The sequence below is a fragment of the Cibotium barometz genome, chromosome 66 (assembly GCF_041138505.1).
Source record: "Cibotium barometz isolate CiBa-2024 chromosome 66, ASM4113850v1, whole genome shotgun sequence".
NCBI lineage: Eukaryota > Viridiplantae > Streptophyta > Polypodiopsida > Cyatheales > Cibotiaceae > Cibotium > Cibotium barometz.
The window spans coordinates 11,420,700-11,562,650 of NC_141111.1; the positions used below are offsets into that span (position 1 = coordinate 11,420,700).

General features: G+C 42.1%; 1 protein-coding gene and 1 long non-coding RNA gene across 2 annotated transcripts; one reads left to right on the forward strand and one right to left on the reverse strand.

Moving 5' to 3' along the window:
* Window positions 1–6,434: 6,434 nt before the first annotated feature.
* Window positions 6,435–10,132, forward strand: LOC147602772 (uncharacterized). The gene is made up of 2 exons (XR_015265746.1): window positions 6,435–6,907; window positions 6,998–10,132. It is a non-coding gene; the product is annotated as an uncharacterized LOC147602772 (long non-coding RNA).
* A 20,970-nt stretch (window positions 10,133–31,102) lies between these two features.
* Window positions 31,103–91,203, reverse strand: LOC147602773 (centromere protein O). Its single transcript, XM_086797691.1, has 14 exons — window positions 90,855–91,203; window positions 48,405–48,452; window positions 48,258–48,297; window positions 48,119–48,167; window positions 47,892–47,962; window positions 47,151–47,209; window positions 46,775–46,849; window positions 46,535–46,592; window positions 46,168–46,304; window positions 46,013–46,069; window positions 45,747–45,844; window positions 45,466–45,659; window positions 31,529–31,744; window positions 31,103–31,409 (listed from the first exon to the last, which is right to left on the reverse strand). The coding sequence occupies exons 1-13, from the start codon at window positions 90,930–90,932 to the stop codon at window positions 31,644–31,646; spliced, it is 1,065 nt and encodes a 354-aa protein (XP_086653817.1). The 5' UTR covers window positions 90,933–91,203; the 3' UTR covers window positions 31,103–31,409; window positions 31,529–31,643.
* Between the last annotated feature and the right edge of the window lie 50,748 nt (window positions 91,204–141,951).

Genomic DNA, 141,951 nt, shown 5'->3' on the forward strand with positions numbered 1-141,951 from the left:
TCTTTTATGCATAAAAATCAATAATGATGAAAATAACACTTTTATAATAAAAAAATTCTTTTATGCATAAAAATCAATAATGATAAAAGTAACACTTTTATAATAAAAAAATTCTTTTATGCATAAAAATGAATAATGATAAAAGTAACACTTTTATAAAAAAATTCTTTTATGCATCCTTTTATGCATAAAAATCAATAATGATGAAAATAACACTTTTATAATAATAAAAAAATTCTTTTATGTATTATTTTATGCATAAAAATCAATAATGATAAAAATAATACTTTTATAATAAAAAAATATTTCTTTTATGTATAAAAATCCATTTTGATGAAAGTAACACTTTCATAATAAAAAAATTTATTCTTTTATACATAAAAATTCATTTTGATAAAAGTAACACTTTCATAATAAGAAAAATTATTCTTTTATGTATAAAAGTCCATTTTGATGAAAGTAACACTTTCATAATTAAAAAAATTATTCTTTTATGCATAAAAATCTATTTTGATGAAAGTAATACTTTCATAATAAAAAAAATTATTCTTTTATGCATATGAATCCATTTTGATGAAAGTAACACTAAAAAAATTATTCTTTTATGCATAAAAATCCAATTTGATGAAAGTAACACTTTCATAATAAAAAAAATTATTCTTTTATGCATAAAAATCCATTTTGATGAAAGTAACACTTTCATTAAAAAAAATTATTCTTTTATGCATTAAAAAAAATCAATATGCAACTTCTATGCATGAAAATGACACTTTTAGAATATAGAAATGATAGGGATTATTCTTTTAGAATAATAAAAGATAATACTTATTTTCAAGGTTTTTAAAAATTTCGTCATAACCTTCTTTGTATGGCTAATCATTTTTTAAATTTTTTAACTTAATTTTTCATAAGAATTAACTTCAATTAGTTTAAAGTAATCTAGACTAATCAAAATTCACTAATAGAAGAGAAAACAATATAAAAAGTTTAATTCCAACTATTACCACTTAACTAGGATAAAGAAGGGTTGATTCTAAAAATGAGAGGGGAAAAGCCTTTCGACCAAGGCAAAGCGTCCATTTAACACTTCAAAAAAATCCGTAACTACCGGAGGATCTTGGGCCAAAGGCTAGTCGGAAAAAAAAAACTTGGCATGTTGAAAAGGAAGATGGATGCATAAACCTAGAAAGATAGCTACTAAGAAGTGTTGGGATATGTTGGGAAGTAAGGATTAATCGACAAACAAAACCATTCCTGCACTTCTAAGCCAGGATTGAGAATACATATGTCAGTACGTGCATATTGTGTGTATTAATGTATTTGTGTAGATGAGAGAGAGCCCTGTAACGTGCACTGAACCAAAGATTCTCCTCCACAGTCAAATTCCCATGGACTATATCATCTTGCGGTACAAAATCGATTATTTTCTTGTAACAACAGATGGAATCTGGCGTTCCATTAATCAGAACATCGCCACCGGTGGACTGCTGTATGCCTTTCCGGCCAAAGCATTCAAAATGGTAGTCTTTCTAGCACCAGAAGGTTCCATTACAGCCGTTACACGTCGCCCCGGTGTGAGCTTCCCTATCACATTGCAAAGGATTTTTTTCCTACTCCCTTTCAAGAACAAAGAAAGATCTTTGAATGTAATCTCTATCCTCATATGCCTGCTATTTTCTTCTGACATTTCACCTGCTTTAAGGATCATATCGTTCCAACTCAGTAGTTTATTTTGCATTGCTTTCTCTTTTTCAATCTTCCTGTAGGCATACCTCAAAATCTGAGTTTGTGTTTGAGAAACCACTCGCTTCTGTGTGTTCAAACCTTGGCCATCAGCAGCACAACAGGCACATGCAGGACCTCAACCAGGTGATCTAAATCCTCTTCTACTGGGTGGCCTTGGCTTACGGAATCAAGTTGAAATCTCTCTTCCTTATGATATGAACTCTCCTCATCAATGGTCCCAAATCGAGGATGTACTTCATTCGAGCACAGAACATGCCCAGGTAGTACTTGCATCTCCTCCGAGCCATTGGAATGACGTCGTCGGGAGAAGGTGCAGCTGAGCCGATTCGCAGCATCGACAGCAAACTTCCATCTCTTGACTGCATTTAAATTCTTCCGGACCTGCTAAGCTGCTTTCTCGCGCATCTGCATTTTGCGATTCCTGCGGATGTGCATAACTTGGTCAAAGCAGTTGTAGACGAGCAAAAGTATTGTAGCCAAACACACCTGCATGACCACAAAGCATTAGATATGCAATAGCAGATTATTAAAGATCATCATGTGTGTGTGTGTGTGTGTTCTTTTTTTTTTTGGGGGGGGGGGAGGATACATGTATGTTACAGCAATGTGAAGTGATTCCACATGTCATTCGAGACAACAGATTGTTAGATTGGATGTTGCAGATAGATGAGCCTCGTTTTTCCAAAGTACCTATGTCACAGCTCACTGATGCCCGTATATACAGATTGATTATTCCTGAGCCGTGGATTGCTCCTAATTCAAACAAGCTTTGGAATATGGACAAGACAACCAAGTGGTGGAAACAAAATCTCCAAAAGATTTGGACCAATAAATTACCATTAAAGCAGAGAGTTTTCGTTTGGTCATGCTTGGTTAGAGTGCTACCTAATGGTGAAACTCTAGCCAAAAGAAGGATGGCTTCTGTCTCTTGGCTTAGATGCTCAAGTCACAATGAGACTGTGTCTCATTTACTATGGGCTTGTTTGGATACTAGGAATTCCTTGCTTAGATTATTGTTTCTTTGGCTGCCAGATTTGCTTCTCCAAGCATTTTTTGGATCTTTGGGAGATATCACCAAAGAATGGCTGATTATACAGGTTTCCTTGCTTGGACACACTTTGGGCACTTTGGACACTCTGGATTGGCCGCAATCATCTGATCTTTCATCTACACAAATTGACAAGTACTCGTCAGTCTTTGCGTCGATCTCTTTATGATTGCCATAGACTACAAGAGATGGACCAGCTACAATTAGGCTTGTTTTTCCATTGTTTCTGATCTTCAAGAAGTTTTCCTCACTCTTGAGGGCTTCTTTCCTTGTACAGTGAAACAATAAAACAATGCTTCTTACCACCAAAAAACAAGTCACCTATTACATTTTTCTCTCTCGCTCCTGCCCTCAAATGGGAGCTCTCAAAATTTGTATTTCAAAGATAATACGCTTGCATGGCATTTTCATCCATTTTTATATGTTTACATTTATTTTCCAGAAAAGAGACTTCTATTAAGTAATATAAAATCATACAAAGGGAGATCTCAAACCAAAAGGTAGGAGATCTCAACCAATCATGGGCACTATAATGTCATAAAAGCCCCGTAGGAGTGGAGGAGAAGAAAATACCATGGTTCTACTCTCTCATAAATCTGTTGCATTTTGTTTGCACAGCTCTAGAAGATCCTTGTTGTCACATGCACGCTTCCGAGTGTGACGTGGACATGCTTCTACCCTATTCAAGTCAAGAGCTTACCTTAGCCTTGCTGAAGCATGGGTCTTGCCTTAGAGCTGCAATTTGCCTTAGAGCTGCAATTTGCAGATCCGTCTTCTCAGCAGGGAGGTTCTCTCTCATAACAGGTGGGGAAAGAAGAGGAAGCTAATGCAAGAAGAAGATCTACAATCAAACCTAGCTATTATGCATACATCAAGCAAGCAAGAAGAGGAAACAAGAAAACTATTCCAAGGGAATGATTGTCCATTGCTTATTGTCAAAAATGACTTTTATACAAGTGACTAGTTTTCACACTAGGCCAGCCAAAATTAAAAATTGTCTGACCTCTATTACTAGCCTTAAGCAACTATGTACACTAAGTCCATAGACTTTCCCTATTTGACATTAAGTGCATGTAAGACTGCTTTATATGTTCCAGCATTGTCTTACAAAAGATAAGTGCCCGTTTGCGCAAGTAAGATGGCAAAGTGCCTTACGCGGTAGGTCGGGCGGGCAACACTATGTTAACCAATAGTGACATGCCAATGCTCTCATGATGCGTGCTATTATGAGTCAATTCGGCAAGTGGCAACCATTCATCCCATACACCTTGCATATCATGGTAATAATGCCTCAAATAAGTTTCAACCCACTTATTAACCCTTTCTATTTACCCATCAATCTCAGGATGATAAGTAGTGCTAGGTGTCAAAATAGTTCCCCCCACAATCTTAATAATGTCTTCCAAAATGAGCTCATAAACTTGACATCATGATTGCTCACAATTTGTTGTAGTATCCCATGTAACTTGAACATCTAATCCACAAACTATTTTGCAACCATAGATGCTGAAAATTTGACCTTGAAAGGAATGAAGTGTGCTGAAATCCATAGAAATATGAGTCCATTTGCCCTCGAGAATAGGCAAAGGCTAAAGCAAACCATTGGGCTTATGTATGAGATCCTTGTTTTTATTGGCATGGTAGAGAGAACTAGTCACAAAAAATCATCCACATCCTTCCACATCCCCTTCCAAAAGTAAACCACCAAGCTTATGTGTGAGATCCTTGTTTTGTTGGCATGGTAGAGACAACTAGTCACAAAAGCATGCACATCCTTGTTTTGTTAACATGGTAGAGACAATTAGTCACAAAAGCATGTATATCCTTGTTTTGTTGGCCTGGTAGAGCCAACTAGTCACAAAAGCATGCACATCCTTCCACATCCCCTTTCAATAAAAACTTTTTCACACTTTGTCAAAAGCACCATGTGTCTCGACAATGGAGAAGAGTACATTTCTTCCAACTTCATTTTCTTGCAGCTTGATGTAGGCACAAGGTAGATCTTATTTTATAAAAAGTGAGGCCATGTAATTTATGCCATAATGATGCCACTTCCTCATCCAAAAGAAACTCTTCTTGTATCTCCATGATCCAATCTTTATGCACTATTGAGGTTGCCATCAATGAACATGACCACATGTGTGACAATGCATTTGCCACCACAAAATTCTCCTTCCCCTTCATGTAAGAGATCTCTAAATCATAATTTTGTAGAGTGGCCACCCACCTTCTTTGCTTAGGATAAAAATTTCATTGAGATAAGATGTATTGGAGTACTCTATGATTACTTTTGAGACAAAGAAATAGCTCCCATGCAAATAGTGATAAACCTCCTATAAAATAGCTCCCATGCAAATAGTGATAAACCTCCTATAAAATGAGGATAAGCCCAAGAAACCTCTGAATTGAGTAGTTTTTGTAGGTGTAGGCCAATTCTTGACACACTCCACCTTCTTAGGATCAACCATAATGCCATCCTTACTCATAACATGTCTAAGATATTTTACTTCTTGTGACATGAATGTATTATTATTCTCCTTTGTATATAATTTGTTGGCCCTCAAAGCATCCAAAACAGCCCTTTACATGTCTCAAGTGCTCTTGCTCACTCTTGCTATAGATTAAGATGTCATCAAAGAACGCAAGTACCTACTCATAAAGGAAGGGCTAAAGCACTTTGTTCATTAATTCTTGAAATATGGCTAGTGTATTACACAATTGAGCAAGTAATGATAAAGGCCCCTTTTGGTATGGAAAGCCATTTTGTGTTCATCACCCTCCTGGATCCTCAATTGATGATATTCTGACCTCAATTCAATCTTAGAGAAGAAGCATGCACCCTTCAACTCATCAAGTAAATTATCAATCTATGTGATATGGAATTTATTCTTGATTGTTGACTTGTTTAAATCTCTATAATCCACACACATTGGCATCTTTCTTCTTAACTAAGAGTATGGGAGATGCAAAGGGTGGTTGACTAGGAGTGACCATCCCATATCAACGAGCTCTTGTTTACTTTGCCATTTCATCTTTTTCAACCTTTGACAAATTCAAAATAGGCTATGACTGAATTAGGGTTTCGCATTGCAATTGACCTTGCTAGTGGGGATAGCAAACGATGTCAGAATCAAGAGTTTGACGGCTCTGGACATAGCCCTTAGAGAGTACCATAAGGCTATGCAAACACTCACAAAAAAGCCGTAACCATTTTTGACTGAATCAGGGTTTTGTGATTTTGTAGAACATAGTCAAAGTGTCCCAAAATTAGCGTAGTGTACCCCAACCATTTTCAATTGAATTATGGTTTTGTGATTTTGTAGAATATTATCAAAGTGTCCCAAAATTAGCATATTGAATCAGGGTTTTGTGATTTTGTAGAACATAGTCAAAGTGTCCCAAAATTAGCGTAGTGTACCCCAACCATTTTCAATTGAATTATGGTTTTGTGATTCTGTAGAATATTATCAAAGTGTCCCAAAATTAGCGTACTATACCTCAGCTACATTTTCCAATGTTCCAATGCATCAAAAGTGTGGACAACCTTAGGCATGTATTTCATCATCCCAAACTCAATCCATAAGCACCATATATGTACTTTGCAAAAATTGTGACATAGCCTCCTTTGGATGCACTCAGAGGCAAGAGGGGGGGCCATTTCTTCACTTCTAAGGTATGTAATCCCTTTCCGAAATGCTTTACCACACGACACTCACCACACAAAAATTTCTGCTGCATGCACTACATCGGAACCACTCTTAGCTGCCATAACCTCTACCTACCCTTGATTGCTACCCTTAGCGGCCACCCTTCACCTACCTTAGGTTTTCACCTACATCATGTATGGTGAGAATCCACGACCATGGGTTTTTTGTGAGCAAGAAGCGGCAATGGAAGTCTCTCTCTATCTTCATCTCTTTCTTTTCTACGTTTTCCTCCTCTTTGTGCCGCACAGTTCCCTGTTAGGGCTTAGGCCCCAACACATTAGCGACCCATGATGTTAGCAACCTCGGATGCAACCCCTTATTGGTGATGAAGCTAGATGTGGATGCAGGCGCTGAAGGGCAAGCAAGGGAAGCCACACAAACCCATGGTCGCTAACCCGGAAGCCAGGTAGAGCACCCTTCATTATGTTGGTATCTAGACCCAGCAACCGGCCACCCAAACAGTCTTCTCACAGTCGAGTCCAATGCCATCTTGCAGCAATCAATCAGAGAGATATGCATATCCCTGCAGAATCTGAGCCGATGGAGTTTTGAGAATCTACTGGCAAGATGGATGGCAGTGGCATAACCCGAAGTGTTCTCTTGGTACCCCAACACTTTACGTGGCCCTGAAGAGCACTCCGTACAGTGTGGCAATCTAGTAGTAACCAAATTATGTGATCTGCTATTTGCCTCGCCCAGCCAAGTCCACCAAGATGAGCCACTGGAATGTGGGTTGTCGTCCGGTGCACTGGAGCAGTCTAGATTGGCTAAAGTAGAAGTAGAGCCCTGTAGACTTGGGTAATGGGTCGGAAAACATGCAAGCATTGTGGCAATAAGAAGCACCGGTCCAGCGATGTGTGACCTGCAGGCAATGTGGCCAACATGGCCACGGGACCAGTGACTACTTGTAACATGTATGTGGCTAATGCTGATTCCAGGGTCACAGCTCTTAGGTGTGCCCAATTGCATTTTTGGAACAGAGGATGTCCAATGGAGGTGGCTCAAGTGGAGGAATGCACGTGATATTGACTGCCTTCTGAATAGTAAAAAGGAGCTAAAGCGATTTATCAAAGATGTTGCCTTGGCCGTGGAATGGCACTCCCAACACCCTCAAAGAGGAGACTCTTTGTTGTTGCAGGATATGGCATGGACAACAGTTGCAACATGACACCTCTTGTCCGATGTAAAGCAGATAATGGAGCAGATATGGCTGTGATTGAGCATCCAAAGGAGGAGCTTTTGGTTGCCCAAAATGTCCTTGAAGAGCATGGGGATGATCAGCAGCAACACATTGATTATATCCTCCATGTTAGTGATGGTACATGGCATAAGCTAAATGAGCAGCCTATCCCTCTTCTCGATGAGGATCATGATGTATCAAACCGGGTAGAAGCTCATACCAATGTTAAAATAGATGTATGGCACATGTTCTCACCAAGCTGGGGGCAGTAGAGGTCATGAACACTTGGGCTAAGATGTTTCCGGGTTCCGGCTTTGTACCTCCTCCATACTGACATTTGTATGATCAATCCAAATTGGATTTCGGACTAGCCTTCGAGCAGGTGTTGTCGGGTGGACACTGTTCCAATGTGGTGGATGATGATCATGTACATGAGGATGACCATCCTATGGCCAACAATCAGTCAAAGCAAACTTTTGCAGAGTCTCCAGTTGATGGCATAATAAGAGGAGGCTTTTGCTGCAAATGCACATGATGTCTGTGGTGAAGGTTTGACTTGGGATCCTTTCAATTTGGTTGATGACAACCCGACGGCACTGGCAGCCCACAGTGGCATATGCTCATGAAGTGGTTCATGATGGTTCCGATGATCTGGAGGTTCATTCGGAAGATGTGGAGAAGCAAATGGTAACTAGCCTTGACGATCTGACGCTATCTGCAAAAAGAAAGTAGATTACCTCATTAGGCCAAATCTACATGGTTGGAGGGGAATTTATCGGAGAGGATGCTACCACAATGTCTTTCATGTCATGATTAGCCAATGATGCCAATTTTCCTGAGGCTCAAAGGGGTTATGCATCCGATTGGTTAGCTAATGAAATATATGGTGGACTAGTGGCATGTGCATGGAAGGGGGAGGAGGACGGAGATTTCCATGTCGCTTCCTTGGGTGTGCATTGCCTTGAATCCCCATATCCTCATGTTCGAGCTGCTGTGCTGATCTAGTTTTAGGTGATGAGAAGGTTCTTATCAGATGTGGGTTACGTGCAACAGCATAAGATGTGGTTGGTAAACTGATAGTCCGAGAGGCAGCCTCCCGGAATGCTTTGATCTCTGGATATGCTGATGACAGGCTCAATAAGGAAGCATTGGATTGTTTGGAACAAATGCAATGTGAGGGGGTGCATCCAGACCCAAGCATGGTTATTTGTTGCAGTCTGCAAGCTTGTGGTGGTATGGGCATCATTGACTAGGCCCGAGAGCTTCATGTTGTGATTGCCACGAAGCGATTGGAGTTAGATCCTTTTATTGGCAGCGCTTTGATGGGAATGTATGCCAAATGCGGCTTGCTTGCAGAGGCCCCGGAAGTGTTTGTTGAGAAGCTTCCATTGCAAGGTGTATTGTCATGGACTGTCATGATTTTAAGCTACGTTGAAAAAAGAGAATCCGAGATGGCTTTGGCATTGTTTGCTTGCATGCAAAAGCAAGGCATGTCACTAGATAGTATGACCTTTGTAGGCATCCTAAAAGCATGCTCTAATCTAGGAGCCTTGCAAATTGGAGGAGCAGTCCATGTACTTATTTGCAAAACTGGACTGGATGTAAGTGAAGTATCTCTTTCAAATGCTCTACTTGCCATGTATGGCACATGGCGGGAGCATGGTTGACGCTCAACATGTGTTTGACTCAATGCCCACAAGGAACCTTGTGGCATAGACTACTGTGTTGCATGCCTGTCAGACATGTGATGATGTTGAAGCATGTGGCACCTTCACAGAGAATGAAGCAGCTCATGGACAGTCCATTAAAAGGATGTCTTTGGAATGTGTACGGGAAGTGTGGGGCCATTGCGCAATCCGAGCACTTATTCAATGCACTCTCTCAGCCTAACTTTGTGTCATGGAGTGCAATGCTCTCAGCTTATGTTGAGAGCAGACACAAGAAAAGAACATTCCACATTTGCACATGCGAATGCAACAAGAAGGGGTGAGTCCGGACTAGTTGACATTCGGGCTGGCCATTCAAGAATGTAGCATCCTTGCCCAGAATGAAGAAGACCTTGTAATGTCTGGACAAGCCTTATAGATGGATGCTTGCAAGCAAGGCTTTGTTTTAGATGTCCTTGACGATTCAACTCTTGTGAGAATGTATGGCAAGTCGGGGGCAATTAATGAAGCAGGCTTGTTAGGTTAAAACCAAAGTGACAAATCAATCCACCCAATCAATATAAAAGATAGCATTTGCTTAAAATGGGGCACCTACGTGCATTGCCTCATGCCATTCCACTTGACAATGCCTTGCCACCTTCCAATGCTTGATGTGTACAACCCTTAAGGATCTCCTTTAAAATATCCTAAATATATTCATTGATAACCTATGTGTACGCTCAAAGTGGAAAGAGCATCTATCTTTTCCCTCCTTTGGAAGATCCTAAAAATATTCATTAGGACACTCGAAGTGGAAAGAGCATCTTTACTCATCTTAGGGTAGTCTTTGTTGAGAGATGCAAACTCTATCGCATCTCGTTAAACCCACTCAAATGTTAATTCTAGATTAGATAGAGTGTCATCCTTGGATACATCATCTCCAAGAACAACAGCTCCATATATGAGAACAAGATACTTATGATCTTGGAGTTTCCACCACCCACTACAAGGGGGTGTAGAGATTCATAGAGCATGTAGGAAGATAGATAAAAGACTTGTCTTCTTATATGGCATACATGTTAAACCCTTGTATAAGCTTTGCATTGTCTTCAAATGAATATAATAATACAAATGGGCATACGAGAAACTAAAGAAGGAATTAGTGATCATAGTCCTCTTGAGAGCCAATTGTGATCTAATTTTCCATGTGCATATGGATGCTTTAACATTCTCTATAGGATGCGGTTAGCACAACCAAGGGAGCACAACACATGGACTTCCTTGTGAGCTTTGCCTAGTACTCGTCAACTCAATAACATTGAATGTAATTACACAACCATAGAGAGAGGGGTACCCATGGTTAATGATGTAAAGAAGTATATGTATTATCTTTTGGCTATCAAGTTTATTTTCTTTGTCGATAACCATCAATAAGCACTACTTTATTTGTTGGTGAATAAGTTTGCACCCATGTTGTGTGATGAATGCCAAAGGTTCATCGTGGTGGCCCAAGTGAAGGATTGAATTCCCCTATCGCCCGCAATTTTGGAATGACCATTTTAAAAATGGGTTTAAGACTTTGTGGGTCTAGCCAGTAATAGAACCCAGGTGTACTTCATGATAGTCACCACCAACAATCACTTCATAGAGGCTAAAGCTATGTAGAATGTTGATGTCAAATCTATCGCCAAGTTCCTTTATAAGAATGTGATTACTTATTTTGGTTGTCCACACCACTACAAATAATGAGTGATCATGGTACACATTTTACAAATGAATTGGTGGAGTTCTTGCTCAAAGAATTCCTTATGGTGCAAAGAAAGTCGAAACCTTACTACTTGTAAGCAAATAGCCAAATCCAAAAGCACAAACAAGATATGGTGCACCATTCTCACCAAGATTGTAGAGGCATCAAGATGCAATTGCACAAGTTGTACTCTTTCTCTGTGGGCCTACCACACCACATACAAGGTGGCTGTTTTAACAACACACCTTACTAGCCTCCATTTGCATTCAAGACTAATTGTTTGGACACTATATTCATGTGATGAATATGTGTTGATGTTTGTTTATGGAAGCCTATGAAGGTACCACATAGGTTCATGGATTGATGTGTAGATATCATCCATGTGGGGTGCATCACACAAAGGTGGTCATCCAAGACCTTGACCCCTCTCGATTGAATGTGGGTGGGCTCCTAGCACAATTGGCATGATGACAAGGAAGCGGCTCTAGATTCATTACAAGAAGGGTGGAGCAAACTATCTATATACACATTGTTGGTATTAGTAGACATATGTGGCCCATAACACTTGGGGTACTAGAGTGTACGCGCTTCTAGGATTAATAATGGTTGGGTCTATGAAAATATAAAGAAATAAGGGGTGGGTGGGGTGGAATGTATCCCTCGAATAAGAGTAGTGAAACATGACAATCTCTATTCTATTTATAAGGTCTCAGAAATTTATGTCTCCCTCTTATTCAAACATTTTCTCTTTCACTCAAACTCTCTCTCTCTCTCTCTCTCTCCCTCTGTGTGTGTGTGTGTGTGTGCCTATCCATCTCTTTGCATCTTACTTCTCTCTCTCTATTGTTAATTTAATTATCTAAAATGCTAGCAATAAGAAACAATAATGTCATAGCACTGATTCAGGTGTACAAAAGTGCATCACAATAATGTGGAAATAAAAAAATTTGTTATTACAAGAGATGGATTACATAAAAAAGGGCACCATCGATGATAGAACAAGGAAGGTTGCTACATATGGGAGCTCTACCAAACGGTGCAGGTGGGAATAGCGACCTCACAAGTTTGGGACGTTGTGCCCATGATGAGGGCATTATAAGAGGAACCAAGGGGGACATATGTGGCATAACATGTCAAAATGGGGCCTCCAATGGAACACCGAGTGGCCATGACGAGGTGCTGGTGGACAGTTTCAGCAAAGTAATCTAGAACTGCATCTCCTCGATCACAGTGAACGTCTCATGTAACCACCTACCATACATGCTTCTTTTATTTATATATATATATGAATGAACAATAATAAAAAAGACAATGAATATAGATGGATTAAACTACTTGAAACAAATTGCAATGAAGTGAGTGGGCACCATAGATAAAGCTCTACTTACCTTGCAAAAGCCTCACCACATGATTAGAATGGGATTCCTGTCTACATCTAACATGTATGGGTGGGTTCCCTCTTGTGCTTTAGGCTGTATGAAGACATTGACATCCACCTCAAAACCTGGATGATTAACAGCTACCTCACCTTCTTGCTTGTCATAATTTAGTTAACTAGACGTAGTATGGGGGTGCATAAAGATGGCGATGACAAAACAATGACCTATGTGCGTACACATGTAACTACGTCATTAGGAGACCTTTGGTGGACATCTTTTGGGCCTTGTAAGGATGCCTAATTTTTAGGGATTAAGGCTAATTTTATGCTTTCTGAAGGAGAGAAGGTCAATCAAGAGGGCTACTCGGAGCCTATAATTTGAGCTTTCTAGCCCATAACTCCCCTACAAAAATAGGGTCTAATGTTGTCATTCTCTCTCCTCTTCTCTTTCTAGCAAGCTCATAACTAAGGAGGAGGCCAAAATGGACAATTTTGTTTTCCCATTTTGCAAGCTTTATACTTTGAAACAAACCCTAGACCTATATATATATGTAAAACATTCAATTTTTAACCTTGATTTCTCCCTAAAACCCACTCTATCTCATCATTGAATGCATCCACCTTTTTCTCCTTCATTAATGCCTCCACTTCCCCACCAAATCAACCAAATTAGAGTTCTCTTGTCACTTTCCATATCATCAATCTCACAACTAGGGGGGGCAAAAATAGTGAATTTTTTTCTCTCATTTTCTCACTTTTTTTCTTTAAAAGTTATCCCAAACCCATATATATGTCAAAAATCATTTTTCAATCTCTTTTTCCCCCAAAAATTGAACCAACTGTCTCTCTCTCTCTCTCTCTCTCTCTCTCTCTCTCTCTATTCATCTCTCTACTGTGAGCTTGGCATGCATAGCCTCACTCTATCCCTCTCTCTACAATCCTCTCATCTACTCTCAACTCTTCCTTTCTCTCTCTACTATGAGCTAATGGCCTGCAAAATCTCTCTCTCTCTCTCTCTCTCTCTCTCTCTCTCTCTCTCCTGTGACTACATCATCCCTCTCTATAATCTCATCTCCTTGGAAGGTTATGGCATGAACTCACTCCCTGTAATCTCAACTCCTATCCCTCCCTCGCTCCCTCTCTCTCTCTCTCTCTCTCTCTCTCTCTCTCTCTCTCTCTCTACTCTGATCTTAGGGCCTCCCTCTTCTTTTCCACTATTAACTCCTTCTTAGCATGGCATTGTGTGAAATCACTAACACTAATGTGCCATTGAATCGGCACAAGGTGGATTTGCATGTGCGGGTGTTGGAAGAGTATGCAACTTCGAGCAAGGTTCATCTTACAGAAGAGGAGAGGAATATACATAGACAAGGGGGTCACACTAATGTGGATCTATGGGTTGATGGGAATTTATACCCAGTTGACCCAAGAGTACATTACCCACCCACTTTCAAAGACTTACCATCATTTATTCAGTATGGTGAGAATGAGATGCTCGGCTACTGCAAGAGATTAGCAACAATTGACGCTGGTAGAGTCTTCTACTTGTCATCATAGTTGCATGTGCTCCAAGTTAACCTTGCTAGTGTACACCAAGGCCTACTTCAGGATCAAAGCGAAAATCAAGGAGCTTGAGGGTGTAAATCAAGAGAGAGCAGCATGTGTGGAAAAGCTTATGTAGATCATCTCCCACATGAAAAGCACTCCTATTGGAGCTCGCTCATGGTGCATATTTCATGAACGCCTACGGCTCGCTTGACATGTGGAGCACCCAAGGAATTGAGAAAATTCATTACCGTGCAAGGGGAGTTTATTTCAAGGACACAAGACATGGAGGTGGCAGGACTCGATCAAACTATCTCAAAGAAATGTTTGATTCGTTCTTCCATTATACCTTTAGAAGAAGCCTTTCAAGGGAGAGGGCTCGAATGTCCAAATTGGCCCAAATTGCCAAAATGAAAAGTAAGAAAACAACAAGGTGGAGGGCAGGGACAAGACCTGCATATCATGCGGCATGGAGGGCTACACGTAGGGGTCCCTATAGACTTGAATGAGGCCGAGGGTTGATGTGTAGCTGATCTATGGAGATATTGTCTATTGAATGTAATCAGGTGTTATAATTGCGAATGTAAATGGTTCTTTTTTGCCTAATATAGAACCATGTTATCTTTCATGTTTAAAAACCCAATTTTCTGGTGCGTGCTAGGGTTTCATGTAATGATTACATTGGCCACTATAAATAAGCACCCTCTCTCTTTTTGTCTATTTTGTACAAGCACTTTGAGAGCACACAAGCTCTCAACTTCTCATGGGCACAATCACTGCTTCCAGACTCACACGATACTAATTCTCTATCGAGGTCCCCATCCAACCTGATGAGGATGCCCTCTCAGCCTAGGAGCTAGAAGTTAGAGATTTGCATAACCTTGCCGCCCAGATAGATAATTTTGTTTTTGTAGGTAGCATCAACAGGGCTCAGTTTTCCATGCTGACGAGCAGGAGGCCACGTAATGACCCCTCCATACCACAAGCAGACCGCACGAGGGCGTTGCGGTTTCCTAGAAACATTATAGAGCACCGATAGTCTATCGTGTAAATTTTGTTGCAATTTTTGGAGTCCCCATTGGTTTCGAGGACCGTGAAGTCATGTGTCATTAACAATTTCGTTAGATTGATATACTTCCCTTGCTAGGTTTGATTGGTAGCAAGGAAGCTTTTTAATACCTTCAAATATAGTTTTTTTTAATGACTTGAATTGTATCCCAAAGATTTATGTTGCTTTGTAATACTTGAAGAAGTCTCAAGATGTTGATTTTTGAAATAAAACATGCTTGTATTCCACATATTCATGTGTTTTGATGCTTTGTGATAAGTGTCCAGAAGGGTACGAAAATTCACTGTGCAATTTGGCCGTAAAGGCTATTTTGCACCCTTCCGGACCAATAAAGAATTTTCTCGATTTTATCAATAGTCTCCACAGTGAACACTTATTCGAATGATGCCCCATGCATTTAGCATGCGTACAATTTGTTTGCATGCATGAGTGACCTCTTAAAATTAGGATTTTTTAGGGTTATTGCGATGATGGCATTCTCTTGTATAAATAAAGGTCGACCTCTATTTTCACCCATTCCTTACCAGCGAGAGCCTTCCCATCCTTACCCTCAGCTCTCCTTACCATGACGTGTACAAAGCAAACAGTGAAGAAGATGACCGAAGGATGACACACTCGATTGAAGGACAACACAAATAAGAGTTTGGAGCGTTACAACCGCAATCTTAAGAAAAAATTGATAGAGCAAGCCAGCTCCAACCCGGCTAAGCAAACAGGTAAAGTTGGTGGATTACGACACACGGAAGATAGCAGCGCAACAAACACCGACACTGACTGGTGGGAGCCTACATGGGCGCACATGGAGATTCCCAACCACCCCGCCATAGGGGCAAAGACCTTGCCATGCGTCACCACGCAATAGTAAGAGTAGCAAGGGGAGCAGCAGGAGCAAGAGCAACAATAAGAGCAGCAAGTGGAGCAAGAGGAAGAAGCACCAGCCTCAAAATGAAACAGAAGGAAGTCAACCTATTACAGGCCTCGCCTGCCTACTACAATCACGTTTAGTCGATCGTCTTCCTCGTGGCTCCACTCGCACAGGAGACGCTTAGGGTACAGGGCTTTCTAGGAGATACGGCACTACCAGAAGTTCGTAGAGGTTTTCATCCGGAGGGCACCTTTCTCACAAACGTGCAAAGAAATTTTATGGGAATACAAGATGAAATGTCGGATGCAGTCGGTTGCCCTTGAGGCCTTGCAAGAAGCCGTTGAAGTGTATCTTGTTAATCTATTTGAGGGACACCAAACTTGTGCACCATCCATGCAAAGCGGGTCCATAACGGTAAAGGATATGCAATTGGCCCGCCGTATTCACAGAGAAAAGGGGAACAAAAAATGAGGAGTGTTCAATGATGCATCTCAATTTTTGATATTAATGAATTTTTAATGTGTAATATATCTTCCAATTGTCGATGTGAACATCTTGAAATTGTTGACTGTGCAATCTATCTTGCTATTGTCTATTTGATTTAATTGTGTATGTGCTTTCCATCACGTTTCAATAAAGGGCCAGAAGGGTGTGAAGAAGGCCCCTTTTTGCAGCCTTCTAGCCCACATGGTTTTTCTAGTAAGATGTGTCAATTCAGGATAAACTCTCATTGCGAAGGACATGGGGTGGCTCAAATGGGGTTAAGATTAGGAAAGTCGTGATAGCCAGAGGGGTGCGAAAATGCTATGTACAGGGGCCTCATACAGGCCATTTTCGCCCCCCTTTGACCCTCCTGAAAATTTTTGTAGCTTTTTTCCTAAAATTTGAAGGTTTTTATCATAATTAAAACTCAAATCCCTTAAAATTGGATGTGGTATAACTTAAGCCAACTAAAATTTAAAGGCACATATTTCTTCATGATGGCCAAAAGAGTGCAAAAATGCCCTATGCGGGGCTCCCGAACATCCCTTATTCGCACCCTTCTGGCCCTCCTCTTTTCTAGATTACAAATCAATCCACTTTCAGCATTGTGTTGATATAAAAATTTACATGTGGGATTTGGGAAAATGTACATCGTCTAGCAAAGGGAGTGAGCAATGTGCTCTTGAGAATTAGTGAAAAACATGTCACTTACAAAGATTCTCTCAATGAGTCACGTACAAAAACTACACACATTTTGTGGCCATGTCATCAAGGGAAAGCACATTTATTTCACTTGAAAACAAAATAAAATTAAAATTTTACATGATGGCCAGAAGGGTATGAGAAGGCCCTATGCAGGGCCCCCAGACAGCCCTTTCTTGCACCCTTCTAGCCCTCCTCTTTTTCACATTACAAATCAAACACATGTACTTAAAAGCAACTTTTAGCATTGTATTGATATAAAATTTACATGTGGGATTCAGGAAAACTTACATCATCTAGCAAAGGGAGTGAGCAATGTGCTCTTGAGAATGAGTGAAAAACACATCACTTACAAAGATTCTCTCAATGAATCACTTACAAAGACTACACACATTCTACGGCCATGTTGTCAAGGGAAAACTCGTTTATTTCACTTGGAAACCAACTAAAATTAAATGGTCAATATTTTTACATGATGGCTAGAAGGGTGTGAAAATGCCCTATGCGGGGCCCCCAGACAGCCCTTTCTCGCACCCTTCTGGCCCTCCTCTTTTTTACATTACAAATCAAACACGTGTACTTAAAAGAAACTTTCAAAATTGTATTAATATATAAAATTTACATGTGGGATTTGGGAAAATTTACATCGTCTAGCAAAGCTAGTGAGCAATGTGCTCTTGAGAATGAGTGACAAACACATCACTTACAAAGATTCTCTCAACGAGTCACTTATAAAGACTACACACATTTTGCGGCCATGTCATCAAGGGAAAACACGTTTATTTCACTTGAAAACCAACTAAAATTAAATGGCAAATACTTTTACATTACAAATCAAACACATGTACTTAAAAGAAACTTTCAGCATTGTATTGATATAAAAATTTACATGTGGGATTTGGGAATACTCTTTACAAGAGAGGTTCGTCACTTCTTAGCTACGGGGAGCTTGCCGGTTAGAATAGCATTGGCAATTTATTGAGGTGAGTCATGGCCAAGCGACTTGGAAATTCCTAATTGGGCAAGCACTTTGCCTCTATAGCCGCTCCCAAAAGTGGTCATGACTAATGACTTTTTAATTAGGATTACAAAACTGACCGACCGACCGACCATTAGTGGCCACGTAGAGTTGCTTTGAGAAGGTTTTTAATGCAAAAAGGGGGAAGCTGGCATTGGGTGCGAATTCTTTGTGAATAATCACAAATTCATTGGGTGGGAGGTGTCCGATGTGGTGGGTGCAAGAGCCGTATATGGTCCTATAGTAGATCACATTCTTCCGCCCCACATAGCATAACTGTCCATCTCTAGCACCCTCTCTTGCTTATCATCTTTGTCTCCATCAGCCTTTCGCTCTAGGTCAATGTTGGACTTGGACTCGTCCAAGTCAATGTTGGACTTGGACTCGTCAATATTTTGTGTTGGAGTTGGTGTCCAAGTCACAATTGCACCGGATACACTTTGTTGCGCCGCTTGGAACTCCTCCTCGGTGACATTTTCCTACTTTGCATTTGTAGCTGCCTCGAGAGCAATGACCACCAACCCAACAAAATCCTAGGATAAAGATCCCTTATATAGAACTCATCATCAGATAACAATTCACTCAGATCATATCATTCAAATCCTTATCACAAGAATGGTCCATTAGACCAAAATTTTTATCTGAACAGACCTCCATGGGAATTTTCAATTTTACAGATTTTTAATTTGACATCCCTTAACTCGATCCACTGGGTCAAGTGTTAACAATAGAAATTTGTCAGTACAATCCACTAATCTCATAGTGATTTGCTGAAGTCATTAATGTCATTCCAGTTATACAAACATTCATCCTCATTGTGGTTTTGCTCAGCTTATTACATTTAAACCAAAATTCAGGAATCATCATTTTTCAATTAAAATCCAAATCAACTCATCAGTTCTCAACCAAAATTTTAAAATCATATCAACCACATTCGAATTCATCATCTGGATAGCATTTTTGCTCATAATTTTAAGTCTTAGATTTACTCGTATATACTGCAACAGTAAAGAGCTGCAGTTATACCCTTGGTATATATGGGTAGTCACGGTCCTTGGAACTATAAGATAAATACCATCATGTCTAGGCCTCAAGCAAATCAGGGATTTCCATACAATTGTGGTACTTCATCTGAAGACCCACTTTCAATTTTATGAATCTTCATTCTGAATATCAATTTGTATGAATTTTATCACACAATTACAACCTTTTACTGTTACTTCACAAATTTTTGACATTTTTGGCTTTTCAGTTGATCCACTTTAGCCAATTCGCTCTGATACCAGCTAAAAGATCCCTGCTCCCTTCGCGCAACGGATTCGGGGGTGCTAGCAGCGGAAGGAGCACTTCTTGCATAGGGCATGATCCCTCACTCGCGAGGCCTTGCCCACCACCACGGATATCCGGACAAGAGACTGATCCCTTGGTTCTTCAAAAACCGAACCCAGAAAAACTTCCCCCTACCAGAAAGAACAGGCGAATCCTCTAGGATATTTATACTCTAACGTAGTCAGGGTCATTACTGACCAAACTGATCCAACCAAACCTGTGAGCCACTTGGTCAGATCAAGGAAGAAACTTGTACTTGGATCATAGAAACCAACGCTTTTTTTCCCATCCAGAGACAGAGCTGTTGATTCTTTTTCCATAGAACAATTACTATCCGTCGAGATTTACTTCATCTATCGTACTATAACAGAATTGAGTCTCATTTTTTTACGGATCCATCAGTCGAGCCTAACCCCATCCAGCTAACCCCATCCAGTCCCATGGGTTAGCCAATCGCCCAACCACTGTAGTGATGGGATCCAATTTGGAATTTGGTTAGGTTTTGTCCCGGGTACCAGGAAAAGAGTTCTGAGGTCCCCTAGTAGCTGGATGTTCACGCAAATTTAATGTCAGTCACACCACTTACACACCCAATATGAAATTGCCTTTTTCACAAATTCAGCTATCTTTAAAACAATCATTTTATGAAACTATAGTGTCACTGATCATAATCCTCAAAATCTCCGGTTGAATCCTAAATGAGTGTACCTATGGCATCATTGGCAACCAGAACGCTCACCACTTGTCCACTAAGGGGCCTTTTCGATAGTTCCTAGCTCATAGTACCTGACAATATAATCACTTATAAAAATCAAGATGGAATCTTCGTTGAAGATCAGCAAGATCAACCAACAGATCCATATAAAAGAGCCATGGACTCATCCGTTGAGGACCAGCAAGGTCAATCAACCAGATCCATGCTCGGTTTCAGAAAACAACTCTTACTCCTTGTTCCAATATCTTCCGTGACACATGTGTAGGTATCTTCGACGACCCAGAGCCCGAGCACTGTATGGTCGGCACCCTCTAGGATCCTTTGCAGGTGACCTAGTGCTTCACTCATAGGCCGCTTCCTTGGTCCCTCATCCATTGTACCGAAAGCTCACCATTTTAATTGAACCGAGGCTAGTCAAGACCTCGGCCGACCTTGCTACACGAGACGTCCTCCATTGACTCTCCGTCAGCTGTTGCAACTTTATCAGATTAGGTCTCCACGACCACATTCACAAGAAGATGGTCAAAATTCTTCTCTAGCATTCTTGACATAAAACAGTCATTTAAAAATAGTTAAAAAATACAGTTTCTATAACGAACTCTTGTCTTTCACGTTGTTCCACATTTATCCACATTACTTAATCCATATCCAAATCATATGTATTCCTATTCTCATCCAATCACATCATTTTTCATCTCATCACATCTTTCCTCATTTATCCTCATCACATCTCATCCACTCGTATCTACCCATATTCACATCCCATCACACCTCATTCATTTACATCACATGTCATTCATTCAATTTACATCCCATCTCATCGCATTCATTTCACATCTCATCTCATTCATTCTTATCTCGATTCATTCATTTACATCCGATTCACATGACATCACATCTCATTCATTCACATCCTGATTCATATCACATCACATCTCATTCATTCACATCCTGATTCATATCACATTACATCATCTCATCTATTCACTCACATCAACATCGCATCCTTTCACATACACATCCACATCTATTCTTCCACATACACATCCACATCCTCTCTTTCACATACACATCCACATCCACATCCATTCTTCCACATACACATCCACATCCACATCCATTCTTCCACATACACATCCACATCCATTCTTCCACATACACATCCACATCCATTATTTCACGTACACATCCACATCCATTATTTCACGTACACATCCACATCCATTATTTCACGTACACATCCACATCCATTATTTCACGTACACATCCACATCCATTATTTCACGTACACATCCACATCCATTCTTTCACATACACATCCACATCCATTCTTCCACATACACATCCACATCCATTCCTTCACATACACATCCACATCCATTCTTTCACATACACATCCACATCCATTCTTCCACATACACATCCACATCCATTCTTCCACATACACATCCACATCTATTCTTTCACATACACATCCACATCCATTATTTCACATACACATCCACATCCATTCTTCAACATACACATCCACATCCATTCTTTCACACACATCCACATCCATTCTTTCACATACACATCCACATCCATTCTCATCTTATCGCATCCTATTTACATCTTATCACATTCTATTTTCATCTTATTACATCCATTTCACATGCTATTCCCATTTAGTAGCTTTTTTTAGTCTGATTCCGATAATGGGACTTTTTCTAAATTTCTACCAATTGCTTGGCCTAATTAAAGGTCATTTTCTCGAATGACTATTTCTATATTCCTTCTCAATTCCTCAATTGAATTATATTCAATATTCCTCTTTTGAATAAAAGAATTCATGGGATTTACAGAAATCAATTCTACCCATATTTCCACTTTTGATAAATAATCATAAATTGAATTATACTAAAAATTCCTCTTCTTTCCATTCAATTTCTTGGATCTCAAATACCATGGGAATTCCTCTTTTTTGCATTTAATTATTTGCATTCCAATGTCATGAAAATTTCTCTTTTATCATTAATATTTCTCATAATACAATACCCATTAATTCAATATGCTAGGAATTTCTCTTTTCCCATCTAAATGATGGAATTCCAATTGTCATAGGAATTCCTATTTTACCATTTAAATACCCTATAGCTTTACTCCCGTGAAGAAAACTCTTTAATCAAAGATCGTTTGCCGGTGCCTCCCGTAGAGCTCCCGACAAGGGTGTAGTTGCTAACACAAATAGGGAAGAGTAGATGAAGCTCTTACCCCTTGTACTGCTTCCTGTGCTTCTCTTGCTTGCAGCTCAGCCCTTAGCATAAACCACGCTCTGATACCATGTTAACAATTCTAAAATGGGATTGATCATGTGGTAAAGGACATAAGATTTAGCAGCATAATTAAGATGGGTTATACCACACTAAAAACTACATGAGAGAGAAAGAGATTGCACACTCAACACTTGATCTCTATTCTATTGCATATCACAATGAACCATACAATGATATAGGCCCTCTAGCCTTATCCCACTTTACATGTCATCATCCATGTGGCACTCCCTTTTCCACTCTTTTGGTCAACACTCACACACCATTCAATATTACATGTGGCATTCTTATCTTGCCCCACAATATCTTGCACCTTTAGGGTGCTTTCCCACATACACACAACACTGTGATTACATCTCTCAACACCCTTCGCAAAACTCAGCCAGGACCCTTCAAAGGTGAAGGGGAGAACTTGGGAGAGGCTGTGGAGAAGTGGGTTGAGGCCATGGAGGAATATTTTGATGTCACCGGCGGATACAACGAGAGGAGAAAAATGGCTCTTGCTAGGCTGAAGATTATGGAAACAGCCAAGGTGGCATGGAGAAACCATTGCGACACCATCTGGATAGGAATACCTAGTCCTGGAATGATCTCAAAGCTTATCTAAGGAAGAGATTTTGTCCCCTTGGATTTGTAAAGACCAAGATGAATGAATTCTTAAAGCTAAACCAGGGGAGAAAAACTATTGAAGAATATCACCAGGCATTTGCTCTTCTCCTCAAGTACTCACCACCACTAGACGAAGAGCAACTCATGGCCAGGTTCATTCGGGGAATGAATGAACCTTTAGAGACCCTGGTCAAGAATGCCAAGCTAGTTTCCATGGCTGAAGCTGTAAGAATAGCGAAGGACTTTGCCAAAGCCTTCATCGTTAAAGTCCTGCCAAAACCAGCTCCCTCATCCTTCAAGAGATTCCAAACACCGAGAAAGTCTTCCAATCTTCCACCTCCAAAGAGACACCAAGGTCCCAACCAGAATCTGGAGTTAGAAAGTTTTAGGAATGAAGGAAGACCTTTTCCTTGAAGCTCTTTCTCAAGAACTTCGGCTCTTTCAAGAATGCAGAGGGAAGAGCTTCAAAGTGAGAATAGGTGCTTTGAATGTTAGGGGTTTGGTCACCAGAGGATTGCCCATCTCCTTCTGTGGGCCAAGGAAGCCAGGGTTCCAGAATTCAGAGACAGACTCCTTCGTATCAATCCAATTAGGGTTCCCTATGCCAAAATCAGGGCAACCCCAGAAGAGTGCCAGCTCAGCCTGCAGCCTCCATGCAAAGCAATCTCCAAACTCCCTCCCAGAATTGGGGTAACCAAAAAGAGAGAGTTCCACTTTAGACTGCAAATAGCTAGAGCTGTCACTTTAGGTGAGGAAGTGAAGGAAGAAAAAGGACAGATCTATGCCGCAACTGAGCATCAGGGGAAGAATCGTCAATTTTTCAGTCCTCTAGACTCTAGCAGAGTACCACGGTAAGCGATTCAAGCTTTTGATTGATTCAGCTAGTACTTGTTCTTTTATTTCCCTAGGATGTCTACGTAAGTTAGTCCTAAATCAAAAATGAGGGAAACCTATGCAAGTGGAGTTGGCCAGTGGAAAGATTCTTTTCACACACCTTGAGACAGACCTTATTTAGTTTAGTCTAGATGGAAACGTAATAGATTGCTAGTTCAGATTACCCTTGGGAATCTATGATGGAATCCTTGGAATAGGTTGGCTCCATAAGAATCAGGCTGACATTCATTGTCACCACAATGGAACCATCTCTTTCCTTGACCTTCACGGGAATAAAGTTCAAGGAACTAGAATTTTCAGATCCCCGGTGCTGCAATTAGTCAAGGCTTCTAAATTGTTAAAAGGGCTCAAAAAGAGGCAAGCTGTTTATGTCGTTAAGATAAATTTGGTAAATATAAAATGCAAGGCTAAAGAACCAGAGTGATTAAGTGAGTATGCAGATGTGTTCCACGAGAGCTGACTGAGATGCTTCCGTCTCGCAAAGTAGATCATGAGATCAAGTTAACCCCCAAAGCTCATCCAATAGCCTGTAAGATTCCTCCCTAGCCTCTCAAGATGTCCAACATCTTTCCCTGTAAAATCAAATCCCTCTTCAGAAATATAAAAGATCTTGTTTCTACCTATTTTGGCCTAGAGAGAGGTTTTTTCTTCAAATCAAGCTTTCCCAAAGATTCATAATTTCTATTTAGATTAATGTTAATTTTTATGCTTAATCTAAATGTTTTTCTTTAAGAAAATATCTCTCTTAAAAAGATTAGTCATTCCTATGGCTAAATCCTTGGTAGAAGGATGATTCTTATTCATAATATCTTTATCTTAAGCCAAATTCCATGCTTGACAAGCTAGAGAAAGAGATTAGTTATTTTCATGATTTTTAATCTAAGAAAAAGAAAGATTAATTCTTTTAATCTTGTTTATGGTATGAAAAAATCATATAAATTCATCCTAAATTGAAAGGAGGTTATGCTAAATTTTTTTAGAAATGAGGAATGATTATTTCAGTTTAATTAAGAGAATTAATCATAATTATGCTTTTAATTATGTTTATAATTATGCTATGTATGCATAATTTAATTTCAGTCTAAAAAGAAGAGTTTCTATCATATTTTCATTACAAGTTTTCATTTTAAATTAGAAAGTTGAACATTTTCGGCGAAGCTCTGGCAAAATTTTCCAAAGAAAAGAGATAAATCTTATTTTTGTGCATAATTTTTAATAATGCAAAAAGAGGAATTCCTATCATATTCTAGATATAGATATTTTTATGCAAAAATAATGATTTTTATTATTTTTATGGAAAATACTTTTATAGTATTTATGCATATTTATTTAATTAGAGAAAAGAGAAATTTTTGATATAATTATTTAAAAGAGGAATTCCCATGATATTCTAGATTCAAACATTTAAATGTTAAAAGAGGAATTTTTGGCATATTTTAAAATATGAGTATTTTTATTTATTTATCAAAAGTGAAATTCTGAGTATTATCATTTTATGGGAATAAATTTACGCGAAATAATTTTTATGCAAAAAGAGGAGTTTTGAGCATTATTCAATTGTCAGAAAAATAAAGAAGGGTATGCATAAATTTTCTAGAATCATTCAATTTATGAAAATTATGGAAATGATTCATTTGACTAGTGCTTATACTACTGAAAGAAGAAATATAGGTATAATTGATTTTATAAATCTCATGAATCTTTTATTCAAAAAGAAGAATATTGAATATATCTTATTTTGAGAAATTTGAGAAAGAATGTGAAAATATCCATCGAGAAAACTTGGATAATTCTTAAACAAAAAGGAAATCTGGAATCCCTGAGAGGATCAAGGATCCAATACGTAAACGAAAATTTAGATTTAGTCTTCTCATTAATGAAGCTTAAGGAATGAAAACACAATACATAAATGCTCTTTCTGAGTTTTTACTATAAATTTCTGATAAAGTTCATTTTTCCTTTTTAAACCTTCAACACTCTGATACTTATATTTAATGGGATCGAGAAAAAGTTACCTTTAACTAAGCCAAGCAATTGGTAGAAACTTAGAAAAGTTCTATCAGTATATCGAAAGTAGAGAAACCGTACTAAATGGATGTGATGTGGATCCGGATAGATGTAAATGGATGTGATGTGGATCCGGATAGATGTAAATGGATGTGACGTGATGTGGATCTAGATAGATGTAATGGATGTGATGTGATGTGATGTGAATCTGGATAGATGCAAATGGATGTGAAGTGATGTGATGTGGATCTGGATAGATGTAAATGGATGTGATGTGATGTGGATCTAAATGGATGTGATGTGATGTGGATCTAAATGGATGTGGATGGATGTGATGTGATGTGGATGGATGTGAATGGATGCGATGATGAGATATGGATGGATGCGAATGGATGTGATGTGATGTGGATGGATGTGAATGGATGCGATAAGATGTGGATGGATATGAATGGATGTGATGTGATGTGAATGGATATAAATGGATGTGAATAGATATGATGTGAGGTGAATGGATGTGAATAGATGTGATGTGAGGTGAATGGATGTGATGTGATGTGATGTGAATGGCTCTAAATGGATGTGATATGATGTGAGTGGATGTAAATGGATGGGAATGGATATGAATAGATGTGAAATGTGCGATGTGAATTAATGTAGAAGAATGTGGAATAATGAGAAATGACGTGGAACGATGTGGAAAGATAGGAGTTGTTGGAAATTGTAATTGTATATGACACTTGTTTTTAAAAGACTGTTTTATGTCAAGAATGTTGGGAAGCATTTTGACTATCTTGTCGATTAAGGTCGTGAGGACCTAAGTGAAAAGGTTACAACAACAGCTAACGGAGAGTCAATGAAGGACGTCTTGTGTGGCAAGGTCGGCAGAGGTCTTGAGACTAGCCTCGATTCGATTAAAATGGCGAGCTTCTAGTACGATGGATGAGGGACCAAGGAAGCAGCCTATGCGTGAAGCGCTAGGTGACCTGTGAAGGAGCCTAGAGGGTGCTGACCATACGGTGCTCGGGCTCTGGGTCATCGAAGATACCCACGCGTGCGTCGGGGAAGAAAATGAGTTGGAGTTGTTTTCTGAACACGGGCATGGATCTGGTTAATTGACCTTGCTAGTCTCTAAAATGGATAAGTTCATGACCCTTTTATATGGATCTTGTTGATTGATCTAGCTGATCTTCAACGGAGAGTCCATTTGGATTTTATATGATTATATTCCTGGGTACTATGAGCTAGGAACTGCACCAATGCTGACCTGCATCATATGAATCATAGGTTAGGCTACCCTAGTATGCTTGAAGGCTCCCCCAAGTAAATACAGAAATCAAGTGATGCCAATCTGTAGTTCCTACATTAGCCGACTCATCCCCACTTTTTCCAACTTATTAACACAAAGTACAAACTAGTACATGCACACATTTATGCATCAGATCTATCACATCTAGTCCCACAGAAGATCTATTCTAAAATATAATAGCATTCCTAGTGACCCAAACTTTCCACAAATAGCAAGCTCTAATAATGTTGAAGAGAACATCGCAGCCTCATCATTAAAAGTCCACTTCCCTAAGATCCAATCACCCCAGTAAGTCTAGTTCAACCCACTTTCCAATTTTTCCCCATGTACCTCTGACGGCTGGACAATCCCAGAATGCATGTTTTCCATCCTCCAAAGCAGTTCTGCACCTGGGACAACACCTTTGATGGCTGTACAATCCCAGAATGCATGTTTTCCATCCTCCAAGGTAGTTCTGCACACCTGGGATAACACCTACTAGTAAAATTCTTTTGCATTAATTTAGTCCTAATGGGCAGTTCTGCACCCTGGGACAACACCCACTAGTAAAATTATTTTGCATTAATTTAGTCCCAATGGGCAAAGCCCACATGCATACCCTCCACAAGAAGACCTGAAACTAATTTAGTTCCAATGGGCAAAGCCCACATCCATACCCTCCACAAGAAGACTTGAAATTTAACAAGTAATTGACATTCCCATAGCTGCTTCCATCTATTCTTCCAACAACCAGAGCTCTAGCTCACCCTCCAAATCCTATTACAATATTCCACATTGCTTTATCCTTTTCTTAGTCCAGTATACAGGTCTCTCTAGTTTTTCCTTTTGCCCAGTGTAGCCCCATTGAACCAAGCCTCGTCTTTAATCCAGCAAGACTCATCTAATGCAGTGGAAAACCACCCAAGCTAAATATAAACAAGCACCTATGCCATTGAATCCCTCTCCCTACCAAAAAAGTGAAATTCGTGTGTCAGCTGATCCAGTTCCTTCCACCCAATAGCTGTCCAATCCCAACAATCATTCAACCTCTTTAGCCCTTTATTATTCAGTTTCCTTGTTGAGTAAGTATCAAGAAGACCTAAAGGGGGGTAAAATCTAAGAGACCACCAGAGCCCCAAACTAAGCATAGAATTACTTGAAGCTCTGCATCCCCCATCCCAAGACATAAGACTCGAGCCTTCCTTCCACCTGTTGGTGGTTAGCATCCTGCATAATCATCATCAAAAGAGCATAGGAAAACAATTTGTCTTTCGAACCCAACCCCTGCCAATCGCCTTTGGCTTGAACCAATAATACCTCCACCAACACTGACCATGTTTCTTCTTGTTGAAGACACTTGGGGAGAAGCAAGGCAACGGAGGGTTTGGATTGGTAGATGCAAAATTCCAATACCACCTTCCCCCTTAGGGACATACAACTTGTCCAAGCAAGCCATGCTGGAACTCTTCTAGTAGTTTTGCCATTCCTCCATAAGAAATCTCTAATGGGACCCACTATCTTTTTCCAGTGACACTTCCCAAATTCAAGCACAGGACACAAAAACATAATGTAAGCATTCAGCACAGTATTGCATATTACTATCATGTCATGAAAAGGAATTCTGATCCCCTCCCATTTCTTTAACTTTTCAAGAAATCTGTCTAATGCCCAATTAGTCAACTGTTTGTTTGTAACTTCAACCCCAAATGGGACTCCCAAATGCCTAACAATTTGTCCTTTCCTTACTGCCTCACACCCCCACCTCTCCAATTCAAAATCATTGTCCTCAGTAAGACTTATAATTCTAGATTTCTGAAGGTTGCATCTGGATCCAGATGCCACAACAAATTCCTGTATAATAGACAGAGCCTGTCTCATATTATTATTCAGGAACAATAGTGAATCATCATCAAAGCACTGAATAATTAGTTGCTCACTGTGTCTCAGCTTCAATCCAGTAATACTTCCTTTACTACATGCATCTTCCAAAGCCACCACCAGGGGATGGGAAGAAATAGCAAATAATAGGACATTAGAATGCCCTCCCCAGATCATAGTGTAAATACATGTAGCCATTTTAGTTTCAAAGCCAAGTTTCTCCATTACTCTTGCCACAAAAGACCAATGAACCCTATCATAAGCCTTTTCCAAGTCCAATTGCATCATGATACATTTCTATTGAGTTTTGAGGGCCACATTTCTTCCCAACATGGCTGCAAAAATATTATCATATATTGATCGGCCCTTAATAAACCCATGCTATTTCTTAGAGATAACTTCTTGCAAAACAACAGTGATTCTAAGAGCAATTACCTTGGCCAAGATCTTATAGATGACAGTCAACAGGGTGATAGGCCTCCAATGACCAAACCTACTGCAAGCAGTTTGCTTAGGGATTAACTTCAGTAAACCTTCTTTGAAATCCTTATCCAAACTGCTAGAGTTGAAGGCCTTTTTACACACTTCCCAAACTATATCCTTGAGGGATGCCCAAAAGGCAATGAAGAATTCCATAGACATGCCATCCCATCCTGGAGCTTTGTCCCTTCTTAAGTTCAAAAGAGCCACCTAGCATTTCTCAATATCAACATCCCTCTCCAACCATCTAGCTTTGTCAGGATCTACACTATGATTAACTAGTCCTAACAGTTTATTTTATGCCTGAAACCTCTTGTGAGAGCAGTCCTCCTTCAAACTAAGGGTGGACCCAAGGAAATCTACCCGTTTTCTTGCAATTTGCTCAGCATTCTCCGGCTGTTGCCCACTCTCATCTGGAATTTTCCCCACCACTTCCCTACTATTTCTCCCTTTTGAAAGCCTACAAAAGTCTCTCTCTGGTCTCCTTCTATTATTGAATGTTTTCCATTTTGCCGAGTTCCCCTCCTCTCTAGCACACCGTACTTAATATGAATGTCATTTTGAAGTGTTGTATCTAATGATGACAATAGGAGTTGTTATAACTAACCAAGATGCTTGACAAACTAATTGACAACCTTGCAAGATCTTGTGTAACCTAAATTCTTAGTAGCTTTAGAACTCAATAAACACAAGAGTTTTCTCCCATAGAAAATACTAAATGTACAAAATACTATCTTACAAGTAAGATGTTTTAAGTGTCTTGATTGTCTCACAGTTTGCCAATCTTATACCCCCCAAAAAGAGTTTGATTCTACCATATGAGCTCTCTTGCATGCGTACTCTGATTGCAAATTCAGAGACCCTAATCAACAAATGATAAGGTCTTGATTCGCCTAATTGTAATGTAAGAAGATTACAGAGCCTAGACAACAATTAATGCGCTCTTGCTTTGCGTTGATTGCATGATTAGAGACCCTGAACATCAATAAGTGGCGTATAGATTGTAAGATTTGAGACTCTAAGCGACAACTATTCATCTTTTGCCTGATCGTTTAGTTGATTGCAAGATTAGATGCTTTGATTACAATGAAGGGGTGCTTTTGTAACAATCCAAAAGCATTGTTAAGTGAAAGCAAACATGAGCAGTAGTGTGTAATGATAACGTGGCATTTAATATTTGGCTCCACTTCATCCACCAACCATACAAGAGCTATCCCCATACTTTGTAGTAAAAGTAGGAAATGTGGGATGTCCTCATGCTTCTGCAAGCTTCCTGCCACAACCTCTTTCCAAGGAGAAATCCATATGGATCTAGAGGCTGCTTGTGAGAGGGAGTACATGTCTAGTTGACTATGTAGATCAACCTTTCAAGCAAGTAAAGACGAAATTGCTAAATATATCAACCCCCTTCTATACATTGACTTCATTTGGACGTGCATGCTAGGCCTTTGCACAAACATGAAAAAAGTAAAAATTCAATAAACGATTGCAGTAGCCAAAATTTAGATGAATTTTACAATGACCTGAAGGGTACAAGTTCTCTCACAAGACTGGATGCATAGTTAAGCTTGTACATTTTCTGTTAATTTGTTGTTCACCTTTCCCAATCATCTTCTTTGCTTGGTGAAAGTGTTAGTATGCAGAAAAAGGAGAGAATGATTCCTTCTTCAGATAAGCCTCGTCACGCAAAAAGGATGCTTTTTGTTGGATTGGTCCACATTTCCAGCCAAAAACAATCTGACCTTATAGTAGTCCCTTCAAGTTGGCTTAAGCAAAGAAAAAATTAGAAGAATCAGGTACACACTCCAGGGAAGAACTTAGAAACAACTATCAAAGCATGAACAGAAAAATTTGTGCAGTGAAAACATTTGCAAAGCAAACATACCTGGTGTTGTCACCTCAAAACCATGCTTTGAGAGCGAGCGGTACAGACAATTTTGTGTCGTTGTAGAACATATAATTTCCATGTTATAACTACAGTTAGAAGACTTGATACATGCTTACTGATCTGCGGGAGGAGGAGGGGCAGGCATTGCATCCATGGTTGAAGACGTTTGCCCAGAAAATATGGTGTTCATGCCATCAACTAGTTCTTTATATGCTGAAGCGTCAGATCATGCGAAGATAACAAATTATACATTATTAGTAGAGATGAGGTCAAAATTAGCTCTTCGTATGCTGCAGAATCCAGAACATGCTAAGGGTGAAATTCATCCCTCCCTAGATTAGCTCTTTGTATGCTGCATTATCAGAACATGCAAAGGGATGAAAACCTCCTTCCCTTCTCTCTCTCCGAGGGAGGGAGGAATTTCACCCTTAGCCTAGCCAGGTATCGTCATTAACTGATCACGGAACATATCACTCTACACAGGATCATCTGCTGATTACATGCATATACACTAGTCTTAGATGTTTTTTTTAAACTTTTTCTTTTAGTTTTCCATGGCTTAGTATATCCATGGTACCATTGTATCATTTTTGGCCTCACAGACCATTGGGGTCTTTCGTAGACGTTAATATTACTCTCTCTCTCATGGACACTACATCATTTTGGTCTCATAGACCCTTTGGGTCTTTTGAAGACATTCATCTCTCTCTCTCTCTCTCCCCACAACCCTCCATCAAGTACGGATCCAAGAGGCCTTTCGACGCCATGGCATGCTTCCATCACAGAGGCCTGATATTCTCTTAGCCATCAGATCGATATTGGCTGATGGCAGGCATTACCATTAGTTGATCATGGCTAGTTTACGTCATACACAGGGTCATATGCTGATGTCACATGTATTATTGTATATACACTAGTGATAGTTGTTTTTTTTTTTCCAGTTACCTTTTCCATGGCTCAGTATACCCATGGTATCATTGTACCACTCATGGTCTCATAGACCCTTGGGGTCTTTTGAAGACAAAAATATTACTTTCTTTCTCACTCACTCACTCATTCATGCATCATTTAATTTGGTAACACCATGTGAACCTAATCCTACAGTTTAGGAAAAATGGTGGAACCAGCTTATTAGCACAGTATATGTCACGCGCATCCTGCACTTGGATGCCACGTAGACATTTCTGTACAGAAGGTGTAGGACCTGGGATGGTGAACTGGTCCCATGTGAGCCCAGTCCAAGACGAGTCAACCAGGGATCCATCTCAGTCGTCCGAGGTCAGGTGTGCATTGTCTTGCACATGAGTCCAAGGTCAGGTGTGCACTGTCCTACACATGAAACAGTGCCAGTCCGCGCTGTGAGTCTCCCTCTAGAATGATGTTAGTGGTTCTGTGTATCTGGTATGGTACCGGATGCCACATCACTGAGTAGATTAGTTTAGGACAAGGGGCCAGCCCATAGGGCTACCCCGGATCTGAGTGTGGACATGGGAATGGTGTAGAACCACCCCCATGAGGGCCAGGAAGGCCCAGGCTGAACCCACCAGCCATGGAGGGGCTGTAGGACAGCCGTAGGGCACAGATCAGGCAATCTCCAGGGGATTACAGCCTTTATATGGCTGTAGGGCATGTATGGGGCAGCCCATACAAGTTGCTCAGCCTTGGGATTGTGGACAAAAGTGGTGTCCAGCCAATCAGAAGCAGGCGCATCACTTTCAGCCTGTTAAGAAAAAAAGGTAGTATTTTTTGGGATTTAATTCAGCATTTATTGCTGAATTTCACCAGTCGTGGGACAATAAGCTGTTTTTCAGCTGGCCGACTGCTCCTGAGGAGGAGTATAAATAGAGTAGGCCTAAATCCCATCATTCATCTCAGTTTTCACCAAGTGCTCAAGCCAATCAAGGGCCAATCAAGCCAAGGAGATTGCCAAGCAAAGGGGTGGACTTCTGAAGGTCAAGGGCAGGATTTTCCAGCCAAGAAAAGGTCAAGTTTTCTGTATTTGTTTTCAGATTTACATCATTCTAATAAAGCAAATACACCATCTGTGGTGGGGGCCCTACAGAGGGTAATTGGGACCCAATACTATGTCCTCTCCATCTCCCCCTTCTCTCTCTATTTTCTGCACATCTCCTTTCAGTTTGTGCGTTAATTCCGTCGCGAAAAGAGTGCTGATTTCTGAGTTTTGAAGTACCGATCCTTCTCCGAAGCTTCCGCATATTACAGTGGTATCAGAGCCTACTTCAAGGACAAAGATTCAGCAAAGAAAACCAGAAAATTTTTTCGCTCGTGTGGTTGGTTTTTAGATGCCGGTGGACTACCCCTTTCGGAGTGACTCCTGTCCCTTGAAGGACGGTTGGTTTTTAGCCTCCAAAAGCCTCCGGAAGTCTCCCACACAGATAGTGGATGGTCAGATTGCGTTCCGGAAAGGAATTGCATTTTCCCGCTATGGCGAGTTTCGGCGACGAGAGAGAACCAGAACCATGGGACCAGAGTGCACCAGGCAGCCCAGCTAGGGCACCCGGCTTGAGTGTCACAGACATGTTCCAGCAGATGATGCGAGCAATCGCAGACCAGACAGCCAAGTTGGATGAGCAGAAGGCGCGGATCTTGGCTCTGGAGGAGCGTTCTCGCTCTCCAGCGTCGCGTTTTCCATCTCCTCCTCCCTCTCCTTCCGTATCCCAGATACCAGATTCTCGTCACAGGGACCCTCTCGCTGGGTCACAGCCGCAGCCAAGCTCCTTGCTTGAGATGCAGATGCGTGCATTGGAGATCCGACAATGAGAAGACGACGCCATGCGACGCGTGGAACACGAGCGTTACCTCAGAGCTTTGGACGTCAGATTGACACCGGCGGCGCCCTCGAATCATTTTCCCGAGAAAATGAATTTCAAAAAGTATAATGGTAAACTCGATCCCACAACTCTTTATTCATGGTTGCATCAATTTGAAGCTTACTTTGCCGCAGTAAGGAAAACAGATACTGACAAAGTGATCTTGGCTAGTTGGTACTTGGAAGGTGAGGCCATTCCTTGGTGGACTCAGTGGGCTCATGCCCACACCAGAGCAGGTATGGCAACTTATGTGTGGGACGAGTTCGTCCGCGACCTTAAGCAGCAGTTTCTACCGCCCCACTACCTTGAGCGACTCGAAGACGAGTTCAGGGGAGCGCGTCAGAATGCGCAACCAGTCCTTCAGTTTGCCAATAAAATTTCGACCTTGTGTCTACAATTAGGCTTATCTGATTCGGACAAGAAAGGGCAGTTTTTGTATGGCCTAGACACGCAAATCCAATGGGAGGTGCGTATGTTTAGGCCAGCCACCTTTGAGGACGCACTCTCGCTTGCGCAGAGTGCAAAAATGAAACACAATGGTGGCAAGCCCAAGACTTCCCAGCCGGCTTCTCCCAAGGCTAACGCCTCGGGGGGCAAAAGCCAGAACCAGACGGGGTCTTCCCCAGGACAGAGCCCGGGAGCCTCTGGCTCCAAGAACTCGAACAATGCATCTAAGCTTACTCCAGACCAGAAAGCGGAGGCAGGCAAGACAGGTGGCAAGTTGAGTGCTGAGGAGCTTTCTCAGTACAAGAAGGAGGGTAGATATTTCTTTTGTCATACAAAAGGACATACTTCTCGGGATTGTCCGAAGAAGCCTCCAAAGGCCGCCGCCGCCTCCACAGCTTCCGTGGTGAGCTCAGCTCCCACACAGACCCCAGGAGCTAACCCTAGTTCTTCAACCCCCGGTGCTTCAGTTGCAGCAACGTCGAAAAGGAATCAGGCTACAAATCCGTCAAGTTCGAGAATATCCATGGTGAATTTGATTCCAATAAAGCTTTATGTTCTACTGCTGAAGATGCTCCTGCTTCCTGGACTTCTTTATCATCTTCTGCCACCGAGTTTGCATGCACCTCCTCTTGCTCTTTGGCCAACTTCTTGAAGCATTGGCTCTCTATATGTCCGAGCTTCTTGAAAGTTGCATCTGATAGTCCTTCCTTCTTTCTTGCCTTTTCACTTTGTGACCATGGACCTGTTTAACTCAAAGGAAATCTCACCTTGCTCTTTGTTGCTGCGATGAGGACTGCAACCATCTCATTTCCCAAGCCACCCTTAGTAAAGTCAAAAGTTTCAGAGAATTTTGAAACCTCTTCTATACTGGATAGAAACACAGCCTTCCTATCATCCTCATCCACTGTAACTCCCAAGCTAGAGAGTCATCGTAATATAGAGCCAAGGTTGCTCACCCAAAGTTTCTTCTTGATACATTTTTAAGCAGAAAACGTTTTGCTAAGAAATACTTTGGAGTTCATAATTTTATTACCAAACAAGTTTTTCAACTTGTCGCATACTTCTTTTGAGCTCTTGGTAAATTCCACATGATGAATCAAGTTGTCAAGCAACCTGAGCCCAATGAGTGCCATAGCCTTGTCATTTCGATCATTCTAAGTGGAAATCTTCTCCACTTCGTCGCTTGGTTTGAAGTCTGTGCCGCTCACCACATTCCCAACGCCATCTCTCATCATTAGAAGATGCATCTTAATCTGCCATGTCGGGAAATTTCTTCCACTGAACTTTTCAATGGCCAGAGTGCTTTTGTTGGTCTACATGATGCTTTCAAAGACTTCAATTTGAAAACCCCCGAATTTTTGATGTTGCAAGTGTTCCTATTTGAAGTAGAGCTAATTTTTACAAGGGCCCCAAATTTTTATGATTGGAGACCATCAATTAGAAGGTTTTCAATTGACTCCAAAAAAGCCCCAAATCGCTTTCTGAAGTGGCATTGCAGGTACAGTCAATTGATTTCAAAAAAGCCCCAAATCGCTTTCTGAAGTGGCATTGCAGGTACAATCAAGCCGATGGCAGGGAGTTTCTGTCACCAATGGAAGCTTGAGTGCTACTAGGCACAAGGACGCACAAGGAGTGAGGCAGGCACAACAGACAAAGGGAGACGACGACGTGTCAACAGTGACAAGTTCGGGCCGCACTCACACAGATGGGCAAAAAACGGAAAGTCCATGGGCAAGACCTGAAGGGGCTAGCTTAGCCACGGCTGGCGGAGTGCCACCCAACGCCAGCGGGTGCCAGGTGGAAAGTGCAAAGAGCCTTGCTCTAATACCATGTTGTTATTAGAGCTACACAGGATCAGAAGCTTATGGTGGATTGAAGGTAGCCATATTGAAGGGAATTGGTGTTAGGGTTAGGGTTTACAGAAGGTACAAATAGGCGTGGAAACCAACACACAGAGAGAACACGACTTCAGTCTATTGCTTGAATGATAAAAAAGTGAAGTACAATAGCCACATATGATAGTGACCCTAAAGATAAGTGTTCACATGTCCGGCCATAAATGTGCCGGGTGGACCAAAACACTTATAAACTGCATATAAGTGAAACTGAGCTAAACTGGGGGAAAAAACCTCCACTAACTGAAGTAAAAAGTGCCCCAGTAATCTACTGATGATCACTAGCACTCCTCTGGGTGCATACACAGCATAAAACCCAACAAACCCCCCTGGAGTGATATGTGATCACTGTACATCATCCACCAAAAGGAAACAAATTCAAAGCACTGCGGAATGCTTCAAATTTCGGACGTGGTAATGCCTTGGTGAAGATGTCTGCCACATTCTGATCTGTAGGACAGTAGATCAGACTGATATCTCCTGCCTGGAGTCTCTCCCGAACAAAATGATAGTGAATCTCAATGTGTTTCGTGCGAGCATGAAACACAGGATTCCTGGCCACAGCAATGGCACTCTGACTATCAGTATAGATAGGTGTAGACTCTTCCACTGAAATATCCATATCAGTCATGAGACGACGCAGCCAAACACACTCAACAGTAGTAGTGTAGGCTACTCTGTACTCTCCCTCACAAGACGAAGTGGCCACTGTGGTCTGTTTCTTGCTTAGCCAAGAAATGCATGAAGAGCCAAGGAAGAAACAATTTCCACTAGTGGAATGTCTGGTATCAAAATCACCAGCCCAATCTGAATCACTGTAAGCGTGTAACTGCATGTCACCCCCCTCAGGATAAAGCAATCCAAGAGACAAGGTACCCTGCAAATAACGGAATACACGCTTCACAGCTTGCCAATGTGACAACCGCGGGCTGTGCATGAATCTGCTCAACTGAGAGACTGCATATTGAATATCTGGCCTTGTATTACACAAGTAAATGAGGCACCCAACAGCCTGAGCATATGTAGTGGCATCAAAGGAAACACTGTCATCTTGTAGTGACAGTTTCATCCCAGGCTCCATAGGAGTACTAATAGGCTTGCAATCCTGAAATTTAAACTTCTCCAGAAGTTTAGCAACATAGCGTGATTGCAACAACCCAATGCCTCTGTTATCCTGCACAAACTGTATGCCCAAATAGTAATGTACAAGGCCCAAGTCAGACATGTCAAATGTCTGTTGCAGTATCTCCTTAAAAGCTGCAATTTTGTCATCATTTGATCCCATGAGCAAGAGATCATCCACATAAAGACTGATGACCAGCAGATCTGTCTCTTCTTTCTTTACATACAGAGTGGCCTCTGATGGACTGTTCACAAATCCCTGAGTGAGTAGAAAAGCATCTATTTTTGCATACCAAGCTCGTGGAGCTTGTTTCAAACCATACAAGGCCTTTTTCAGCCTGCAAACTTTCCCCTCATGACCATGTTCTGCAAATCCCATGGGCTGAAATACATAAACTTCCTCCTCGAGGTCCCCATGTAGAAATGCAGTCTTTATGTCCAACTGGTGAACAACCCAACCACGATGTGCAGCCAATGCAATGACACACCTAAGTGTCGACATACGGGATGTAGGAGCAAATGTCTCCTCATAATCAATGCCCTTCTTCTGTGAATAGCCCTTTGCAACTAGACGGGCTTTGTACCTGTCAATGGATCCATCTGCATGTCTTTTCAACTTATAGACCCATTTAGTACCAATTGCTTTCTTGCCTTTGGGGCAGATCAACCAAATCCCATGTTTGATTCTTTTTAATAGAATCAAACTCATCCTGCATGGCTTTGTTCCAATGCACATTATCTCGTGCATCCACAAATGAATCAGGCTCATCATCATCCTGTAAACTGGCTGCCATAACCAGATTCAAATTGCATATGCAAGACACCCAAAGATACGAAAATGCGATACAGAAGGCTTGCGGCCATGCCAAGCCTCAAAAGGAGTAATAGAAACCAATGCCTTTGTGGGACATCGATTCAAAATATGACAAGCACACATTACTGCTTCCACCCAAAAGATATGTGGTAGCCTTTTTGCCTTTAGCATACATCTGGCCATCTCCATGAGTGACCGATTCTTCCTTTCTACAACCCCATTCTGCTGTGGAGTGTAAGGAGTAGTATACTGATGTTTTATACCTCTACTCCCAAGAAAGGAATTCAGCATATGTGACATATATTCCCCCCCTCGGTCAGAACGGAGAGTCTTCACCTTGCATCCTGACTCTGTCTCAGCAAGTGCTACAAAGGCCAAAAATGCATCATATACCTGTGATTTCTGTGTCAAAGGATAGACCCAGCATATACGAGAGAAGTCATCAATAAATGTTGCAGAATAGAAGCAACCACCCAATGACTTCGTCTGCATGGGACCACAAAGATCACTGTGTATAAGTTGCAACTTTGCAGTTGCTCTTAGAGCCTGATCACGTGGGAAGGAAAACCTGTGCATTTTTCCCAAAATACATCCTTCACAAATGGGATCTGGAGGCTTCTCCGTGAGAGGTAGATCTGTAAACATATTATGTCGCTGCATAAGCATAAGACTACCAAAATTTACATGCCCCATGCGAGCATGCCATAACTCCGCATCAACCATAGCTGGAGTAAGAGTGAATGCATGATAAGCAGACTGATCCACTAGCTGAAATGCATCCAACTGATAAAGTCCATGACATAATGTACCAGTAAGCATCAAGGTCAAGGCATTAGCTTTGTCTCTGACCATGCATTTATCATCATCAAAGTGGACTTGCATACCACAATGTGCTAAAGAAGAAATGGACAACAAATTCTTCTTTATCCCTGGTACATATAAGGCATCTGTAAGGCGGAGAATGGAGCCATCAATGGCTGTGAGCTGAATCTCCCCAATGCCACGAACTGGATATGAAGCATTGTTGGCACACTGAACAGTTTTGCCAACAGGGGCAGGGCCAACATGACTAAACAAATCCCTGCGAGATGTGATATGCTTTGAGGCACCACTATCAAAATACCAAGTACATGCATGCTCTGTAAAACTGAGTGCCTGTGAAGACCAAGAGGCATCATAGCTGCATGTATAAAAACAGTAATCCCTGTCCTCAACAAAAGAAGCAGTCTCTGGAGGAGCTTTAGAAGCATCATTAACAGACATCCCAGCTTCCTTTGCCTTCTCTTTGGCAATCCTCTTCCTACATTCAGTGATGTAGTGACCTGGCTTCTTACAGTAATGACATTTGCCCTTCTTCTTGGGCTGTCCATCACTTTTCTTGGTATCCTGTGAAGAACCACCATCACCTGAGTTTTGATTTGCACTCTTTGGCTGAGTTTTTCCTTTCCCCTTTTGACTTGTAGTAAATGCTTGGTCAGCATTTGTGTTCATATTCATATTCTTCCTCATTTGCTCCTCTTGTAGTAAGAGAGCAACAAGTTCCTGATACTTGAGGGGTTCAACAGCATTCCTCATGCTGAGGTTCAAAGAGGTATGAAAAGCCAAGTAAGATCTTGGCAAAGAGTGCAAGATGGTGGACACAAGCTGTGTCTCAGGAATAATCTCATCCACATTGATGAGTTGCTCTCTCAAATCCTGCAGCTTGTTTAAGTGGCTAGACATATCATCTCCTTCATTCATTTTCTGATTTTCCAGCTCTCTTTTCAAAAATGAGATCCTAGCCTCATTACGAGCAGCATACATCTGCTCCAAAGTCACCCATGCATTCTCTGAAGAGCCAGCTGAACGAATATGAGGTATAATGGACCTCTGTACTGACAATGCAATGAGTGACAAAGCTTGTGCATCCCTGGCATCCCATGTCTTTTGAGCATTTGTTCTTTGAACAGGCAATGGCTGTCCTGGAGCCTGTACCTGTTGTCCTCGTCCACGAGCACCCCCTTGGGGAGGAGTCTCTGGAGCCAATGGACTTGGACATGGTTCATCACCACTAACAAAATCCCAAAGACCTTTTGCCACAAGCACATTCTTCAGCATAAAACTCCACAAGGAGTAGTTCGTGCCATCCAATTTGTCTTCCTTAGACAAATATGTGAATACATCACTTTGCTGTTGATTTGCCATTATGCTTTACGCACAATGTTGTACCTGTTTACCAAAAAACCTAATAGCAGAAACCCTGATAATAACTGTACTCCACTGAATACAGTTCACCCAAATATGCCTGCACTCTCAATCCTCTGAATGTGCAGGTCAATGCACCAATGACTGAGTAGAGCAGCAAATGGCATACACAATGCCAAAATGCCCCAAAAATGCCCAAATTTGCTGCACCCAATCTGTGCAAAAAACCTGTATAGTTCCTTGCTAGAAAATCTGCCTGTTGTGCCTGTATATTTTCACAGAGAAAATAATATTGCCCAAAAACTGAATTTTTGATGCTTACCACAGATTGTCTGAGTAGCTTGTGGTACTTTTGCAGGTGCAGTCCCTGTGCAGGTACAGTCGACTTGTACTACACAGTAGTGTGGTCGGCTCTGACAGGTACGGAAGCTGTACAGGGTGCTGCAACGTTGAGGCGACCAGGTACAGAACTCTTGAAGGCGGCGCTTACTGTACGGGCAGGTACAGTAGTTGTAGGCGACGCCTGTTGCAGTACCGGACTGAAGGCGACCAGGTACAAGTGACGATTTGCAGGCGGCGTAGACTGGATGTACGGGCAGCAGGCGCAGAGGTGTAGTTGAAGGCGGCGCAGTCTTGTACTGAAGCAGAGATGTACGGAGCAGTACTGCCCTGCGCAGGTGTGTACGGACTGGTGCAGGTACACTGTACGGAGCTGTGCGATATCAAAGGTAACGGGCAGAGCAGGGCAGAGCTTCAATGCAACACTGGCAGTGTACGGGCAGGGCAGAGCAAGCTTCAATGCTCTGATACCAATTGAAGGGAATTGGTGTTAGGGTTAGGGTTTACAGAAGGTACAAACAGGCGTGGAAACCAACACACAGAGAGAACACGACTTCAGTCTATTGCTTGAATGATAAAAAAGTGAAGTACAATAGCCACATGATAGTGACCCTAAAGATAAGTGTTCACATGTCCGGCCATAAATGTGCCGGGTGGATCAAAACACTTATAAACTGCATATAAGTGAAACTGAGCTAAACTGGGGGAAAAAACCTCCACTAACTGAAGTAAAAAGTGCCCCAGTAATCTACTGATGATCACTAGCACTCCTCTGGGTGCATACACAGCATAAAACCCAACAATGGTGTGTGTGTGTGTGTGTGTGTGTGTGGTGGGAGAGAGAGAGAGAGAGGTGACAAATCTCAAAGGGAGAGAGTATTTCGCGACTCAATGATGATTGATTGATTGATGTGTAAAACCCTTCACAAGTACATGCTTTGTAGGCTAGTAGCCTTAATCTTTGACCCATAGAAATCACACACACACACACTAAATTGATGACACATGGCACACTTATCCTATCCTCTCATAAGGGAGTGTGTTCACACACAATGAGCCCCGAATTCCTCCTTGTTTATAAAATCATTATCAAGAGAAGGGAGGCACCCGGGGGGGGGTGTTGCATTCTGGCACTGGTGTGTCTACAGTTTTAACTTTAGTCTTCATGGTGATGTAAATATTCTTGTTGTCATTTCGTCGATCTTAATTGTATTCACATGAGTGCTTAGACTAATGGAGATTAACGCATGAACACAAGTTAAGCTACAGATTCACATTAATGCAGGTCTTTCTATGCGGAAGCCTGAATGAAAACATGCAATAGACAAGACACACCATGCCCTAATTTACTATATATTCCAAAACATGAATGGATATGTACAATCATTGTAGATATTGTTAATAGACCTGACTCTTGAATGGCCATGATGAGAACACTAATGATATTCACACCATGTCGGGTGTGGCCATAGTTTTCCAAAACATGAATAGATATGTACAATGATTGCTAATCATGAATGGACCTCACTCATGCATGTTGATGATGAGAACATTGATGATGCTCACGTTATGTCCGGTGTGGCCTTAGTTTGCTGCCCACCTCTGTCTCCAAGCACTCACTACTCAACATAAATGGCTCTCAACCTTTTCCCTCTATTTATAGTGTCCTATGGGCTAGTTGGATGCCATTAGGGTTGGTTGACTGCCAAACCTAAAAATAATAATACAAGTGTCCAAATATAATAAAAGTGTCCACATTGGACAGCTAATTGGGCGACTGGACAAAATACAATGGCTGAAAAGCCCCAAATTGTCTAAGACTCCGCCACAAACATCCCCTCTAAAGTAGTCCTGGCCTCAGTACAAGCGACACGAAGCTCCCTGGCCTCCCGTACCTTGGCACAAAATAGAGGAAGACCACTTGGGCGGCCAAATGGTGACAATTAGGGTTTTGACGTGTACTTGCAGGAACAAGTAGGGTTTCAATAGGTATGTAGTCAGGTACAACAAGTACATTACGCAACTACACCAGGTACAGTAGGCAGCTACACCAGGTACAACAGCCAAGGGGAAATTTTGTGAGAGAGTCGACTTGCAGAAGGATAGCCCAACAATGATACGCTTCTTTTCCAATGAGAGAGAGAGAGAGGGAGAAGCACTCGTGGGATAGGTTGGTGAAGGGGGGTGGAAGGGGTCCAATCCCCTCTTGCCACCTAGCAGTGCTCCTGAAGTATAGGGTGGGCACTTCTCAAGCCATTAAATGGCCTCACGTGGATGGGAAGGGAAGTGAGGGTGCCCACCAGGCTGGCTAGACAAGGGTTATGGAATTGGACCTCAGGCACTGGCCAACGGGTGGCTTGGTATTTAAAGTGAGTGTGAACCCCTAAGGTTACAAAACCTTTGCAAATAAAAATAAGGTTAGAAATGATACTTACCACCTGTTCACATCGTTCGCATGGTTCACGAGTGGGCGACCCTACTAGTGAATTGGGCACATCATACCAGGCAGTCACACAAAACAAGTCATGCGAAATCAGTTTCAAGCAAGCAGAGATGCGTGCACATGCATTATGCAATGGATATATCTCCCATTCTTGGAACGTGTAAATAACACGCCTTCCCAATCACGAAACTAGCTCAATGGGAAGCCTAAATTGGGATCCCTGACACTGGGTTCCACGTTCTGGCCACACTACAGGTGACACGAGGCCTGGCCTCACCGTAGCCTGTAGGTGATACAAGTCCTAGCCTCGGCATGGGTGACACGAAGCTCCCTAGCCTCCCGTACCTTGGCACGAAATAGGGGAAGACCACTTGGGTGGCCAAATTGTGACAGATGCTCATCTCATGTTTCATGTTTCATGTTCCCTGTATTCCATGGTGAGGTTTCCATGAACATTTTTGTATCACTCCAGGTGAGATAGTTTTGTTTTGTCCCCAAGGTGGTAGCCTAGTGGATAAGACCTTGGACTTTCTACGGGAGGTCTTGGGTTCAAATCCTCTTGGGGACATCTTCTACTAAGGGTGTGTTCGCGTGCAGGTGGGCACGTAGGCAGCTCCTTAGGCCGTCATCGTTCGATGGTCATGGTGCTTGCATCCACTTTCCTCTTCGGACAATAGTGTGCAATGCTTGCCCTTCAAGCTCATGCTATGGATCAAGAATGATGGTTGTGCCATGGACATCAAAGATCATGACTCGACTTATGACGCCCAATTCTGCCAAAGCTATGCAGGGTGTTCACTCCAATCAGCCGAGCGACTAACTTGTGGGGTTTGTCCCGCAGCTTGTCCACTGCCTATAAAGTGGCCAATATTTGGAAAGGGTGGTACCCCCTTGTGGTACTCGGGTGTGTGTGTGGTTAGTATGGTGTGTGTGTGTGTAGCCGGGTGAAATTCCTGTGTGCAACTAGGAATGGAATAAGACCTCATGAAAAAAAAAGAAGAAGATAGTTTTGTTTTATTCTATTTATTTTCTGTTCCATGATGAGATATGCCGTGGACATAGGCCATTGGGTCTTTAGTAGACGCGTAATCTCTCTCTCTCTCTCTCTCTCTCTCTCTCTCTCTCTCTCTCTCACCTTCAGTTCTTTCTTTTCTTTTCCAGACAGTGTATCAGATGTCACATGGTTGTAACTTTGGTCTCATAGGTCACTTTGGCCTTTTGAAGACGTTAATATAACATTTCATTTCATTTCATTTCTCTCTCTCTCTCTCTCTCTCTCTCTCTCTTTCTCTCAGAGGAGCATTACGTTTGCCAGTGCCCAGTCTACTATGAGATCAGAGGGAGATTTCACTGTCTATTCAAAGAGGGCTTTGGACCCTTATCCTGGATCATGGAGTACCCAGATTAGAGGTGTCTTGGACTCTTCCTACTGGAGCTCAGCCGACACAGAGAGTCACTAGTTAGAGATCCTCGCCCCCAATAGCCCTCCTCTCACCTTACCATCACCAGTTTTTTCTAGCCTAGAGGGGTGGATAGGGAGGCACCAGAGCCCATCACAAGATCAAGGAGGTTCATAAGGGTGTTCCTTTGGGGTCGACTCTGACTTCTAACAGTCACTCAGTAGCAAAACGTGTTTATGTCCTGCCCACATTAGCTATGTGATGTCATAAAGTATTGTGATTGACTCATCACTTAGCACTTCTCGTGTGTGTGTGCGTTTATGCATGCATGTGTGCAATGGAATGTGAGTGCGCGCACATGTATGCATGTATGCCTACATGTGAAAATTGAAAATTAAATGACAAGGCTTGTTGCCATGAAGTGCATCTTTTGACAAGAGGATTACGAGGCTTTGTTACCTTGGGACAAAAACTCTTGTTTTAATATCTTTTCTGCATATACTAAACTGATTGGAGTAGCTCTGGGCTTGCTTTCTTCGGGACTTATGGCCTGGCATTTTCCCTTCGAGGATACAGGTGGCCAGATGACAACCTTTGTTCGAGTAGGCAGCTCAGAACGCAAGTCCTCGTACCCAAGGCTGACAGTCACCTTGCTGCACCAAAAAACCAACACAAGTAGGGTCAACACAACATCCTATCATACTCGAATACAAAGATCAAATTCAAGTTGTTAGACGTACCATTCAAATTCTTCCACCATGAGATCCACAACATCACACAGCACGCTATGCGACATGTGCTTGATTTTATCTGCTTTTGACTCCTTGAATGCCTTTATCTACATAAAATTTGAGATGTGTGTGTGGTTGTGAGGCAGGGGAGAGGAGGGCCGGGGGGGGGATCTGTACAGCAAATGCTTGTGGACCCCCCCTTACTTGACACAAACATCTAACTGTGCAGGAAGTTGAAGGAACTCAAAACTGATAGCCATACAAACTCAAGTTACCTGTTCTCGCCTAGATACATATGCTTGAAGCAAGTCACCAATGATGTTGATAAACATCTGCAAGGAAAAAGCAAAGCCACAAAGCCTCAGGTTCTTCTTGACAATGTCACCAAAAAGGATCTGCAACAACAACAGAAGAGTTGCGACTAGCTTACCGCCGCACTTGAAGAAAGATGTCGCCTTTCAGTTTCTTGAAGAGGCAAAAAAAATGGGATTGTATGCTCACAAACAAACAAATTCTCTGAATAGGACCGGCTGGCCAGTACTAAATAGTAGCTTTCAACTGGCTCTCCTACACAATGGCACACACCACACTCAGTGCCGTGTTTAGGGTTCCATGATAAAGAAACTATTTGCTTGAAAATCTACATTAGGCATTTTATACAACAGCCTGTGAAACCCGGATGGGCGGGCTATCGACAAGCTTGATTGCCCCGACAATGAGCAGCCACCCCCTGCTCATTGTCAAATCCTCTAATTGTAGGGATAGGCAAGGTTTTTGTGTAGAGAGCCTCGTTATACCTGCATAAAAAGTATCATACTGAACACCTATCCGACCCTCTTTCAAGCCGCAGATGATCTGTCAACAAGAACCATATTTGCAGGTCAACCGGATGAGAGGCAAGAGTTGTGATAATCTCATAAGACACCATTACAAAGTTATTAATGAAACAAATAATAAATTTATAGCAAGAGCCCTCAATCCAAAAAAAAAGATTGATCTTAAGCAAAGTTGTATACAGAAAATGACAAATACACTACCTTGCCTTCAAGGTAAAACAGCTTTCGCATTGAATCCTCCTGACCACTCACTTCACCCTCTCTATGCAACAGGAACTGAAAAAATCAAAATATATGAAACAAAACGTGAGTTGTGAATATTCCATGCTCTGTATAGAACGTGATTCAAACCATTTTAAGTGAGTAGCTTCATCAAAATGGCTCGAGCCTGGGCAGTATTTATCCTGCCTGCCCACGAGCAAGAACCAGGTTCAATCCCTGGCTACAGCCCCATCAGGTAAAAGGCCACCATACTAGCAGTAATTCAAAGGGGAGAAAAATGGAATTTTAACTTGAACAACTAATGCCTGCCTAAAACCTTATTTAGATCCTTTTTTTTAATCAACAGAGGACTCACTTCTCTACGAATATACGCAATAATGCCGTCATTGCAGTCCTCTTCTTCCAGTTCTTCAACTGCAAAACAAGAAAAGAAAAACTGTGGCATTCAACAACACCACAATTTTGAAAGCTTCATCAAGCATACCATGGACTTTTGGTCATGGTTGTCCAAACTTCACAATGGCAAAGTCCAAACCACATTCTCATGTTTTTGCCCAGGAGAAACCATTGCCAACCCTATGAGACCTTTTGCATCCCGATTTTCTATTGACAATAATGCTAGAAGCCTTGATTCGCAAGTTGGGGAAGGCCACATTGGTAAGGACCCCACATTACATTAATATTGGCCTTGGGAACTAATGTTTTGACTCGTTGTCAAAGAAAGGTCACGAGCACAGCCATAAGCACACGCTTACACAGCTGTGTCATTTCCCTTGTGGTGCACCATCAGCCAAGTCATCAATCTTGCTCACTCCTGTGTGCATGTCTATGCAATTCAATCAACCCTGATGTGGCATGACAAAATGGCATTGAGATCCGTTCGGTTTTTAAATTTTGCTGGTTTTAAAACATTTTGGAGGCTCTTGTTCTGATTCCATTGGGATGAATTGACAACCATGCCTTTGGTGATTAAAAAGCATGGATCCCACGTACACACAGCTATTACCCTCAAACCATCATGCTTATATCAGAACAGTGCTTGTGTTAAAAATAATTTTCAGTCTACATATAAATGTGAGCTGTTAGCACCACTAACCAGAAGTGCTTTCCGCTTGTGCATCCTCAAATTCCTGCCGCAACCGAGCTGCAGTAAGTTGCTCTGAACCACTGAGGCACACGGGAAATATCAAAAAACCTATTATTCTATCCTTGCAATCCTCTCCCTTTTCATCATTTTACTAGCTAGGAAAAAAATTTAAAAATAATATATTACAATAAATCCCCAACTGTTCTTATGAGTACGCCTCAAAGCAAGAGAAATACCTTGCTAGGCTTTCTTGAAGTCGTGAATGCATTTGCTGAAGGCTAGTCACTGTCATTACATGCTACTATTAGCATGTATTTTGCAGAATAACGCAAGGAAGCTAAAGAAAGAGAAAAAGCCGAGAAAGCAGAATTATACATCTTTTCGAGATGGTCTTCAAGGACACATCCTCGGGTTCCTGTACAATAACTCTTTTGAAGGGTTAGGCGTGGTTAAAACATATCTTAACATTGGAATGCATAGCCATAGAAGAAAATATTTCGATATCATCAGTATGGAACATACAGCTTCTCCAGCCAAAGCCCGTGCCTTCTTCGTAAGCTGTTCCAGATGCTGCAGGTTTTCATACAATTGATTAAAAAGCTTGAAACAAAATCATGAAACTCTCTGCAGAATCCTCCCCAGCTCCACTACTCTAAAACTCAGAATGTACTCCTAAATCCAGATGCATGTATACTAAAGAAGACAGCTTTAACAAGCAGCAGTTTTAGTCAAAACAGCAGACACCAGCACAACACATTAGCACACACACGCAAGCACGTGCTACTTGATTGTGCATAAATCTAGTCATTTACAAGTTACAACCTATTTGGGTGTCAAAACAGAAGCTCGTAAATAGGCAACAAAAGAAATCAATTGAATAACAAATTTAAAGGATGAACTGTTCTGTAGGTGAATTTGAGATGATGATCCCATGGAAGATGGGTTGATGATGACAATTGAAGGCAGCACCACTTACATGATACCACAATCATAGATAATCATACAAGGTATGTTATTTGGAGTACAATAAATAGAACCTGACCTGTCCTGAATGTAGAAACAGACCCGCCATGTGTAGATCGCTATCTTCTCTGCAGAACTCAGTGCAGGACTGCATTCCAAGCTGAACAGCAGGCTGGACTGCTTAACGAGCAGGATCTTCCACCTGGGCTTTGGCCCAACAGTAGGCTGTAGAACCCTGGCCTCTCAAAGGGGAGGTCCAGGATTCGAATCTACCCTTGTGGCACGTTTAATTCAGTGTCCTCTCTCACATCAAAAAAAAAAAAAAAAGCAGGATCTGTGCCCAAACAGACTGCCTTCCAACCAATCGAGATCCGGATGACTGAACGCAAGCTAAACAGCAAGACATTGAGCCAAATGAAAGGCTGTCAATGATGCATAGACTGCAGCAAGGGACAAACACAGGATTTTGGCTATTGGTGGGACTGATTACATTGATAATTGGCTGCTCCTGTGATGTGTTGATTACTTGATGTCACGTTCCTAAAGTGGGAAGAGAAGGGGCCTATTTGTAGGGCCATCTGCCTTTGGTCGTCTGGTCAGCCTGCCCAACCAGTACAGCTTGTCCATCCTGGCTGCCATGTTTGGCACCAGGTATTTGGCCTAATAAGATGCCTTGTACAATTTTCCATACTTCAACTCCAATTGGGTTACAAAACTGTGTGGAACTTTGGTCTGGTGATCGACTGACCTGCTAAGCATGTCTACCGCACACGGTTGAAATACCATGGGATATACTCGATCATACCACCAAAGTATTGAAAAAGCTAGCTGCAAAGGCTTGGCAGTCACTCCACTATGCACTCAGCCAGTGTTGCCAGGCATTTCTAAAACGGTAGGTATGAAACAGGTTTTGTACGTTTTGAAACATTTCCTAAAAGGTAAGAAACGGGTCCAAAAAGGTTTCAAACAAAATAGAAAAAATATATATATTTTAAACTTGGAATATACAAAAAAATGTATTGAGCCCTATGACATGACTTATAAGAGACCACACTGAATTTATTTCAATAAACAAACAAAATCCATGTAAGATATCACAAATCATGATTGATCATTGGGCCACAGGCACTACCCACTACCAAGAAAAACCTTCATATTTCATTAATAGTGATCACTAAATAGAAATCAAAAGGATCACCACATGGATGATGAGTCATGACTCATAATCCATGATCCACGGCATATATTGCAAATAAAGCTAGATGCTAGTAGCAAGAAAGTATCAAAAGAGTACATAAATATATAATGTAACATGTCCAAACTAAATAGCGAAGTTCAAATAAAATGATGTGCTATCTACTTTATCCTCCTCCTCATCCTCATCCTCATCTACATCTTTTGCCTCTACAGCCTCACTCTCACAGTCACTACCGGTAGCTAAGTCCTCGAATGCCTCATCCTCTAGAGGTGCAGGTGCGGCACTAGTACTAGCCTCTCGATGAGATCGTGTAGTGCAAGATGGAACCATGATCTCCTCATAGAGCATGGAATAGATGTCTCTTTCCTCCTGAGGAATGTTGGGAATCTCCTTGCACTTCATGATGTCAATCTTATCAGGATTCACTTGGCAAGGCTCAATGGGATGACCCTTTTACTCTAGCAAGCAATGGCAAAAGACAAGCCTCTCAAATTGTGCTCTGGAGAGTCTGTTTATCTTTTTCATGTGAAAAAGAGTCCATGTACTCCAGTTCCTCCCACAAGGACCTCAACTGCAATCTTGTGAGAGAATTCTCAATGCAACCCGTCTCTACATTGTACAAAAAAGAATGTAAAGTTAGAGTCAAAGAGAGAGTAGCATTTGAATATAGATTCAAAAAGAATAGGAGACAAAGATACAAGATTCAAGAACCTTATCAAGTTGGGTGTACCAATACCGTATTTCTCCCTAAGCAATGCAGTAGCTCGCCCAAACATATAGCTACCATTGCGGTAAATGAGAAGCTCATCCTCGAGCTTTCTCATAAGCTGTATATCACCTCCCAATCCCACCAACTTGGTAATGTACTCGGTACATCCTAACTTTAGCTCCTCATTGAGATATTGCTCCTCATTCCTCCAAAGGGGATTCAAAATGTGAGCAACAGCATGAATTGGCCTATGAAGCCAATCCCAACACCAATTCGAGATGTCCTTAATATCTTCAACTCTACATGTGACATACGTAAGATATCCAAGATTTAGGAAGCACTAAGGAAGTTGCAAGTCTAGACTCTATACATTTATAAAATAACTTATAGGAAGAGAAAGAGTCAAAGACTAAAGTTAAGGCCCAAGGGTGAGCACTTGTTAGGTGACAAGGTAGTGCAAGCATTGAGAGCTTCACCAATTCTATCCATGAACTCATAAAGCAACCCAATGGTACTCCCCTCCTTGTCTGTGAGCCGAAGGACACTATACATGGGCTGAAGTGCCTTCACAAGCCCCTCTGCATCCTGCCACTAAGTATCTCTCATGACCATATGAGAGAATGCTATAGACTTGGGCTCATCCTTGTCCTCCCATGTTGTCCACTCACAACACACAATAGTGCACAATAAGCCATGTCGCACTCTCACTAGTCTCTCCAACACAATAAACATATATGCAATATACACCTCATATAAGCCACAAGGTGCCCATCTTGCTACAACTCTGCACCAATAACATGGTTACGAGCATCAGTAATGGCATCAAATGGATCATCCCAAGAGACAAGCTTCAAAGCTCGCACCTCACCCTCACCCTCTCCAAGGTGCTGTCAGAATATATGCAGCGGAGATGAAGACAAAATCTGAGAACACAAGAGCAAGTGCACTACAGAAAAATACAGCAATAGAGAAGGAGAGAGAGAGGCGTGTAACTCTGCTATATATACACAAGAAAATCCTGGTGACTGAATACAACAAGTGAGGGGCAAGGGGCCATTTTATATGGCCCCACATGAGCAGTCGGCCTGCTCAAAAGATAGCCAACAGGACCAAAATGTCCACGACCAGCACATGTCCCCACACATGTCCCCAGTCGGCCAGCTTCTCAAAGTCGGCCAACACACTGGACAAGTCGGGGACCAGTAGGGGCAGTCGGCCAGCATCCAGGACACCCAGACCAGCAGTCGGCCAGTGTCTGGATCAGCCAGGAGCCACGGTCCACGGAACATCCTCCCACACCTGGTAAAAATAGGGAAAACATATGGAGAGTGGGGAAAAATGAGAAAACACCTAAATCGGGCGGGCACACCCACAACAAAGGCCCTGGTGTAAATATACAGACAGGAGATGACTGCTAACACCCCCTCTCAGCTCCTGGATGTGGAACCAACCCCAGAGAGCTGGAGTGCCACCGGAGCATAGCCTGAGATAGAGACTTCGTGAAGAGGTCCACCGCACTGTCCTCCGTCGAACAGAACTCTAGCAAGATGTCATCAGCAACGATCTTTTCACGAACAAAATGCCTCTGGATGACTGGGGGTTCCACTAGTGGAAACCCAATCCTACCAAGTAACCTCTGCAACCTCACCACCTCACAAGCAGCACCATAAGCAGCCCGGTACTCTGCCTCTATCGACGACAAGGCAATAGATGGCTGCCTCTTACTGCTCCTGAGCCAAGGGAAAAACTGTAGCTTGATGTCAAGGTCCTCATGTTTGGCTCTCCTCCCCAATCTGAGTCACTCCATCCGTGGAGTCTGACTCCATTAATCAATCCCCCTCGTGTGTAAAAGAGTCCAAGATCCTTCGCATGCTGCAGAAACCACAAGATACGTAATCCTGCCTCCCAAAGAGTCCTCTGCACACATGAGCTCAACAGCCTCATCCGGAAGCTCCCGTCCAATCTGGTATACATCAACCAAATCAATGAACCATTTTGCTTCCGAGTCAAGGAGGCATCATACTGCTCACAAGGATCAATACCTATTACGGTGGGATGCCAAGTCCTGGAAACCTATTGAAGACCACTCAAGGCCTTTAGAAACCTGTAACCTTCTGCAAGTAATCAATTGCCACCTACCTGGCCTTCCAATAGGTTCTCGTGGAAAGAACTTCCTCATCTACAGGAGTTTCTTTGTCCCGAATGCTACGAGACATCAGAGCATAAGTTACCTGTAAAGTTTCCTCTGACTGACGAACACAAGAACTACCAACATCTGTACTGGAAAGGCCCCCGCATGTGACCACTAGGCCGACGTACCAAGGGGTTCCAAATCAGGGGCTATTTGTAGTATGCAATAGGTTGATCGTCATAACGCGCAACAAAGCCTTCTTTATACCCATGAGTTTATGCAATTCCACTTTGAGAGATAAGAGAAGAGAGAGAGAGAAGATAGATAGTCGACCCAGTATTGGGTCCCAATTACCCATTGAACCCCCCCCCCCCCCCCCCCCAAAGAGTATTTGCTTATATTTCTTTGGAGAACTTTGTACAATGAGTATGAATGATGACTGAGGATTGCAAACGCAAGGACGAAGTAGACCGAGCGCAGGCTCAACCATGTGATGTCCAAGCTCCTTTTAATAGCTCTTCAATGACCACTATGCAAACCCAAAACTGAGGGATGCACACATGTTGGCTGAATGCCGAAGAATGCTCTCTATGGAGGCCTTGGGACTGTAGCACACTGAGGTGTTGAATGCTGAATGTATGCGGAAGAAGCGTGAGGCTCTAGGCACACATCACTGCTGTGGATGATTTCATGAATGATGCTTTTGGCTGAGAACTGAGCGCCTGCTTATTTATATATGATATTAGGCTGATTTCATGAATGATGCTTTTGGCTGAAAACTGAGTGCCTACTTATTTATATATGGTATTGGGCTGCTAGTTGTTGGGGTAAAGGCATTATGCCCACCCTTGTAGTGTGTACAAGCCCATAAGTTATAGTACATAGTACACTTAGTACTTTTAATGTACTAAGTGCACTATGTGTACTAGTGCAAATATACATGTGTGATAGGGGAGTCACACACTCACACTTGGTGAGTTGACTTATCCCCACATATGTCTCTCTCTCTCTCTCCCTTCTTCTCTGTGTGTTTGTCTCTCATATGAAACCCTGAGTCGACTCAGTCCTCTGCAGCACGCCTCAGGAGCTCCCGCCTGAGGAACTGCCGCCTGCACTAATACAGCTGCCCTTTCAATATCTGCACATAAATTCTGTAGCAGCATCAGCACGACCCCCCCCTTTCCTGCAATTAGAAATTGCCTAAGGTATTTGCTTCAATTTTTTTTTGGGATTTGCAATTGAGCAGGTACAATTATCAATTGAGCAGGTACAGGTGCCAAATTGCTCAAATTTTGAGCAAAATTGGCAAAATTGGGTGACATTGGTCACATTCAGGATCAATTTGCGGGAAATTGGATGTCAAAATTTGGGCTTTTGATGTAATTGTGCCATTGAGCATTCATACATGTTGTATGATGTGAGCAATCTCACATTTGGGGCAAAATTGCAGGAAATTGAAGTGCAGATCAAAGGACATTTGTGCCGATTGGCTTGATTTGCATGCAGGCACTGGCATTCGATGCTTTGGGCAATGTGTTGATGCCTGTCAAGCACTCAATGTGCCTGTAAATCAAGGGGCTTTTATGTATTGGATGTATATGTGGCCAGGGGGAAGCATTGTGAAAACTCTAGATTCCTTCATGTGCATCAATGTACCATGTATGATCAGAAATTGATCTTAAATCAAGGGGCTTTTCAAGATTTTATGCTTGTTGAGCTTGGCAAAGCAGCAGGCAAGACTTTTATGCCTTGAATCCTCAGAAATCCACTTGCAGTCAAGGGGCTTTTGCCCAATTTCTGTTCGGGACTGTTGTATGCAGTGGTGGGGACTGTAAAAGTCTGATTTTCACTCATTTGGACAGCCAGGAGAGCATTTATTGCTGCTGTACTTGCTGGTACAGATTTGGTACAACTTTGTGCAAGTTTTGACATGGCTGTACACTGATTTGAGTGAGGAAAAGGTTCATTTTCAGCTGCTGTACTTGCCTGTACAGGTTTGGTACATCATTGGTGAGCACTTAGTACTGCTGTACAGTACTTTGGAAGGGGAATAGAGCACATTTAAGGTGCTGTCCTAAATCTGCAGCAACCAGATTTTGGTGATTTTATCACATACAGTGGGAGTAGAGTTGCATTTGTGCTTCCGCAGTGGGAGATAAACTTTGGGAGAACAACTGTGAGCACTTTGTGTGCTTTGGTGCAGTGTTTGTACATCTTGCAGGGAGTCAGGCATTGACTGTGATGACAGGTTGCATATTGCTATGGCAACCACAGGTGAGAGCTCTTCATTGCTTCACATCAAGAAGCTTGAAGGCTCACATAATTATGACATTTGGCAAACCCAGTGCTATAATGTGTTGCTCTAGAAGAAGCAGCACAAGCCTATCAAAGAAAAGGGGGTAATGCCCGCTTCTCTTACTGCTGAAGAGTGGGAAGATATGGATGAGCTGGTAAGATCTACTATCATGTTGTCTGTGTCAGACTCTTTACTTTTCAGCATTCGTGAAGAGAAGACAGCTTGGGGAATGTGGCAAAGATTGCAGGACTTGTATGCCCAGCAAAGTGCCTCAAGCAAAGTGTATTGGTTGAAGAAACTCATAGGTCTTCAAATGAAGGAAGGGGCGTCTATGACAGCCCATCTAAATGAGTTTAATGGTGTTGTCAGCCAAGTAATCAATCAAAAGTTGGCAATGGACGATGAGTTCAAAGCCACCTTTCTCTTATGCACTTTGCCAGAGAGTTGGGACACATTCAGGACAGCCACTAGCAATTCAAATGCTATGCTGTCATATGCAGATGTTGAGGGTGCTCTCCTTCAAGAGGAGATGAACAGGAAAAACAACTCTGTTGGAAAGTCCAATGCAATGAATGCACGTGGGAGATCCCAGCAAAGGGGTAAAAGCCAAGAACGGGGAAGGAGCAAGTCCCGCTCCAAAAAGGACTTCGAATGCCATTATTGTGGCAAGAAGGGACACTTCAAAAAGCAATGCTACAAATGGAAGAATGATCAAAAGGAAAAGGGCAAAGGAAAAGACAAAGACAAAGATGAAGCCAAAGGGCAAAAGTGGAATTAAGATTGAAGAAGTCAATGTGTCACATGCAAGTGACAGTGAGGATGAGGTCCTATTCACGTCTTCACTTGATGCCCATTCACTTCTTGCAGGAGATGGTCATGGTATGCACTCATGGATCATTGATTCAGGTGCCTCCTTTCATGTCACAGGTTGCAGAGACTTGTTTGTCAGGTATACTGCTGGCAATGAAGGAGAGTTTATTTGGGTGATAACCATGCATGCAAGATTCTTGGCAGAGGTGATGTGAGGCTTGTGTTTTCAGATAGCTCACAGCTTATGCTCCAGGATGTCAGGCATGTGCCTGAGATCAAGAAGAACCTGCTTTCTACTGGACAGCTTGATGATGCTGATTATGTTACCACATTTGGTCGTGGAAAGTGGAAGATTAGTAAGGGCTCACTGGTTGTTGCCAGAGGCTCTAAGGTGGACACTCTTTACTTCATGCATGCTAGTGTTTGTCACCATGCTAATGTAAATGCAACCGAGCTGCCGGAAATCTCTATGTGGCATAGCCGGTTGGGACACATGAGTGTCAAAGGAATGGAGCAATTGTCTCGTTTTGGTTACTTGCCTTCTCTAAAGTTCTCAAGTTTTCAGTTTTGTGAGCATTGTATATATGGCAGGCAACTCCAGTGCCCCCACAAGAAAGCTCTTGGACAGAAAGATGCTCAGTTAGAGCTTGTGCATACAGATGTATGTGAGATGCCTCAACTTTCTTTGGGAGGGGCAAAATATTTTGTGTCTTTTATTGATGATGCCACACGCAAGGTGTGGGTTTATCTTCTTCGTTTGAAGAGTGATACATTCTGAATGTTTCAGAAGTTTGTTGCTCATGTTGAGAATCAAACTGGCAAAACACTGAAGGCTTTGCGTTCCAACAATGGTGGAGAGTATATGTCCAAACAGTTTCAGGACTTTTGTGATGCTAAAGGCATCAAGAGGGAGCTCTCTACTCCTTATGATCCTCCACAAAACGGGACAGCAGAGAGGATGAACAGGACCATACAGGAGAAGGTCCGTTCTATGTTGTCACATGCTGCGTTACCTCATGGTTTTTGGGCTGAAGCTGTTATGACAGCCGTTCATCTTATAAACAGGTCACCTAAACACGAGGCTTGGTGGGAAAGTGCCAGAGGAAGTATGGACTGGGAAGCCTCCGTCATACAAGCACTTGAGAGTGTTTGGTTGCGTTGCGTACGTGCACATACGCAGGGAAATACACACCAAACTTGATCCTAAGTCTCACAAATGCATATTCCTAGGATATGGTGACAGAGGTGAAATGGGGTATAGACTTTGGGATCCAGTGAATAGAAAGATTATACGCAGCAATGATGTCATTTTTGATGAAACATGCATGTATAAGGAGCCTGCAAGGCAACAGGAGCCTGGCAGAGTCATCTTTGATGATGATGGACATCATGGACAACAACCAAGGGCTGTAAATCAGCCATTACAGTAGCAAAACCAGCCCTTAAATGGTGCTGAAAATGGTCCAAATGGACAGCCAGAGATGGCAGAAGATATCCCTTTGGATATACCACAGTTAGAGGAAATACCGGGCATGATATTTCAGCCTTATGGCATGGAACAGGAGCCACCAATAGGTGATATGCAGGCTGGACAGCAACCTGCAAATGATGGTCATTGGGTACGGAGGTCCACAAGACCCTCCAAAGCCCCTGACACGTTTGTTCCAGGGATTGACTACTTGATGCTCACTGACTGTGGGGAGCCCTCATGTTATAAGGAGGCTTTACAGAGGGCAGACAAGGCTCTTTGGGAGCGTGCTATGAAGTCAGAGATGGATTCTCTGCACAAAAATGGAACATGGAAGTTGGTGCATTTGCCTACAGGCAAGAAGGTTTTGCCATGCAAGTGGGTTTACATGCTCAAAGTTGCACCTGATTCAAAGCCAAGATACAAAGCCAGGTTAGTGGCTAAGGGCTTCAAGCAGGAATATGGTGTGGACTTTGATGAGATCTTCTCTCCAGTGGTCAAAATGACCACACTTAGAGCTGTATTAGCTTTGGTTGCTCATGATGATCTAGATTTGATTCAGATGGATGTGAAGACTGCTTTTCTTCACGGTGACCTCCATGAGGAGATATATATGCAACAGCCAGAGGGTTATGCAGTGAATGGAAAGGAGAAGCTTGTATGCAAGCTGAAAAAGAGTCTTTATGGGCTCAAACAGGCACCAAGGGAATGGTATCATAAATTTAATACATTCATGAAATCCCAAGATTTCAGGAGGAGTAACATAGATCACTGCTTATACACCAAGAGAGCTTTGGATGGCAGTCTATTGATCCTCATCTTGTATGTTGATGATATGTTGATTGCCGGGAAATCTCGTAAAGAGATGGATGCCTTGAAAAAGAGGCTGCATCAAACCTTTGATATGAAGGATTTGGGTGATGCAAATCACATTTTGGGTATGCGGATACTTCGGGACAGAAATCAGCATGTGTTGTATTTGTCTCAGAAGGAATACATTGGCAAAGTTTTGCAGAGGTTCAATATGGACGGGGGGAAGAAGACTAGTACTCCTTTGCCTCCATATGTGAAACTCAGTGCTATGGACAGCCCACAGTCAGATAGTGGCAGGGCTGATATGGCCAAGATTCCGTATGCTTCAGCTTGTGGCAGTCTCATGTATGCCATGGTTGCTACTAGGCCGAACATTGCATTTGCAGTGGGAGTGGTTTCTAGATACATGGCCAACCCTGGCAAGAAGCATTGGGAAGCAGTGAAAGGTGTCATGAGATACCTGAAGGGCACACAAGATATGTGCATTTGCTTTGGCAAACAGGATGCATTAGTGCATGATTACACGGATTCGGATTATGCCGGTCATCCAGATAACCGGAAGTCTACTACCGGTTATGTGTTTACATTCACAGGAGGTGCTATGTCATGGATATCCAGGATGCAAAAGTGCACTGCCTTATCTACTACAAAGGCCAAGTATATTGCAGCCACAGAGGCTTGCAAGGAGGCATTATGGCTATCTCGGTTAGTGGTTGATTTGGGTTATACAGGGGATATTCCATTGTTGCATTGTGACAGTCAGAGTGCCATCCAGTTGGCAAAGAACCCTGTCTTTCATGCAAAGACGAAGCATGTGGATGTGAAGTATCACTTCATCAGAGAGGTGATAGAGAACAAGCAAATTCAGCTTGTTAAGATTCATACGGATGACAACCCGGCTGATCTATTGACAAAGAGTTTGCCTCCAGTGCGGTTTGCTCATTGCAGACACTTGATGGGCATTGGATGAGGCCAGTTTCAGCCTTGATATGGCCTTGTATATTATCATGTACATGCTGATTTTTTTTTTCTTTTCCTTCATTTAAGGGCACTTTGCCTTTAAGTGGGAGGTTGTTGGGGTAAAGGCATTATGCCCACCCTTGTAGTGTGTACAAGCCCATAAGTTATAGTACATAGTACACTTAGTACTTTTAATGTACTAAGTGCACTATGTGTACTATTGCAAATATACATGTGTGATAGGGGAGTCACACACTCACACTTGGTGAGTTGACTTATCCCCACATATGTCTCTCTCTCTCTCTCCCTTCTTCTCTGTGTGTTTGTCTCTCATATGAAACCCTAATTCTCCCTTCACTGGTCGGCCTGTTTTTATGGACAAAAATGCCTTTTAGTCAGTATTAATTGCTGCGCATGCCTACATTGCTGCCCACATGATGCTGGCCGACTATTTGATGTTGGCCGACTGCTAGTGTCCACTCCATATACTGGCCGACTCATACCAATAGGCACCTAATGCTGGCCAACAACTGATTTGGGGCATCTATAGGCTGCTGACTGGCTGTCTATACCCTCTACGATCTTTGATTATGGCCCTAATGGGCTGGCCCATGTGCTTAAGCCCTACATGCTTACTAATGCAATACCTATGCTAAGGTTGACTTCTACATGCCTTTATCGGATGAATTCTCCAAGTGGGTAAGAGGACTGACACATGCAAACTCTCTATGGCTGTGGACACCGACCTACGTAGCTCGTGCCTGACATGTCAGCCAGCTTCAATGGACATTAAATGCTAGTAAAGCTGCCGACCAGCCCTGAATGCCTTGCACGCTTGGCCGACCTGGTCCTCATCCATGGGGATCCATTATGGTGTCCTCTTGTGCCCTGCTCATGCCCTAAATGTTCCATTTAAGCTGCTGCCCACTAGGGATTAGCCTAGGATTAAGCATGTCCATGTGCATGCACATAACACGAGGTATATGTGATCAGCCCCAATAGGTGGTGGTGGGATGATGAAGTCATGGGTGTGTCACATAAGAGCAACAAATAATCCACAATGCTCAACTCCCCTCCATGTGCGACACAGGTAAGGCAATCCGATGCGGACCAATGTGGCATCCCATTTGTCACGTGCACACCCTTCAGGTGTACAGTGACATGGCATCATTTTAGCATCATAAACATCATCAGGGGTTATCAGGCATGGACATTTAAATGAATGTTTCAGCATGTACCACATGGTATGGGTTGGATTCAGCATTGTAGCATCACATTAGCCATCTAGACAAGCATTGGAACATGGTGGAGGCAGCCGACAGCATGTTTACATCAACCGACTAGCATTTTATACCATTTATGGTATTTTATGGGAGTCGTGAGCATTTCAGTACTGGCCGACTGCAGCCAAGCTGGCCGACCAGCACCTGTTCCCCATATAAATAGAGACCTCAGCGTTTTAGTCCACCATGGCATCTGACTGCAGCGTTCAGCCCATCAACGTATTCAGTCCAGCATAGCATACATCCCAGCATTCAACAGTGTGTTCTTCAGCATTTCTACTCCAGGAGGGCTGGGAGCAGCAGTGCATCACAGCATTCCAGCATTCAGGCCCCTTTCTCAGCATATTGCTCTTCATCGTTTCTCTTCCCAGAAGCCTTGGGGTCTGCAGTTCAGCATCTACATCAGTAATCAGCACATTCAGCCATCCTCCCAACTCCTACATAGAGGGATACCAGCATATAAGTGGTGGAACTCAACATTGGAGTCAGGACAGCCATCCTTCATCATTCTTCAGCATGTTTCCCTCTCTTCCAAGGGCAGACATCATCTAGGACAGCATAGATCCATTTGGATCTCATTGTAACCGCATTCATCATCTACTATAGCTACATTGCATTGCATTGCATTGACACTATCTGTCTTTCTTAAGCATCATTAAGTGTAGTTTAGTTAGACTAAGGTTGTGATTACTACGGTCAAAGACCTCACATGTCACATTGGTATCAGAGCGTTACAGGGTAACCAGCCTTAGATCATGTTCATTCCATCAGTCATTCAGTCAGACATCATGTTAATCGCTTCCGACAGTTAAACCCAGTTCTCAAAATCTTGCAGGCCACCCTTAGGGATTTTCCCTTAGGTATGCATTAGTAACCCATCCATCTGCATTCTTGCACAGCATATAGGGTTGCACATGGCTTGCATAGTAGTCATCTTAGCAGTCATCTTAACAGTCAGTCTTGCATCTGCAAGGCATACATATTTGCCCATGAACTCTCTGGGGAAGAATGATGTCACCAATTGGCCGACCATTTGGTCCATCTCCAGTTTTTGCGTCTTGTTCACTTGAGGCCAGGCCGGTGTCTCATGTGAAGAGGCCAATATTTTGCTAACATGGACGGGAGCCAGATTGGTGCCACCCGTGTGTTAGCAGGATGGTGTCGTATGGACGGGAGCCAGACTGGTGCCACCCGTGTATGACCTGGACTGTGTTCGACCCATGGGATTGTCACGCCATGGAAGAGCCAGTATTCGTGCCGTGTTTTGCCTATGGGACTGTCACACCATAGGGAGACTCGTGCCTGGAACTGTGTCTTACCTATGGGACTGTCACTCCATAGGAAGACCAGGTTTTTATGTTTTACGTCTTGCCAGTTTTGTGCCGACAGATATTTTGTACTTGTTCCATGAACGGGAGATATGTCCATGTTACTATTTGCACATGCACACGTGTTTTGCATGTTTGAAACTGTTTTCACATGACTTGTATTTTTGTGTTTGCCTGCTTGACGTGTTACTTACTGAGCGGGGACGCCTGCTAGTGAGTCGTGAAGTCTGCTCTGTATTCTGACGAGTTTGAGTGCATGTGAACAAGTGGTAAGTATATGGCACATGTTATTTTAAATGTTTCATATTTCTAACCCTTTTGATTTATAAGGTCTTTTGTTCACACACTTAATTGTGGGCACCTCCTTTGGGCACCCACTTAGGGGCCAAGGTGGGGAGCCCCACTTAAGTGTGGGGGTGGGTAAGGTCACCTACCCACACTAGTCACCCACATGCAAGCGTGGAAATCACTAGTGTAACTCCACCTTAATTTTTTATAAAAAAAGGCTTCCTCCTTCAAGCGTGGAGATCACCCGATTCCACCATCCTCGTGAAGATCAAGAAACGGCGACCATCTCCTACGCTTCTGCTCCTACAGCAACCAGGCGGCTACCTCTGCTTCTTCTCTCTCAGGCGACTCCTTCTCCACATGCTGCTGAGTCTCCAGTACAGGCGGCTGTTCTTGTTGCAGGTGGCTGCGCCTACACCATCTCCCCTCCTACAGGTGGGCTGCGCAAGTTGCAGCGAGGCGTAGCTGAACTGCACAGGCTGCGAATACCCACATAGGCTGCAGCCCCAGGCGCCTGTGTACAGCAACAGCCAAGCGTCCCTTTTCTCACAAGCGGCTGTGTGCACCTCTATAGCCAGTCGTTTCCTTTCTACACAGGCTGCGTGATATCCCCAGCAGGCTGCCTCCAGATGGTGTTGCTCTTGTAGGCGCCTGTGTGCTCACGTGCTGCGCCTGTCTTCAATAAGGCTTCCCACCATCTATAAGTGGACTGCCCACTCTCTACAGGCGGCTGCCTCTTCAAATCAATCGGTTCCTTCATGTTGTAGCCAGGCCTCTCCTTCCTTGCTAGTGGGTGCTCCTTCTCTCACAGCAGGCGGCTGTGCTTATTGCGGTTGTACTTATCTTGGTGGCTGCACTAAGTTCACCACGAGGCGACTGTGCCATCTCAACAAGGTGGCTGTTTCTTCTTCACAAATACCTCGGGTATTGGACTTCCTTCTGTCATCCACAACAAGTAAGTGAATTTTCAGATTTAAATAAAGTACTTTGTGTTAAATCTGCTAAGGGATTCATTCCCTATACGGCCAACACCCGTTCGGTGCCGGGTTGTCCAAGCTCTATTGGAGAACCTCGGTCCAAAGGTGCTGAGATCGGGAGAGCCAGGCGTTAGTACAGAGCGTCTGTTTGTGCGTGGTCTCGGAACACCAGTGAGGCGCTCTCCGCGGAGTCCAGTGAAAGCACGGGACCGTAGAGATTGGACCACGCTAGTGGTCATTCTGCTTCGAGCATCTACATCGAAATTCAACTTCAAGCCTATTTGTTTGGTACTGTTTTCATATGTACATGGACATCATCTGGTTCTGGGAACCCATGGAGCATTGTATTTATTAAATACTCCCAATAAATATATCATATAATGAGGGGGGGGTCGGCCCGTTCCGGCCCCAGTGCTGGTGTCCATCTTTAAATTTCATTTTCATTTCAATTTCAAGTTGTATTAAGTTGTCCATTTCAAATTTGTGGTTTTAAAGTTGTGCTATTAAGTGTGTGGGTGTCCAACGGAGTCTTCCCACTTGACGGGATCGGTTTCAAATGACATCCATCATCAAAGGAGGACATAAGTTTTGGGCTTCAACTGGCAGCAGGGGGTTTCTCTTCCACAGAAGATGGAAGTTTGCTCCAACATCGCCTTAGGAGGTTCAGAGCTTCAGGAATGACGGAGATGGTAGGTGAAAGGTTTCCACAGGCAGGTCAGGGGTGACTCAGGTATTTCCAAGCAGTTTTAGCAGCATTTGCATTCAGATCCCGCAGTACATAGAGTCTTGGCTCAAAGGATTTCACTCCTGCAGACGACCTCAATCCCGGCAGCAGAAGACAGAAGGGACAATGGTTCGGAGTCGAAGGATCACCAGAGGAGTCGAAGGTTGCCAGGTATACCACCCAGCAACAGTTTAGCAGCGGGGAATGTCACGTGCACACCCTTCAGGTGTACAGTGACATGACATCATTTTAGCATCATAAACATCATCAGGAGTTATCAAGCATTTTATGGACATTTAAATGAATGTTTCAGCATGTACCACATGGTATGGGTTGGATTCAGCATTGTAGCATCACATTAGCCATCTAGACAAGCATTGGGACATGGTGGAGGCAGCCGACAGCATGTTTACATCAGCCGACTAGCATTTTATACCATTTATGGTATTTTATGGGAGTCGTGAGCATTTCAGTACTGGCTGACTGCAGCCAAGCTGGCCGACCAGCACCTGTTCCCCATATAAATAGAGACCTCAGCGTTTTAGTCCACCATGGTATTTGACTGCCATTCAGCCCATCAACGTATTCTGTCCAGCATAGCATACATCCCAGCATTCAACAATGTGTTCTTCAGCGTTTCTACTTCCAGGAGGGCTCGGAGCAGCAGTGCATCCACACATCACAGCATTCCAGCATTCAGGCCCCTTTCTCATATTGCTCTTCATCGTTTCTCTTCCCAGAAGCCTTGGGGTCTGCAGTTCAGCGTCTACATCAGTAATCAGCATATTCAGCCATCCACCCAACTCCTACATAGAGGGATACCAGCATATAAGTGGTGGGACTCAGCATTGGAGTCAGGACAGCCATCCTTCATCATTCTTCAGCATGTTTCCCTCTCTTCCAAGGGCAGACATCATCTAGGACAGCATAGATCCATTTGGATCTCATTGTAACCGCATTCATCATCTACTATAGCTGCATTGCATTGCATTGCATTGACACTATCTGTCTTTCTTAAGCATCATTAAGTGCAGTTTAGTTAGACTAAGGTTGTGATTACTACGGTCAAAGACCTCACATGTCACATTGGTATCAGAGCGTTACAGGGTAACCAGCCTTAGATCATGTTCATTCCATCAGTCATTCAGTCAGACATCATGTTAATCGCTTCCGAGAGTTAAACCCAGTTCTCAAAATCTTGCAGGCCACCCTTAGGGATTTTCCCTTAGGTATGCATTAGTAACCCATCCATCTGCATTGTTGCACAGCATATAGGGTTGCACATGGCTTGCATAGTAGTCATCTTAGCAGTCAGTCTTGCATCTGCAAGGCATACATGTTTGCCCATGAACTCTCTAGGGAAGAATGACATCCATCATCAAAGGAGGACATAAGTTTTGGGCTTCAACTGGCAACAGCAGGGGGTCTCTTCCACAGAAGATGGAAGTTTGCTCCAACATCGCCTTAGGAGGTTCAGAGCTTCAGGAACGACGGAGATGGTAGGTGAAAGGTTTCCACAGGCAGGTCAAGGGTGGCTCAGGTATTTCCAAGTAGTTTTAGCAGCATTTGCCATTCAGATCCCGCAGTACATAGAGTCTTGGCTCAAAGGATTTCACTCCTGCAGACGACCTCAGTCCTGGCAGCAGAAGACAGAAGGGGCAGTGGTTCGGAGGAGAAGGATCACCAGAGGAGTCGAAGGTTGCCAGGTATACCACCCAGCAACAGTTTAGCAGCGGGGAATGTCACGTGCACACCCTTCAGGTGTACAATGCCATGGCATCATTTTAGCATCATAAACATCATCAGGAGTTATCAGGCATTTTATGGACATTTAAATGAATGTTTCAGCATGTACCACATGGTATGGGTTGGATTCAACATTGTAGCATCACATTAGCCATCTAGACAAGCATTGGGACATGGTGGAGGTAGCCAACAGCATGTTTACATCAGCCGACTAGCATTTTATACCATTTATGGTATTTTATGGGAGTCGTGAGCATTTCAGTACTGGCTGACTGCAGCCAAGCTGGCCGACCAGCACCTGTTCCCCATATAAATAGAGACCTCAACGTTTTACACCCTTCAGGTGTACAGTGACATGGCATCATTTTAGCATCATAAACATCATCAGGAGTTATCAGGCATTTTATGGACATTTAAATGAATGTTTCAGCATGTACCACATGGTATGGGTTGGATTCAGCATTGTAGCATCACATTAGCCATCTAGACAAGCATTGGGACATGGTGGAGGCAGCCGACAGCATGTTTACATCAGCCGACTAGCATTTTATACCATTTATGGTATTTTATGGGAGTCGTGAGCATTTCAGTACTGGCCGACCAGCACCTGTTCCCCATATAAATAGAGACCTCAGCGTTTTAGTCCACCATGGCATCTGACTGCAGCGTTCAGCCCATCAACGTATTCTGTCCAGCATAGCATACATCCCAGCATTCAACAGTGTGTTCTTCAGCGTTTCTACTTCCAGGAGGGCTGGGAGCAGCAGTGCATCCACACATCACAGCATTCCAGCATTCAGGCCCCTTTCTCAGCATATTGCTCTTCATCGTTTCTCTTCCCAGAAACCTTGGGGTCTGCAGTTCAGCATCTACATCAGTAATCAGCATATTCAGCCATCCTCCCAACTCCTACATAGAGGGATACCAGCATATAAGTGGTGGAACTCAGCACTGGAGTCAGGACAGCCATCCTTCATCATTCTTCAGCATGTTTCCCTCTCTTCCAGGGGCAGACATCATCTAGGACAGCATAGATCCATTTGGATCTCATTGTAACCGCATTCATCATCTAATATAGCTGCATTGCATTGACACTATCTGTCTTTCTTAAGCATCATTAAGTGCAGTTTAGTTAGACTAAGGTTGTGATTACTACGGTCAAAGACCTCACATGTCACACCATTATACATAAGTAGCTTATGCATGGCTCCCAAGTCCACAAAGCATCTACTGTATGAGGCGACCAGTCCAATGTGGACCAATGTGGCATCTCGTTATAAATAAGTAGCTCATGCATGGCTCCCAGGTCCAAAAAGCATCTACCATATGTGGTGAGAGACCTTGCATCCTGCTGAGATGACCTCTGTAGCCTCATTTCTAGAGGGTCCATGTCACCATTTGGTGCAGAATCCTCTTTCTAATGAATGGTACCCAATGAGACTGGATGTCCACATACAAGTATTAAGAATGAGAGATTTCCAAAGTATATGTGCATTTGCATCATGCATGGTTACTGTACAGCCCCCCCCCCATCATTGGTTGTACTTACGAAAACCCTAATCCATATGGGCTGTGGGGATCCGTACTGTATGGGCATCTACAACTTGTCAGGAACCCTAAAATGATGTCTCAAACCCCTTAAAAACAGTTTTTGAGTGTTTCTGTTGCACAAAAACCTGCAAACTAACTTGAATAAAATTGATTGTTGCTATTGGTCGTCATTGGGGTGCATATCAGCTGGGTATGAGTATTTCCCCTTGTTTTAGTGCTCATTTCTTCATTGGTGCAGAAAACGCTATTCCCAAGGTTGCTACAGGCAGTGCTAAAGGTGTTCCTCGCATTCATTGGGAGGTGTTGTTTGCTGGTCATAAGCTGAGAGCCTTACTCATGGGCTGAATCATTACATTGAAGGTGTTTTGGAAACTCTTGGTGCCCATTTGGAATTTCTTGCTGCGGGAACAAGGTACCTGCTATCTCATGGCAGGAAGATCTACATACTTGAAGGTTTCTCGGTGTTTAAGAGTCAAAGGACATGGTATGTCAAAGCGTTGGAATTCTTCCCTTGTCTTGGAGTTAGGCAATGGTACCTCTACTCTTGCTAAGTGGCATCTCCCTTTGTCATGTGCACAGTGTGTATCTACCGTGTGCTACATGCACACAAGACTAGCTTCGAGGTTGGGGAAGCTTAGAGCTAGGCAGGCTGATTGGCGAGCTGAGTTAGGGATAGACTAACGGGCGGGCACCCAAGTATGGACGGGCGGGCGCCCAAGTGTGGACGCCCGATGACCGGCCAAGAGCCTATAAAAGGGTGGCCAAGGTTAGTCATTAGTCATATAGAGTCTCGCATGTCTTTGTGAGAGCTCTATGGTCAGGAGCCTGGATCTAGTGCAGACGTGCACCTGCTTCATGCAGCCGAGGCCGGCAGCATTTTCGAGGCCCACAAGGGTAGCTTCGTGGTTGTATGGGACATCACGAGGTAGAGATTGGTCAGTACGTCCATCTAGTTAGCTCAGCTCGAGGCTCGGTGGGGACAGCCAAGACTTGTGGGCTTGCCCACGGCTGTCAAGGTTGGGAGGTGAGTCAGGCCTCCACCCCCGTCATGTTTGTTTGGTTTGTTTGCAGGTTTCGAGTCTTGTACTAGGAGCGTTCTACGAGGAGATCCTTCGGGGATTTGACAGTGGTATCAGAGCATGCCTCGTGAACGAGCAAGTCGGTAGGTAGAGGAAAAGAGGTCGAAGAAAAGGTATGAGTTCGAGAAGCTTGCTGTTTTTTCTGTGCATACTGCTGCTTTTTCAGATTCAGTTTGTTGCTTTTTTATCGTACCCGGCCGTGAAGAAGATTGTGGTCTAGCTTGGGTTGTTTGCTTTGCAAAGAAGAGGAAAGATGTGTTTTGTAACTGTATGAACAGTTACGAGAGAGAGAAAACGAAAAAGCCAGTCGGCTATTGTTTGTAAGAGAGAGAGAGAGAGAGAGAGAGAAGTAGCGCAACCTTATGCGCATAGGAAAAAGCCACACGAAAACTGTGCCTAGGCAGGTGACTAGCCTTGTGCAGTCCGGTGGACAAGCGCAAGTAGGCCGTATGCAAGCAATCAGGTTGTATGTGCAGCCAGGCGCGCAGGCTGGCACAGGCGCCCATGTGATGTGCAGGCGGCCAGGTATACGCACAAGTACACGCACGCAGGCAATCGGGCGCAAGATATGTGCGCAGGCGGCAGCGCTAGGTTGGCAATCGTAGGTGCACGCGGGCAGTCGACGGGTACCAGTCGTGTGCAGAAACGCTGCAGGCGGCACATGTGGGCAGTCGACGGGTGGCAGGTAGGCGGTGCTAAGGTGCTGCAGAAATTAGCGAAAAGCAAACGATAGCGTCGGGTGGAGTTTTTTTTAGCTTTCGTTTTTTTATATAAAAAAATCCATGCCACGCAACACTCTTATTTGTGCAAAATCAACCTTTTCTCTCACCTTGCCCTCTTCAAGATGTCGACCCAAGAACCTGAGTTGGAGTCCTTTATCGAACGTGAAGACCTGCCGGCTACGGAAGACACCAATGCCGATCTTTTCGACGATTATGTGTCAAAATCAGATTTCCAAGAATTTAAAGTTACTCTCGAAGCTTCTTCCTCGGAATGTCAAGCACAAATCGCCGCGCAGATGCAGGCTTTACAGAACTCCATCTCTTTGTTGACCACTATCCTATCTACTCTTTCGGGTATGGATACCTTGGCATCTGCTTTAGGCCCCAATATTACTCCGGAACAGTTCGGGGGACGAGCAAAAGCAGCGTACCAAGGAGATAGTGGACACTTGGCTACATAAGTGGCAAGTCCATTTTCAGTTCCATCCATATGACGATGGGAAAAAGATCCAATTAGCAGCAAGTTTCTTCTCAGGTAAAGCTTTGCTTTGGTGGAAGGAACTCAACCGTAAACCGACGACTTTGGCACACTTCGAAGACGTCTTCAAGAAAGAATTCCTCAAGAAAGAGGATGACTATGATGTTGTTGCCTAGTTTACTACTTTGACCATGACCTCGCAGAACCTCACTTATGAGGTCTATCTCCAGAAATTTAGAGACTTGCAGATGAAAGCTACGAAGATGGATCCCACAACTCTTTTGGGTTTTTTCGTAGCCGGTTTACCCAACTCATACCGTTTACATGTTAAAAACAACAAATGCAAAACTTTGGACGAAGCCATTCATTCCGCTCGTATCTATGATGATACAATGGTCTCTTCCAAGTCCAAACCCGTTACCGAGCAGGGGAACAAGCACAAAAGAAAGTTCTCCGCACCAATGGCTAGCACGACTGAAGGAAAGTCTTCGGACCAACCTTCGACACCAGTGAAGAAGAAACGTCTCCTTAAGGCTTTGAAGCTCAAGAAGGGGACGTTGTTTCATCTGCGAAGAAAAAGGACACATGCGTAACGAGTGCCCAAAGCAAAAGGGTGCAAAGGCCAACGCAGGACCCAAGCCAAAAGCAGCTAACCAGTTGTCTTTGACAGGTACGTCAGTTACTGTACTTTCTCGCCCTAGTACATGTTCTGATTGTCTGTTCAACTCTAAAGTTTTTGGCTTGCATGATCTTCTTCGGGTTTATGGAGAAGTGAATGGCCATAGAATCCACATTCTTCTAGACCCTGGCAGCTCACACAACTTTGTTAATTACAAAATTATGCAAAAATTGGGTCTTGACACAACACCCAGCGATCATACCTCTGAGGTACGCCTACTTGCGGCAAGTATGGGATCAAAAGGTGGAGATGCTACCGATCCGGATTCAGGACTACAAAGATACTCTGGAATGCTATATTATGCACCTAAAACATGTAGACTTGTTATTAGGGATTGAGTGGTTTAAGACTCTTCAAGTCCAGATAGATTGGTCTAGTCATATTTTTTCTTTTGAACATAGGAACACCCAGTATAGTATCTTAGGTGATTGTATACATCTCTCTCAGGGACTTCTTGTAAATACAGTTGATTTTGGTAATATAATGGATCCTTCTTTGTATACTGCTTTCCATTGTGCATTGATTCCACTTTCTTCATTTCTCATACCTTCTATGGATGTCAATGAATTAAGTGTATTTGAAAGCAAAGAATTACAGAAGATACTTGATTCGTTTCAAGATGTATTTCCTAAGGAACTGCCATCGAGCTTACCACCTGAAAGGGCAGTAGATCATCGTATTGACCTGATCCCTAGTGCTCACCCTGTTAGTATTCCACCTTACAAGATGAGCCAAGTTGAGGAAGATGAGTTGGCTAAACAACTCGAAGATTATTTGAGGATGGGCCAGATCCGTCCAAGTAAATCACCTTGGGGGCACCTGTGTTGCTTAGGAGAAAGAAGGACAACACTTGGAGAATGTGTATAGATTACAAGAGATTGAACAAAGCTGACAATTAAGAACCGTTATCCTCTCCCTAGATCAGATGACTTGATTGACCGGTTAGCAGGAGAGAAATAATTCACGAAGATAGATTTTCGTACTAGCTATCACCAGATACGTATTCATGAAAGGCATGTCGAAAGAACCGCCTTTCGGACTAGGTATGGCCATTACGAGTTTCTCGTATTACCTTTTGGGTTAACCAATGCTCCAGCCACTTTCCAGCAAATGATGAACGATCTTTTTCGTGAACATTTGGGAAAATTTGTGGCTGTGTTCCTGGATGATATATAGTCGTACTCTTGAGGATCACGTTAGACACCTCACGATTGTCTTAACTATTTTAAGACAGAATCGACTATATGCTAAATTAAGTAAATGTGAGTTTTTCATGACAGACATCATTTACTTGGGACACAAAATCACTAGAGATGGATTGAGCATTGACTATGACCGAGTTCAGAAGGTTCTGGCCTAGCCTATACCGCGAACAGTGAAACAACTTCGTTCTTTTCTCAGTTTTGTTATTTTTCTTTGGAAATCTGTGCGGGAGTACTCTCAGCTCACACTACCGATGACCGACTTGTTGAAAGGTCGTGGACGTAAGTCAAATCAGCCTATCACTTGGAATAACGATCTGGATATGGCCTTCAGACTTTTGAAAGATAAAGTCAAGGAAGCACCTATCTTAGCATTACCTGATCCTAGTCGGCCTTATGTTCTTGAAACTGATGCCAGTGACTATGCCATCGGGGCTGCTCTATTTCAAGATAGTAGACTTGTTGCTTTTGAAAGTGAAAAGCTAGACGACACTCAATCTCGTTGGCCAACCCTTGAGAAGGAGCTTTATGCTGTGATTCATGCTCTCAAGGTTTGGAGACATTATTTATATGGCTCCAAGTTTGTGGTATTGACTAATCATCAGTCAATCAAGTATGTGTGTGATGCGGATGATTTGAGAGGAAGGAAAGCTCGATGGGCTGAATTAATGCAAGATTTTGATTTTGAGATTCATTATAGAAAAGGGTCCATGAATAGTGTTGCGGATGTGCTTAGTCGAATTAGAGAGGTGAATACTTTGTCGTTCACCAAGATTTCTACTAACTTATTTCAGTCATTGAGAGGGCTTTGCAGGACTGATAGTTATTTTAGTCCATTTTGGCAGAAGATCCAGGACGGGAGCTCATTGACTGACCAAGATTCGATGACTGAGCAGCCTACCATTCAGACTGCAGGAGGCTAGTGGATGATTCGGAATGGTTTACTATTCCATAATGACAAAATTTGTGTACCACAGATTCCGGACATTAGGTCCAAGATTCTTAAGGAGTGTCACGACGCCCCTTCTGCTGGACACCCTGGGATACACAAGACATTATCGTTAGTAAAACACACTTTTTATTGGCCTAAGATGAAAGGGTATGTAGAAGATTATGTTCTCAAGTGTCAAGTTTGTCAAGCAAATAAAGCTGAACGCTTTAGACAGGCTGGGTTGTTGCATCCTTTGCAAATCCCACGTAATAAATGAGAAAGTATTTCCATGGATTTTATTACCGGATTGCCAAGAACACATCAAGGCCAGGATTCTATTTGGGTTGTGGTAGATCGCTTGACAAAAATGGCTAGATTTTACTGACCTGCAAGACCATTACAGCTACGCAATTAGCAAGGCAGTTTATCAAGCAATCGTTTAGACTGTATGGGTTACCGCCGCAGGACATAGTCAGTAATAGGGACTCTAAGTTTACGAGTGATTTTTGGAAACTTGTTTTTGAGAAGTTGGAAACAACTTTGAATCTGAGTTTCTCAGATCAAACTCAATCCGATGGCCAGACTGAAAGAGTGAATCAAATTTTGGAGGATATGCTTCAAGCATATGTATCCAAAAGACAGAGTTCATGGGAGGATTATCTTCCTATGTTAGAATTTGCATATAACAGTACTATGCATACGAGTACAGGTTTTAGTCCTTTCATGCTTATGTATGGTTTTCAACCTAGATCACCTGTTAGTGGGATTCTCAGGACTTCAGCATGATGCAACTCGTAATTTTTTGCAAGATATGCAAGAAATGTTACAAGTTGCGAAGGAATCTATTAGAAGTGCTCAAGACCGAGACAGATTTTATTCTAATAGACATCGTTCACCCAGAGAGTTCTCTGAAGGAACGATGGTGTATTTGCGAGTTTCGAAAGATTCTGAGACTTTACGAACAGGTCGATCTCCGAAATTATCCCCTAGATACTGTGGACCATTTCGTATTACACGACGGATTGGTTCAGTTGCATATGAATTGGATTTGCCTTCTCATGTGAAAGTTCATCCTGTATTTCATGTCAGTAGACTTAAGGAAGTGCTGGGTGGAACAGACCAGTTAGTTACTCCTCAAGAAATCATAGATGTCGAGGACATGACATTTAATCCACACGAACTTGAAAAGATTCTTGGATTTCGTGAAAGAAGATTGCGTAATACGCTTATCACGGAATACAAGATCAAGTGGAAGAATCGTGTTGAGGAGGACGCTACATGGCAGACACTGACTACTCTTCAGAGAGATTACCCTGGCTTTTTAGTGAGCTCTTAGAGGAAGGGGAGTATGTCATGTGCATAGTGTGTATCTACAGTGTGCTACACGCACACAAGACTAGCTTCGAGGTTGGGGAAGCTTAGAGCTAGGCAGGCTGATTGGCGAGCTGAGTTAGGGATAGACTAACGGGCGGGCACCCAAGTATGGACAGGCGGGCGCCTAAGTGTGGACGCCCGATGACCGGCCAAGAGCCTATAAAAGGGTGGCCAAGGTTGGTCATTAGTCATATAGAGTCTCGCGTGTCTTCGTAAGAGCTCTATGGTCAGGAGCCTGGATCTAGTGTAGACTGCAGCCGAGGCCGGCAACAGTCTCGAAGCCCACAAGGGTAGCTTCGTGGCAGTATGGGGCGTCACGAGGTAGAGATTGGTTGGTACGTCCATTTAGTTAGCTCAGCTCGTGGCTCGGTGGGGACAGCCAAGACTTGTGGGCTTGCCCACAGCTGTCAAGGTTGGGAAGTGAGTCAGGCATGCACCCCCGTCATGTTTGTTTGGTTGGTTTGCAGGTTTTGAGTCTTGTACCAGGAGCGTTCTACGAGGAGATCCTTCGGGGATTTGACACCCTGGCAGTGGTTTCTCTATTCCTACCAAGAGGCTTCGATGAGTAGAAGACAAGCCTGGAGTTCTCCCCTTGTCTTGGACTTGGGCGGTGGATGGTTCTTGCCTTGGCCCCGGGCTAGGGCATGGAACCATTGTTTGATATGCTTTCATAATCTGGTGCTTGGCACCCTCATTCTTGTATTTGTAAAACACTGTTTTTGGAATAAAGAATTCCTAAGGGGGGTCAACCCATTCTCCAGCCCTAGTGTGTGTCAAGTGAATGGTATGTTAAGTTGTCACCTGTTTAAAAGATTTGTTAATGTGACCAGAGTAGTGAGAAAGTGCCATTGCTTGTCCTGGGCCATCTTTGAAAGCACAACTAAATCAGCATGGAAATCATCTCGTCCTCATCAAGTGTAGAACCATGCTCTTGCTTGCGCTAATATAAGTGTGTTTCTGATGCTTCGCCACTTCAACCCACTTGGAAGTGGCTTCAACCTCCCTCTTCAATCCAGCATTAGCTTCCTATATTTCCAACTTGGTTGCTTCAACCCTGCGAGATTAAGTGTATCTGTGAGTTCTGATTTTGCTGCCTAAAGAGCCTCATGAAGTGCGTCGTCTACTTTTTTGAGTTGCTCTAGCTCGGTGCCCAATGCTATTTTGCAAGATTCTTCTTTGGTATTGAAGGAACACCTCATGTCCTCTATGTGGTATTCAGGTCTGCAAGCTCTTTGACGAATTGTACCTTCAAGGTTTCCATCTCTGCCTCATGTGCGATCTGCATGCTTTTCGATTTGTTCATCATGATGCTCTTCTTGCATTGAAATGATATCTTTCATTGCTAGGGCATCCCCCATAAATGTCACAACTCCTGGTTTTTCTATGTTTGCAATGTAGGTGTACAGGTCACTAAGGGTGTCCATTAATTTGCCAAGGTTCCCATTCCACTTATTAAACCTCATCATTTTGTTGTTTGCCTTTTTTTCTTTTTTCTTTTTTCTTTTTTTTTTTGGGGGGGGGGGAGGAGTTGTCATGTGTTAATTCTCTAATTTCTGTTTTCTGCTTGTCACAGCAAGGCAAGCAGGTCCGCAGGCAAGCAAAAGCAAGAGGATGCTCTGCCGTGGTCAGTCTTGGGTGCCTGTGTATAGGCACAATTGACAGGAGGCAGCACAGAGCTATGTGCAGTTGACGCGGCAGCAGCAGCACAGCAGCATGGCTCAGTAGAGTTTAAAAAGGCAGCGGGCAAAGCAAGTGGGTGCACAAGGCCCACCGGGCTGGCGCAGTTGGGCGCACACAGGTCACAGAGCTAGATAGCCACAGCTGCACACAGGAGGCAAATGACTGATGCGTGCATGAGCCAGGAGGTAAGCATACGGACTGAAGGACAGATGGGGACCATGCAAGCCAGGAGGACCCCTGCAGGAGAGGGGGAACGCGAAGGGGAAGGCTGCTAGGGTTCAAGTAATGGGCATAGCTGCACGTGCGCACGCGCCCACACACACACAGATTAACATTTTTCAAAAGAGCCAAAGGGTCTAGGAGACCAAAGAGTAATTCAATAGCTCCATGGAAATATTGATCCATGTAGCCATGTCGCTAATACAAGGTGGCACTACAGTGAGGTTGGGACACACCCTGGCAGCTGCAAACTAATTGCTTGTCGCTTGAGAGAGAGAGAGAGAGAGAGAGAGAGAGAGAGAAAGAATATCTACCAAGGTGTCACATGCGAAAGCTCTGGGTAGTCTTCTTTTCGCCCTAAGCACTACATAGGCACACTTGATGCAAGAACAATCAACATAAAGAGAGAGAGAGAGAGAGAGAGAGAGAGAGAGAGAGAGAGAAGAGGGGAGTTCTGCTGTTGCCCCGCCGCCTCCGCCCTACTGTTGGTCCTTCCCTCTTGCTGGTCGTGCTCGCCAGTTCTTGTTCATAGTCGAGCTTCTGCTTCTGCCCTACCTCAGGGCGTGCGTGTGTGTGTGTGTGTGTGTGTGTGTGTGTGTGTGTGTGAGAGAGAGAGAGAGAGAGATGGGTAGAGGCGGATAGTCGCCATCAGCAGGCAGTCGTCACCCCCAGCAGATAGTCGCCATCAACAGGCCGTTCAGCAGAGATACGCTTGCCCTTTGTGTGATCGACATCCTTGCAGAGAAGACAACATACCGCCTTTCGTTATCAGTGGAGCTGCTTGCAACAAGAGGTATTACTGTAAATACAGCAGGTACACTAGGGTTTCTAGCAAGTACTGCAGGTTCAGTAGGGTTTCCAGCAGGTGCTGCAGTACAGGAGGGGTTCCTCGAGGTACAATAGTTTCCGCAAGTACTGCAGGTACAGAAGAGTTTCCAGCTGCCGGTACTGTAGGTACAGTAGGGTTTCTAGCAGGTGACTTGCAGGTACAGTAGGGTTTCAGCAGGTGGTACAGAAGAGTTTCCAGCCAGTACTGCAGGTACAGTACGGTTTCAGCAGGTACTGCAGGTACAGAAGAGTTTCCAGCCAGCACTGTAGCAGGTGCTGAATTTGGGTTTGAGAGAACGAGTTTTCTTTGCTTTTGTACATGGATTTGGATGATCCGGCTGCCTGTTGTTGGCGACATGGCTGCCAATAGCCTTAACATGGATCTTATTGAGGAGATGATCGAGAAGGATGTGGGTTATGCTTCAGATGCCTCAGAGCAACAAAAACGTCAAAGGCTTGATGTTGATGTAAGCTATACTCCGGTGAATGTTGGAGAGAATGCAGAGGAAAGTTCTCAGGCACCTTCTCCGGAGTTTGCACGTTTGCTGTAGTTCACTGGTGAGCTTCTGCAAGAATATGTGAAGGCAAATAGCGTGCAAATGGCTGCAGTGGATAATAGTGGTGTGGCTGATGTATGCATGGAGACTCCTTTGTTGCTACAACAGCTAGCAGATTTTCATGATCGTGCTGCTATCTTTTTCTTTACTGGGCGTATTCCATTGTTGCCTCGTCTTAGAGCATGGCTGGGCCGCTTGGTGTCGCCTGAGGCACTTGAGGAGATTTACGATGGTCCGAGAGGCTTTTATGAAATACTTTTTCGCACTTCGGAAGCCCGTAGGGCAGTCTTGGAGCAGGTGCCACTTTTTTTGGATGGGCAGTTGGTTCATGTGGTTCCGTGGAAGCCTATGGCAGAGTACCAAGATATGTTGCGCCAGGCTTGCCCAGTTTGGGTTGAAGTGAAACAATTCCCACCAATGTTTTGGCGTGTTTTACCAAGTCTCATGCGAGGTATCGGTGATGTCTTGGTGGTGCCTCGAATGACATCTAGAAACCGAAATCGTCTATGCATGTTGTGGAATACTGGGAGACCTAGGCCGACACATTTGCGTGTCAATATGGCTGGGCTGCAACCTTTAATGTATGAATTGAGGTGGGATACATTTGCTGGCCACTGTTTCAAATGTGGTGAGATGGGCCACTTTGTCTCCGAATGTCCTAAGAAAGAACAAGTTGCTGCTACAAAGGATATCCTTGATGGGCAGTTGCCCGTGGAAGATGAGCATGATGCTCCTTCACATGATGCCCAACACATGGATGTACATGTGGATGTTCAGAATGAGGTTGAGCAGCCATGGGTGGAAGTACGTGGTAAAAAGACACGATTTGTTGCCCCGCGGGGGGATTTCTCAGATGCTGTTTGGCGGGGGCCTTTGCGTGCTCATCAGGGGCCCTTACATACATATGCTCGTCGCCCTTTGGGTTCAGGTGCCCAGCAACAGACCAGGATTGAGAGGCCGGGAGGCCAACTTTCTCAGGGTACAGGGCCTCTTGGAGTGGATAGAGTAGAACGCTATCCTATTAGAAATCGCCTAACAAAAGAAGCACAACAACAATTGCCTCTTGTGTTTGGTTCGAAGGGTGAGGTCATCTCGCCATGGGATGGTCATTACCCTTTGACACGTGCTCGGGAACTCCAAGGGCAATCTGAGATCACAAATACCATGTCTAAAAATGCAATGCTTCAAAAGGTTCGTGATTTGGCAGATTGTCCTGGGCCTAGTACACGGCCTTGTTGATTCCTTTTCTGGGAAGGCTTATGAAAATTGTACAATGGAATGTAAAGGGTATTTCTTCGCGCCAAAAGCAGTTCAGGCTTTGGCGTACAACTTTTTGTCATGGTTGGGATGTTTTGTGTGCAGTTGAACATAAGCAGCATAAGTTGGCTGGCAAAGCCTATGTATATAAGGGATTTCATGTTTTCTATAGCGGACATCCTGCTTCGCAGTCAGGTGTTATGTTTGCTGTTCGTTCGCAGTTTCAGCCTTCTCTTGTGATTCAAGATGTTCATGGAAGATTTCTAGTGATACAGATTGTTTGGGATGATGCGCCTTTATGGTTGTTAGGGGTGTATGCTCCAAATAATGCTCGTGCACGCCGTTTGCTGTGGAATGACTTGTGTGCTCTTTCAATCTCTCATCCTGGCTTTGTGATGGGGGACTTTAATATGTGTGTCTCCAGGGAGCAAGCCACGTCGCCTCATTCTGTAATGGATGGCCCGGAGAGAAAGGCGTGGGAAGCTTTTGCAGCAAGGTCGCTAAAACAAGACATGTGGTCTTGGTTGCATTCAGATGAAAGGGGTTACACTTATGCCTCACAACAGTTTCGGGGCACTTATGCTAGATTGGATAGGATGTATATTTTACATCAAGATCTCTTTTTGCCAGAGGTTCTTACTATGATGGTTGATCAGCAACAGATCATTGGCCGCTTGTGTTTGAAATGGTCTATCATCCTGTGGATGCATATAAAGGCTTGTTGGGACGCTTGCCTTTGCGCTTAAATCACACTTTTTTGAAGCATGAAGTTTTTGATGTTTATATGCGTCAGTTGATACGACATTTCTCCACAAGAGTCTCCATGGCTGATTATCATGCTTGGCCAGTGTTCCTTATCAACACTCGGAAATTAGCACGTCATTATGGTCTTGCTAATGCCTCTATACAAAAACAGCATGTGGCCCTCCTTGAGTCGCTTTTAAAGGGCTTGCAGGCGTTCATGTTTACTGACTCTATGGATGCTGAAGTTGCGGATGCCATAGAATGGCTGAAAAAGGAGCTATCTAGGGTGCAGGAAGCACAATATGTTCGCTTTAAACTACTTGCACGTCTTGATGCTTTGTGGGATGCTAACTGTCAATCTCATCGCTTCTATGATAAGTTGCATCAAAAACATATGCGTGAGAATATTGTTAGGCTGATGGATGCCAAAGGCAACCTTGTTACTCAACCTTCTGAGGTTATTCAGCATTGCATCAGGTTTTATGAAGATTTGCTTGCCCCTCGAGAGGATGTCTCACCGGCTGTCCTGGCTGCAAGGGAGTCATTGTTTGCTGAAGTACGATATCAAGTTGACCCTGATGTGGCGGTTCAGCTTGATGCTCCTGTTACTCAAGGGGAAGTGGAAGTTGTTCTCTCCAAACTTCCCATGGGAAAGAGCCCTGGTTGGGATGGTTTGACAAATGAGTTTTTCTGAAAATATGCTGATCAGCTTGCAGAGCCTTTGACGCTTATTTGTCAAAGGGTTTGGGATGAGGGATATATGCCTGCCAATTGGAAGTTGGGCATACTTCGTTTGTTGCCCAAAGTCCCTTCGCCTACTTCTTTGGCTCAATGGCGCCCGATCTCACTTATGGGTATTATGTATAAAATCTTTACAAAGATTTTTGCCAATCGCTTGCAGAAGGTGCTTCCTACTCTTGTTCATCCGTATCAATATGGATTTGTGCGATGGTGCAGCTGGATCTTGAAAAAGCTTTTGATCATGTCAGCTAGTCTTTGCTTTCTCAGTTAATGACAGCCATGGGCTTTGGTCCCAAAATGGCTAATTTGGTGCATTTACTTGGCTCTGGCTCTATCACGCGGATTATGCTCAATGGAGGACTTTCGGATGGTATTTCTCTCACCCGTTCTCTCCGGCAGGGCTGTCCTCTTAGCCCTCTTTTCTTTGCCATTGCCACTCATCCTATGTTATCTCGCTTAGATGCTATGGCATCGCATGGTGAAGTGGTTGGTTTGCATCTCCCTCATGGCAAGCAATTGGTTGCTCAAGCCCTTGCGGATGATACTTTTATGTTTCTCAGGGCCGAAAAGGCCAATATAGATCGAGCAATGGAAGCTTGGAATAATTTTGCATTGGCTTCTGGGCTGAAAATAAATTCATCAAAATCAGCCCTCATTGTATGCACGGAATTTGATCTTGAGGCATAGGGTGGCAAGGCCGTGTGGTGCATACAGGAGACATTGTTCGTCATCTTGGATATCCGGTGGGTGTGGATGTGGACCCCCAAGCGCTTCTTGCTTGGATTTCTGCTCGGATCTCAGATAAATTTGTGTATTGGAAAGCTCAAGGGTGGCCTATGCATGTGAGGGTTAAGGTAGCTCAGGTTATTATGCTTAGCATGATTTCCTATTTTTTACCTTTGCTACCTTGGACGCACAAATCTCTCATCCGTTTGGTTGCTCCCATTCGGTTTATGCTGTGGAAGAGGCAAGGAAATATTATGGGTCAAACATGGATAGCTTGGAATCACATTACGACGCCCAAAAGAATGGGTGGGGCTGCTTTACTGGATGTCCGCTTGCATATGGTGGCGCGTAGGTGGGCGCTTTTTCAGGATATGTGTTTGCAAGAGCAGCCTTGGGTTTTCATGGCTCGTGACTTGATTGAGTTGGAGGGATTGTCACATGGGCAGACACGTGTGCAGGCTTCATGGTGGGACATTGTGAATGCGGCTCATCCTGTCCGTATTCGCTCATCACACATTTTATCGCATATTCTCCTTTCTTGGCATGAAGTTCTACTGTTGGCTCGGTGGGATCCTGGTCATGAAAGACTACTTTTGAACTCTTTGCAGTTCGAAACATTTGTGGAGTCGCGTGTCATTGTTTGGCCAGACAGAGATGCTTCACGCATACGACTCAACCGCATGGTCAGGCTAGGCTTGGTTAGAATCCGAGATGCTGTGATACTTGGTCGTGACAGGCCATATTCATTTCGTCGTATTCGGCAGCGCTTTAGGGTTCCTCGGACATTTCAGCCACTATGGGCTGACATCATGCATGCAGTTGAGCCTTTTATGATGGGGAGAAACCCTGAATTAGGGTTAGAGTTCATTCATGGGAGACATACACAGAGAAGCAAGGGAGAGAGAGAGAGAGAGTTGTGGGGATAAGTCAACTCATGAGAAGCATGAGTGTGTGACTCCCCTATCACACATGTATATTGCACTAGTACACATAGTGCACTTAGTACATTAAAAGTACTAAGTGTACTATGTACTATAACTTATGGGCTTGTACACACTATAAGGGTGGGCATAACGCCTTTACCCCAACAACCTCCCACTTAAAGGCAAAGTGCCCTTAAGTAAAGGAAAAGAAAAAATCAGCATGTACATGATAATATACAAGGCCATATCAAGGCTGAAAATGGCCTCATCCAATGCCCATCAAGTGTCTGCAATGAGCAAACCGCTCCGGAGGCAAACTCTTCGTCAACAGATCAGCCGGGTTGTCATCCGTATGAATTTTAACAAGCTGAATTTGCTTGTTCTCTATCACCTCTCTGATGAAGTGATACTTCACATCCACATGCTTCGTCTTTGCATGAAAAACAGGGTTCTTTGCCAACTGAATGGCACTCTGACTGTCACAATGCAACAATGGAATATCCCCTGTATAGCCCAAATCAACCACTAACCGAGATAGCCATAATGCCTCCTTGCAAGCCTCTGTGGCTGCAATATACTCGGCCTCTGTAGTAGATAAGGCAGTGCACTTCTGCATCCTGGATATCCATGACACAGCACCTCCTGTGAATGTAAATACATAACCGGTAGTAGACTTCCGGTTATCTGGATGACCGGCATAATCCGAATCCGTGTAACCATGCACTAATGCATCCTGTTTGCCAAAGCAAATGCACAAATCCTGTGTGCCCTTCAGGTATCTCATGACACCTTTCACTGCTTCCCAATGCTTCTTGCCAGGGTTGGCCATGTATCTAGAAACCACTCCCACTGCAAATGCAATGTCCGGCCTAGTAGCAACCATGGCATACATGAGACTGCCACAAGCTGAAGCATACGGAATCTTGGCCATATCAGCCCTGTCTCTATCCGACTGTGGGCTGTCCATAGCACTGAGTTTCACATATGGAGGCAAAGGAGTACTAGCTTTCTTCCCCCCGTCCATATTGAACCTCTGCAAGACTTTGCCAATGTATTCCTTCTGAGACAAATACAACACATGCTGATTTCTGTCCCGAAGTATCCGCATACCCAAGATGTGATTTGCATCACCCAAATCCTTCATATCAAAGGTTTGATGCAGCCTCTGCTTCAAGGCATCCATCTCTTTACGAGATTTCCCGGCAATCAACATATCATCAACATACAAAATGAGAATCAAGAGACTGCCATCCAAAGCTTTCTTGGTGTACAAGCAGTGATCTATGTCACTTCTCCTGAATTTCTGAGATTTCATGAATGTATCAAATTTATGATACCATTCTCTTGGTGCCTGTTTGAGCCCATAAAGACTCTTTTTCAGCTTGCATACAAGCTTCTCCTTTCCACTCTCTGCATAACCCTCTGGCTGCTGCATATATATCTCCTCATGGAGATCACCGTGAAGAAAAGCAGTCTTCACATCCATCTGAATCAAGTCCAGATCATCATGCGCAACCAAAGCCAACACAGCTCTAAGTGTGGTCATTTTGACCACTGGAGAGAAGATCTCCTCAAAGTCCACACCATATTCCTGCTTGAAGCCCTTAGCCACTAACCTGGCTTTGTATCTTGGCTTAGCATCTGATGCAACTTTGAGCCTGTATACCCACTTGCATGGCAAAACCTTCTTGCCTGCAGGTAAATGCACCAACTTCCAAGTTCCATTTTTGTGCAGAGAATCCATCTCTGACTTCATGGCACGCTCCCATAGAGCTTTGTCTGCCCTCTGTAAAGCCTCTTTATAACATGAGGGCTCCCCACAGTCAGTGAGCATCAAGTAGTCAACCCCTGGAACAAACCTGTCAGGGACTCTGGAGGGTCTAGTGGACCTCCGTACCCAATGACCATCATTTGCAGGTTGCTGTCCAGCCTGCATATCACCCATTGGTGGCTCCTGTTCCATGCCATAAGGCTGAAAAATCATGCCCGGTATCTCCTCTAACTGTGGTATATCCATAGGGATATCTTCTGCCATATCTGGCTGTCCATTTGGACCATTTTCAGCACCATTTAAGGGCTGGTTTTCCTGCTGTAATGGCTGATTTATAGCCCTTTGTTGTTGTCCATGATGTCCATCATCATCAAAGATGACTCTGCCAGGCTCCTGTTGCCTTGCAGGCTCCTTATACATGCATGTTTCATCAAAAATGACATCATTGCTGCGTATGATCTTTTTATTCATGGGATCCCAAAGTCTATACCCCATTTCACCTCTGTCACCATATCCTAGGAATATGCATTTGTGAGACTTAGGATCAAGTTTGGTGCGCATTTCCCTGCGTATGTGCACGTACGCAACGCAACCAAACACTCTCAAGTGCTTGTATGACGGAGGCTTCCCTGTCCATACTTCTTCTGGCACTTTCCCACTAAGCCTCGTGTTAGGTGACCTGTTTATAAGGTGAACGGCTGTCATAACAGCTTCAGCCCAAAAACCATGAGGTAATGCAGCATGTGACAACATAGAACGGACCTTCTCCTGTATGGTCCTGTTCATCCTCTCTGCTGTCCCGTTTTGTGGAGGATCATAAGGAGTAGAGAGCTCCCTCTTGATGCCTTTAGCATCACAAAAGTCCTGAAACTGTTTGGACGTATACTCTCCACCATTGTCGGAACGCAAAGCCTTCAGTGTTTTGCCAATTTGATTCTCAACATGAGCAACAAACTTCTGAAACACTGAGAATGTATCACTCTTCAAACGAAGAGGATAGACCCACACTTTGCGTGTGGCATCATCAATAAAAGACACAAAGTACTTTGCCCCTCCCAAAGAAAGCTGAGGCATCTCACATACATCTGTATGCACAAGCTCTAACTGAGCATCTTTCTGTCCAAGAGCTTTCTTGTGGGGGCACTGTAGTTGCCTACCATATATACAATGCTCACAAAACTGAAAACTTGAAAACTTTAGAGAAGGCAAGTAACCCAAACGAGACAATTGCTCCATTCCCTTGACACTCATGTGTCCCAACCGGCTATGCCACATAGAAATTTCCGGCAGCTCGGTTGCATTTACATTAGCATGGTGACAAACACCTGCATGCATAAAGTAAAGAGTGTCCACCTTAGAGCCTCTGGCAACAACCAGTGAGCCCTTACTAATCTTCCACTTTCCACTACCAAATGTGGTAACATAATCAGCATCATCAAGCTGTCCAGTAGAAAGCAGATTCTTCTTGATCTCAGGCACATGCCTGACATCATGGAGCATAAGCTGTGAGCCATCTGAAAATACAAGCCTCACATCACCTCTGCCAAGAATTTTGCATGCATGGTTATCACCCAAATAAACAACTCCTTCATTGCCAGCAGTATACCTGACAAACAAGTCTCTGCAACCTGTGACATGAAAGGAGGCACCTGAATCAATGATCCATGAGTGCATACCATGACCACCTGTAAGAAGTGAATGGGCATCAAGTGAAGAAGTAAATAGGACCTCATCCTCACTGCCACCTGCATGTGACACATTGATTTCTTCGATCTTGACTCCACTTTTGCCCTTTGGCTTTACATCTTTGGCTTCATCCTTCTCTTTGTCTTTGCCTTTTCCCTTTTCCTTTTGATCATTTTTCCATTTGTAGCATTGCTTTTTAATGTGTCCCTTCTTGCCACAATAATGGCATTCCAAATCCTTTTTGGAGCGAGACTTGCTCCTTCCCCTTTCTTGGCTTTTACCCCTTTGCTGGGATCTCCCACGTGCATTCATTGCATTGGACTTTCCAACAGAGTTGTTCTTCCTGTTCATCTCTTCTTGAAGAAGAGCACCCTCAACATCTGCATATGACAGCATAGCATTCGAATTGCTAGTGGCTGTCCTGAATGTGTCCCAACTCTCTGGCAAAGTGCATAACAAAAAAGTGGCTTTGAACTCATCGTCCATTGCCAACTTTTGATTTATAACCTGGCTGACAATACCATTAAACTCATTGAGATGGGCTGTCATAGAAGCCCCTTCCTTCATCTGAAGACCTATGAGTTTCTTCAACCAATACACTTTGCTTGAGGCACTTTGTTGGGCATACAAGTCCTGCAATCTCTGCCACATTCCCCAAGCTGTCTTCTCTTCACGAATGCTGAAAAGTAATGAGTCTGACACAGACAACATGATAGTAGATCTTGCCAGCTCATCCATATCTTCCCACTCTTCAGCTGTAAGAGAAGCGGGCATCACACCCCTTTCTTTGATAGGCTTGTGCTGCTTTTTCTGGAGCAACACATTGTAGCACTGGGTTTGCCAAATATCATAATTCTGCGAGCCTTCAAGCTTCTTGATGTGAAGCAATGAAGAGCTCTCACCTGTGGTTGCCATAGCAATATGCAACCTTTAATGCCTGACTCCCTGCAAATGTGCAAACACTGCACCCAAGATGTGCAAACACTGCACCCAGAGCACACAAAGTGCTCACAAATGTTCTCCCAAGCTTTATCTCCCACTGCGGAAGCAAGAATGCAACTTTTCTCCCACTTTTTGTGATGAAAACACCAAAATCTGGTTGCTGCAGATTTTGGACAGCACCTTAAATGTGCTCTTTTGCCCTTCCAAAGTACTGTACAGCAGTACCAAGTGCTCACCAATGATGTACCAAACCTGTACCGGCAATTTCAGCAGCTGAATTTGAACCTTTTGATCACTCAAAATAGTGTACAGCCATGCCAAAACATGTACAAATCTGTACCAAATCTGTACCAGCAGGTACAGTAGCAATAAATGCTCTCCTGGCTGTCCAAATGAGTGAAAATCAGACTTTTACAGTCCTGTATACTGCATACAACAGTCCCGAACAGAAATTGGGCAAAAGCCCCTTGACTGCAAGCTGATTTTTGAGGATTCAAGGCATAAATTCTTTGCCTGCTGCTTTGCCAAGCTCAACAAGCATACAAACTTGAAAAGCCCCTTGATTTGAGATCAATTCCTGATCATACATGGTACATTGACGCACTTGAAGGCATCCAGAGTGTTCACGATGCTTCCCCCTGGCCACATATACATCAAATACATGAAAGCCCCTTGATTTACAGGCACATTGAGTGCTTGTAAGGCATCAGCACATTAACCACAGCATCAAATGCGATTGCCTGCATGCAAATCAACTCAATCGGCACAAAAGCCCCTTGATTTGCACTGCAATATGCTGCAATTTGCTGCGATTTTGCCCAAATGTGCGATTTTTCACATCATACAGCATGTATGAGTGCTTAATTGCACAATTACATCAAAAGCCCCAAATTTCGACATCCAATTTCCTGCAAATTGATCCTGATTTGACCAATTTCCTGCAAATTTATCCTGATTGTGACCAATGTCACCCAATTTTGCCAATTTTGCTCAAAAATTGAGCAATTGGGCACCTATACCTGCTCAATTAATTGAATTGATGAGAAATTCCCAAAATTGAAGCAAAATACCTCTGATTTTCTGATTTTCGGGCTGAATTTGAGGTTTGCAGGAGTCGATTTCGGCTCTGTGCAGGTGAGGGGAGGGGGCACGGGGCACTTCTTGCTGATGTTGATGCTGATGCTCCTGCTGAAAAGGACACGAGGCTGTTGAGACACCTCTTTGCTGGCTATATGCTCTGAGCGTGGCCTTACAGGAGGCGCCTGGCTGCAGCAGCCATTACGATGTTGCTCGAAGGGCCCCGTTGGCGTCTGCTGCTCAGCGCTGAAGGGCCAGCGCTGCCTTCGCTTAGCACCAGCCGACGCTACACGCCTGAAGTTGACGGTTTATCCTTTTCGCAGCAGCCTTCGCTACTCGCTCGCCTTTTCGCTCGACGCCTTGTGTTAAAGCTCGTCCTTCGCTTCACTTAGCGCTGGCGCCTTCTACACGCCTGAAGTCGACTGAAGTCGACGCTTTTGCTCACGTTTCGCCTGACTGATGTTGACGCCCAGCCTACGGCTGCTGCTTTCGCTCGCTATGCTGCCTTGTGTAATGCTACACGTAGCTCGCTCCAAGGGGAATTTCAGCAGGCGACCAGTGTGACCCTCACTATCTCAGCCTCACACTTCACATTCAACTTCTGCACGCATTCTATAGACTGCAGAGCCGAGCTATGAAGGGCTGCCATGCAAGGAAGCAAGAAAAGAAAACCCCCCTTGTCAACACCTACAGGCTCTGATACCAGTTGATGGGGAGAAACCCTGAATTAGGGTTAGAGTTCATTCATGGGAGACATACACAGAGAAGCAAGGGAGAGAGAGAGAGAGAGTTGTGGGGATAAGTCAACTCATGAGAAGCATGAGTGTGTGACTCCCCTATCACACATGTATATTGCACTAGTACACATAGTGCACTTAGTACATTAAAAGTACTAAGTGTACTATGTACTATAACTTATGGGCTTGTACACACTATAAGGGTGGGCATAACGCCTTTACCCCAACATTTTACTCCATTGCCTCGGCCATCTGCAGATCAGCCTTGGCTTGATTGGGCACTATGTAAATCTGGTGACTTGATATCACTCTCAGCTAACCAGGTCTATCATAAGCTTGTATCAGAGAAAGATTGGGTTTCAGCCAAGGCCAATAAGGTGTGGGGATTGCACAAGTCTAAATCATGGTGGCAGAAAACTCTTATGAGTGGTTGGCAGTCTAAACTCCCTTACCAAGGTAAGGTTTTCATTTGGAGGATGTTGGTGGGAGGGTTACCTACATGGGATCAGCTGAGCCGTCGTAAAATTACACTGGCCTCTTGCTTCTTCTGCACGACATGCACTGAAACAGTTATACATCTGTTCATGAGTTGTCCAGTGGCCCGTCAGATTTGGTCTTTTGTCTCTCGCGTTTGGGAGGCAGTAGAGAGGTCTACTGTTTCGGCTCATCAGTGGATATTTGGGATTTGTCCTCAAGTCATTACTTCAGACAGCCACCTTGTGATATTCCATTTCCTTAGATGGACAAGACTTTGGCATATTTGGACTACACGGAATGGGTTCATTTTTGATTCCTTGTCTGGAATACATGGGCACATTCTACGTATCCGCGGTTTGCTGCTTTGGCAGTTTTCTTCTCTTCTCTCAGCTCAGCTACTGGATGCAGATGTTATTTCCTTATGGTCTACGGCGGCTCGGCTGGCTCATCTTTGATGCTTCTATCTGGGATGCTTATTTGGCTAGGAGGCTTTCTTATTAGTGTACAGGTTTGCATGGTCATGATCCTTTACAGGATCTTTTGTGGGGGTTTTGTTTGGGGCCATAGGTTTTGTGTGAGCCATGTGGCTGATGTACATTTTACATATAATATAAAACACCATTTCACGAAAAAAAAAAAAAAAAAAAGAGAGAGAGAGAAAGATATAGTAACGTCTCCTAAAGGCCGAAATGGCCCATGAGACCAAAACAAGGTACAACTGATGATGATGATGTCTCATCATAACAAATCTGAAAGAAAGAATGAAAATAGTAACATCCTAAGAGAGCTAAGAGCTGAAAACTGAACCGCTGAATCGTCACGGTAAACTCCTCCGGTGGCGAGCAATGATGGCTCAAATCTGCCGATGGTGAGGGAGTCGTGGACGCGATCCTCGTGGTCGTGGGCGTCTCGCTCTACAGATGGCAATGGCTCTGTCCAGGGTGACTCCTCTGGAGGGTGGTCTGCCAGGTAGGCCTGTAGATGGGGGAGTAGAGGCTGGTGGGGTTACCGTGGTAGCTCAGAAAAAATCTGTGAGGGCTCTCTGTCTAGGCGGCTCTGGTCCCACTGCCCTCCTGTCCCTCAATAGGCACTCTGTGGCGTCTAAGTTCAAGTATGAAGAGCCCTAAGCACCTTTGGTCGTCAAAGTCCATGATCCGACGCAAAAGTTCCAAAGCCTTCACGGAACAGGCAGTGGTACCTCCCTCGGATCTCATAGTAGGCTGCAGCAATAGCAAACCCCGAGCAAAGCTTCCAATGGGACTTATATGCCGATGAAAAGGTAGCAGGTATCCATGTGGCTAATACAAGGCGGCACTGGGCGGCACTGCAGTGAGGTTGGGACTTGTGTGCAGGCTGCAGCAATAGCAAACCCCGAGCCAAGCTTCCAATGGGACTTATATGCTGATGAACAGGTAGCAGGTAGCCATGTGGCTAATACAAGGCGGCACTGAGGCGGCACTGCAGTGAGGTTGGGACACACCCTGACAGCTGCAAACTAATTGCTCATCGCTTGAGAGAGAGAGAGAGAGAGAGAGAGAGAGAGACTTGCATGCAGGAAGCAGCAAGCAAACCCCAAGTCAAGCTTCCAATGGGACTCATAGCCCATTTCAGAACTATGAAATATTTGATGAAAGAGTAAGATCAAAAACAAGTGCAGCGCTGGAGCAGGATTGCTAACTGCAGTTGAGAAGGAACTGAGCTAGCTACTAGCCCTTCTCAAGCTTGATGCCTTGGAACCTAGTGTCAAGCTGCCTAGCATGGTTTTGCCTCTTAACTTACAAACAGAGCATGCCAAAACCTGCGTCTCAGCAGGAGCATCTTACCCTGATATTGAGGATCTTACAGAAATGGCATGCTGAAAGCCAAGCTCAGGGAGAAGCATGAAGCAGCTGCATCTGCATCTGCTAGAACTTACCAGGCTGAGTTGAGCCCGCATTTTGAGATGCCCGGTGCAGCAGGTGAATATAGTAGACTCTGTAGTGTCTTGCACCAATGTGGTCACCGTTTTTGCAGTGTCTCGTTTTACCACCAAACTCCTCTGTGAGTAACAGCACAGATGCAAGCCCACAATTCCACCTGCAAATAAGGGCCATGTACCGCTCAATGTATCCAGAAGCCTAAATGGAAATGCACGACAGCATAGAAGGGCTGAAGGGAATTATTCAACCTCAAGGGGCAGACCAATCTGACTGCCTCAATAATTTTGCCAGCCAACACAAACCTTGTACAAGACCTTCGCCTGTACTTCCCCAGAGTGTACCAGGTTTAAGAAGTAAATTGGGCCTTGCATCCACATGCATCATCCACCCCCATCTTTTAGATGGGGTTCCAAAAAGTGTGATATAAATGCTAATCACTGGTGCGCATGGTCAGAAAAAGTATGGAATAAGCGCTCATCATAGGTGCACGCCGCAGGGTGGGTTGGGGTAGGTCTAGGAAAACCTGCCACCTGGACACGGTGGCAGATGGGCATCATATCAGCTACCCATACTAACCACACCTGGTCAATCCTTCCATTTGAAACTACTAAGAAAGGGGTCGATCTTCGACTTGCAGATGGTACTGATATTCATGCTCCTGTAATCAAGTAATTTTAGCTCCAAGCATGCTATGTTTATGAACAGAGCACTGTTTGCCTTAAGTGCATGCCCCAAAACACCATGAGAGTGCTTTTTTCCCCCCCAAAATGAGATCCTTCTATTAGTTAAAAAGAAACCTGGATAATACAAAACACTGCATGTAAAAGACACATCTCAATACATTATGATCTCAGTGACATGGAAACAACAGTGATGGAATGTTGATGCACTGCTTTGATGAGAAAAACAGACATTTGTAATCTGAAGGGAGCCATTAGAGTTCTCATTGCAAAGATAAGGGCTTGGAGAGAGACATACTCTGGTAGTGGTGTCTGCCATGAGCCTCTGTGCCTGTGTTCTGCGCTTCCCGATCTTCTTAGCCTGCTTTTCTTCCATTACCTCTCGAGCGTCAAATGTATGCCGAAACCCTAATAAAACCCTAGCTGATGCAGAGATCTTAGTAAAATGCAACAGTCTCGACCGTTCGTATCCCGCGCCCTGACGTTCCTGCTTTCCTGCGGTCTGCCTGTCTGAGAAACCCTAACTTTTTCTGTCTGCGTAACCCTAGCTAAAACCGAGGCCGGACATAGATGATCGGACCAAATTTCTCCTTCACACATCGGGCGTTGTGTTAACTTCTGGGCGCCGCCCAATCCATCAATATTTTGACGGGCGCCACGCTGGTTTTTTAGCATTTTGGACGTAAAATACTTGCAAATTTTTAAAATGCCTGTCAAAAATTACACTAAAATACAAAAAAAAACTTGCTACGTGCTCGTCAAAAATCAAGCCTGATTGGAGTGTATATGTTATATTGTAAATCTTGTTTATTACATATCACTTACAATTTTGAGTGGCATAGGAATTTGGATGCATGTCCATGCCTAGAGTACATTTGGAGATACTTCTTTGTGGTTAAAGGATAAGTATATTTCTCTGTCACACCTCTCTTTCACTCTCTATGTTGTCACTCCAAACTTGGATCCCTTTCTGCCTCTTCACACTTCTTAAAGTATACACACTCTTCTCCAAGGAAATTTGACAAGGTGTTCTCTTTGAAGTGGCACATAGCATAATAGCATAAATTATGGGTTTAACTATGGTTTTAAATGTACATTTAAAATGTATAGTACAAGGGAGATGCATATATTTGAGAGTATATTAACGCGTTTATTAAGGCACAATGTGGCTAGCCTAGTGAATAAAGTTGCATATTCACACGATGGTGAGGAAATAATTTTTTTATTACTTATTAAGATGTGCACACAGTGTGATACGTCTTGCAAGTAGTTACCACAATTAGTCCATGATAAGCTCAAGTGCTATAGAACGTTTGCAAGTGTGGATGATTGGTGTAAAATTTGGGACGTGTTAAGTAACTCTCATTTTTCTATATGGTGGTGTTTCCTATATGGAAACAACACCACATCCCGTACACTGAGAAGATGGACTTACATTAACATGCCCATTGTTTGTAAAACTCAGTTAAGGATTGACGATGACAAAGATAAACGTTTGAATGACAACTTTCTGATTAATAGAGCTACTTGTTTTGCTCTAGCTCTTTTCAAGGTTAATGTTGCTATTTAGAAAGAAGTAAACACTACATTTGAAAGAACATGGCATTGATACAAAATTAAACATGTTGTGCTTAATGGGTGGATGATTCATTCTCACTATTACATTGAAAATACAAGTCGACGCGCTAGCTTGCTTGATGCTAGCCTAATCATGCACATCACTAACTAGTCAATATTCATTCTCATTGTTGCTACAAAGAAAGATAACCGATTTTTGAAACGAGATACAAACCAAATCGTGCAAAGCACTAGGAGGTCAACGCTACATTATCAATGTTGTTATGAAGAAATATAGACGACTTTATGAAACAACATAATGCTAAAATATAGACTACTTTAATTAAAAATTTGCTTCCTACATGAAATCAAGGAAGCTATTAAAATTGCACCCATCTTGGACGAGGTGGATGCTCTAATCATTAAATGTAGAAGAAATCTCTCATAAAATCATTACTATAACCAACATCTTCAATCAACTACACGAAGAGAGAGCATGGTATACAATGTCAATCAACTCTTGTATAATCATCATTTTGTGTTCACTATAACATATGGTGCATCAAGCTTCATTATGGTACCCAACCCTAATAGCCTCTTCTTTAATTTACCTAAATGTGTGTGGTGCATATATCACATGTCCATTTTTTGGCAATCTAAACCAAAGGTTGGCTACAATTGATATGTTGTAATCAATCAGCTGTTATGGCCAAAGCTCACACTTCCAGTAGCTCTCTAACCAATCAATATTATTGCATTCTCATCACTCATCTTTAATACTCAACAACCAATATATCCATGACTTGTTACACCTCTCCAACTTGAGTATCAAAAGCTAGTCACAAGAGTTTCAATGCCCAAACTAGTCAGCATGTACACAAAGAAGATGTACTAGTAATTTTAAAGACATTAATTCCTCAGGAAATTGAAGATCCAACAACACGTTCTCAATGACTCATGTAGAATTGATCAATATCATCATCTTCACAGCAAATCAGTGTAGCACCAATAACCAAAGAGACATGCAAACACTTCAATTAGTACTTGTTCCTCTGGATTGCTCTCTCCCATTGCTTACCACATTTTCACCATTCACAATTGGATCATTCAATTGGATATTGGTGAGTAAGATGTTTCATTCTAGTGTATAGTACTCGACATTCCTCAAAGTGATCGAAAAGGCAATGAAAAGTTATATCAAATAATGAGTATAGAAAAGGCATGAATAAAAAATTTCATATATCTTAAGGCCCTCCCATTGTTGTAGACTAAGTGGACATTTGATCAGCACCGGTACTTCACTAACTTCTTTCCATCATATTAATACTCCCTTCCCATCTGTTATGGACAAACAACATCCACTAAGCAACATCTCCAAATTATTGCATTCTCCACCTCAACATGCTCTACCTCTCATAGTCAACCTTTTTAACTTAATCTAGAGGATGTGATTAACATGAAGAAGGGGGGTATCGCATTCTCCACATCAAAGTGTTCTACCTCTACAAGTCAACATTTTTAACTAGATCTTGAGGATGCGTGATTAACATCAAATAATTACAGAAAATGCTTGAATATTAAAACTCATATATTTTAAGGCCTACCCATTTGTGTAGACAAGGTGGACATTTGATCACCAATACAACGAACCAGTCAGGCAACATCTCTTAATTATTGCATTCTCCACCTCAAAGTGCTCTACCTCTCTAAGTCAACATTTTTTACTCGATCCTGAGGATGTGATTGACATCCCTAAATTATTGCATTCTCCACCTCAAAGTGCTCTACCTCTCTAAGTCAACATTTTTAACTTGATCACGTTATTGTACATGCTTTCACATAATGTTTTGGTGCTCAAGAGTCATAAGGCTAATCAGCTATAAGTACTCCACTAAATTTGTATGTTTTGGGCAACCACAATGGCCAAAGTATATAAATGAACTCTCACTATTTTATTGGGGTCTCTTAGGCACAATTGAAAAGATCTTGGCTTAACTAGAAAGAGAGAGACAGAGATAAAGCTTGAGAGAGTGTGATTAGGTAGTTGATAAGAGTAAGACAGTGACCGTCTATTGAAGGGTGTCTATTGAAGCGGAGCAAGAGGAAAGAACAACCACAATGAGTGACACATCATAGGAATATGAGTGATACATATTCAAATGAGAGGAGCGGCCAACTCAAAGTAGCACTTTGGAGCTCAACTTGGGGATAACGAGTAAGTTCCCAATGATAGTTGCATTTCCATTCTAGTCTAGGTTGGGGTGGGAAGCAACACACCCATATTCATTCTCATCGATTTAAGAGCCAAGGTACATCCAAATTTGTGGCTCAAATGGAAGCCTCTATATCCTCAACAAGATCCATACATGTTTCCATCATGAATGTGGTCTACACACTACCCATGTGTGCATCATGAACATGATATCCATGTGACTAGCAATAAAGGTTACAATACATTTCATGCTAATTAGAACCCAAGAATGTGGTGTTGTTGAGGTTCCATCCTTTGTATGTGGAATCCTTTGGCAGTACATCCAAAATTGATGATAATGCCAATTTCCATATTAAAGAACCCTATAAAACCAACAAATACAATTTTTTTTCATGTTAAAAAACTATAGACAACAACAAATACATTTTTTATTCTATCTATGAACGGGATCTAATAAGCAAATGTTTCTAGTTTTTGAACAAAAACTTTATCTCCTCTATAGCCATGCTATCACCTCTCTATTAGAAGGAGGTTGAATGCATAGCTTCTCTCCCTCTTCTTTCTATTGCATGCGAGTATTGCATGCGAGTGATGTTGTAAAGAGTAGGAGGAGGTTGAATGTAATGCTTCTCTCCCTCTTATTTCTATTGCATACGAGTGATGTTGTGAAGAGTAGGGAGCCCTATGAAGTGCTACTAATTTATTGTTGTCATATCTTTAACCATAGCTAAGTTACACTTTATTGGTTTTGTTGATGAGGCTCATTATTGGAGAAAAGCCAAGGAAGACTGCTAAAAGGAGTCAATGGAAATCCTAATAACTTCAATTTGGACCTTGATTACTCCTTAATATACTAGAAACTATTAAACAACCTCATTTGTTTTGTAATCCATGACACTAACACCATCTTTATATCTTTCTTATCTAGCATAGATAATAGCAAATGAAGAACCTTATGATTTCAAGGTAAGATATCTTTAGAACTTGATTAAGAAAGGCTATGAAAGTTGCACACAAATGAAGGCAAATACTCATTTTCATTTTCATTCATTCAAGAGCCAAGGTACATCTAAATCAAAGATTCTAAATCCTCAAAAGTTCCATACATCAAGTACATGTGTCTTACACTACCCATATATACTTCATAAGCACAACTCGTGTCTAGCAAAAATCATGTGTTCATAAATGCTTCCCTTAAAAACCATGTGTCCCATAAATTCTTCCCTTTAAAGCCAAGTGCCGTCACTAGTGTGCGCAACTCGTGTCTATAAAAAATCATCCAAATTTATAGTTTCGAATCAAGAAGATTAAACTACATAAAATGTGACCAAGCGCCATCACTAGTATGTGTAATTCGTGTCTAGCAAATATCATGTGTCCCATAAATGCTACACATCATTTTTACATCACAGACTCTATAAGATCTGTCTTCCCTTATCCTAATGCAGCTAAGGTATTAATTTCTAAGATGTATATTTTAGTGTGAGAGAACGTGAAATTTTAATAAGACATGCATTTTAATGAGAAACCTAAAAGCTTAAAATTTTTAAAAATTAGGAACTAAAATTTAAGGTTAATAGCCAAGTTGCTATGTGAAAAAATCAATTAGGCTTTCCCATGTGCACATGATGTGCAGAAGTTTACACCCTCCTGCACATTGGGGTTAGAAAGAGAAAGGAAATTATTGTCAATAATTTTTATAAAAGAAGTAAAAGAATTATTTCTAGAAAATTTAATTATAAAAATTATTCGTAAAATATGATAAGGTGTGTGTGCGCATTAGCGTGGGAAAAACCTATGAATAGAGTGCACATTTTAATTAATCCAAGGTTGGAAAGACTAAAGTATAAGGTTAGAGCGTGAGTGCAAAAAAAAACTTAGGGGTAATTTTTAGAAAGTAAAATAATTATTAATGTGGCAATAAGAACTATGAACTAACCGTGCATAAATGTGAGAGTTGATTAGATGTATGGGTGGATGCATGTAGGAGTGGCTGAGTGCATGAGAAATGGGTGGATGCATGAAGTCTACGGTTGAGTGGGCTACCAACCTTTAGTAAACTAAGGGTGCATGTAGAGTGTGCAGATTTTCAAATATGAAAAGAGCCCTCTTCTCATGAGAAATCCATGAATTTTTTCCTTGAGAGAAGAGAGTACTTTCTACCTTGTTTTTAGTACATGTCCATTGGTTATATATTAGCATTACCTAGGCTGTAAGCAATCATATAAGTGTAAGAGAGTGATCATTGGAGTTGTATAAGCACCTATAGATCCACATAAAAAATCATGGACTATTAAAGAGGTGGGAAGCTCATATCTTTAGACACGGTACATCAAGCTTCCTTCTACAAGTCAAATTTCCAAGTTATAATTAACCCTTTTGCTTATAATTTGTATTTGCCTATTCTTTTGTAAATTAATTGTATATTCCATGGTGATTCTAATTTAAATCAAATTAGAATAATAAATTCCTATCCTTTGCATAATTCTCAAAACCAGAGACCTTGAAGTCTATTTTCTATCCTTAGCATAAATTAGATGTTGCTTAATTCTCAAAACTCGAGACCTTTAAAGTCTAATAATGTTGACCCTTAGCATAAATTAGATATTACACATAACCTTTCTACAAACCTTACTAAATTGAGGAAACCTTGTTACTTCCTAGAACTAGAGGAAAATTAAAGGTTGGGATAGGGCTACTCCTATACCTAAGAGAAATTATTATTTAAACAAATTATGGGAAAGTCTTAGGCTAAATTATTTTTTTTTAGAGAGAGAAGACTAATCTAGATGCTTAGTTGAGATTAAACCAAGTTTAGACAAGTTTTTTTTAGGATTAGTTTATGGATAGTGGAATTTAATTAGGAGGATTAGTCTTAAATTATGAGTTTAGTGATACCTCCATGTTAAGACAGAGAAAGCAGAGTTAAAGATGTAGAGAGAGAAAGATGATAGAAAGATAAGAGATTACCCTACTCTAATGGAAGAGATTAAGGATATTAGATTTCAGATTATATTTTTGATCATTGGTGCAAGGATAGCCAAGGATTATAGAGAGAAGAAGAGAGAGAAAGAGAAATTATATACTTGCGTTAATGTTCTTGGGTAAGATTAAGGTTAAGATTAGGCCAAGACCCTAGATTTAACTTTAGAAGGCCAAATTATGTAGACGAGGATAGATTGGATTAATCTCTCAAAGAAAACATATCTTTAGAGAGAGAAAATCTTGATTGACCCTCAAATTGAATTGAGGATGTTGAGAACACCTTATTGACCATAATCTTAGAAGGAAAGTCCTGAGTGCATTAAAGAGACTAAATTAAATGACCTGTAGTAATGAATAAGAACTAGGATCAAGACCAAAGTCAGGAAAAGCAAGGATGTGCTTAATTCAAAGAGGCCAAGTATTTAAGTTAGTGAAGAGTCATAATCTTTGTACCACTTTGAGAAAATTAACCCATGTACATGCTTAACAAACATAAGCCAATACATAGACTTGAACCAAATCAAATAGAAGAACTATAGTGTAAACAATAAACACAGAATTAAACATCACCATCACATAAAATTGTGTTCAATCTCCTTCCCTCATCTCCTTCTGCTCAATTTATTATGAGAATTGATTTTATTGAAGTCGCCTCCTCTTTTCTAAAATTTTCAGAGAGCCTTTGGTAGCCTCCCTCTTGTGCCAAATTTAAAAAAAATGAATTTGTTTAAGTTTTTTTTAATGTATAAAAAGAAGGCATTAATAACCTTGTATTAAGCCTTTAGTGAAGGCTTTATAAGCCTTATAACTAAGCCTTATGAATTTATACTATGTGCTAAATGGGAAACAGACCACACAGTTTACTATGAGAAAATCTTCATAATAACAGACCACACAGTTTACTATGAGAAAAAAGGAAGTCGTTGGTGGGCTGTCCATGAGAGGAGGAAAAAAAAATGTAGCGTCACCTTCTTCTGAAAGTAGGAGGAAAATCTTCATAACCTATGAGAGTGCATCCATGGAGAGGAGGAAAAAAAATGTAGCATCACCTTCTTCTGAAAGTAGGAGGAAAATCTTCATAACCTATGAGAGTGCATCCATGGAGGGTAATCTAAAAAATGTGGAGAGTTTAAAAATACCAATTTTCATGAATGAGGTGTTGTTTTCTTGAAGACTTAGGTGGTTTTTTACACAAGTGGTTTTTGTAGCTTTATATGACTTTAAGCTTTGATTTTTAGCTTTAACCATTGGATTTGGCCTTTACATCCCATACAAAACCTTGCAACCATTGTACTTGAGCTTCCAATTATCTAGCCTCCTTCACTTGAAAGTGGTCCCAAGCTTTGATACCACTGTCAAGAACTTTATACCACATTTTGTGAAAATTAACCCACGAACATGCTCAACAAACATAAGCGTATATATAGTGTTGCGCCCAGCAGCTTAGTGGGGCGATGGCAGAGCACTCAATATTACCACCTTCCACATTGTGAGCACCACCTCGGTACTGCTGGCGAGATGTAACCACTAGAGTAGCCATTGCCAAGATCAAGAAGACCGAGCTTAAAAGTATGGTACAAGGCCAGCAGAGTGAGAGCGCTAGGCTAAAGGTTGCAAAAGTGCATGTTGTTGTTAGTCACAACTAGTGGACAGCCAATGATGTGAAACATACTATGATCATAGTTCCTAGGAGGTCCTAACCTTGTGTCAAGTAGTTGCTCTGTAGTGAACTTGTATTGATGAACTTGTACTGATTCTGGAAGTAATACATTTATCAAAGAGCAATGTTGCAACCCACTATATCTCTGTGTACTCTCCGTAATGTGTTGAATCGGAATGTTGTGTCTCTGTTTTAAGAAACATGATGTGTGCTAGAGAGAGATAGAGAGACTTAGCAGAGTGTGAATGTGTGAAGTTCCAAAGTTGAGTTGTGTTTTGAGTGTCCTCGTGATGACCACTCTAGAGTTGGTGATCTCCCACGGCATTGCCTGACTCGTTTGATATACCAAATTGTTGTCTTGCCATTCCGCCGAGAGGAAAATCAGCAAGAAACACCTAGTGATCCTGGTGGGGAGCTTTACTACAACTCCGTTGGAAAACTCCCTATTGAGGGAAACCTCTACCACAACTAGGCCGAGAATCTCTCCTTTTTGGAAAATTGTGGCGAAGTGGAAAATCTCTGCTGAGTAGCATTTTGTATCTTCAAGCAAAGGAAATCCTGAAAAAAGAAAGTTTTGGTTCCGCACAAACTAATCTTGCTAGAAATAAATCCCCAAAACAAGTCTGCGGGAAGCCATAACATGGAGGGAATTTTATGGGAAAGTCAATGCAAAGAATCTTTCACCACACAACCCAACTAGCAAAAAAGGATTCATTCATGCCTTCCACATGATTGTGAACCTAAGAACGGAGAAAAGTAATGCCTTCCAAGAAACCCTCTAGGAAGCTCGCAGAGGGTGGGAGTGTCTCGCACTGTTCCAACCAGGAAGATACTGCGAAAACTTCTACAACACCACATGAGCAAGGAGTGTCAAGATTCAAGTATAATTTAGACCAAGAAAAGGAGTGCCAAGAGCTAGAAGCTGTGTACAGTCCAGGTCCAAGAAGTCCAAGAAGGGTGGAGCAACAAAATCCGGAAGAACAACCACAACAACAAAACCCTCAGAAAAGGTTCAAGGGAGCCATGGCATCATTAGCCAAAAAAAATTCAGTGTTCTCAGGAGAGAAAGGGGAAGATGCAGATCTACATGCAAGGAGGTTTGGGCAATACTGGAAAGTGGCCAGACCTCGGGATGTACAAGAGCCAGAGTTGGAGTGAAATCCGCAGAGATGCTTTCATGAGCACCTTCAAAGATAAACCCACGGAGTGGGTATCGAGATACCAAGACAACCATTTTCGAACTTATGAAAAGGTCATGACTGATTTTCTAGGGAGATTTTTGCAAGATAAAGTCTACAACTCAACTCTGTGAGTGAGAGCTCCGACAAGAAGACATGGATGTAGAAGCCTATGCAACAAAACTACTAAGCTTGAAGCAAATCGTGGCGAAAAAACCGACCCTCAATGAAAATAGTTGCAGATTGGTTTGTTCAAGGGTTTAAGCTAGACATCCATGCAACGCGGTCAGCACAAAGCAAGCCGAAACTGAAGAGGAGTTTGAGGAACTAGTCGAGCTGGCCAAAATGGCAGTAAAAAGAAGCCAAGAAAGAAGACAAGAAAGAAGACAAAAGAGGAAGCCCATGAAAACTGTCATAACTAAGGAGGATGATTCAAGCGACACCTCACAGAACACTCTAGTGGCAGTGAAGAAAAGGAAGGACAAAAAGAAGAAAACCGCGAAGGCAAAAATGAGCCCTGGAGAATTTGTGTTGTAGGTGAAACAGCTGATGCAAGAGATGAAAAAGAGAAAAAGCTAAGAATTCCACAAAAATGTGTTATGCTTGCAATGCAAATAGGAAGGCCATCTCAAGGAGGAACACACAGTGCCACAACGTGTACCATTTGTAACATGTACAATCATAGTACATGAAACTGCAGGTACAACATGAAAAATAGAGCTCCCATGGTGAACAACATGGAAGGAGCAGAAAGAAGACCCCCAAAAATGGGAAGGTATGGGAGCACAAGCCACAAAAATTACTCGAGAAGAAGAAGAAGCCAAGGACATGCTAGTGGATCTACCACCTTCACATGCTACTATTGCCAACAACCTGGGCACAACAAGGTGGAATGTGCCATGAAGAAAAATCATGATGGAATTGATGCAACTCAAAGAAAATCCGCCAGCCAACATGATGCAGCTAGATGACATATAGACGGAGGTTTAAGACATCTTCGCAGTCACAAGAAGGTAAATGTGGACTAGGACTAGCAAGAGAAGGTGAGGATTCAAACCACTAAGGAAATAGAAAGAAGGCAAGGCAAGCGGAAGGAGGCTCATGTGAAGTCATCGCAGATCTTTCAAAAGCAAGCAGAAATCTACACAAGATGCACGTAGAGCACAATAATGAAATATGCTTGGAAGAAAGCAAGAAGGAAGAAGAATGTTGATTGGTTGCAAACCAATGTAGTATCAATGCTATTGGATAGACAGGTTCTATTGCGACAAGTGTTGGATTTATGCCCAAGATTCAAGGCTAAAATCTTAATGGCAGGCATTGAAGCATTGAGAAAAGAATTGAAACACTCAGAAGAAGAAGAAACCCCATAATGTAGTAGAATACAAGCTGAGGAACCCCCAGCATCTGGAGATGATGAAGTGGCCAAAGTCACAATCCAATTGAATATTATGATCATCAATGATGCAGTATTGGATGGTGGATCCAGAGTAAACGTCATTACGGAGGAAACTGTAGTAAGATTGGGTCTCAAATGGGAACCCATTCCATTCAACATAAGAATGGCAGATAATAGAATAGTGGTTCCTAAGGGAATTGTAAAAAATGTCCAAATGAAAATCAAACAAGTAGACTTCAAGGTCAACCTAGTGGTCATAACCATTAAAAACCACACCGGGTCTTACCAGGTGTTATTGGGGAGGCCCTAGTTGAGACACGACAAATTGAAGTAGGACTGGGGCAAAAACAGAATCTCCATTAGAAAGGGAAAGTGGAAAGTCCATGTTGACCTTTTCGATGTAAGGGGATCAGTAAAAATGCTCAAAGGCTAGTTCATGCGGAAACATTCAATATGTCAGAAGGCTTTGATAATGATGAAGAGGACAAAATACTTTGCCGAACATCTCGACTTGGTGTCCTTGTACATGTTACATGTAGATGAAGTAATGGGGCACTCTGCGGAGGCAAAAGATGGAAAAGCTGAAGAAACAGCCAAAGAAATAAAGAAAAAAGAATCAAATTTTGCAAAACCAGAGGGCTCAAGGAGAGAAAATTTGAGCAAAACCATGAAGGAGAAAGCCTCATAAGAGGTTAAATGGGCCCGAAATTTGAAGCATGAGGAAGAAATGCAAGAGATCCACGATTGGGTGCAGAAGCAAAAAGAGAAACATAAGGGAAATGCCGCAACAAAAGTAAGCCCCCAGATAGACTACAAAAGAAGAAAAGCTGAAGATTAGTCTGGAACTGGAAGAAGAATTCAAGCAAGAGTTGGTGTCCTTATTGAAAGAATACCAAGATGTCTTTTCTTGGTCGTATGAGGACATGGAGAGCATTGACCCTAAATTCTTCCAGCATAGCATCAATTTAAGAAAAGGAGCCATACCAGTCACATAACGGAGGTACAGAATGAACCCACCAAACAAGTCAAAGAAGAAATTGGTAGACTGCTAAGAGTAGGTTTCATTGTGCTAGTAGAGAAAGCTGCTTGGATATCCCCAATTATGGTAGTCTCCAAAAAGAACATGAGGATCAGAATCTTTGTGGACTACCACAAAGCTGAATTCCACAAATACCTCAGATCCCTTCCCACTTATGTTTACGAACTCCTTGCTGGATGAGGTGGCTAGGAAGGAAATGTACTCATTTTTGGATGGATTCAGTGGGTAAAACCAGGTAAAAATGGCACCAGAAGACAGGGAGAAAACAAACTTCATCACTGAATGGGGTGTCTTCGTGGGGCGACTGTCATGATGTTTGGCCTAAAAAATGCACCAGCTACTTTTCAAAGGATGTTGTAAGAGATTTTCTATGATTACCTAATAGACTTCATGAAAGCTTTTGTGGATGACTTCAATGCATCTAGAGATAAGGCAATCTATCATTTGAGGCTATGTCTACAGAGATGTAGAGATACAAGGCTCAAGCTAAATCCATTGTATGCACTTACCAAGAAAGATGTAAAGTATGAATGGAATCCAGAGTGTCAAAAAGAATTCCCAATGGCTAAAGAGAATGGTGTCAACTGCACCAGTGGTGACCAACCCAGACTGGAATGAAATATTCCATGTATATGTAGATGCTTTAGACAAAGCAGTGGTGGGCAGTGCACTGATGCATTGATGCAGGAGAAGCAAGAGGGGTATATGCAACCTATCACTAATGCAAGCAAAGCCGTCACAAGGGTGGAAAGGAACTACAACACAACAGAGTGGGAAGCTCTCTGAATGATATATACTGTGAATAAGTTTTGACACTACCTCTTGGGAAACAATTTGTTTTCCATGTGGACCATCAAGCCTTGATTTATTTGGTGAAAAAAACTTTTCTGGTGGGGAAGATGGCAAGGTGGATGCTCATGCTTCAAGAATTTGAGTTTACCATCCAAAACATGCCCGAGAAAGAAAATGCAGTGGGTGGCAAACTTTCTGTCTAGACTGGATTCCGGAGAACTGGCTCTAGATGGAGTGGATGACCAACTCTCGGATACCAACTTATTCACAGTAGCATAACTGCAGAAAGCAGGAGAGAATTGGTACTATGATATGATGCAGTTTCCAGAGGATGGAAAATTCTCGGAAGGTTACACTGCTGATAGAAAGAAAAGGATTGCCTTGAGGAGCAGAAACTTCACAATGATTGCCGGGCAGCTCTACAAAAGAGACATAGACCAGATCCTACAAAGATGTGTCACTAACCATGAGTAGCAAACGGTATTGAGGGAGCACACTGTGGCATAGTTGGAGGACACATGGGCGGAGAAATCATAGCCCAAAAAATTTTGCAAGCAGGCCTATGGTGGCCACCAGTCATGAGGGATGCCAATAGTGAAGCAAAGAAATGTGATGTCAACAAATGGGTCAACCTGGTGATTCTGTGATAGATTGTCCATCTCACCTATATTGATGTTGTTTCCATTCATGAAGTGCGGATTGGATTTTGTTGGACCAATCAAGCCTCCCACGAAAGGCAGCATGTGTGAACACATCATGTGGCAACTAGCTATTTTACCAAATGGCCCGAAGCTAAAGCTATGAAAAGCAATTCCGTAGAAGAGATAGCAAAGTTCCTCTTGAAGGATATTATTGCTAGCATGGATTGCCGGTGGAAATAGTTAGTGATGACGGCCAATTGTATATAAGGCATTTTCTCATAATGAAAAGACACAATCCCCCTTTGTGCTATTGAGAGCTCTTCTTTGTGTCTTGAGAGAGATTGAGAGAGAGCATTTGTGCCTCTTCTATGCTTGTATGATTCATGCTTGTGTGGGAGAGTGAGAGAGAGTAATTGCCTTATGTGACAGTGTGAGCGACTCTACAGTGACAGCGTGGAGGTGGAGCTTGGAGATTTGGGGCTTGACAAGTGAGCTTGGAGGCCGCAAGGGACTCAAGTTTGAAGCATTGGTAAGTGCCCCATGACAGTTGTGGTCTATTGCTCTTCCTTTAGGTGAATGCATTGAGTTCCCTGTTGGAGGTGTGGTAGCCCATAACATTTTTGGTGCCATTGTCTGGGGAAACACCTTTGTTTCTTCCTTCCTCATGGAGTTTCAGCTCCCATTGCATAAGATTCATGATTGCCTTTGCATTCTGGTAGTGTATTGTGTAAGAAATGAATGGATAATAAGATTTGTGTGAAAGTAAAAAAATTGTGAGAAATTGGTTGTGTTTGTTGTGTATGTGTGTGGTTGAGTGGTCTTAGAATAGAGCTTCACTGTTTTTTCTAGTTAATTTTAATATTTGCATCCCTAGAATCATCAACGTGAATGAGCAGGTTGGTGTTCTTTTTTCTTCTTTTTCAAAAATCCGCAAAAATTAAAAAAATAAGGAGCCATTGACTGTGTCTTGAACTTGTATTCCACTCCTTAGACGTGGCACAATCATTTGAAAAATTGTTGGATAAGTATTTTACACCCAGAATCACATTAGTCGATGCGAGAAGTTCCGACATGAAACTGGAGGAAAATGTTCACGTCGTGAACCGTTTTCTGCAACTTCACGCTGTGAACTGCTCCTGACATCAGTGCCGATTAACGTCGTAATTTGCGGGATTACCTTGCCAAAAATAGGTAGCCTTATCCTGACACCTTTGACGCCACGAGGTTTGACAAAATTAAGAATCGTGAAAGTGCAAAAAATCGTTCAAGATGTTAACTATTTCAGAACTCTTCACGGCGTGAACCAAATCGTTCATGACGTGAACCATTTTAGAAACGTTCACGACGTGAACCATTTTTTGTTCAATACGTGAACCCATTATTTTTTATGACATGAAACCTTATCTCTTCGCGGCGTGAACATACAATCTCATGCTTTAATCAAATCCAACTCACGAGCTTGGTTGAAAAGATTGACACCCATAACAAGGTAACGTTGAATTTGATCCCAAGAGCAAATTTTTTTAACTACATCAAAGTGCAGGAAATCATCCATGACGTGAACTATTTTTTGCAATCTCACAGCCTCAGGAATAGGTCGACAAAATTTGATCAAAACTTAATTGGGACAGCAAAATAGCTTATCAAACCATACATACATGCACTTAAGGTCTAGAAGGCTCATCTCGGAGACGATCTTACACCTGGCGATAGTGCATCGAATCACCCAGGATCTTCCTATCAAAAGAGTGTGGGTTTAGGCAACTCAGTAAAGCACTCACTTGATGAGTGTCTTAAGGAATCTGACCACCATTGAAACTAGTAGTGAAGAGTCCATGGAAGTCGGGTTGAGGTACTCTAGGTTTAGGGAAGAGGAGCAACCACCCTTCCCAACTAGATCCAGTGGTATCATTGATATTGCCCAGGGATTTTTTGGTCTTCAAACCAGTCATGACAAAGAAGAGTAAAATTTGCAGCAATGTGATGAGCTATGGTGGATCAAACACAAGAATCAACATGCTTAGAAGGTGATTAGAAGATGATTAAAATGAGATTAGTGAACAATTAATATAATAGGATAATGTAGGCATGGATACTCAAAAACCAGCAATTTCTCATTAGGCCAATGCCTCAATTTATAGGTTTTACTATTACAAGATGCCATCTAATCCCATTGATTTCTCCTTGATTTGTGCCACCTCCCCCTACATCTGGTGCACCTTTTCCTAGATTCTTTCCACCCCTATATTCACTCATGCTACCCTTAATTCTCTCATCAGCAGATTCTTCTCACCTTTTTACTTCTACCCACTCAATTATAGACTCCCTTTTACAGTCTCTAGCTAAGGGCTTATTCCCGCACACACCCATTCACTTACATATTTCAACACCTCCCCTCAAGTGAATAATTATAGCACACCTAGATCGTATACCAAGTTTCCCTCTTACTTGGTAGCCCGACCAGTGCCTCAAGTCCCTAACTCATAGTCCTTGACACTCTCTCTCTATGTGTCCAAGGCTACTACAAGTGCCCATGACCTTGACTAAAGTGCTCACACATTCATCTACCACATGGCCTACATCATCGGGGTGGCTCAGAGGTGGTTTTACTCTATTGGGACAGGTTACATTGGGTTGTGGGGTTTCTCTCTCTCAAAAAAGATGTCCTACCTCCTCTACCTTAGGAGTCTCCATGAAGTTTACCGATGTCGATCCTTCTTTATTTGGTTTGCTGTAGCAGTGTCTAGCCATGTGTTTTGGCTTCCCACAGTTGTGGCAAGTGAAGGTCCTTCCTCCTCCCCTGCCTCTTCCTCGTCCTCGTCCAAGACCTTCTCGGGTATAGAATGCTTTCTCCTTTTTGTTCTTCCACTCATTCTCTCCACTCTCCACTGGATATTCATCTCTTCCCTCAACTAGTCCCCACAGATTCTTCCTCATGAGAGCAGATACATGGTCTTTGTTTACCATGTATGGAACTGTTCTCTATCAAATTTAGCTATTTCTTGTGTAGTGCTTATGATGATTGAAGGGGGTCTTACCTCTTGATCCAATCCAAGATTTAAGGGCAGTTTCTACCCTTTTACAACTCAAATCTGGTGTTAAATGATGATTACAACAGATTTACAAGCATGAATACATCAAAAATTGTATAAAGCCAAGGGTAACTAATTTGTACTGAATGGTTGGGATATCATATCATCTCCGAATTGCAATCTAAAGTGATAGAGATCTGTATTAATACCCAATGGTAAATTTAAACCATCAATTGCATCAAAATATAGTGAGGATTAGTACTAAGATTAGTGAAATAATCTTCTATTTTGTGTGTAGAAAATAGAGTGTACAGGGAGGCAAGATCTGGTGCCTTAGAGTTCAAATGAGCTCAGATCCTTTCAAGGGCATTAATAGCAATTAGTCTAGTAGAATATCAAGCCAAGAAAATAAAGATTTGACCAAACATTGAATGCTTAATCTCTGTTTTACCAAAGTCACTTGTAGATTTGATGCAGAGCTTGATGCCACTTCTCCTTGAGGAATTTCTCAAATCTGAGATCACCATCATATTCAGCACACCCAAAAACCCTTTAGGCTAGCTCCAATAGCTCCAATCCTAAGTAGTGATGATGTATTTGAAGTTTTTCTCAGAAAATAAGGCGCTGACGACTTCATGTTTTTTTTACAAATCCTGGCGCGGCGGTTTGACGCGTTGATGTACTGGTATGAAGCGTAGGGGTTGTAGCTAGATGTGGCTAAAAGCTTATAACCTAATGTTAAGGCTGGAGGGAGATCAAGCCCCTCCACCAGTTGGGGGTGTAGAAGGTTAGTTGAAAAAGATTAAAAACAGGTGATTAACTCCTAATAAAAAATAGTAGGGTGATTAGCAAGATGATTAGGCTAAAAGTTAGATGAATCCTAAGCTTGGCTCTGATACCAAGTTAAATTTGCAGCAATGTGATGAGCTATGGTGGATCAAACACAAGAATCAACATGATTAGAAGGTGATTAGAAGATGATTAAGATGAGATTAGTGAACAATTAATCTAATAGGATAATGTAAGCATGGATACTAAAAAACCAGGAATTTCTCATTAAGCCAATGCCTGAATTTATAGGTTTTACATCCACAAGATGCCAAGCATCTAATCCCATTGATTTCTCCTTGATTTGTGCCACCTCCCCTACATCTGGGGTACCTTTCCTTAGAATCTTTCCACACCCCTATATTCACTCATGCTACCCTTGATTCTCTCATCAGTAGATTCTTCTCACCTTTTCACTGCTAATTATAGACTCATTTTTACAGTCTCTAGCTAAGGGCTTGTTCCCGCACACACCCATTCACTTGCATATTTCAACAAGAAGCACAATCTGCAGGCATGGGTCCATCAACCAGCACGGGACTTAGTCCAAGGCAAGAGGTACCCATCCAAACATCAAATTCAAGGCTGTCCAAACATCGGCACCCCTCGAATGAGACGGGACATGGAAAGTGCAACTAGGATGGGTCAAGTATTCTTCCCAACCTTGGAGGAAGTAGAGTTAGATCTAAAAAGGATCGAGGTGGAACGACAGCTAATACGAGTGTTATGAATAAAGCAGGAAAAACTAGGTAGAAGCCCCGACTAAGGGACAGGACGGCACGGGCTGAGAAGACCCAGCAGATTGGCGGAGGTGCTACAAGTGGCTCAGCTAGAGAAGTGGAGGTACTATAGGCAACTTAGCCAAGCCTAGGTGGAGCAAGTGGCCATGCAGCTACCTGAGCTGGTGAGAACATGGGCATCACTAGAGTGTAGGCAACCATCGGCACTAAGTTGCATGGGGAGGGAGTGTTGGGATCAATGGCTGTTAGGTGCCGTCCGCTAGATACGGCGATCATGCGCCATTTGAAGAGCTACAACTTTTGCATGTATTAAGATCGTGAGCTAAGTGGACGATGTGTAACCATCCTCTAAGAAGGGAGTGTGAGAGCTTGTAGTGGGGGACCCAAGCTAACACTTGTTTTTGTGTGTGAGGAATGAAGTAAGGCAAAATTAAAAGTTCCATGTCCTGTAGGAACGTATGATGATTGATCATCTGCTCGATGTCCTTTTTGGTGTACAGACGGTCCTCCACTTTACCCACCGCTCTTGCTAGATTATCCTCTTCTTCTAGGGTTACAAACCCTTCCTTAGCTCTAGGCTCTTCATTTATGAGTTCTAAGTTTGGAATTTTTCCCTCACTTCTTCCCATAACTAATTTTGGCTCCTTACCCCGTGATAGTACTATTTAAACTATATTACGTTTAAATTATACCTCAAATTAATTTCCTTTTATGATTAATAACATTATCCGATCTCTAGTAAATACCCTCCTAAATCATCGTATAAAGAGAAAGCTATAGATTTTGGAAGAAAAGAAAAGGTGTTCAAATTTTTCTACATACACTATAGTTACTTTCTTGCTAATATAACTATTACTAGGAAGATGCCACACAAATAGCACACACAATTACTTAGAAAACAACTCAAATCCTTCTCTAGAGAACATCTCAGTAACATTGTACCAAGGGCAAGATAGAGTGAGACTAATAGAAGATTTTTAAGTTGAGGATAGCTCTACTTCCTTACCTTATCTTAGACTAATTCGGTCCCTAAAAGCAGTCCCACTTGTCTTGGATCATGGAAGTATTGGAGATGCTAGAGAGACCAAGAGGTGTGTAAATCCCTCTTGTTTGAGTCTTTCTCTACTCTCATTTCAACTAAGTAATCCTTCTAAAAGACAGTAGTTAAGCTACAAATCTTGAACCACCTTCTTCTCCTCTCATGCTCAATCACACTCAATCAAGCTAGCAAGCGCAACAAGTCAAGATTTGACCAGAATAGTTTATGGGTCATTAACTAACAAGATTTTGGACCACGTACTAGTTATTTTGTGTTTACTATTACAAATTGAAACCATATTTCATTTATTTTGGAGATGCATAAGTACATGTATGTGGTGGAAATGGATTGCCCAATATGTACAAGGAGGTTTGGAAGTGAAAGCTACTTGGTTGCAATATTGTTAAATAATCTTAGAGATGAGATTCCCTAAGGTTCTAGAACGTCAAATTGTGAGGGTACTTGGGATTCCTTTAAGAAGAATATATATTATCTTGGCTCATAGATGGGAATGTGCACTTCAAGAAAGAATGAGGAAAAGATATAGTTGAGAGTATATCTCTTCTTTGAGCCTATAATGAAAAGTGATTTTTGATAAATAAATCTTAATTTTGAGTATGATTTTTTCCTTGTGTTGGAGGCCAATCTTTTCAGGAAAGCTTTCTTTAGTTCTTTAAATTTTTGAAAGTGCTCCAGATCATCAATCCCCTTTTCAGAATAATAAAAGATCTTGTTTCTACCTGTTTTAGCCTAGAGAGGGAAAATATTCTAGAGAGAGATAACTCAGTTTTTAGATATCTTTGGATGGAAAAACATCCTTTCTTATTAAACTAAATTCCTCCGAAATAGAAGTTTAAAAAGAATTTCCTAAGGTGCATTAGAAATAAATTATAATCTACTCAAAAGGCCTTAGCCTAAGAGTCCAGATTTTTTAAAAAAACTAGATTAAGGTTTTGAGGGACCAATAAGATTAATCCAAATGTAGGGAGGAGATAAATTGAAGAAATAAAGAAACACCCCCCCCCCCCAAAAATGAGTAAATACTCACATAAGATGAAGAGTGGACTAAGAACCAAGGAAAATAGTTAAAAAAACTAATTTTTGACACCTCAGAGTGGGGATTCCCCCTCATGAAGGAGGCACCTTTTTTCTCATCATTGCTTTCCATTTTAAATCAATAAAATGAGATATTTCATCTCTCCTCTCTCCTAATTCAAGTCTAGTTCCAAAAAGTAAGCTGAACTAACCCAAAAATTGACCAAACTGATCTCGAAAATTCTAGAATCAGTTTGCTTGGTTTGAGGCTCACTTTTTCCTATAAATAGAAGCCTCCCCTTTTGTAAAAGCTTAATAGTGTTTATGCACTATTACTCTACTCCTCCCTAGAGCCAAAAACATTGAATTCATTTGATAATTCACTTGTTTTTGACTAATTTCCTCTACAAAGAATTGGTGGCCACTCTTGATCCAAACAAGAGTAGAATCCTCAATCCCTCAAGCCAAAGGAAAGCTCACAAAACTCCATGTAAGTTATTAATTCTACTTTTTTTAAATTCTGATCTATGGTTTTCTAAATTCGTTATTTTTTAATGTGAATATGGATGTTAAGCCTTGATGAAAAGGCTTCCCCCTTATCTTCATTAAGAATTTCAGCCTTTCTTTATCCTAAAATGAGTAACAAATAAATTGAGTTAAACTTTTGATTACTCTTTTGAAGTGAAAAATTGATTAGATTAGAGTGCTTTATTTCATCTTGGGATAAATTTTAAAGTAAATTTAGAATGTAAAAATTGATTAGATTAGAGTGCTTTATTTCATCTTGGGATAAATTTTAAAGTAAATTTAGAATGTAAAAATTGAGAAATGGTCAGCCATACAAAGGAGGTTATGGTAAAATTTTCTGTGGAAATAAGTTTTATCTTTATGTTATTCAAAAATAATAATCCCCACCGTTTGTGCATTCTAAAAGAAATTCTTTTTTTATTATAAAAGTGTTATTTTCATTAGATTTAAATTCTATGCATAGAAAGATGCATATTGGATATTTTTTTATTATAAAAGTGTTATTTTCATTAGATCTAAATTCTATGCATGATAAGATGCATATTGGATAATTTTTTTATTATAAAAGTGTTATTTTCATTAGATTTAAGTTCTATGCATAAAAAGATGCATATTGGATATTTTTTATTATAAAAGTGTTATTCTCATTAGATTTAAATTCTATGCATATAGAAAGATGCATATTGGATATTGTTTTATTATAAAAGTTTCATTTTCATTAGATTCAATTTCTATGCATAGAAAGATGCATATTGGATATTTTTTTATTATAAAAGTGTCATTTTCATCAGATTCAATTTCTATGCATGGAAAGATGCATAGTAGAAATATTTTTATTATAAAAGTGTCATTTTCATCATATTCAATTTTATGCATAGAAAGATGCATATTGGAAATCTTTTTATTTTAAAAGTATTATTCCTATTAAATTGATTTTTTGCATAAAGAATTTTTATATATTCTCTTCAATTCTATGTTTGATTTTCATGAATATTTGATAAATGAATAAGTAAATACTTTGAGAGGAAAAATTCTATCGTTTCATATTCACTCGGTTTGTAAAGAGAAAATTCAGGAAATCTATCGAAGTCAAAATATTCAAATAAATGATTAATTTAATCCTCATCGAAATTCGTGATTAATTTAGAAATCAGTTAAGTGAATATTCAATGAATGAAATTCAATAAATTAGTAATTGAAATAACACCTCCTTTTTTAGAAAGATAATTCAGGAAGAAAAAGAAATGTGAGGTAAATAGAAGTGATGAGATGTGTGATGTGAATCAGATAGATGTGAATGAAGGGATGGATAGATGTGATGAGAATAGAGGTGATGAGATGTGAGGTAAATAGATGTGATGAGATGTGTGATGTGATGAGATGTGAGGTAAATAGATGTGATGAGAATAGAGGTGATAAGATGTGAGGTAAATAGATGTGATGAGATGTGTGATGTGATGAGATGTGATGAGATGTGAGGTAAATAGATGTGATGAGAATAGAGGTGATGAGATGTGAGGTAAATAGATGTGATGAGATGTGTGATGTGAGAATAAGATAGATGTGAATGAAGGGATGAATAGATGCGATGTGAATAGAGGTGATGAGATGTGAGGTAAATAGATGTGATGAGATGTGTAATGTGAATCAGATAGATGTGAATGAAGGGATAGATAGATGTGATGAGAATAGAGGTGAATGGATGTGAATGAAGGGATAGATAGAGGTGATGAGATGTGAGGTGAATGGATGTGATGAGATGTGTGATGTGAATTAGATAGATGTGCATGAATAGATGGATGGATGTGATATGAATAGGGGTGAAGAGATGTGAGGTGAATAGGTGTGATGTCATGTGAATCAGGATGTAAATAAATGATATGGGATGTGAGTGAATGTATGTGAAAGAATGGATGTAAATGTATGTAAAAGAATGTGATATGGATGTGTATGCGAAGGAATGTAATGTGATGAAAAATGAAGTGATGTGACATGAATATATGTGGATGTGAAAAGATAGATAGGAATGTATGAATAGATGTGGGTAGTCATACGGGTGAACGATGGATGGATGTGTATGAATGAGATATGGTGTGGATAGAAGTGATGTGATATAATGTGGATAGAATGTATGTGATGGGATGGTTATGAGAATTTATGTGATGGATATGAATGAATGAGATGTGATGGGTGTAAATGGATATGATGTAATTGAATGTGATGGACGGAAATCGATGTGGTGTCATGTGAATTGTGATGTGAATGATTATGATTGGATGGGAATAGGAATACTTATGAAATGGTTGTGGAATTAAATAATGTGGATTGATAATGGAACAATGTGGAAAGACGAGAGTTCGTTATAGAAACTGTATTTTTATGACATGTTTTTAAATGACTGTTTTATGTCAAGAATGCTGGGGAAGCATATTAACCGTCTTGTGATTGAGGTCGTGGAGACCTAATTTAATAAAGTTGCAATAGCTGATGGAGAGTCAATGGAGGACGTCTCGCGTAGCAAGGTCAGCCGAGGTCTTGACCAGCTCCGTTCGATTAAAATGGTGAGCTTCCAGTACGGTGGATGAGGGACTAAGCAAGCGGCCTATGAGTGAAGCGCTAGGTCACCTGCGAAGGATCCTAGAGGGTGCTGACCATACGGTGCTCGGGCTCTGGGTCACCGACGATACCCACGCATGCATCGAGGAAGATATTGGAACAAGGAGTAAGAGTTGTTTTCTGAATTTGGGCATGGATCTGGTTGATTGACCTTGCTGGTCCTCAATGGATGAGTCCATGGCTCTTTTATATGGATCCGTTGGTTGATCTTGCTGATCTTCAACGGAGATTCCATTTTGACATGTGAATATATTGTCGAGTACTATGAGCTAGGAACTATCGAAAAAGGCCCCTGAGTGGACAGGTGGTGAGCGTTCTGGTTGCCAATGATGCCATAGGTATACCGATGAAAGAATGTTTGGAAGTAAGGATTCAATTGGAGATTTTGAGGATTATGATCAGTGACACAATGGTTTCATTAAATGATTGTTTTTAAAGATAGTTGTTTCTATGAAAAAGGCAATTTCATATTGGTTGTGTAAGTGGTGTGACTAGTTTTAAGTTTGCATGAATATCCGGCTAGGGGCCCGGCTAGTTTTAAGTTTGCATGAATATCCAGCTAAGGGGCCTGGGAACTCTTTTCCCTAGTACCTGGGACAAAACCTAACCAAATTCTTATTTGGATCCCATCACTACAGTGGTTGGCTAACCCATGGGACTGGATGGGGTTAGGTGGACTGATGGATCCCTAAAATTGAGACTCAATTCTGTTGGTACGATACATGAAGTAAATGCCGGACGAAAATTGTTCTATGGAAAAGAATCAACGACCGTGCCTCTCAATGAGGAAAAAAGCATTGGTCTCTATGATCCAAGTGTAATCTTTCCCTGATCTAACTATGGGACTTACGGGTTCGGTCAAATTAGTTCAGTTAGTTAAGACTTTTTGACTACGTTAGAGAAAATTTATCCTGGAGGAATCGCCCGTGCTTTCTGGGCAATGGAAAGTTTTTTCGGGTTCGGTTTTGGAAGAACCGATGGATAGTCTCTTGTCCGGATATCCGTGGGCGAGGCCCCAAGTGAGGGACCCTGGCGTGCGTAAGAAGTGCTACTTCCATTGTTGCTAGCGGCCCCAAGTGAGGGACCCTGGCGTGCATAAGAAGTGCTACTTCCATTGTTGCTAGCGGGGCCCAAGTGAGGGACCCTGGCGTGCGTAAGAAGTGCTACTTCCATTGTTGCTAGCGGCCTTGAATTCGTTGCGCGGTGAGAACAGGGACCTTACATTGGGTAATCATTGTTACATTAATCTACATTCTAAGGGATTAGACACTAGAATTTGGACTCTCCTTTTTCTAAGACCTTCCCACTTTATTAAAATCATGGCTAACTCAATTGTGATACATAAGGTAAATGAAGAAGGGTTTTATGTATAGCAAATGAAGGCCAAAATTTTGCTTTACGAAAGATGCATTATGGGGAATTGTATGTGAAAGGAAATTTTCTAGAATTTGATGGGGATGAAAAGAAATTTTGGTTAGGATGAGAAGGGATTAGTATGATTGCATTAGGTTTGGGGGATGGCTAACTCAATTGTGATACATAAGGTAAATGAAGAAGGGTTTTATGTAGGCCAAAATTTTGCTTTATGAAAGATGCATTATGGGGAATTGTATGTGAAAGGAAATTTTCTAGAATTTGATGGGGATGAAAAGAAATTTTGGTTAGGATGAGAAGGGATTAGTATGATTGCATTAGGTTTGGGGGACGGCTTTATCCACAACATTCCTTCAAAAAATACATCTAAGGGTGCTTTAGTTGCATTGGGCACAGTATTTGGGCCCACATAAAAGAATTCAAAAATAAGCTTAAATATATTATTCTTTGGCTTGGATGTAAAGAAAATTGAACCAATCTCAACAAATCTTAATAAAATGAAAAGAATCATGTAGAAGTTAGCTGGCATTAGTGCACCTGTAGAAGAACATACTCATATCATGGTTCCCAAGTTCCATATACAACAATACATGCAATACATCAATGGGAGAGGCCTCAATTGGGGACACTCAATTCTTGTGTGATTTTACCAACATATTGAGTACTATACCAACACTTGACATGGGTATAAATGTTGATTCATGGGTGCATCCCTTACCTCTTTTAGCTTTATCTTATCTAGGAGTGTGTGCTTAGCTCATCTAGTGTCATATCCTTCTCTTTGAGGTTATCATGCTTGTTCGGCCCATCAACATATGCGATGGAGCTACTATAGTAACCAATTTGGTATCATCAAGCATGTTATCCTCAAAGTAAATGGCTAGCTTGCAACAATCATCAAGCGATGTTGTTTTGGCCAACAATAAGTAGTCATGCATCTTAATATCCCTTAGGAAGCATGGTAGCAATTGCTCATTTGTCAACCTCTCTCTAGGTTTACACCTTCAGTTTACTTTTGTCAGACAAGAGATGTAATCTCTCATCGACTCATTCTCCTCTTGCCTTATTGATGTTATAATGAGCCACAAAGCGCCGCTCATCTCTGCTTTATATAAAACTAGGTACGAGCACACTCTTAATTCGTGCGAAAGTAATCCTATCGTCTGTCTTAAGCAATAATTGATACCATTGATGTACCTTTACTTCTAATGTAACGAAAAAAAAAATCATCTGGTCAACCGATCGGTCCATAAGTCTCGCAGACCAATTCGAATATTTCCAAGTGTTGTATGGCATCCCCATCACCTGAAAACTTTGACATTAATCTTACCATATGATTGGGCTTGACTTGTGCTGCTCTTTGTAGTGCTAGTATAGTACCTCACTCCCTAGCAACCCCCCATTCCTATTTATTCGGCCATCCTAAATAGATTTGTAGATTTTGGGACTCCTATATGAGGGGCTACTCTTATTGGCTCCCTTGGGTGGGGCCTCATACAATGTCATCTTGTATGTCCCTCCCTTGCCTCGGCCCCTTGTGGCTCGAGCATATCAATTTATATGTACCCTTATGTCAAGTGGTATCGAGATAGTTTCTATATTTCTGTTTACACCATCATCCAAGAGTGCTCCTCCCCCAAGCTCCCTTCTTGTAGCAACATGCCTCTCATGTACTCTTGGAACTCTAGGGTTCTTAATATTGCATCTACCTCCACCTTGGTGTAGTTTTTCTCCAAATCCCCTCACGACAGTTCCTTGTTTTGTGAGAAAGGTGCTACAAGAGTGGCTAGGTCATCTTGAGGCTCCTAGAGAATAGGCTCTAGAGGTGGCATACCCTCCTCCATTCCCAAATCAACCTCTTTAGCACTACCTCATGTGACCAAGTTCTCTTCATGCCTCAATCCCCTGAGACTAGAAGAATCTTCTCCATGTATCTCCATATATCAAAAGCACATCTCCCTATGGAGATATAAGCTAGCCTTTTTTTGTTCAATCCTTCTAAGTTGGGCTTGGGATTCTCTCATTCTTCCTCAATATTTGGTTCTCTAGAGGTAGGGAAGTATACTGCCCCCGTTCTTTGGACACTTACTAGATCCCTTCGTATTCTTGGAGTATATTGTACCATGAGGTTAGGGTTGCTCATCACACAATGATTCCTCCCTTAATTGTTGTCATGTACTTCTAGGTCTTTCAGTGCTACCTCGCTTCTCTATGCAAGCTCGATGGTTGTCCCTTGGTAACCTATAGAGCTCCCCTTTCAGGCTCTTATCTATATCCTAGGATTCATTGGGCTAAGACCATAAACCCTCTAGACAGTGTTGGAGAAGAAGTGCCCTTCTCCCGTGCCCTTTCCTCATTAAGAGGATTTTCCATGGATTCCTCATTGCTTGATGATTCAAAAGAATTCATCCTAGACAGTGTTGGAGAAGAAGTGCCCTTCTCCCCTGCCCTTTCCTCATTAAGAGGATTTTCCATGGATTCCTCATTGCTTGATGATTCAAAAGAATTCATCCTATGTAACGAAAACACACTCCTTTGTGTGCTGACTATGCAAGCTAACCCTAACCTTCTTTGGTAGGAGAATCCTGGTTGGTTAGATGCACTATCAAAGCAGTGATGTCGTTTCCCCAACATGTCTTCTCGACCTTAAGTGCATGAAATGGTTTTAACTGGCCAAGATTTTAGAATTGTACACACTTGAATTTATCAATTTTGTAACTCTAACATATTTCAATAGGTGTTTACAAAATCATGGTCGTGAAATTACGAGCATAATCACGACAAAATTGCAAGCTATTCTCAACTGCTCGTAACTTCCTCTAGTGTTATAAAAGCCTTATGAACATCCCTGAGCACTTCTACTTGATTCTAAAGATAACAGTTGATGTACAAATCTTAATTTTTTCAGTTTAAATATTCTAGTTTGATCCCTTGCGACATGAATATTCAAATGACAATAAGCAATGGAATCAATGGCTCTTAATTTATTGATTTTTTAAGATTTTTAAAAATGCAACAACAAATGGGTATTCCCTACACAATCCCGGTTGTGATTATGGAGTTCTCATCATGCAAGTGTTGATGTAAATTCTTATTTTTTTGTAACTTTCAAACATTGCAAATAACAACTTCAAATGCTAAAAAAATGTTTAAAAAAACCTTTATTACCTCCTTTTTTCTCTTTCTTCACAAGCTTATCCATATCATATTCTCTTCTCTACCAATCACACAGATTCAAACAGCTATATTAAAGAAAAAGAGACTTATAAGAAGATGTGAGGGAGTGCAAATAGAGTAGAAAAGACCAGTGGTTCCCCGCAAGCGGCATCAAAAATGTTACAGGATAATGCTCACCTTAACTCATTGTGGGGAACTTGCCGATGTCTAAGCTCGTATCTTGGTAGACTCCAAGATTTGCTAGTGGCAGCTAGCACTACTCTCTCACCTTCTCCTCAAGCTACCATGAGGTTGCCATTCTTTATACAAAGACATTCACTCCTCTCTACTCTCACACTCTACCATGAGGTTGCCATTCTTTATACAAAGACATTCACTCCTCTCTACTCTCACACTCAAGAATACTAGCATGAAAGAACATGCGCCAAGAATGTAGCTCTCTCTCCTACCTCTAACACACCATAGTCAAGAAAGATAGAGGAAGGAGATAAGACTAGACTTAATTAGCACATAGGGGGATTGTGTCTTGCATTATGAAAATAATGTTATTTATACAATTGGCCCTTATTCACACTTGGGTACCCAAAACTTAATGAAAAAGATGAACTGAATGCTTACAAATTACATAGTTTTGTGGCATAGCTAACTATTCTCATAATTACAACATTTAGAGTGCCGTTTCATGACACTTAGTGTGCTATTTCTTGTATGTAATGGAGAGATGCTAAGTTAATCCCAAAATGGGGATAACAATCATCAAACATTCTTGACATCAGATCAAGTTCTGAACCTCCTTTTGATCTCTCTTCAGGAAGCTCTATAATCTCATTTGGTATTTTTAGAGGCTTAGTAGGCTCCTTGCCTAGTAATACATTAGGATTGATGAGGATTGATGTATGGTGTTAGGTCCTGTACTAGCCTTTCATTTAGCCTCAAATTTCTTTTTGGCACTCACGTACCACCTTTTTGGCTTCTTGCAATTGACTTAACTCTCGTGTGTAAGGTCATGATATTCTTATTTTCCTTTGATAATTTTGTTTTTCTGTTTTTGAGTTATTTTTATAGATTTAGCCTTGGTCACAACGTGCTTAATCTATTCCAAATTGGGTCTATTTTTAGAAGGAGTGGTTGAAGGTGGTAGAAATCCCTTCATAACCACTTTTTGAACAAGGAATCTTATGTCAGCAGCATCAAATGATACGTTCAATCTCTCCAATTACAGACGATCCAGCATTCCAACGATCCGTTGAGACGATCACCAGCATTAGTTGAGGCTCTTTGATTGTAGATGATCCTGTGTTTCAGTGATTTATTCGGATGATTTTCACCATCATTAGACGATCCAATCTGAGCTCTTTGATCGTAGATGGTCCAGCATTCTAACGATTTGATTCAAGCTCTCCAATACACAGACGATCCAGGGTTCCAACAATTTGATAATCCCAGCATCAACAGACGATCCAAATCGTAGGCGATCCAAAATTCAACGATCCAAAACTCCAACGATCTGGCGATCAAGCTGATCTAACATTCCAACGATCCGATGATCCAACATTCCCATGACTTGATGATGGGGCTCCTAGATCACATATGATCTAACATTCCAATGATTGGATACGATCTAATTCAAGCTCTTGGATCGTAGACAATCCTGAATCTACAATTCTGACGATTCTAGTATCCTGCTATTTTTTTCAAATTCTTAGGTCGCAAACAAGGACATCACCTCGCAAACTAAGATGAAACAGACCTTCTTCTTCAACATTGGCTTATTTTTCACATGAATATTGATAAGTTTTGGCATGAGTTTGTGCACTCCATTGTAACAAAACTACATCTCTACTCCCTTATATTACATATTTTTTTTATCATTCGAATCTAATATGATGCACAAGTAGGCTCGGCAAGCAAAGAAGAGATGCCAAGTTAGAGAGTTTGCTTGAATCTTCCTTACCATGAGTGCTATGGTACAATGATAAAGAAAATGATTAGATACCTAGTGAGGAGGTGTTAAAAAAGACACACAACATCGACATTTTCACTCGAAGTTATTGGTTATATGATACTTGCCTTTCCAATCAATATGGACAAGGAATCATGAAAATGTTAATTACAATGCAAAAGACATGCTGGCACATGTATGAGCTATGTTTATAGGCAAGCATGACACGAGGCTACATGTATGATGCCTTGGGAGCCAATGTTGATGCTCATTTGTTGCCACAAAAGCACACTTGAGGTGATTATGGATGTGAAGGACTTTTGATCTATGCATTTTGGTGGGTTTATGTTGGTAAAAATTAGTAGTTTTTCAAAAAGTACTAAACCTTAATTCATGCTAAAACAGTTCATTTTGGGGTCATTTTGGCAAAGTTCATCCCAATGTGAAAGTGGACTCATTAATTAACATGTTATTTTTGGAAAGTAATAACATGGTCTAAAAGTGCATTTTGGGCATTTTGATTTAGCAATGCAAATGAGGGTGGTCGTGCTAATAAGGAAAATCATCCACCACCATCACAAATCATGGGAGGAAATCATTCCCAAATGCCTTCTTCATTACAGAATCAAGACAAAGGGAAACACGTGACTTATGATTTCACATACATGGATGGCACTCTAAATGATTGAAGACCTTCTACAAGGATGCATTTGGATAACACTAATGAAGAGAGGGATGGATTTAAAGGGGTCAAAGAGAAGCAGTTCTTATCAAGTTGAAAGGAGAGAGTAATTCCACCAAGGAGTTTGAAGAATGGATCAACAAAATGGTGATATATTTTCAGCTCAATCCAAGGAGTGAATGGGCTTAAGTCTATTTTACCACTCTTCACCTTAAAGGATATGCTCATACTTGGTGGTGGGAGACACTTCTCATGATTATGAGGTTACTACTTAGATAGCTTTTAAAGAAGATATGATGGAGAAACTCAAGAGAGCACACACACACACACACATAGTGGAGAAACTCAAGAGAGCACACAATGAGAAGATAGATAGATAATAAATGTGTGCCATACAAAGAAGATAAGTATACCCCAAGATAGGTATATACTAGCACACGGAAAAAAAACCTCCTAAAGAGGGAAAAAGTACCCTTTAGGTAATGGAACACCTGTTTGACAGATTGCTAATGCTTTATACCTGGGATATGCATAAATCTACTCAATATTGAGACCACATGCTGAATGTCAAGCCTAGTGTTGCACAAAAAGATGAGGCATCCAACAACTTCTTGATACAAGCCAGCATTAAAAGCTGCATCTTTAAGACTTAGTCGTAAACCTGGCTCCATAGGTTTATAGTCCTCAAGATTGAACCTCTTCCTCTGTAGCATAACAATGCCATCATTATGTTGCCAAAACTCAATGCCCAAGTAATAGTGCAATGGTCCAAGATCTAAGATCTCAAAAGACTTCTCTAAATCAACTATAAAATCTGAAATATGATCATCATTAGGGCTTGTGAGCAGCATGTCATCACATATAACACGATGACCAATAAAACATACTTATTCCCCTTAATATAGAGGGTACCATCTTCTTAGAGCTCAAGCTCCCATTATGCAAGATTCACTACTGCCGTTGCATTATGAAAGTGCATTGTGAAAAACTGTGTAGATAAGGTTTATGTGGAAGGGAAGAAATTAGAGTAGTTGTGGAAAATTATGTGTGTGGAAGTGTGGGTGAGTACTTGGTATTGCCTAGAGTAAACTTACGCTTGGATTTTCTTTCGATTTTATTGTTTTCGTTACCAATTTCGCTATCATGAGATAGCAGTTGGTAAAACTCTTTTTGTAGAAAATCATTTCATGGCATGAAACACATTGCATTTCACGACATGAAACACTGCCTCAGAAATTTCAGGATTGCCTTACTAAAGTTAGTGCATCTTATCCTAACACGACTGACACAAGGAAACGAAAAAGTCTTCTCTCGTGAAAGTGCAGTGAAACATTTCATGACGTGGGTTCTTTTGCATGCGATTTTTTGATTTTTTGTTATATTTCAATATTTTGTTTAGTTGTTTTTTATGTTTTTGTTAAGATTCATGTATAGCTTTGTGTTTAGAGTAGGATTATTACTTGTTTGAGTAAAAAAACTTATGATTTGGGTGATTGAAGAGACTAATCAAGAGGATTTTTGCTTAAACCTAGACTCTTTTTGTTAATTTGTACCTTGGCCTTACTTTTTTTTGCTTAATTCCTTTGCATAGGTAGGTTAGAATTACTAGAAAGAACACTAATCAAACTAAAAAACTAAAAAAAACCATACACTATCTCTCGATTTTCAGTAGTTATCACGTTAGTGATATTAATGAACTTAAAGAGAGCAAAAACTAAAAAATTGAGCCTAATTGCTTGCAATTAGAGTAATTAGAGTGGCATTAGTGTTCTAAACACTTGCCTTGACTCAAATATATGCTTAGTTCACTCCAATCAGGCCTTAATTAGTAAGCACTAGCACTAATTTGGTCTCTTTTGTCTAAAATTTTCCTTCTTTTGAGTGGATTAATTAGTGAAATTATTTTGGAATAATCACATCTTTGATTAGCATAAACATTGCTAATCCACCTATCAAATTCCCATGCTTAAACTCCTTACCAATTAGGAGTAATTTGAGGGCAAAGAAGAGGGTTAAGGAGTGATTAATGGTGGAATTAAGAGAATTAATGGTGGAATTAATCTTTAGTTAACCTAGAGGACCTCTAAATTAGTCAAAATCCACTAATTTAGAGGTAGCCTCTAACTTTTACCCTATTCCACCCACCTAGCATTAAAAAGGGGGTCTTAGTTGTCTCCCATTCACTTCCTTCCAATTTGAAATTCAAATTCAAATTTTCCACGGCCGTTCCAACCTAAAGCCACGGATGTACATTCGTAAGCGTACTACCGTATCCAAAAAAAAATCAAAAAAAAAAACCACGACTGTTCCAACCTAAAGCCACGGATATATGGTCATAAGCATATGGCCGTACCTAAAGCCATGGATATACGATCATAAGCATATGGCCGTACCAAAAAAAAACTTTTTTTTCTAATTTCTTTCTTTTTAAAAACAAAATTGCCACGGCCGTTCCAACCTAAAGCCACGAACGTACGTTCGTGAAGCGTACGTCTGTATCAAAAAAAACTTTTTTTTAAAAAAAATAATTTTAAAAAAACTTGCCACATCTGTTCCACATTTGCCCAGCCGTTCCAACCTAAAGCCATGGGCATTCGCTTGTGAGCATACAGCCATATCAAACGTAAGTTTTTTATAATTTTTTAATTTTTCAAAAAAAATAAAAATTTTGAAATTTTGAAATCTTTAGAGGTGCTTTTGGTCTACCTCCCTGACCCACTAGGGTCGTTTTACACGCATAAAACACCTCAAAAGACCATTTTTAACCTTAAGGGTACATTTACACGACGTAAGGTAAAAGTGAGCTAAAACTCCTATTTCGGGCCTACGCGCGTACCGTTGAAGCTTCTTTAAGCTTCAACGCACACCATGGACACGTTTTAGTCATGGTTGCATGCCCCCAATGCCTCCATTCCATTCGGCGGCACCCTGGCCTCAATTGCTCATTCACATGTGGTCGCCATACCACACATGCTTGGCCGAGAGGGTGAAACGATCTTTGAAGAGCCCTCATCTAGTGGAGCCCCTCCATACATGCACCCCATCATGGATAGACACCCCGAGCACATTCACATACCCTCTTCTCTATCCACCACGGATCTATTCTCACCCCCCCACCCTTGCAACACCTCCCCTTACGCCACAGCTTGACATTTCAAGCTTAGCACAAGCTCTAGTAAGGGGAGTGTCACATCACTTCTTGCACCCATAAACATCACATACAAAACCTATGTGGGCAAAAATTTTCAAACGTCTACTAGAATTCTATGGAGTTGGAGACCCTGTATTCCACATCGAGGTCTTTAACCAAATCTGTGAGGCATTTGAAATTTTTGACGATGCAACCAAAGTCCATCTAGTTGGACTCAACCTTGAAGGCAAGGTCGTGCAATGGTTCCAATCCTTGGACCCTCGGCACAAAAGCGCTTTCAAAGTGGTGAGAGACGCCTTCATTCTCGGATTTGCACCCTACGGGCCTAAATGGAGCCCTGTCATCCGATTGTTCCAATTGGAACAATCGGATATGATAGGGTTTTTGTTCCAATTGGAACAAAAACCAAAGGAAACATTATGCGATTACATCCCACACATCAAGTACCTCGATTTGTGTTGCAAAGAGAGGGAAAAATTGAGTGATAAGAAATTAATGGATTGGTTCCTCTTGGGCTTGCTCAATCCAAGGCTTCACGACCACATGTTGGGCAAGGACCCCTCCACCTTTGATTAGGCCTGTAAAATGGGCGATCTTTCTCAATGACAACATGCGAGAACGCTATTCCACGCAATTGGCCATTGCACCAATGCCAATCCAAAGCTCATTTGTAACATTACCTTCCTCTCCTCCCGGTTCCCAAACCTTATTGGTGGCACCACCCCAAGCTAACTACTCCCACAAAGTGCCACCACAGCCTTCTCTTGTGCCCATCTTTCCACTCCAACCATTGCCTGCTTATGGAAAGATCCCACCGAGGTCCATAGCTAAACTTGTCGAGCCCATGCGCTCCACCATCCCTAAGGCACCCCTACCACCTCATCTCCCTGTGCTAGTGCCTCACATGGACCCTAAACCATTTGTGCACACTATAGGTGCACGCACAAGGAAACCACCTCTTATGTGTTTCCTCTACCATGAACCCCATAGAGTGGCAGAGTGCCCTTAAAGAAAACGTCTGCCAATGCAACCACAATGTCATGGCTGTGGGATTGACCAATACTATAAGGATTGCCCTTTGCAATCAGTTTCTCATTCCACAATTGAAGGCATGACATCCCTTAGTGTGTTGAGCGTTTAGCATGGGAAGATATACACCGTCCCCCATTGAATGTTGTCACACGGTTGTAGGCCAAGCTAAAGAAAGCCACATCCCAAAAGAAACAACTGTCTAAGCACGTTGGCCATGGGGACGATTGGGTTAGCATCCAACCGGGCTCAACAAAGACCACATCATCCTCCTCCAGTAGTGCGATGATCGTGCCTAACCGCCACTCCCCCATGTAGCCCAACAAAAACTCACCAAACGGGAAAAACAGTTGGCTAAATATCCCAATGTCATCCTTGAGAAGCAATGTCTTCAGGAGGCCCAAGCACTAGTAGAGTAATACCAGGCACTCAACATGAACTGCCACCCATTTTTGTAACCTTTGACCCCGTGCCTAAGTGCACGCCATACCTCATTGAACCTGAAATTCCATACCGGGTCAGGTAGGAGCCCCCACAACCGCTCTAGGCTGAGGAAGATTCATTCGCCGACATGATGTTGACAAATGATGATTTTTCCCTCATGCACCACCTCATCCTCCTATGCCTATTCCACAAAAACGGCCAAACCCAAATCCCCCATTCACATAGAACAACTCGATGCAAACACTGACACAGAGTCCAACAGAGACTCAAGAGGTCCGCACACCAAATTTGCTAAGGAATTTTATCCTCCTACAGCAACTACCTCTCGACCTTCACACCTGTCAAATAAGGACCAAATTGAACTTCCATATACTCTTGATGGTCCACCCTATGATCAAGGCCCTGCCCCTCAACAAGCCCCTACTCAATCAATGCAACCTCTGGCTAGCCTCTCCACCTTCCTTTACTCCCATTTCCAAATGCCCATTGGAACCTGGTTAAAAGTTAGTTCGAATCTATGGAATGACCTTCGAGATTGGATGGAGCACAAACTACACGCTTATGTGGACAAGGAAGCTCCAGATTCCTCGGATGAATCTGAGCCCCATCATTCAAACTTACTCCAAAAGCACCACACACAACCCACCAACAATTCGTGTCAATGCACTGGGACACTACTTTGAAGGTGATGACACAAATGCAGCATTGCCCATTTCCTATAATGGATGTCAAAGGAATCATGGATGGAGGTGCTGGAGTAAGCATCCTCACACAAACATGCTGGGAAACTTGGGGCCAACCATGCCTCGATCCCACCACCTTGGTGAGATCACGCTTGCAGACGGAAACTCTGCAAAACCCCTAGGCCTAGTGCATGACCTCAAGGTCAAAGTCTGTGACATGACATTGCACCTCAAGGTCAAAGTCTGTGACATGACATTGCACCTCACATTTGTGGTCATGGACTTTCATAACACCTCCTATGATGCCATCTTGGGTCAGCCCTTCATGAGATAAATCCTATTGCTACATGATTGGGCCCTGCATAATGTCTACCTCCGCCGCAAAGTGTCTCACTTAAGGTCAACTTGTATACCTGGCACAAATCCCATGGCCAAATCTCCCTTGCTGAATATTCTATGACCACCGCCAAGAGTGACAATCTCTTTATTTGCAATGCTTGTCACCATGCCTTTGATGCCGCATGAGTGGACGTGTGAGTGCCATCCCCTCCACTTCTGTCTCACGAGTGACAAAGTCAATCATGACTGGGTGGCTGAAAGTCCTTGCTACGCTGACACCCTTCCCGGTTACAAATGCAGCACACAATTCGTGCTCCCAAACGGCCAAACGATTCATGAACCCTACAAGGCCATTGTCTCACTTAACACCCTGAGTGTAAGCGTAGCTCCACAGCCTCCAACAACCACCCTACAAGTCTGGATAGATTTCCCCTTTGGTAGAAACATACAACAAAAACGTGCCTTGATGTCTTCCATAGTGAGCCACAATGTTTTGCCATGGGAAACAACGGCAAAAGGCCATTGTCCTCTTGTGTCCCCAAGAGGAAATTATCCACACACCCTCACCCTCAACTGCCCTTCCCCCTCACGCCCCCTCCTCATCACCCCCGGCAGTCTCCCCTATTCCCCCACCCCATGCCTCACCTAAGCCAATCGATCGGCCATTGTTGACACCACCCACCAATGACAAAAACAAGCCTCGTCTCGTCGACATTGCCCCTCAACTCTACATCCTCAACCACCCACACTGCAAGCACCCCGGGGCCTCATATCTTTATCATGACTACCAAGAGGAAATTATCCACACACCCTCACCCTCAACTGCCCTTCCCCCTCACGCCCCCTCCTCATCACCCCCGGCAGTCTCCCCTATTCCCCCACCCCATGCCTCACCTAAGCCAATCGATCGGCCACTGTTGACACCACCCACCAATGACAAAAACAAGCCTCGTCTCGTCGACATTGCCCCTCAACTCTACATCCTCAACCACCCACACTGCAAGCACCCCGGCCTCATATCTTTATCATGACTATCAATGGTGAGTGCCAAAGAAACTTCTTACCGCCGCTAAGGGATTCTACGATGGCTAAGGGATTCTACGATGGCTACACATAATTATGGATCCCTAGATGGCCATCTCTAAAAACCAAGCGCAAAAAGCCAACTAAGCCAACACACACCAACCCTAAGACAAAGCTTCGACGTTGGCGAGTACCCAACCACCTATTATGATGGCAAGGCTATTATGACTGTAACACTCGCCTTTGGCTACCCAAGCATGTTGCTTTTGCTCATCCACCACAACTCCCCAAGAAACCACAATAAAAGGTCCCACAACCACAAGTTCAGCAACCCCAAGCATAGCGAAGCCAACAACACTGGGTGCCTACCAATGTGCTCAGAAAACAAGGCTTCCATGAAGGCAACACACACCTGTGGCTCCCCAAGCGGCCACAATCAAAAGAATCTTCTCCGCGTGTCGACAACCACCTTATAGCTCAAAAGCTTCATCGACAAAAAAGCCAAAAGCCTCGCCAACCACCACGAACCTTCATCACTCGGCAATGTTGGGTGCCCAAATGTCTCTTAGAATCCCAAGGCTTCCATGATGGCAATTCCATCATCTCCCAAGGCATACCCCTCAGTAGTTTGCCCAAACCACACCCACCACACCAATACCTGTCCCCAATAGACAAACATGGTTTGGCGACCACTGGGCAGGCTCCCCAACAAAATCCTCGGGACTTTCCCACATGCAACCCATGGGCACTCTAAAGCTCAACTCGCCCAACCCTTTCAACCCACGAAGCCTCATCTACGAAGCTCCACCTTGCCCCTCGACTTCGTCACCAAACCAAGGGGCAATGCTACACATGGCTGAGCTTATCCAACCACTCAAAGATCAACTCAAAGGTAAGCTCACAACTCTAGCCACATGGGCCACTTAGTACAAAACCCTTTTTAGGGGTGCTGGCTAATAAACACACGAAAAAAAAAGAGAGAGTCTCTTGGGGATTAGGATCTAGGTGATTAGGACCATGAGCACACCTTTTGCCCTCGCCCATGCACAACACCTACAAATCTCACTAGCCCCTGTCCTATGCGCACACACTGCATAAAGCTTCATCATCAACATCCATCTAGGTACATCTCTGAATGGGGGGACCATGGTGAGTGCAAGCCTAGACCCGTCACCTAGATCTTCTTAATCACCCCTGCTTCACCCGAATACCTATCATGCTTCATGGTTAATCAATCCTACCCTTGACTTCGTCTTCGGCTCCACATGTATGGATCCTCAACATCAAATATACCACTCCTATCCACACAAGATCCTAGAGCTCTAATGGGCGGAAGAAGACAAAGCATAAAAAGAAAAAGAGAGAACACCGCAACCTGATGACTCAACATCCACGGGAGCTAAGATACCCATTACGGTGTCTTAACACAGATGCTAGAGCTTCATGAACATCGCCAATTGACCTACAACATCTCACACTACAAGCAATCTCCATGTGTGTTGCCTCCTTGTCCCTCTGAAATCCATTTGCTCACTAACCCAGTAGAAGTGAATAACAACTTCTACGAGGAACAAACTGAGATTAACGGAGTATTATTTCTTACAAAATAGCACGCTAGTACCAGTGTTTCAAACCACGGTATAGTGGAAGGGAAAAGACATAAACTTGAATATGAGAAGGGTACCCATACAGTGTTATCATTGTAATGGACCTCATCGAGTAGTGGAGTGTCCTCTAAAAAATGTGGCTAATGCTAGTCAAACTCAGCCAATAGCAACACATACCTATGCCATGCCAACTCTTTCATGTGTTAAGCGTGGTGTTGATGATCATGTGATCAAAGACTGCCCATATCGCGTCAATGGCTCTGCTTTTGCATCTAAACATGCCACCATTAGGACTATAAGTAAATATCACGCCAGTAAATGTTTTGACATGCACACAAGAAGCAAAATAGGTGGGAAAAAGGAGAAAAAAGCAAGAGATGTTACAACCTCTAAGACTAGGAGAAGGAGAAGAGAGAAAAAGGTGGGCAAGGGTGACACCTTGGTCATAATTTAGGATGGATCCGAGGAAGATACCATTGACACTGGTTCCACCCAAACACATGAAGGAGATGATCAAGTGTCGAGGTCGGATGAGTAGACAAAAGAGAGACCAACAAACCCCAAGGGTGTTGGAGAAAACCCAAATGCTGAGGAGGAAATAAGAAACCTTGAGGAAGCTAAGGCCCTTGTACAGGAGTGTTAACACAACCATGAAGATACCATTGACACTGGTTCCACCCAAACACATGAAGGAGATGATCGAGTGTCGAGGTCGGATGAGTAGACAAAAGAGAGACCAACAAACCCCAAGGGTGTTGGAGAAAACCCAAATGCTGAGGAGGAAATAAGAAACCTTGAGGAAGCTAAGGCCCTTGTACAGGAGTGTTAACACAACCATGAAGCCAAATTGAGGACTAACAAGGTAAGGGATTTAGTGTATCCACGGAATGAGTTGTTAAAAGAAATAAAATTGGATGTGCCAACTCCAATTCCAAAAGAGTCCGAGGAAGGGACTCATAGTAAGCTGATGGCAAGAATGTTTGTAGAGGAAAATCAAGAATTGTCAAACCATTCATTCCCTAGGATTGAATATGAGAAAAACATGTGGAAGGAACCCTCACTTGCCATAGAATCTAGAGACATAGGTAGTCTCTCAGCAATATTGTCTATAACTATCAAAATGCCGCTTGGACCATTGCTACGCAACACGCCGGCATTGTGAGTAGATGTCAAGGATTGGGTAGAAGGAAGAATGAACCCAATGTCCACTACAGAGGAGAGCCAAACACCTCTGGCAGAGAAAAACCTAGTACCTAAGGAAGGGAGAGCACCCAGGTTCATCAAAACCTAGTACTTGAGGAAGGGAGAGCACCCAGGTTCATCAAAATACCTGTCAACCAATTGGGAAGGTATTATGAGAGCAATGACACGAATGCCACAATTCCAATCCATCATAACAAGTACTAAGAACTTGCTATCTTGGATGGAGGTGCGGGTGTGAGTATTATCACCAAGCGATGTTGGGAAAGCTAGGGGGGAAAACCAAAGTTAGAAAGAGTGGACCTAATTGTTAAGATGGTAGATGGAACATCCTCAAGAGACCAATGGGGTTAAGCTTAAGGTGTTTTTGTTCCATTACCATCATGCATTTGTTGTAATGGACTTTTTGCACCAACCAAATTCATATGATATTATCTTGGGCAGACCCTTCATGAGGGTAGACAATGTGGTGCATGATTGGCATTAGACCAAGTGAAGAATTTGTGAAAGGATTCGCAAATTCTAAAGATTGATCTCCATGCATGGAAGGCACACCTCATGGAAGGGAAATTGTTTGGAGATAATTCGGTCACCATAGAACAAGCCACATCCTTACAAGTTTGCCAAAACCAGTTAAGGAGAATTCATAAGAAGAGGAAGAGGCCAAGATGTACACGTCGCTTCCACCTTCGGACTTGAGTGAAAATTGGATGCATGTACTTGCCCCACCATAGATGTGTTGCCCCCCAGAGGAACAAAGTATGTTGAATCGGGAACCATTCCCACCACCTCAGTGCGCATGGTGGATGTGCAACCCGGGGAAGAGGAAATAGAGGATGAAGCCTCACGAATAGAAGGGCCTAGATTGCATGGTCTCAAACAACATCCAACAGTGATGAAAGCAAAAGAGGTATATCACTCCGATGCAATGCCTTACTGCGAAGTAAACACATGGACACCCAGTGGCTAAGATATCTTGAGGTCACTAAGGTGCACGATGAGTTCTCTAAGAAATAGGGTGAGAAGTTGAGTAAGATAACCTCGGAAGGAAACAAGAGGAGAAAGATGTGCTTCAAGATCCTGATACACCTAAACTCACTAAGGCAGGGTGAAAAAAACAAAATAAGGCTCTGGATGAAGCCGAGCGAGAGGCAAGGAAGGCGATGGCTTGAACAGAGGATGATAAGTCATACCTGCTCTCAGTGCCAGACCATTTCAAAACCTACACCATTGATGAATGGAAAGTGGTCCAATTGATGGCCAAAAGAGTGATGGAAAATGGCCAATCCATGTCTTACGAGACAGACCAACTAAAGTCAAGGAGTTATACAGTGCAGAGCCAGGGGAGGATCCCAAACTTGTTTACATTGCTAATGACTTAAATGCTACTGAAGATTTCTCTCCTAAAAGAGTTCAAGGATTGCTTTTCTTGGAAATATACAGAAATGAAGAGTGTACCATTCAACACACTATCCCGATCCATGAAAGGATTGAGACCATCCAAAAATCGAAATTGATAAATCCTAAATACATAGCTATTATAAAGGAGGAAATTGATAAACTCATAGTTGTAGATTTCATCTATGAGATTGAGCACACAGATTGGATTTCACCAATCGTGATAGTGCCAAAAAAAAATGGAAAGCTAAGAGTTTGTGTTAATCTCAACAAAAAGGTTAATGCAACTACTAGGATAGACCACTATCCATTACCATATACAGAGCATGTATTAAACAGGTAGCAGGTGTGGAAGCCTACATCCTCTTAGAGGGGTTTTTCAGGCTACAATCAGGTGTCCATTGCACTAGAAGACCAAAACAAGACGGACTTCAACACGATGTGGTGGACCTATGCTTATAAGGTTATGCCTTTTGGCCTCACTAATGCCCCAACAACTTTCCAACAATTGATGTGCACAGCCTTCAAGAACTATTTGCAAAAGTAGCTTGAGGTATTGATTGAGGATCTTTGTGCACAATCCTCACGATGGAATGAACACTTGGCTTGCTTAATGAAGGTGTTTGAGATGTGTCAATTATATCGCATATCCTTAAACCCTTTAAAGTGTCAATTGTGTCTAAGAATGGTATTTCCACTGATGAGAGCAAGGTGAAGTTGATCTTGGAATTGCCCCCATCAACAAACTACAAGGGTGTGCATTGGTTTATGGGACACATTGGGTATTATCAAACGATTCATCATATTCTATGCTGAAATTACTATGCCATTGTATAGACTACTCATCATCTTTGAATGGACTGAAGAATACCAAAAAAACATATGATATGTTGAAGAAAGCACTAGCTAGTGCACCAATTTTGAGACAACCCAACTGGGACCTCGTATTCCACGTACACATTGATGCATCAAATTTTGCTATAAGATGCGTATTGACACAACCTGGGGAATTAAATTGGATTACCCAAATTTCTTTGCCAATCGACAACTAAATGATGCCAGAAATCAACTACACCACAACTGAGCATGATGAAGGGTTGGCCATAATTTATGCTATAAAGAAATAGAGACATTACTTGGGCCAACAAGTTTGTATTCTTTATGGATCATCAAGCCTTATTATATCTAGTGAACAAGCCATGCACCACGGGGAGGATCACACGATGGTTGCTTTTACTCCTAGAATTCGACTTTACGGTCGCGGTGAGAAAAGAAACACAATATGTTTCGGCAGACCATATGTCTAGAATTCCAAACAGAGAAATGTCTATTCAAAATTGATATGGTGCTACCTGAGTGAGGTGAGGAAATATCTGAGTACCTAGCTCATGGTTTTCCACAAGATCGGCCCTTAAACAAGGATAAGATGCGTCAGCTTTATTAAGTTGGCTACACCATATCAATTGATTTGCAGGAGAACTATATAAACTGGGCAATGACAATATCCTCAGAAGATGTGTGCAAGAAGATGAGTTCGTTTGGTATTAGAATAAACACACTTGGGAATAGCCAGAGGACATTTTGCTGGAGAAGTTACAGCTTGCAAAGTGCTTCAAGTAGGACTATGGTGCCCTACGTTATTCGAAGATGCCATAGAATTTGTGAAGAGATACAAAGAATGTCGGCAATTTTCTATTTCACACAATAGAAGGACATGATGCCACTTACCCTTGTAATTGTGAGACAACCCATTGAGAAATGGGGTATTGATTTTGTTGGACCCATTAGTCTAGCAATGCATCCATGTGATCGTGGGTGGCCATGGATTATTTCATCAAGTGGGCAGAAGTAAGAGCCTCTAAAAAAGTTGATGGTCAAAACTATGGCCAAGTTCTTGTATGAACAAATCATTTCCAGATTTGGCTGCCCACTAGAATTAGTCAGTGACTAGGGTTCACATTTCATCAATGAGATGACTGAACCGTTACTCATAGGATTCCTTGTAATCCATCGAAAATCATCACCTTATTATCCACACGAAAATGGACAAGTTGAGAGCACTAACAAGATTTTATGTGCTATCTTGGCCAAGACCTTAGAAGCCAGTCAAACAGATTAGGAACACATGCTAACTGTAACACTATGGGCCTATCGTATGTCGCCTTAAGGTAGCAACATGATACACTCCCTTTTGTTTAACTTATGGCATTGATGCGGTAATGCCTATGGAATTCTTAGTTCCAAGTCTACGTATTGTGGTACAAGAAAGGCTTACAGAAAATGCGTTAGCTGAGAGGTTGACTGACTTAGAAAAACTCGATGAAACCCAGCTTATTGTATCACATGGGCTTATGGTGGTCAAGAAACTATGGAGAAAACATTGGTTTGCCATAACCTAAAACACAAAGAACTAGAAAAGGGGGACCTTATCCTCATGTATGGTGTTGGAAGCACCAAGAAAAAGAAATTGGAATACAGAGGGTTAGGACCTTTTAGAATGTCCAAGATCACCCCTCAAGAGTCAGTCCGAATCAAAACCATCGATGGGGTAGAAATGGAGGATTAGGACCTTTTAGAGTGTCCGAGATCACCCCTCAAGAGTCAGTCCGAATCGAAACCATCGATGGGGTAGAAATGGAGGAGTATATCAATGGAAGTAAGGTGGAAAAATATTATGGAGGGTATATCAATGGAAGTAAGCTAGAAAAATATTATGGACCCGTGAGCCAAGAAATGCTTGCACACAAGAGCATCTTCTAAAATATTGTTATGCATGTGGGCATGTTCATTAATGGCAACCTCAATAGTGCATAAAGATTGGATCATGGAGATATAAGAAGAGTATCTTTTGGATGAGGAAGTGGCATGAGGATGACATAAATTAGATGGCCTCATTTTTTATTTAAATGATAAGGTCTACCTTGTGTCTACATCAAGCTACAAGAAAAGGGTGTTGGAAGAAATGCGCTTTTTTCCATTGTCGGGACACATGGGGCTGTTTATTAAGACCTTTGATATAGAGTGTGAAAAAGTTTTTATTGGAAGGGGATGTGGAAGGATGTGCATGTTTTTGTGACTAGTTGTTTCTACCATGCCAACAAAACAAGGATCTCACACATAAGGGAAGTGGTTTGCTTCAGCCTTTGCCTATTCCCGAGGGCAAATGGACTCATATTTCTATGGATTTCATCATGGGGCTATCTCACTCAAGGAGGAGTATATATATGTGGTTGTGGACTGCATGACAAAAGTGGCACACTTCATTCCTTTTGGGGGTTACTAGTAACCGAGTGGAAACCTCCGAGCGGCCAAGCGATGAAAAAAAAGGGGGTCATTTCACCCCATCCACTCGATTTCAAGAAGTTAAGCACTTTCATATTATTCCAAGAAATACAATTGTGCCATATTAAATTTGCAAGGCATTACTCATGGAATCAAGTGGTAACATTACAATACAAAACTCCACAAGTGATCCATTTGTCATTGAGACAGGACATGCGGTAGTAGACTATAGAGTAAGCCATTGAGACAAGACAACAAAATGCATGAGAGTGCCTGCCTCTCTCAGGAGTAGGATGTAGAGGAAATTAACAAAATGTATGCAAGAATAGGCAAGAGGCTATTGGGGTCAAGAATTAGAGACAAGCATAGGAACAAAATGCAATTTTAGTCCATAGTCTAGTAGGTGACTTGCTAAGTTCAAGGCATTGCTGCCCAAAATGTACACGGCCCCTTGAACATTTTGGCAAACATGAGAATGCCTCATACAGCTCTTGTTTTGTCAAGGCAGCTTGATGAACAAATTTATGCCTCTCCATATCTAGCCCCAACACATTACAGGACACATAATAGATATGCTTTTGCAAGGCATGTAACAAAATCCAAGCGACCAGTTCTTCTCAAGAAATCATCACATGTGCAAGCTGGATACATTGAGATCCCCATTCTTTGTGACCCACTGGTGGTCACAAAGAACTCAACATGCTCGTTGGCCACCACCATGTTCACATTCACAATGTCACAAGCCATCGTGATAGTTGAATGTATTTTAGCTTGCATTTCCTTGGTTACTTTTTTTCTATAAATGATTTTTCCCCCATCCCTAATAGTGGGCCTCCCATGTGCAGCTACCAAGTTACCAAGGAACTTCTTCTACGCACCTTAGGCTCACCCATTCCAGCCACGTCTTCAAAGACAAACTCCCCATCCACCATAAGGAGTTGTATCTCAAAAGCCCCCAAGTTAGTGCCTCTCTCCAACCACCACCCACCTCGCAAGAGCCTTGTTAAATTGAAGATCTTTGGCTGCTTTAGTAGGATTCCAGCAATGGTCCATGTCATGTCCACAAAACCACAACATTTGAGGATGTTCAAGGTCAACTAATAGTGGGAGCCAAGGAATACCACCAGTAAATTTTCCATGGTTGGAATAACAAGGGAGCCAGGGAATATCACCAGTAAATTTCAACACAATTATCAAAAGCAAAAATGGATAAAGGTTTTACATATACTCACCTTAAGAATATTCTCTCCCCAACGGTACACCAGTACACCCTAGCATGCCACCACACAATCCAAGTTTGTAGCATGTCGACTTTGTCCTCAATTTCATGATCATGATTGAGCCCTCCAATTAGTGACCCTAGCTCCTTCTCTGCAGACTCCCTTATGGGAGCATTCTTCCATTGTCTAGCCCTCATCTTGAACTCTTTCTGATCCTAAGGGGATATGCATTTTCTTGCATGTTTATGGAGGTTATCCTCCCAATACCACAAGCAAGTGTGCTCTTTTCCATGCATGACATTATGGGGTCCTCCATTGAATTGTGCGAACAGCATTCCAGTTTGGCACTGCTTTATATCCCACAAAGCCATGAAACTCTGTTGTAGTGAATCCTTCCTTCTCCACCACTCTATTGAGAAGAGTCCAAAACAATACCTGTGCCTTTGTGTCTTCTGTCTTAAATTCACCGATGGCTTTTATTTGCACCTGTTGAAGAAAAGGGTTGTACACATGATAGGCCATTGTGTGCCTTTGGTAAAAACGGCCTCCAATATCACTTTCTTTGCAATCTTTTGTTGTAGAGCCTTTGGTCCACTTGAGGAGGATGCTTGAACCAGTTTTGCCACTTTGTCCTTGAAGCACTTAATGTCTACCCTTGAAGTACCCTCCTTAGCAACCTCATGGGTGTGGTATCCAAGGTGTATTACATACCTTGTCACTTGGGAGGCCACCAATATCATATGGAAGACAAATGTATAATTCGCAAAGACATGTAGCCATGCAAGTAGGGGCCATCCTTGAAGCACTTAATGTCTACCCTTGAAGTACCCTCCTCAGCAACCTCATGGGTGTGGTATCCAAGGTGTATTACATACCTTGTCACTTGGGAGGCCACCAATATCATATGGAGGACAAATGTACAATTTGCAAAGACATGTAGCCATGCAAGTAGGGGCCATCTTTCAATAAAAATATTGCAATGTCCCCATTGAAACATTGCCTACCTCGGGTACCTTTAGCACCCTACCTTTCCAATCACTGTTGTTTTTTAGCCCATGCCTAACATAACATTGGCATAACCCATTGTGGCAAATAAAATCCCCTCCACACTTCCTTAGCCTTACCACCCCATTACTCACTCCCTACCATCTGTTATGCTCCATGGCACCACATTTCTCAACACTCGATGAGGCATGGTTTGTCCTTTTCCTCCTCAAGGTTAGGTTCAGGTGTGTGGGCTGTTAAATTCCCATTCATCCAGTCTGATGGTCTCTCCAAACTTGAGGCTAGTCGAATTATTGTAGCTTGGCTTAGAGAGCTTTCATGGTAGATCAATGCATAACACTTCCTAAGAGGATTTGCTAAAAAACATAAGCAATTCAAGGCTAGCTAGCATGGAGAAATAAGTGACTTTTTAGTAATTCTTATATTACCAATGGGAAACCTGAGATGTGAAAACCCACAAACAAAATGCCATGATACAACTGTGACCCCTTTGTAGAGACCACGGACATGACTGCCTATATCCAGCTCTCTTCAAGATAGTAAGATCACTACAGAGTTGTCTAATAATAGGGTTAATTGTACATCTACAAAATGAAATTCTAGGACAAGGAACACCAAAATTTATTGTCAAGCTATGTATAATGGATGACCCCATTGGCCTGTTAATGCACTCCGGTATAATGTCATTAACATCCATTTCTTGCTTCTCCTTGCCTTTTCTTGCTTGTTGAAGATGGGTTTTCAGCACCTGAGTGGGGATTGTCTTCACCTTCCACCAAGACATCATCTCCTAACATGTGTTTCTCTTGTTGGCCCCCTCCATTACAATTGGTGTTTCTTTTATCTCCCACTCTTTCTTGGATCTCCGATTGCTTGCCTTTTCTTGGGTGCCATGACCTGTTGGAGGCTGGGCACAAGCTCCTAGGGTATTGCACTGGTGGGATACCCCCCCCTGAGGGGGCTGACATTGAGTCCACTCATGGCAGCCTCAGCCTTAGTGATTTTGTGCTTCAGGTTTTCTCCCCAAGGCTATTCTGCTGGCGGAATACCCTGTGGGGGGGCTCACCAATGCCTTTTTGTACATCCTCCGACACCTTCCACGTATGTCGTCTCAATGCATCTTACTGGGGACGGCATAGAGAACCGGTATTGAGAATGTCAGCTTGCAGTCTCTTGGGTTGTTTTCAGAGCACAAACCTATTACTGGGTGCTGTTGTGAGGAGGGGGGGGTGAAAGGCTATTCCGCTCTGGCAGAATATGCTTTGCAGCAGTACTTGGATCTATTCCATAATCAAACTTGGTTTGCAATATTATTTCATGTTAATCTACCCTATAATTTGTACTAATTATTGTACTTTTTGGTCCCTACAGTGTAATTACTAGGATAAGTCAATCATGATCAAGAGATCCAAGCATAGAGGTTTATTTGGTATTTTTATTTATTTTCTAAATAGTAAAATTACTGGACTAAGCATGCTAAGAATTTCAGTGTGGCAGCTTTAAAGTAAAAACATGTGTCATGTGTTCCATTTAGCAAAAAGCCTAGTTTTGATTAGCGAAGACAGGGCTACGCCACTACAAAGGGGAATTTATCTTATCAGTTGTTTAGCTTGATGGACCCTCAAAAGAGGTTGATAAAGAAATAAAAGCTATGTGGGATAGAAATTGGCACATTGTCAATACTGAGTTTGAAGATGAGATAAAGCATGATCCATGATGGGGGTCCTTGAGCAATAAAATGTTTTGGGTGTGGGAGGGAAACCATAGGACGGCCTCATAGCTAGAGAGCATTGATGAGTTGTTTGTCAACAACAAGTCAAGACACATTAGAGTCACGACAAAGATCATAAAGCCTGCCAAGCCAAAAGATGAAGCAAGGTTGATTGCTGCTCTACAAAGATTTAACATGTAAGTATATTCTTGCCTTTTTTTCCTCGTGTTTGGTGGTTGTGATGTTGGTTTAAATTAACTTTCCCACCCATTTGTTTTCCACAATGTGAATGAGCGTGGAATCATTGTCACCAATCTTAAGCACTATCTCTCCCATACAAGTACATTGGTCAATTGTGATGCTTCCACATTTGCTGAGGACTTTACTGGAGAGGAGAAGGTGAACATTAAAGTCATGAGAAATAGGGAGTCGCTTTTGGGCAAGAGAGTGTGGTATCTACTCACTCAAGCAATTCTTGGTCGCATGGTTTTTTCGGTAAGCAAAAAATGTTTGTAATATAATCTCATAGTTAGTGAGGTGTGGTTTTCATACAAAGTCTGTGCCTTGAATTACAGGCAAAATGGAAGGCAAATGTTGATGATCCATGCAAAAAGTTACCACCAAGCTTGGATAAATCTGGGAGTGATGGGAAAGTCAGTGTACTAAAGAAGAGTGTTACAAGTACTTATCGTCAAAAAGTTCATAGGGTGAGTTTTGAAGTTCTTTTCCTTTTTTGGATATATTAGGTTTGTAGGAAATGTTTTTGCTTATGTGTTTTTGAAATGATTGCAGATTTTGTGTGTGGTAAATCCTTTTCTTGGAAAACAATGGTTTGACATATTATGGTCTTTGCCCTTTGAGATCCCTTCTACCAAGTTGACAATTGATAAATTGTACCAGCTTTCCATTGTAGCATTTGGCAAGCCAAAATAGTTGGCAATTTTATCCTTGCTTGGTGTAAATGCTAATCTGAAGAGCACTTATGAGATGCCTTCAAGTGACCATGCTTTCATACCATGGCTTGCAAAAGAAGTTTTTTTGGATCAGATACTTGTTGATGCTACTTGGTTGCTGCAGAGCAGGTAGCAAAGACAACTATTGGCAATGCACTTCTTGAGCTACCCAACCATCCCACATTGGCTGAGTATTATGAAGATGTGATAGTTAGACACATGAAAGATGTGTATGAGCCACGGATCTCTCTCAGTTTGGCGACCCCACCTTCAAAGCAAGTGGATTTGATTAATGTGAGTCATCGATTGGTTTATAGTAGGTAATTAACTCTTGGTCTTGAGACAACTTCCTTGCTTGTTGTGTTTGTCATTAGACTTTGGAGAAATGTGCATAGGCTTGTTTGCTTGCCGAGTATTTACATCATCTAGCCAACACAAAGAAGATTGGGTCCATTCCACAAATATGCAAAGCATGGACAATGCTTAAAGATCAATAGTTCTATTTGTACACATGATCAATTTTCGTGAGCAAAAGATGGCAAAAGGCACCATATTACTTTCGGAGTGGGAGAGATAGAAGTGTCCATGGTGGATTGAGATGCGCAAAGGTACGTTTTGGAGGAGGAGAAGGAAGTGTATGCTAGTCACCAAAAGGGGGAATGCAAGTCTAGCTTAGGTTCTTCTAGAAACCTTAATGAGGAGTAAAGAAAGAATTTGGAGCAAGAATAGAAGAAGCTAGTTGACAAGAATGCAGCCCGTTGGAAAACTTGATCCCTCCCACATAGGCAAGGCCAAAGAATTAGCAAATCAATGATTTGGGCATGTGCTCATGTCACATCTCTACTCTTTTTGTTCATGGAATTTTTTGTTCGCATGTGGGCTGATTTTGACTTGTGTGATTAGATGATTTTGTCACTACATTGGAGACCTCCAAGACATAGACAATCACCTTTGTTTGGTCTCCCTTGGCATCCATGAGCTAGGGACCACCATTGCAAGACCATGTGCGTGTTTGGGTGTATCATTACATTGCTTTAGGAAGAGAGATAATGTCAAGAAATCTTGGGGAGATATTCAAGGAGTTGCGGGAGTACGTCTCTAACCTCAAGCAAGAAAGTAGATGGGAAGGTTGCGGGATGGAGTGTTGACTTTTGTGTGGTAGACCTTAGGTGCTTTTGTGGGTGGTTCTAGTATCTCCTCTTGGAATCTCATTCATGATCATGTCACCACTCATTGTCCATCGCCTCTGCCATCATGGATGATGGCAAGTGGACCTTAGTTCTATGCTCCCCTCTCCAGGTTAGCTTGGTTAATGAGTGCATTATTGCTACTCGCACTAGATTGGAGGTGGTGTGCATGTATGTTCAATTCACTTTTTCTTTGTTGAGATTATACATACTTTTTCCTTCTACCAAACTATGAGGAGATTGCAAACTACTTTGTTCGCTTCCAAAAACATTTATGTTGGCTCTCACCATGGCTTATAGGTGGATTGCTCAGACCATAGATACGGTTGGATATAGTGGGCCCTTTTCGATTGGTGTGAGGGTGAGTCTTTCTGTTACACTTATGCTATACTTTATGTTTCATATATGTGTTTCTATGCAAGTACACTTCAAAATCATTGTTTTGTCATAGGTTTGTGCCTTCCATATCCTTGCTATAAAGAGACAAGGAGAGACTGCATCTCACTATTTCAATGCAGCATAAGGTGTGGCATCTTCTCTCAAGATACAGTTTGACAACTAGTCTCTTGGGAAATTGGAGGACACATATTCCTTGAATTAATATGTGGATGGTGGGGTGTGAAATTTCTACACTCGGATTTTCTCGCTTGTAGGTTTTCGCAACTCCATTCTTTCCAAGGTCAAATTTTCAGCATCTATGGTTGCAA

Bases quoted from the DNA above. Each gene is read 5' to 3' on its own strand.
- LOC147602773 (XM_086797691.1), bottom strand. From the start codon at position 90,932: ATGGAAGAAAAGCAGGCTAAGAAGATCGGGAAGCGCAGAACACAGGCA. The intron at 48,453-90,854 runs GTATGTCTCTCT...GAAAACCTGCAG, and splicing joins TGGCAGACACCACTACCAGA to CATCTGGAACAGCTTACGAA. The intron at 46,593-46,774 runs GTAGTGTATTTG...TCTTGTTGACAG, and splicing joins TGTTTTACCTTGAAGGCAAG to ATCATCTGCGGCTTGAAAGA.